At 35.0% G+C, this 108,649-nt stretch overlaps 14 protein-coding genes, 1 long non-coding RNA gene and 3 pseudogenes across 24 annotated transcripts; 10 read left to right on the top strand and 8 right to left on the bottom strand.

Moving 5' to 3' along the window:
• Nucleotides 1–8,968: 8,968 nt before the first annotated feature.
• LOC104707198 (putative high mobility group B protein 11) lies at nt 8,969–11,268 on the top strand. Its single transcript, XM_010423496.3, has 5 exons — nt 8,969–9,232; nt 9,982–10,060; nt 10,170–10,332; nt 10,422–10,469; nt 10,618–11,268. Exons 1-5 carry the CDS (start codon nt 9,066–9,068, stop codon nt 11,019–11,021), a joined length of 861 nt encoding a protein of 286 aa, XP_010421798.1. The 5' UTR covers nt 8,969–9,065; the 3' UTR covers nt 11,022–11,268.
• Nucleotides 11,269–20,153: 8,885 nt separating this feature from the next.
• LOC104707197 (arginase 2, chloroplastic/mitochondrial) lies at nt 20,154–22,388 on the top strand. Its single transcript, XM_087461688.1, has 6 exons — nt 20,154–20,679; nt 20,808–20,967; nt 21,085–21,218; nt 21,342–21,551; nt 21,640–21,750; nt 21,955–22,388. Exons 1-6 carry the CDS (start codon nt 20,521–20,523, stop codon nt 22,213–22,215), a joined length of 1,035 nt encoding a protein of 344 aa, XP_087317814.1. The 5' UTR covers nt 20,154–20,520; the 3' UTR covers nt 22,216–22,388.
• Nucleotides 22,389–26,957: 4,569 nt separating this feature from the next.
• LOC147940101 (secreted RxLR effector protein 161-like) lies at nt 26,958–27,521 on the bottom strand. Its single transcript, XM_087461149.1, has one exon. It carries the CDS (start codon nt 27,519–27,521, stop codon nt 26,958–26,960), a length of 564 nt encoding a protein of 187 aa, XP_087317275.1.
• A 3,785-nt stretch (nt 27,522–31,306) lies between these two features.
• LOC147940100 (uncharacterized) lies at nt 31,307–31,794 on the bottom strand. Its single transcript, XM_087461148.1, has 2 exons — nt 31,694–31,794; nt 31,307–31,631 (listed from the first exon to the last, which is right to left on the bottom strand). The coding sequence occupies exons 1-2, from the start codon at nt 31,792–31,794 to the stop codon at nt 31,307–31,309; spliced, it is 426 nt and encodes a 141-aa protein (XP_087317274.1).
• Nucleotides 31,795–34,180: 2,386 nt separating this feature from the next.
• LOC104707196 (MDIS1-interacting receptor like kinase 2) lies at nt 34,181–38,327 on the top strand. The gene is made up of 2 exons (XM_010423493.3): nt 34,181–37,220; nt 37,859–38,327. The coding sequence occupies exons 1-2, from the start codon at nt 34,442–34,444 to the stop codon at nt 38,146–38,148; spliced, it is 3,069 nt and encodes a 1,022-aa protein (XP_010421795.2). The 5' UTR covers nt 34,181–34,441; the 3' UTR covers nt 38,149–38,327.
• Nucleotides 38,328–40,501: 2,174 nt separating this feature from the next.
• On the top strand, nt 40,502–46,390 carry LOC104707195 (uncharacterized). The gene is made up of 3 exons (XR_015563841.1): nt 40,502–42,434; nt 42,526–42,687; nt 45,979–46,390. It is a non-coding gene; the product is annotated as an uncharacterized LOC104707195 (long non-coding RNA).
• On the top strand, nt 43,819–45,978 carry LOC109125862 (uncharacterized). Its single transcript, XM_019228482.2, has one exon. The coding sequence runs from the start codon at nt 45,243–45,245 to the stop codon at nt 45,792–45,794; it is 552 nt and encodes a 183-aa protein (XP_019084027.1). The 5' UTR covers nt 43,819–45,242; the 3' UTR covers nt 45,795–45,978.
• LOC104707194 (pumilio homolog 11-like) lies at nt 46,377–49,809 on the bottom strand. Its single transcript, XM_010423491.3, has 5 exons — nt 48,334–49,809; nt 47,688–47,850; nt 47,423–47,586; nt 46,876–47,125; nt 46,377–46,800 (listed from the first exon to the last, which is right to left on the bottom strand). Exons 1-5 carry the CDS (start codon nt 49,464–49,466, stop codon nt 46,696–46,698), a joined length of 1,815 nt encoding a protein of 604 aa, XP_010421793.2. The 5' UTR covers nt 49,467–49,809; the 3' UTR covers nt 46,377–46,695.
• Nucleotides 49,810–53,399: 3,590 nt separating this feature from the next.
• On the bottom strand, nt 53,400–54,654 carry LOC104709543 (class V chitinase pseudogene; annotated as a pseudogene).
• Nucleotides 54,655–56,849: 2,195 nt separating this feature from the next.
• Nucleotides 56,850–60,064, top strand: LOC104709542 (glutathione S-transferase T3-like). Its single transcript, XM_010426138.2, has 2 exons — nt 56,850–56,904; nt 59,346–60,064. The coding sequence occupies exons 1-2, from the start codon at nt 56,850–56,852 to the stop codon at nt 60,062–60,064; spliced, it is 774 nt and encodes a 257-aa protein (XP_010424440.2).
• Nucleotides 60,065–62,515: 2,451 nt separating this feature from the next.
• LOC104707193 (uncharacterized) lies at nt 62,516–64,541 on the top strand. The gene has a single exon (XM_010423490.3). It carries the CDS (start codon nt 62,712–62,714, stop codon nt 64,362–64,364), a length of 1,653 nt encoding a protein of 550 aa, XP_010421792.1. The 5' UTR covers nt 62,516–62,711; the 3' UTR covers nt 64,365–64,541.
• A 199-nt stretch (nt 64,542–64,740) lies between these two features.
• LOC104707192 (casein kinase 1-like protein 5) lies at nt 64,741–66,863 on the bottom strand. The gene is made up of 11 exons (XM_010423489.3): nt 66,641–66,863; nt 66,505–66,545; nt 66,345–66,414; nt 66,098–66,246; nt 65,905–66,000; nt 65,752–65,822; nt 65,607–65,668; nt 65,441–65,504; nt 65,284–65,368; nt 65,074–65,200; nt 64,741–64,984 (listed from the first exon to the last, which is right to left on the bottom strand). The coding sequence occupies exons 1-11, from the start codon at nt 66,714–66,716 to the stop codon at nt 64,890–64,892; spliced, it is 936 nt and encodes a 311-aa protein (XP_010421791.1). The 5' UTR covers nt 66,717–66,863; the 3' UTR covers nt 64,741–64,889.
• Nucleotides 66,864–67,954: 1,091 nt separating this feature from the next.
• Nucleotides 67,955–70,588, top strand: LOC104707191 (deaminated glutathione amidase, chloroplastic/cytosolic). Of its 4 annotated transcripts, none has more exons than XR_015564022.1 (10): nt 68,006–68,234; nt 68,532–68,668; nt 68,782–68,907; nt 69,013–69,071; nt 69,270–69,374; nt 69,462–69,574; nt 69,846–69,938; nt 70,034–70,136; nt 70,250–70,332; nt 70,442–70,588. XR_015564022.1 is itself a non-coding variant. In XM_010423487.3 (9 exons), the coding sequence occupies exons 1-9, from the start codon at nt 68,049–68,051 to the stop codon at nt 70,463–70,465; spliced, it is 924 nt and encodes a 307-aa protein (XP_010421789.1). In that variant the 5' UTR covers nt 67,955–68,048; the 3' UTR covers nt 70,466–70,588. The 4 variants fall into 4 exon arrangements, 1 of the variants encoding a protein (XP_010421789.1); XR_015564023.1 differs by having other exon boundaries at nt 69,826–69,938; XM_010423487.3 differs by lacking the exon at nt 69,270–69,374 and having other exon boundaries at nt 67,955–68,234.
• An 890-nt stretch (nt 70,589–71,478) lies between these two features.
• On the bottom strand, nt 71,479–73,900 carry LOC104707190 (peroxidase 37). Its single transcript, XM_010423486.3, has 4 exons — nt 73,487–73,900; nt 72,408–72,599; nt 72,130–72,298; nt 71,479–72,015 (listed from the first exon to the last, which is right to left on the bottom strand). Exons 1-4 carry the CDS (start codon nt 73,691–73,693, stop codon nt 71,546–71,548), a joined length of 1,038 nt encoding a protein of 345 aa, XP_010421788.1. The 5' UTR covers nt 73,694–73,900; the 3' UTR covers nt 71,479–71,545.
• Nucleotides 73,901–76,117: 2,217 nt separating this feature from the next.
• On the bottom strand, nt 76,118–77,587 carry LOC104707189 (peroxidase 37-like; annotated as a pseudogene). Its single transcript, XR_015563840.1, has 4 exons — nt 77,349–77,587; nt 77,038–77,229; nt 76,747–76,920; nt 76,118–76,633 (listed from the first exon to the last, which is right to left on the bottom strand). The product of XR_015563840.1 is annotated as a peroxidase 37-like (transcript).
• Nucleotides 77,588–81,610: 4,023 nt separating this feature from the next.
• LOC104707187 (uncharacterized) lies at nt 81,611–84,476 on the bottom strand. Of its 6 annotated transcripts, XM_087463356.1 has the most exons (6): nt 84,218–84,459; nt 83,607–84,110; nt 83,400–83,515; nt 82,971–83,285; nt 82,744–82,862; nt 81,611–82,413 (listed from the first exon to the last, which is right to left on the bottom strand). In XM_087463356.1, exons 4-6 carry the CDS (start codon nt 83,053–83,055, stop codon nt 81,730–81,732), a joined length of 888 nt encoding a protein of 295 aa, XP_087319482.1. In that variant the 5' UTR covers nt 83,056–83,285; nt 83,400–83,515; nt 83,607–84,110; nt 84,218–84,459; the 3' UTR covers nt 81,611–81,729. The 6 variants fall into 6 exon arrangements, with proteins under 6 accessions (XP_087319482.1, XP_010421786.2, XP_010421787.2 ...); XM_010423484.2 differs by having other exon boundaries at nt 82,744–83,285; nt 84,218–84,476; XM_010423485.2 differs by having other exon boundaries at nt 82,744–83,285; nt 83,372–83,515; nt 84,218–84,442.
• Nucleotides 84,477–92,979: 8,503 nt separating this feature from the next.
• LOC147940099 (replication protein A 70 kDa DNA-binding subunit D-like) lies at nt 92,980–101,441 on the top strand. The gene is made up of 12 exons (XM_087461147.1): nt 92,980–93,120; nt 93,211–93,475; nt 93,555–93,651; nt 93,741–93,865; nt 93,985–94,069; nt 94,163–94,295; nt 94,401–94,594; nt 94,680–94,803; nt 94,894–95,106; nt 95,196–95,353; nt 101,328–101,372; nt 101,417–101,441. The coding sequence occupies exons 1-12, from the start codon at nt 92,980–92,982 to the stop codon at nt 101,439–101,441; spliced, it is 1,605 nt and encodes a 534-aa protein (XP_087317273.1).
• A 55-nt stretch (nt 101,442–101,496) lies between these two features.
• LOC104709540 (ATP-dependent DNA helicase RRM3-like) lies at nt 101,497–106,709 on the top strand (annotated as a pseudogene).
• The last annotated feature ends 1,940 nt before the right edge of the window (nt 106,710–108,649 follow it).

Here is a 108,649-nt window from a genome sequence, read left to right as displayed (position 1 = left end):
GCTCAAGCTTAGTTCTTTCAAGTTTTTGGGTCACTAACCTATTAACTTTGAGCTTTGAGTCTATCCCCTTCAGTTCTTTTTGAAAAAAATGTCTTCAAGGATCACTAGGAAGTCTCAACAAACCGCTGCAAACTCCATGGAACGTCATGATGCTAGCCTTGAATCAAGAGGAGAAGCTGGAAGAGCCACTCGACGCCCCACTCGAGCATGCACTCGACTGAGTGGCGGTTCGAGCAGCCGGTCGAGCCAGATGCCGCATCCAAGGAGAGAGAGAGTTGAGGAAGATCCTGAGAGGACTGAAAGTGAGGAGTAAAGGGAGTCAACTCTCAATGAGTTCATGAGGAGACACAAGGCCAAAGGGAAGAGGCCAGCAGATGAGGTTGAACAAGAGGAGAGTGAGAATGAGAGTGAGGAAGAAAGTGAAAAAGAAGAGTTAGAGGATGATGGAGAAGCTGAGTCTTGTGGGTTGTCAAAGAGGCAACTTTATGATGCTTTCATGAGAATGGAGTTCTTAGGGACCAGATATCCACACAAGGAAACCATGGAGAAGCTAGCCATTGGTGAAGATGTGGAGTATCTCTTTGAGAAGAGCAACCTAACCAAGCTTATGGGGCTTTGCATGGAGGGCTACAAAGAAGAGAGTTGTGAGTTTCTAGCTACAGTCAAGCTGCACACATATGCAAGGAAGGATGCTGAGTTTGGAGCTGGTCACATCGCTTTCACAATCAAGGGGAAAAGGTATGAACTTTCAATGAAGAAGATAGCCAATGTGTTTGGTTTTGAGGTTGGGAGCAATGGGAGTTTGATGATTCCAAGAGAAGAGCTCTATGCTGTGTGGGAAACCATTGGGGACAACAAATTCTATTCATCCTCCAATTCCAAGAGTTCAAGGATAAGGAGCCCAGTCCTAAGGTACTTCCACAAAGCTCTTGCCAACACCTTCTTTGCTAGGAAGGAAACTGGGAACATTAATGAGGGGGAGCTAAAGATGATTGATTTGGCTCTCAATGGAATCATTTTTCAAGCAAGAAATGGTACCATCATTCTTGGGAGCACTGTGGAGACTGACCTAGCAATGGTGCTCATTGACCACATGATTTACTTGAGAAGTTGGGTAGGCAAGTTGGAGAACAAAGGATCAAGAGGAGCACTAACCATTGGAGGCATCATTACTCCAATCCTACAAGCTGTTAAGATTCCACTTAGAGGAGAAAGGGTTTCACCAAGATGGATTGACTCTAGCTACCTCACCTCTACTCTCATCCTAGCCAAGGAGATGCATCAAGGGAATCACATTTTCAACTTTGAACTTCCAACACTTGAGAAAAAGCAACTGATTTTGCATAACCAAGAGCTCACCACCATTCAAGAAGGAGCCAACATTGACTTTTGGCCAGCTGAGGAGCATTTGTTTGATGGGATAGTTCAACCTAGAGTTGATGAAGCTGGAGATGTGCAAATGGCTGATGGGGAGGAGCAATTTTACTTTGAGGATTATGAGCTCAACCCAAGAGATAGTAGAGGAGTGAGGGAGGCTACCAAGAGATTAACTCTTTTGCAAAAATGGAACAAATGGTATGGGAAGAGGTTTGATAAGCTGAAGAAGAAGGTGACCAACATGGCTAAGTCTATCAAGGGCTTAAAGAAGGAGATTGCTGAGTTGAAGAGTGGGAATTCTTCACCTACACCATCAAGCCCTTTGAGGAGGAGTAGCTCAACTAGAGCACTTTCTAGAGTTGCGAACCCTGTGGAACCAGCTAGGGCTTCAATGTATGAACCAAATTAGAGGAAGAGGAGCTCAAGTACCCGAGAACAACCATTTTCAAGGTACTCGACCGGGTCACTCGAGCACCCACTCGACCGAGCACCTCCAATGCACTCGGCCGAGTTCCAGCCCAGATCACCCTATGGCTTCCCACCTCCAGCTGCTTATCCAGGATATCCAGGTTACCCTCCCATCCCACCCCAGTACTTCATGGATCCAGCACTCTACCAGCAGTTCTACCAGCAGCAAGGTCAGAATTTTGACACTCATGGTCCAGCTCGACCCCCCCACTCGAGCACGTACTCGACCGAGTCCCGGTCGATTCCCATCGTCGAGCTGCCCCAATCTCCACCTCCAAGTCAACAGCAAGACCCCAACTACTCCTATGACAGCATGCAGATGGATGTGGACAACTACTTCCACAATCCCTAAGGTACCACTATCACCTTCACTTGTAGATATCATTGCATTTCATATTGTGTTTTGTGATTTGTTTTTACTCTTGAACCCTCAATCAAATTTCTTTCACACAGGGACTGTGTGATTTAAGTTTGGGGGAGGGTTTGAGATAGCATTTGATGTTGTGTTTTGTTTTCTTATTTCAAATTTTTAGCATCATCATGTTAATACTTGCATAGCATCTAAGGCATAGAAAAACCGTAAAAATTTGAAATTTTTTACAAAAATCTTTATATAAAAAAAAAAGAGTGTTCATGTAGTTTGCACTGCACATTAGGATCTTGTTTAGCATGTTTCATGTAGGATTGTATAGTATTTGCATTAGGGATCTATGATGAGTATTCCCTTGTTAACTTGTTTATTCACTAGACTAGGATCAATGCCCAAGTTAATAGTACTTTGATGCTGGTTGAGTGGTTAGAAGCATAAGATTGAACCAAGCCTTGAATTCCTACATTGCATTTGGTCTAAATTGAAGCATGTTGAGATTTGAAACCATTTCCTATTTATAAGAACCTAATATTGACCTTCAATTATCAATGTGTGCATTGCTTTAAACTCATGGATACCATATACATATTTGGATCATCTTCTTCCTTTTTACCACTCTTGTTGATCCAAGTAGCTGATTTCCTCATTAAGAATCAGTTCTCCTACCCCTAAACCAAACCTTCTTTCAAGCCATGTTTATTCTTGTGTGTGTGAGGCCTTTTTGGGATTGAGCTTGGTAGAAAGTGTTAGGTTTGAACTGACAAGAGTAAAGCCTTGTGTAGTTCTAGTTTGCATTTTTCAAACTAGATAGGACTAGGTGGTTCACTTGTTGGGTTTGGGACTTGGCTGTTATGAAAAGAAAAGAGGAAAAAGAAAAGAAAAGAGGAAAAAGAGAAAGAAAAGAGGGTAGAGTCTTTAAGAGGAGAATTTGTTTAAGTAAAAGTCTAGTGAAAGGATGGGAAGTAAAAAATGTTGAGAAGGGTTCTGATTAAAGAAAAAAAAAAGAAAGAAAAGGAAAGTCTAGCAAAATGCTTATATGTCTTAAGAATAAGAAGAAAAGAGAATCATAGCAAATAAGTAAGAATTCCCCATCCCACTAGAAAGATCAAATAAGAAACATCTCCTAAGACTTGAAAACCAAAAGAGAAAAGGGTGAAAAAGAAGAGAAGAAGTTAAAGGGTAGAACTAGGATCATTTGGGTTTAGATTGGTAGGATAAAACACTTTGGGAGCCTTTGGGTAGACAAGGTTTTATTCTTGTATGTGTCTAGGTGTTCTTACCTTTAGCATTCTTCTAAAGCTCAATCCATTTTCATGAGAGAACCTTGATTGTGATAAGCCCTACTCTAAAAAGAGACCATCATTGTCTCAAAGCCTTTATTTCCAAGCCAAATGAGTTTAAGCATTGCATAGAATTGATTCATGTTCTTGATTAATGAATGTTAAAGGAAATGGTTGATTTGAATGCATGTGGATGTCTAAGGCTCAAATCAGTAAAGGTTGTGATATGCTTGTCTAAAGTCTTTAAGTATAGCTCATTCAACTTGCATCATAGTACTAGTAACTTGGACATTGATTCTAGATAGTCTATTTGCAAGCTTTGGGAGCTGAGATCCCACTTTCAAACCTCACCTATCTTCTTTTGTCTTGATTATTTGCTTAAGGGCAAGCAAAGACTAAGTTTGGGGGTGTTGATGTTCATATATTTTACCTTGTTTTCCCTTAGTTTATTTACAACTTTTGCATCTTTTGATATCCATTTAGGCCATTATTGTGTAGCTTTAGAACTAATCATGCATTAGAGTATAGTTGCATTGCATATGCATCTTTTCATGCATAAACATGTGATTTTGGAGCTTAAGGAGCATGGAAGCAATGCTGAGGAGAAGTGAAGCAATCCTGAGGAGAAACAAGAGAATTAAGGCTGTAGAATCAAGGTCCGGAATCCAACTCGACCGCACACTCGACCACCACTCGACCGTGTGCTGAGAAGGACTCGACCGAGTGGAGAATGCACGAGAGAAACCAGCTCAACCAGCCACTCGACCGAGCACTGGTCGAGTTGACCGAGCCGTTGACTGCTTTGAATTTTTGTATTTTTAGGGCTTCCACCTCACCTCCTATATAAGGCCCTTGTACCTGCAGCCACCAAAGAGTCCAGCTTTTTAGAGAGTCTAAAACCTAGTTTTTACCTTTTTTAGATTTATTCCTTTTGCACTTTCTTTTATTTTTTAGATTTTGTACTTGTTTAAGAAAGAAAGACTAGATTCTTGTATTTTGTTTGTTTCATAACTTTCAAAATATTAAGATTTCGAGTTTTATTTCTTCATCAATATTGTAGATCTCTGTTTCATCTTTCTAATGATGCAAGTTTCAATATTTTCTGGGTTTTTGACATATTTCACCATGTGTTCTTGTGAGTAGTTTGCTTAGGACCTTGAGGATGGGTTAGGCTGGGTTGATCTTGTGGTTTATTTGATTTGGTCAAGCTTGATTGTTGTAGATCTCTTCTAGGCTAGATGTTCTTAATGCTGATCCTATATCTGAGAAGGTAGGGTTTGATTTCAAGCATCTTAGCATCACACCAATGTCTAAGAAGCATAGATAAGGCTAGATCTAGAGCTTACCATTAGGCTTGCTAAGAGATTAGAAGTTTTGTTTGGTTTGAGATGTATTGCTTAATGCCTGCTTGTGTAGATTCTTTACTTTGTGAGAACAAGTCTAGAAATGCATAGGTTTGATTGTTTCTTGCCATGAGAGTGGATTAAACATGTCTTAGAATAGTATGTCTAGAGATCAGCTCAAAGGTTGCTTGAGATTTGTTGACCAAGTTAGATAACCACAATGATTAGCTCAGCCCATGAATCCCTCCTCAAGGCCTTCTTTGTTTATTAATATCTTAGTCTAAATATCATTGCTTGCTTGTTGTTTGATTCGTTTTTGCATTGCTCTGTTTTTCTTGTGTTGCTCTGTTTTCACGTTTAGTCTAGCTCGACCCTGCCCTCGACCTACACTCGGTCGAGTGCTGCTCGAGTTCATCCCCAGAACTTGTGTTTATGATTTGTGATTGTCTTGTTTCATTCCTGTTTCATTTCCATTGCATTCACTTAGGTTTCTGTTCATTACTTGTCTTGCATTAGTTCATTAGCATAGTGTACACTATACCATAGCATACGAATTATGCGCTATCATATGTGAGGTACCTACAATAACAGTGGCCTAATATAGCGTTTGTAAAAGAGCTATGAATTACATATTATAGCGTTTCTCTCGTGCTAACAATGTACAGATTTGTTGTAGTGTGTCTATCTCTGTTCTAGTTTCATTATAGCTTTAATTTGTCTGTTGTGTTTGCATTTAGTATCTTGTTCTAGTTGTTTTTACTTTCTGCATTTCATATCTCATTATAGGATTGTTAGTGACAAACAATCTTTACAATTGGCTTGACTTAGACTCATATGCACATCTTGATTGTTCACAAACACTCAGATAGGATTGACACCTCTTATACTGCAACTGCATAAGGGGAATTGAAACACCCTGACTTCTATTCATTCCATACATCATTCATTCACCACACCACAGAAAAAGTCAGTTTCAAAACATAAGAGATTCATTAACATCCTCCAGGTTGTTTCGTTTTAAAATTATTGCTGAGGTGGTCTGTGTAACACGATCTTTGGATCAGACATGAAACTGGTACTGAGATAGATCCACTGACTTGAAATATCCATCTTTCACATATGAACAGATCTTAATGTGATTCCAATTCTCCATGGTTATGTAATAGATAACGATTCAGAACAGTTTGTTTCATACTTTGAATCCTTCTGACTTGGTCGGAATCCTCCGTAGAATACTTGTAAGTCCAAATCGCGTAGCCATGAGTTCACCTGATTTGTAAAATGAATAACTCCTTCATCCGAACTTTGTTTGGACTGATTCCACTTCAAGATATGCTCTAAATGAGGTAAGAATGTATCCCAAATAGTTGTTTGGCTGGAAGAATTGATTTTTGACTTCTTTCGTGTTGAACAAGAATCAAGGATCATCTTGGATGGTCTCATGATTATATCACAATAACATTTCACAACTCATTACAAAATATTTTACATGCAAAAAATTCATAGAAACAACATATAATTAATAACCATGTACAATTTTACTGTATGTTTTACCATTAAAATAAGCTCTTACACCCAAAATTATTTTATTGTTAAAGTATGCTCTTTATCACCACCTATAAAATGTCTTTTAAACAAATTTTATGTTGGTTTAGTTTCATTTTGACATAATTATAGTTCTTCTAATTACTAAAATTGTTTTGTAATATAATTTTTTTAACCATGAATTTTTTTACCCTAAAAATATTTTAGATGAACAACTGGTGAAAATTATCTACTCGCATACAACGATTTTATGACCAACCCAATAAAAGTTTTTTATTGAGAAATTGAAAGAAAGTTAATGTAACATAAGAAAAATAAAACTTTGAAAATTATAACAATGATGGTATATATAAGTCTTAGATAATTAAGATATACAAAATAGAAACTTTATAAACAATCCAAAACATGACATATGTCATAATCACGTTAAAGGATCGATGGCCTGTTTACGCCTAAGAAGTATCGCATTGTACCAAAACTACTTAGAACTATGACCTCGTCTCAAATATTCTTGAATCGTAAGTTCTCAACTTATTTCTACCCAAATCAAAAGTTCTCATATATTTTTCTATATACCTGGGTTTAAACGGTTTACGAACCAAATCAGATAAAAAAACTACATAAATCCGGTTTGAAACCAATTTTAAAACGGTTGATTGTTCTAACTTCCCAAATTTCAAAATTGTTTCTCAATTACTCAATCAAGTAGCTTTTGTTTCAGTACCGGAATCATTGCCATTATCCAGAAGAGAAAACTCTAGATTTTGACCAAAAACATCAACCATCGACTAATCTTCAAAACTTATAACGCTACTAACTATAGAATCACTTTTGGAACCTCCAACAGTGTCTCCATCCTCGATTAATTTAGCGGGCTTTATATACTTTGATTCCATTTTATTGCATATGATAGCTTCTATTGAAAAACATGCATGAATCAAAGACCCATAATAGATAATAAGCAAAATTATATCAGAAAGAAAAAATCAAAGATCAAAGTTTTTGATATAAACATGTAAATTTATGTAGATATAATGTTATTTTTCTAATTCGCTGTCCTATTATGTTTCAAAACTAATAATTCTTTTTACATTTTTTATTCCCTATTTATTGATTAATAATAATATACATGTTTAATGAATTTTTTGTTTTTGTTTATACGAGTCAAAATCTATTTGAGAAACCACATATAATATAATTAGCGTACAATGAAAAATATATTAGTTTTGTTAATTTTCTTTTTTCATTTAGGAAATTTCTTTTTAGATATAAACATGTAAATTTTATGTAGATTTAATGTTATTATCTTAATTAGCTGTTTTAAAAATAATAATTTTTGACACATGCCAACATCTCATCAGTATATTTGACATGTGTCATGATCTTGTTAATGACTAATTTGAAAATCCAACTTTATATAATAAGATATGATATATAGCAACGATGCAAATACACTATTATAAAAAAATGCAATTGTGTTTTTAACAATAAAAGAAAATGCCTTTTAGATATAGGACATTACAACAAAACCTCTTTGTTGGTAACATATCTAAATTTAAACCTTTTTAGGATTTTCAAAAATATCATTTATCTTATGTCACTTTTAAAAAATACTATTTTATTTTGTTTATTTTCAAAAATATCATTTTCTATATATAAAACAACTAAATTCTACGCCCTAAACTCCAAATACTAAAACCCAACCCCTCAAAATTATATCCAAAATGTAAAATAGAGAACCTAAACCTGAAAATAAAATTCTAAAAATTAATTTAACATATTATAATTGTAAAAGAGGGTAAAAATGAAAATGTTCAAAAAAAAATTGGTATTTTTGAAAAGGAGTATTCCAAAAAGGGTATTTATAACAAACTCTCTTGATTATTTTTACAATGAAAAAAGTTGAGAATTTTTCATAAATACCTTTTTTGAGATATCCCTTTTCAAAATTACCCCTTTTTTTTGAACATTTTCATTTTTATCCTCTTTTACACAATTACAATATGTTAAATTAATTCTTAGAATTTTTTTTTTGGTTTGGGTTCTCAATTTTATCTTTAGGGTATAGTTTTTAGGAGGTAGGGTTTAGTATTTAGGGTTTAGAGTTTAGAATTTAATCATTTTATATATTAAAAAGAGGTATTTTTGAAAATAGACACCATGAAAAGGTAGTTTTGAAAAGTGACATAGAAAAATTGTATTTTTGAAAATCCTCCAAAAAAGTTTGACCAAAAAGTATTTTACAATTTTAAATAATAATTGACTTATTTTAATTATAAAATAATATCAGTTACAAACATTTTTATTGCTATTGCTTTTCCACAAATCAGATACGATATAACCAAAGATTATGATGGCCAATTTATAGTATTTAAATACAAAAGCAAAAAATATTCACTTTACTTAAAAGTTTAATACTCTTAAATCTTATTCTCTTATTACATTTAAAACATTTACCAAAAACAATACAACTAATTCAATATTATGCTACAAGTTGTTAATTGAAATTAATTAAGGTGTGGACTATGTAAAAAAGGAAAGAAAAATGTAATATATTTTTATGCGGTGGAGAGAGAAAGAAAAATGTATTTTTCCTACTTTCAGATAAGAAGAATCATGCTTTAAAGTTTATTTTATCTCTAAAGGTTGAACACCTGTTTACCTCTCGACCGAAAAGAACTGATGTCGATAGGTAAATCACAAATTGAAGTGGTTCCCGCTAATGGCTTTTCTGCTTTAGAAAAAGGTGATTCCTCTCGTACATCTATGTATGAAGATCTTGTCCAAAATCCTAAACTTTTTTGGGATACGCTTCGAGATTTTCTCGAATCTTCTGGGCAACATTTTAAGTGAGTTTTATTTTTCTTATATGACTTTTTTGTTTTCATTATGCATTTTCTTGATGAAACAATTGGTTTACACATTATTATTGTGGATGTAAAAGCCTAGTCTACATTCCTTGATGAGTTTATTAGAGATTCAAGCAATTTTTTTTGCAATCCCTTGTGTGGTCGAGTTGCGAAGGCATGATCTTTCAAAAAGAATAGGAAGACCTGATTTCCTATGTTCAAGAAACGCTTGTAGAATGATGATTTTTTCTATAGGAAAATCTGGAAAGTGATAGTCCTGTCAAGATAAATTATATACGGGCTTTGGCCCAAAACTTATTTCTCAAAAAAAAAAGTCTTATTACTTTTTTTTCTTGGTCAATTACTCGTGTTGTACGAAATTTATGGTTATGAAATTTATTTGGAGAGGAATCCAAATATCATTAGGTTTGAGAATCGTTAAGGCACGAAAGTGTGTGTGGCTTATTGAATTGGATCTATTTTGTTCTTAAAGTTGTTAGTCCAAAATCATTTTTTATTTGCTTTTAACAAAATTTGAAATGCTAAACCATGAATAGGTCAAGGATATATATTTTGTTTTTTTGGGTTACCCGTTAGTGCCAAAATGTTTTAAAAGTAAAGTGTTTGGAAATGGAAATTGCTTTTATCCTCTTTTAATATGTTCATTGTTTGTGCTTCAATTAATTTATTATCTTAAATAATATTTCATTTCATGGAATATTTATGATTTTTTTTTGCCTTTTGTAAAGGATCCCTCTTATGGATGGAACCAGTCTCGATCTGCATCGGCTGTTCATCGAGGTCACATTGCGTGGTGGTCTTCAAGAGGTAACTAGTAATTCGTGGATGCCATTGAACATGAAGTTTGGAAGCTATCATTGTTTCTTGCATTAAATATATATATATATATATATAATTATATCATATTTGATTCTAGGTGATCAAGAATCGCCGATGCACAGAAGTGATTGGCTTATTCAACTTTAAGACAGTTGTAACAAATGCAGCATCTGTTTTAAGGGCTAATTATGAAAGAACGCTCCTTGAGTTTGAGCATGTGTATTTCTTCCGAGCTCCGCGTGCTACATTTAAGGGGATTGGTCTGAAAAAAATACCAATCATATATATGTTTTCTTATATCTAATTGATCTCCAAGATTAATATACACATATTCGTCCTTTTATCGCAGAGAAAGCACCGAAACGCCCTGTCCGAAGATCTACAAAGCGTGGCATGGGTAATTAAATTATTCAATGTTTTTGGATATGTTTGCATCATTGCATGTTGAATTTGTATCTATATACTTTATAGTTTAATATGTTCTTTAGGTTCTCTTACTTTATCTTATTTTGGAGTGTTGAGATTTGCGTTATGATTTCATTCAGAACCTCAAGAACTTAAACCTGGCGCTAAGGTTACTGGGATCATCGATGGGAAGTTTGAAAGCGGTTACCTGGTAACCGTGAAGAAGGGCTCAGTCGTGTTCAAAGGAGTGCTTTCCCCCATTCCTCAAGCTGCTCCTAGAACTCGAAGACGCATGAATAAGAGAGCCAAGTTACACCCCAAAGCTTCAATGAATTCTTGTGCAGCGGAAACTGTAGCTGAGACCCATGCAGCGCAAACTGTAGCTAAGACCAATGCAGAGAAAACTGTAGCTGAGACCCATTCAGCGGAATCTGTAGCTGAGACCAATGCAGAGGAAGGTGTACCAGAGATAGATGCAGCGGAAACTGTAGCTGCGGTCGATGCAGCGGAAACTGTAGCTGCGGTCGATGCAGCGGAACTGTAGCTGCGACTGATGCAGATGCAAGTGTAAATGCATCGTAGACAACTGTGGATGAGGCAAGTGAGTTGTGTTTCTCTATCGTTGTCTTATTTATTTGTTTGGAACTTTTATATTTATGTTATGAGAACTTTCGTTTAGTAATAAGTTGTAGAACTTTCCTTCAACTATTTCTGTTAGGAGAACTTTCGTTTCATAATAAGTTGTAAAACTTTCCTTCAACTATTTCTGTTATGAGAACTTTTGTTTTATTTTTTTCTGTTTTACTTTATTATTATGATTCTGCAATCTAAAATGTCAACTTTATGCTTTAAGAGGTTAGTTAGTTAGCTTGTCCGAACATTGTTGTTCCTCTATAAGTCTAGACTCTAAATTTGAACTCACCAACTAGCTTGAGACATGCTGTTTCTGAAAGTAGCATTGCATGACTGTATTGTGTATAAACAAACCCTCTTGACTCTTGTGGGTTACGTAGGCTTCTATCCATTTTTTTTGTTTTAACATTAGAAAAGGCCTTCTAATCATAACCTCTTACTTGGGTTATAGCAGTGTTAAAGGGAGAAAAGTCCTGATATCTCGGTGGACTAAGAAACATTTAAGATCACTCCTGAGTTATCAGAATATATTCATACTTTTCAAAAAATACCAAAGTCACATAAGAGTTTCCAAAGATTTTAGGCGAAAAAAAAAACTATAGAGAGATCCCAGATTTAAAAGGAAAAGAAAAAAAAATGCCAGATTTAAATGTGGGATTAGTGTAATCCTATTATATTAATTGAGAAATACAAATATAAAACTAACCTTAAAATGTATAAAAAATTACATTTAATTGTCATTTGAAAAACTTAATTAAGATTAAATAATAAATTAAATAAATATTTTTAATTAAAAAACGAAAATAGGGGAAACATCAAATAAAATAAATTGTAGAAAAATAAAAAAAAATCTGTTAGAATCAAAACTAATTTGTACTTCAAAAAAACTAACAGATAATTTTTTTTTACATGTTATTTATATTTTTTTACTTACTTCACAACTATAGCAAAGATTTCACAAATGTCTAAATTATTTTATTCATTACATGCAAATGTTTTATTGACAGGTTTTCAATAAACATTTTTAAAATTCAAAAATACAAATTTTTAATCACAAACCATTATAAATAACATAATAACAAAATAAATTATTACAAATTTTCATAAAAAAAAGTTCAGCCCGCGGTTTTTCGCGGGATAGTACCTAGTAAACAGGTAATTCATATCCACAAAAGGGTTCCTGTTTTTTTTTTTTTTTTTTTTTTTGTCGATAAAGGATTTCTGTTATGGAAAGCTTTTGTATACATGATATGTCTTTGATTCAATGTACACAAATTCTCTAATTATTTTGATTTTTTTTCCACAAACTCACAAATAAATTACAAATTCTAATTTTTGATCATATCTACAAGTAGTTAGGTATCTTTGAATATAATTATATCAACTATGTCTAATGATGATATAATCGATGATTAAAAGAAAATGCATACATTTAGGGAGATGTATTCAACTTGACATTTTAAATAATTTGTGTAAAATTTACAAATTTTATGTTATTCAATCATGGATTTTAAAAAGTCTCACGAAATTCATTGTTATTAAACTAATAATTTTAAAATCCACCTTAACATCCACTGTTATTCAAAACAGTTTGTAGATTTGAATTTTAATAATTTTCTTAGATTGTAGAGGATTTGAGAGGATTTATTTAGTTATAAATATAAAAATCTAAATTTCATGGTTTTAGATGGAACTTGAAAGAATTTTACAATAAATCATCTCAAGTTCCCTAAAATCATCAAAATCATTTAAAATCTTGTGAAAGCTAAAATCGCTTGGAATATTGTTAGATTGAATACAATCCACTTACTGTATCTTTGTGAATCAAATAATTAGGACATCTCCAATGGTAAATATGTTACCAAGTTATTTAACATTATTTTAACTACAAAAAATACAAATTCTTAAGCTAAGAATTTTGTTAAAACTTTTTAATAATATATACCTCCAATGGTAAAGTTTTAAACAAAGTTCTTATTAGCATTATTTAAAAAAAAAAAACTTGCTTTAAGTTGAGGCTTGAAGTACAAGCATAAACCATGAAGTTGGTGTTGTTGGTGCTCTTGGCTTGTTGGTGCTGAAGAAAGTTGATCTCGGCTTGTTGGTGCTGAGTACAAGCCATGACACAAAGTTGAAGGTTGAACAAAGTTAACCTCATTCAAGATCAGAAATTTAAACACATAATGAGTCATGTCTTGGCTTCATCAGAGAATCAACGCAAACTCAAAATACATAAATTGATCCCTCAGAATGTATCTGAGAGAATAGAGATGAAGGAATACTCACCTTCTTCTCAGTCGGAGATTAAATGATAATAGCTAAGCCAAGATAATATGAAACAAGTATAATGTTGCAGCTGCAGACTATCTCAGGTTTCTGCTATGATTTTGGGTTGATTTTACCTGCATAAACAGTCTTTCATCTTCCTCCAGCATCACTGTTTTCTGTAAATAGTTAAAAACAAAGGGTTAAACAAACGGTATGTTAATGTTGTATTATATATCACAACTAATGGGTGTGTCATGCAGCGGAAGAACATGATTTGAAGAGATAATATATACAACGTGTGTGTTTTTTCTTATAAAAAAAACTCACAAATTGTCATACAATGCTTATCATGATTCCATGTTATATGTTATATATAAGAAAGAGACAACGTCTTCTACGTTTTAAATTTCTTTAATCCTTAAATCGATGTTGGAGAAAATTAAATCTTCCCTCGAGTTAGAAAAAAATAGATAAAGAGAGAAAGATGATAATGTTAATAGACAGAACAGAGTACGTTGTGTTTCTAAAAATTTGACAAAATTAGGAGGGAAGCGAGATTCAAATCCGATCCCACTTAGGTATTGATTGGTTCTCCCGCTACCTCCTGCAAACGCTGCGTTTGCGGCTGGTAGCGGTTGCTAGCTATTGGTACCAATCACACTAACCGCTCCCAATCGTTCCAAATCACTTCCAATCGCTTTAAACCATTAAATTCCAAAAGCTGCTTCCCGCAAGATGTGGCGATTGCGTTTGGATTTTTTTTTTTTACTTGATACAAATTAATGTTAATGAAATATTTATTATATATATCTTTTACCTAACTATTTTATTCATTAAGGATGGGAGAAAATAAAGTACGAATACAATTGAGAATATTAAAAAATAAACAATTGGAAGAAAATAAGATTTTAATTAACAATAACCCGGAAAACTTGATTAAACTTAATGGCACATCGCATTTAAGTTCAAAACAATCTAAATAAAAATAAAACATTTCATCAGAAATTAAAGAAAATAAGAATATTTGGGGAAAATATAAAAATAAATCACGAGTGACTCTTCTCAACTCTCGTTTAATCATTACTACCGATGCAAATACTGCCCCACGGAACTTACTGAGTGTGTGAGATTTAAGAAAGAAGATCTATCATCTAAAACATATGTTTTGTCATTTATCAAATTACTTGATTAAAATTTTGGTAAAAAGCCAAATGCATAAAGTAATAAGTATTTCAATATGAAATTTATTTGTTTTTTAAATAATTATTTTAGTATTATTTTAATGAATTTTAATTATAAATCAAGTTTAATAAAAATTTTGGTATTTTAAAAAATTTATATAATTATATATTATATCTTTTATGTTTTAACCGCTATTGCATCCGCTGGTCAACCAGTCATAAACTCCCGCAAACTCACCCATTTTAAAACGCTAAACTAGTCATTCAAAACGCTTAATAACGCTTGAAACCGCAACCATCCGCTTCCGCAATCTCCCGCAACCGCAACCGCAAACGCTGCGGTTGAACCAGTCAGGCCCTTATACTTTTTGGTGGGAAATTGAGGTGAGTTAATGTAAATATGATTGTTATAAAATTGTATTCCCAATGTTTCAAAATATAATATGTTTTAACTAAAAGTACATAGATTAAAAAAATATTTACTTTTAACAATTTTAACCAATCAGAAATAATAGAATTAATCTAAAAGTTACTCGTGATTTATTTTTATATTTTTTCACGTGAAAACATTGAATTAATCTAAAAGTTACATAAAAACTTGAAAACATCATATATTATGAAACAAATGGAGTATATGTTTTCTTTTTATCAACAACATTTCATATATCCCCTATATAATAAAACGGAAGTACACAACATTGTTTTGTAGACTATATAATTTTAATAAATTGGTTACAAATAGGTTATATATTAAGTTTTATATTATTTGTATAGTCTCGATTTACACTTTCCAAAAATCTTAAAAAATATATTCTAAAGAATCATTTGATATCATCTAACTTACCATATTAATTTCTTTTATTAAATTATTCATCAAATAAAATTGTTTGTATATCTAACTTAACATATTAATTTGTTAATTATTACTTCACCTCACATTTTTATATATGAGTCTATTTTGTGAAACAAATAAATTATCATATTGTTTATTATAATTAAAAAATTAGTTTTATTTCCGGATATACCATAAGTTGAATTTTTCAAAAACAAATATAAATGATTCACTCTATAAAATATTCAAGTTTTATTAATATTTGTCTTTAAAAATAATATCTATTGAATTAAATTTTACTGAGTAACGGGTCAAAATTTAAATATTTAAATTCAATTTCATATTTTTTGTTGAATTTTATAATTTTATATAATATAATAAATTTTAAATAATTTATTTTGAAGTATTTTTAAAATATTGAAACTTGATATTAAAGTTAGAAACTATAAACACTCTAAATTGGTTTGTTATAGTAATGTCAATAATATGCCACTATAATATGAAAAAAATTCAAAAAACCAAGTATATTAAAACAAAAAAGTATAACAATATATTAAATTACTCATAATATAATAACTCGCTTTTTAAAAATCAAATTCACAAAATTATGTCTTATAATAACATTCAAGTCATGAGGTAGAATATACATTGTTGAAATAACTTCACGTACATAAGCTAATACAACATATTAAAATTTTATTTTAAAATAGAAAATATACAAAATTTTGTATACAATATAATTTAACCAGTGTTATAGCAAGAGTACTTATCTAGAATCATTAACAATATAAAACTTACAAAATAAGTATCTTTTTTAAATCTCATATTTAGCATATGATTTTATTGCATAATATTTAATCCAAAAAAACTTTTAAAAACAATCATATAAATTATATTTTATATAAAAATTATAATATATAAATAAAATAAATTTCAACTCGTGCTAGCACGGATCTTAATCTAATTAAGTAATAAGTTGGGAACCTGTTTGCCTATATATGTAGAGAAAGCTAATCGGACATAGAAATGTTTTCAAAAAATATAATTAGCTCGTGTTCGAAGTCTTTGACATGAAAAAATTTAGCTATTTCAAGTAGGCCTTATCGGTAATATATGTATGTTTAGGGGAAATTGTCTAATTGGACCTTTGTCCCACAAAAAGTTTGAAATTGAGCATTTTTGTCCATGCTTCTAGATTTAGGCTTTTTTTGACAAAAAATGACTGTTGTATACTTGGTGTAGATGCACGGGATTTTGACCTTGAAAGTCGTTCATTGTGCCGACCACTTTGGTTGGTCACTGTTTTTATTTTATGCAAATTGAAAATGTGGCTTATGGTTCAAATTTGGAATTTTTTCAAATCGGACACGTTCTAGTGAGTTGTAATTAGATGGCTGCCATGTTATGCAAAGAGCAATATGTGTGTTTGCATTGATAAGACAATAAAACAAGTGTTTACAACAACGGCAATTCTCGACAATCAATCACAAATATCAATGACAGACCCAACAAAATAAAACACACATAGCTCTACTTCATTCCCGAAACCAAAACTTTCTCTCAACCTTTTCCATTCCCAACATCAGCCAGAACTCCGATAATATCAAAAGCTTCTTGCAGATCATTTGCAGAGTTTATTTCATCGAGCAACGATATCAATTCCTTAGAGAAACCTTACCATTTCTTTCATATTCAACAACTTCTCTTTCATTTCAAACACACAGGAATTAATAAAATAATTATACCCTAAGGATTGTAACTAAGGGAACCAAAGGACCAAATGAAAGACACACGTATTAAGGAAAAAATTATACCCTAAGGATTGTGACTAGGGAGCCCAATGACCAAATGAAACACATGTATTGAGGAAAAAACTTTACCATAAGGATTGTAACTAGGGAACCCAAGGACCAAGTGAAACACACATGTATTAAGAAAGAAACTATATCCTAAGGACAATTACCAGAGTAACCCAAGAAATAAATGAAACTCACTCTAAATAGAACACTAAACCCTAGGGTTATACAACTGAAGGAATCCAAACACCAAATGAGACAATAAAGTAGACTTAAAGGACTACATGAATATGTGAGCCTAAACACAAATTACACAATCGATCGAACAAGATGTGCAGCGTATAGACGACAAAAATCTTCCAGAACAAGCAAATAAGTCAACCCCATGGTCAAGAAGCATATGAAACCATAACGTATCCCATAGGGCAGGTGAAGCAATAGTAAACGGTAATAACAAGATAAGAGATAAAGCCAAGTAAAGTTAACAAAAGCTTAAGCAGGAACAACAAATGGAACCCAATCAGAACTGAGATGGCAAAATAAATCACATATCCAATGACAACATAAGAGGGGAATCCATGGACAATAAGCATAAATTAGAGTTGGCTACTTAACAAACAGATGACAACTAGTAAGAGAGACATATCAAAATCAAAAGGGCAAATAATACGCATCTGGCTATATAGCCCACACAGAAGAGAGAGTAAATTAGAAGAATTAGAGATCTAGTTGAAGGCTTATACCTGATGACAGTGAAGTACTACGTTGGTTCTAAGATCCCTGCCAACGACACCATGAGCCAACCCTACCAGTTCGATTCTGTCATAACCATGCTCAACCACGGTCGTGACGAGCTGAAGTCATGGCGTGTCTTCGTCAAATTTGTACACCAAGAGATCCTCGTGTCTGCATCGAACGATCTACGCTCTGAAAATGGCACCGTGTTCGCTGGTTATCCTTCGTCGGATCTGAAATCGGCTATTCAGACTGAGGGTGATGCCACTCAGATGCAAGCTCGTGTTGAGTCGTTGGGACTCAGTTTGGAGTTGCGCCAACTACTGAAGTCCAACCTACCTACGCCAGAAACTGCTCGGAAATCCTTGAGTTGCAAGTGCAATTTGCTATTTGAAGACTTGGAATAGCAGATCCGATTGAAGTTCTGGTAAGATGATATTGGTAGATTCTAGAGATTGTGGACTTCATATCTACCGATTTAGACAACCAAGCAGATGAGATATATCACTGAATCAGAAAGCGGATCTGAGGATGTTACAAAGAGGTCACAAATTTATTTTCTTTTAATTTCATATAAGCATTGATGTCGAAAGGAGGAAGCAAACAGCAAAAAAAAAAACTAAAACAATTATAATTGCCCTGCAAGCTGCAATTTTTGAGGGTTAATTATGTAATTTAACAATAGAAAAAATGCTAAATCCAGAAGCATGGACAAAAGTGCTGAAACAGACAATACTCTTGTGATTAAATGCTATCTCGTAAATAACTCGTATGTTTATTCATGATTTACATATATTGGACCGTACCCATTTATCATGTACAATAAAAGTTTTACTGAGCATCCCATGCCATTTTTGGAATACGTGTTGATTGCACATTCATAAAAAAAAAATCTTCCATTTATAAGGTAGAGAACAAACCTTTTCGTTTGCCCTAGACAAGACAATAATGTCAATAAATATTGTAGATCTTTTGAAACTGGTCCTAGAGAAGCAAACTCGTTCTTTTCTACATGCTTAATAAGCGTACTTGTACATTTGAAGATCGATTTCTTCTGTTACATTGTGTTGGTGCGGGGTTTTACATCCATGTCATACCGACTTAAACCAAAGGTAAACTAAATAATTTTGAAGATCAACTAAATTGGAGAATCTCTTTTGGGCCATCTAAATAGATTTATAAGCGGAAGTCCGACGAAGTCAACCGACCAACCTCCAAAACCGCCTCTAAATCTGATTTGATCATCAAAAAAGAAAATTTAACTTATATTCGATCCGAAATTTAAGGAAAATAGACTTTTTCTATAATTTAGAGAATCCTATAATAAGGGAATTCCCACTCCATGTATAACATCCAACTAATAATAAAAAAAAAACCCTAGTTTTACATTGTTTTTGAGGAAACCTTATCTTTTTCTTCAAAAATTTTCAATTCTTCTTTAATTCCATCCTTCTAACTTGTTTAATTAAGCTTTCTTAATTAAATTTTTAACCCATATAAGAACATGAAAAAGAATATATATATATATATATATATATATATATATATATATATATATATATATATATATATATATATTATGAGTAGTTTAACCGATCAAGGTCCACAATACCAAATATGCAAAAAAATTAAAACATTTTATATCATTGTCAGAACACAACTAGCATAAGCTTGAAACACCGATAACTAGGTTAATACATCGGTTATCACCGAATTAGCCTAAAAAATCCATTTTCTTGATCAATTTATATGAGCGTCTTATCTAAAAGAAGCAAAGAGTGTTACGTTATTGTTTTTGATTTTATTTAGAGAAGTGAGTAGAAAAGTGGGCACGTATTTGTTGTTTTCACCTCTGCACAGCGACCCATTGACACGTATTACTTTCTGTCATTTTCCAAATCGATTAAACATAACTCTTCGGGACCAGCTACAATTCGACACTCGTTTATTACGTGTGTTTTTACTTTTTAGCATCGCTTATTTGGAAAATTGGTAGATTTTTTTATGGCCATTCGTTCTTATCACAAGAATCGAGTTGTTGTTGTCTCCATTTACTGGTCAGTAATTTACAAAAATGATAAATTGCAAAATTGTAACAAACTTAAATCCATCAATCACGTTGTTCGAACACCAATTTGTCCTCAACTCAAGCAAGTTCACATGCCACTAAGCTCTTCACGCAACACAACAAGACTTAAAATCCAATCACAACAAGCGCACAACTATCCGGTAACCATACCCGGCCGGTGGTCCTATATGCCAATCATTCCCCAATTCAAAACATTATTTCAGTTTTGAAAAATGCGATATATCTTCACCATCATGCAATAGATATATCTAACCAGCAAATATTTTATTATTTATAGAAAATTTTATTAAGGATAGATAAGGTTTGAACTTTGAATATCACAAATATTTTAAATAAATGTATATACATATAATTCATAAACATTTTGAACATGTGATAATAAACATGTATGTTCTCATTTTCTTTTAGTATATAAGGACATAAAATCGGAATGACTCCTCACTGGTATCGCAAAGCAATCATCACTGGTTCCCTTACTATTACGGCCACTCGACTTTACAATTTCAAATATGTGGAAGATTGGGCAGAGAGGAAACCCCTATGTCAAGAGACTCATTTCTGCGCCGTTCACGACCTTGCAGTCCTTACCTGCTTCTTTGGTCGAGACAGGGCAGAATCGTGTCATCGATGCTTCTTTAACTCTCATCCGTGAAAGAGCAAAACTCAAAGTATATAATGTTTCTTTTTTTCATTTCTGTTTTTGGATATGTCAAAGTATACACTTATGGTTATCGTTTTCGTTATTTCGTTTCTTTATGTTGTATGAAATAAATAGAGTATTGTATATATTGTGTAGGGAGAGTTAGTGCGACTCATTGGAGGAGCTAAAGCTACAACAGCTCTTCTTGGAGTACCACTTGGTCACAACTCTTCTTTCCTTGAAGGCCCAGCCTTGGCTCCTCCTCATGTAAGGGAGGCTATTTGGTGTGGTAGCACAAACTCCACCACTGAAGAAGGTAACATGATTTTCTATGTATAATTACCAACTTGTATCTTAAATGTTGCACATTCACATGTTTTGTATAGCCACATGGTATTTTTATACAGATAATTACTCAATACTCTGTTTATAGGGATGGAGCTAAAGGATCCACGGATTCTAAGTGATGTTGGGGATATTCCGGTACAAGAGATTAGAGAAATGGGTGTTGATGATGAAAGACTGATGAATGTAGTAAGCCAATCTGTGAAGCTGGTGATGGAAGAGGTAAGCTCTTTGACCATTAGATCTACTCTTATGCCATCTTGGAGAAGTTCTATAGTGTTTGAGAGCAACACATTTCTTGTTTAAGGCCAATGAAGTAACTGTGATTTTGTTAATTGTGACAAGGAACCAATGCGCCCGCTGGTCATAGGTGGAGACCATTCTATATCTTATCCTGTTGTCAGAGCCGTGTCCGAGAAGCTTGGAGGACCTGTGGACATTCTTCATCTTGATGCACATCCAGATATATATGACCGTTTCGAAGGCAATTATTACTCTCATGCATCTTCTTTTGCTCGTATCATGGAAGGTGGCTATGCCCGGAGACTTTTACAGGTTGGTGTGCAATATCTTTTTTTGTATATACGTGGGCAATCTATAAAAAAAAACATAATCCTAAGGAGAACCCAAACTGTTATTGTAGGTTGGGATCAGATCGATAAACAAGGAAGGACGAGAACAAGGCAAGCGGTTTGGAGTAGAACAGTATGAGATGCGAACCTTCTCAAAAGATCGCCAAATGTTGGAAAATCTGGTATCTACCTATCAATTTATTTCTAAGTTTAGATAAGACATAATAAAGTTGTTGTGATTGTAAATTAGAGTTCAGTTTGCTTCGGTTTTGTAATAAAGTTTGGTTCAGCTTTAATTTGAGGAATTTCGTTCGGTCTTTATACACTCCTTATAGAGTTTTTTTGTACATATTATTTAAGTCATAAATTGAATGTGGTTTATACAGAAACTAGGGGAAGGAGTGAAGGGCGTGTATATCTCGATTGATGTTGACTGTCTTGATCCGGGATTTGCACACGGAGTATCCCATTACGAACCAGGAGGCCTTTCTTTCCGAGACGTCCTTAACATTTTACACAACCTTCAGGGAGATTTGGTCGGGGCAGATGTTGTTGAGTACAACCCGCAGCGCGATACCGCAGACGACATGACGGCAATGGTAGCTGCTAAGTTTGTTAGAGAGCTAGCGGCAAAAATGTCTAAATGAATCTGAACCGTATTTTGGAGTTTTTGGTTTGTTTTATGCTTTCTGTGTTTCATCGTGTAAGCTTGTAATATGCAATAAAGTGTGGCTGGATAGGTGGAGCATCGAACCAATTAATATGAATTGGCCCTTATAGGCTGAAAGAAATATCAAATTATCAATATTGTTTAGAGAAACTATCTTTTCTTTTCTTTTTTTACAATAGATAAACTATCTTATTAAATAAAATATTTTGTAACACGTTGTAAAATTGATATTTGACATATTGCGATCTGTGTCAAAATTAGTTTAGACATATCATAACAATACAATATCTTATTTGGTATCTTATATACAGTACGTTAGTTGACAATAGCCAAAAAAAAAAAAAAAAAAAGAGTTTTGGAGATTGCTTAAGTAGTTTGTTTACGGACTAATTTAGATCTCGACATGGTTTAGGCGTACACACACGTAACACACTCATATATTTGATAGATACGACTTTATATGACAAATTGATTCAACAAGATGATTAAAATATCATTACACTACAATAATATAAAATAGAGTTACACTTTCATTGAATCTATTACAGAGAAAAAAGTGAAATAAAAATAACTACTGATATATAAATAAAAACTTTAATTATAAAATAGTTCGTTAAAAATAAACAAAAAATAGTTTATAAAGATTACACACTAATTAGGTTCATCTTGTGTTCGGGTACAACAACGATATAATTTACACAAGACGTAAACCAAAATAAGACCTACCAAACAGCAGTTTAAGAACTAGGGGTCAAGAAAATTCATCATGTTTGTTTTTAGAACACAATGAAACTTGTTCTCTCGTATCTTCTTCTTTTAAATAACCTTCTTAGGATACATTAGAGAGGTAATGTGATATATATATATATATATATATATCCTTATTTCCACAACTTGTTATATCAAGAATAACATAACCGGAAAATTCAACTTAAGTAAATAAAAAAATATCAAAAAAAAATTAACATAACAATAAAATACATAATCTACAATTCTTTTACTAATATGTGATAGGTATCGCCAATCATTTTAGGATATGTCTATATATTTTTCTCTTTTTGATAGATTATTGAGAATTTGTTAGAAATACTCTTTTGGTATATCTTTTCAAAAATACCTTTTTTAAACATTTTCATTTTTTTTTTTTTTTACACAATTACAACATGTTACTGAATCCTATTAAATATTGAGAATGCAACCAAAATGAAATTAAACTTTTTTAAGTAATCGTTGCAATTTTTTTTCCCCTAAAAGGCTTTCAATTAAGATTAGCAGAAGAAAAATTATAGGCCCAGCCTGGCCCTAAGCCCATAATTAAAATAGTCAGATCGATGGAGTGATGCATGGAATCCGTAGATTTAGTGCCTCTGAAGTCTGAACGTAGCTATTACACCATTACAAAAACAATACAATGAAAAATAAACAAAATGACCGGATCAGAAAAACTAAATAAATAATCTTGTTATCCAAATGACCATGACTAAACTTTTTAATTTCGAATCAATAATTGACCATCGTTGTCGATCCATATAAATATAATACACCAACTCTAGTCGTCAGTCACAAACTTCAAATTTTGGTTTGATAATATAGCATTCAAAGAGTTTGACTAAATCATATTTTGTCATTTTACACAAATAGAAAAGAATGGCTTTGATAAGATGTAAAATGCCATGTAATCTCTCTCTAACGCATAACACATACACCGGTTGTTTTAAAATTTAATGGAAGTAAACATATGATGAACATGTTCCAAAAGATGAGTATTTAAAATCACCATTTTAATATTCTTCTGAAATTTAAATGATTTCATAAAACAAATAGATGATGTTAATTTGTACACCTTTAAAACCAAAAAAAAAAAAAAATGGCCCATAAACTTAATATTAACTTAATGAGCTTAACTAAATGGTGGTCTCTTGCCTCTAATAATCCTCTTATTGTCTTGATATATCTTAAAACCAGATGTTCTTCAACTCTACATTCATGATTTGTGATGCATAACTGTCAATTTAAGAATAGAATTGTGTTTAATTAACTTGTATTATTATTCCTTTCGGTGACTTGCTCTTATATACACATACGAGTTTAAAAATTGTAGAAGAAAATAAATCATAAAGCTTAAAAAAAATTTGAAAATATATACAGAAATTTTATTTTCCTAAAGTAAATTTATAAATAATCTAAGTTAGAGAATATTTGTATTTACCTTCATACATTTATTTATATTTATATATTTTTAATATATAATAACAATTATTATAATAATCTAAAGCTAAATTATATCCCACTAAAACTTTTACAAAATACTCATCATTACAATATTATTGTCAAATTTCAAAAACGTTTCACAACTTATTTACAAAATATTTTACATGCAACAAATTCATCAAAGCAACATTTAATAAGTAACCACATATAATTGTACTCTATGTTTTACCATTAAAAATATGTTCTTACACCCAAAATTATTTTATTGTTAAATTATGCTCTTTATCACCACCTATAAAATGTCTTCTAAACAAATTAAACAAATTTTATGTTGATTTACTTTCATTTTGGCATAATTTTAGTTCTTATAATTTCTGAAATTGTTTTGTGACATAATTTCTTGAACCATGAAGTTTTTTTTACTCCAAAGATATATTGGATGAACAACTGGTGAAAATTATCTACTCGATTACAATGATTTTATGACTAATCCAATAAAAGTTGAGAAATTGAAAAAAAATTAATATAATATAACAAAAATAAAAATTTGAAAATTATAATCAGGATGATAGATATAAGTCTTAGATGATTCAGATATACAAAATAGAAACTTTCTATACAATCCAAAACATGACATATGTCATAATCACGTTAAGGATCAACGACTTATTTACTCTTCAGAAATATCCAATTGTACCAAAACAACTTAAAGATATGACCTCGTCTCAAATATTCTCGAATCATAAATTCTCAACTTATTTATACCCGTATCAAAAATTCTCATATATTTCTCATAGTTTAAACGGTTTTGCGAACCTAATTCGATAGAAAACCACATAAATCCGGTTTGAAACCAATTTTAAAATGGTATACCGTTCCAACTTCCCAAATGTGAAACCGCTTCTCAATTACTTGATCAAGCAACTCTTTTCAATACCAGAATCATCAACATTATTCAGAAAAAAAACTCTAAATTTTGACCAAAAACATCAACCACCGACTTATCTTCCAAACTTATAATGCTACTAACTCTAAAATCACTTTTGGAACCTCCATCAGTGTCTCCATCCTCGATTAAATTAGCGGGCTTATATACTTCAATTTTATTGCATCTGATAGCTTCCATTGAAAAACCCGCACAAATTAAAGACCCACGCAATAGATCGACAAAATTATATAAGAAAAAAAAATCAAAGATCAAAGTTTTCGATAAAAACATGTAATGTTATGTAGATATAATGTTATTTTCTTAATTACCTATCCTATTATGTTTCAAAAATAATAATTATTTTGACATAACTTATGTTATTCTTTTTAAATTTGTTATTCACTATTTATTTATTAATAAGCTAATAATATACATTCTTATTGAATAACTTTTTTTGTTTATACATGTCAAAATCTTATTGAGAAAACACATATAATATAAGTAACGTACAATGGAAAATAGATTAGTTTTGTTAATTTTCTTTTTTTTTGATATATAAATTTTTTTTAGATATAAATATGTAAATTTTATTTAGATTTGATGTTATTTTTTTAATTATCTGTTTTGAAATATAATATTTTTTGACACGTGTCAACATCTCAGTGTATTTGACACGTGTCATGATCATGTTAATAGCTAATTTGAAAACCCTATTTTATATAGTAAAAGTTTTAATATAATAAAAAAAATTAGTTCAGACTTCAATTCAAGTTTTTTTTCCAAGACTGCTAATTGGTTCTTCGTGATTTTTATTATATTCTTTTTCTTCACAAATCTTGTTGCAGTACTCAATGTCCGAAATTGGCTAACCATAGAGACATAAAATTTATTTCTTTATTTTTTTTGTACAAACAAATACATAAAACTTAATGTATTAGGTTATATAGTATAATTATACGACCAAATATGGATGACACATAGTATATTTATTTTACTATGTAGTGGTTGAGAATCTTTTGTAACAGTGAAATTTTGATATGGATGACACATAGTATATTTATCTCAGTTGTTTTTTTTTTTAATATAATAGGATTGCAATTATCTTACGTTTTCTTTTACCAAGCTTTAAAACTGTGATTTATGATCGTTAAAATTGACACGTGTCACGATCTGATGAGTTACTAACTTTGATATGTAATCGTTAAAATTGACACGTGTCACGATCTGATGAATTTTTAATTTTGATGTCTAATTGTTAAAACTAACACTTGTCACTATCCGGTGAATTAGTAACTTTGAGAACCAAAGTTTATATAATAAGATAATTAAGTAGATATATATCAATATTCGCTAGACCTTATCTCGTATATACTATACGAGATTCATACCTATCTTATTAACACTCCCTCTCAAGTGGGGGTGTGTAAAATTGACACTCCTAACTTAGACAAAAGATATTATTCAAAACTAGAACTACCTAATGCTTTGGTTAATAAATTTGCAACTTGATCAGTCATAGGAACATGCGAAGCTGCGATGAGACCATCCGTGATTGCGTCCCTAACAAAGTGACAGTCTCGTTAAATATGTTTGGTCCATTCATGAAACACTGGATTTGACAAAATATACAATGGAGATTTATTGTCACAATAGAGAGGCATATGAGAAATAGGCGGAATCCCAAGATCACCAAGCAACATAGTAATCCACTTAAGTTCCTTTATTGCCTCTGCCATTGCTCCATACTCTGCTTCTGCGGAAGACAATGAGACCGTTTTCTGTTTCATGACTTTCCATGAGATAGATGATTCTCCAAGCATGACAACATAAACGCTGAGGGACCGTCGAGTCTTCGGACAACCGGAGAGGTCAACATCACAATACGTTGTAACTGTAGGATGTACATTCGCTTTAAGAACAGTACCTTGACCTAGACTTCCTTTGAGATAACGAATCACGCAAATTGCCGCCATCCAATGAGCTTGTCTTGGGTTATGCATAACCTGAGATAAAATGTGAATGGGATAACAAAGCATCGGTTGTGTAATGCGTAGATATACTAACCGACCAACCATACATCTATACATTGCAGGATCATCACATGGTGGTCTATTATTACCATGTAACATGCGATTATGTTCCATTGTCAAGGATATTGTATGACCCTCAAGCAGTCCTACTACAGCTATAATATCAAGAGTATATTTTTTTTGGGAAAGAAAAAACCCATATGGTCTTCTAGCCACCTCAATTCCAAGAAAATATTTAAGTGAACCCAAATTCTTCATACCAAAACATTTGCTCAAGTAATCTTTTGTGACACCCCGGTTTCAGAGACTTGCGGAGAGGTTTAAAAGAATTGATTTGGCCACCTATGTCACTAAAGTGCACTTATCTTTTTGGTCAAGGATCCTGAGAGAACTCCACAGTTAAGTGTAATTATGTTGGAGTAGTCTCAGGATGTGTGACCTTCCGGGAAGTGACTGTCGGAACTGTGCGAGTGAAGACAAAACACATGGAAAGATCATGTGGTGATTTGTAGGGACGGTAACAAGACTTTAAAACCTCCTGGACGTAGCAAACCGGCCGTCAGATATGGATGGGCCCAGGGTCTAGTGAGAGGACGTGAGGCCCATTAAGGAAAGTGGGCCTATGGACAATAATTGGACATGGGGCCCACTAAGAGTTGGCGGTCGGGACGTTACAAGTGGTATCAGAGCCGACCCCAGACGAGTGTGGAGTCGGGCACCGTTAGGGGGTTACGGTCTTGGTGCGCAACGAGAATGTTGCGATCTGTTAGTGGGGGTGAATTGTGACACCCTGGTTTCAGAGACTTGCGGAGAGGTTTATAAGAATTGATTTGGCCACCTATGTCACCAAAGTGCACTTATCTTTTCAGTCAAGGGTCTTGAGAGAACTCCACAGTTAAGCGTGATTATGCTTGAGTAGTCTCAGGATGGGTGACCTTCCGGGAAGTTACTGTCGGAACTGTGCGAGTGAAGACAAAACACATGGAAAGATCATGTGGTGATTTGTAGGGACGGTAAAAAGACTTTAAAACCTCCCGGACGTAGCAAACCGGTCGTCAGATATGGATGGGCCCACGGGCCTGTACCCCAACGACCCGTCAGCATTATATTTTAGCTTGTAAATCCATTTGCTGCCATGAGTTCTCTTTCCTGCTGGCAGTGTTTCTAAACTCCCATTTTCATTGTCTTCCAAGGCTTTTATCTCTTTAGCCATTGCTTCTATCCATCTAGCATCTTTAACCACATCATTGTAATAAACTAGCACAATTCCGGCACTAACAAGTGCTAAGAAGATCTGATGTTGTTCGGAGAATCTATGATCAGATATTTAATCACATAGAGGATATGGAGTATTACCTTGGATCGACGAGGAAGCTGTTTGTTCAGGCTAAAGCACGTGAGATGGCTGTTTATCAGGGAGACATCGAGTATTGTATGTTTCATAGCCATGAAGTTTAACAAAAGGAATTTTTTTCCTACAACCTATCCCAAGCTGTTCTTCAGCTTCAGCCTCAGTCTCATGAAGAAAAGTCTTATCTCCTACTGTATTCTCTAAAAGAAGAACTGTTTTTGATTCCTCATCTCCTTGGTTTTTTTATTCTACTACAGACTTTGGAGCTGCTCCAAGGTCAACCTTCTTTGTTTTGACACTAACCGGTGTTGACAAAGTCATTGGTTCAGTGACTAATACCGAATCATCCTCGTCACACTATTGTGGTGCATCGTCATCCCAAAAAACATTCACGACCTGCAGTGGGATTGAACTGTCCATGACTTGAAGAAGACTGAATCCTTTCATAAGGAAACTTGTCTTTATAAAACCCTCCAACCTTTTTTTTCCAAAGGGATATCCCACAAACACACACTTTTTGCTTGGTGGTCCAAACTTATCTCTAACTCTAGCTACTTTGTGGGCATAACACAAGCAGCCGATGACCTTAAGGTTGCCATATGACGGTGTAGCTCCAAACAAACTTTCATATGGTGACTTGCCATTTAGTACCATAGATGGAGTCTGGTTTATGACGTGAGTGGCTGCTAAAACACACTCTCCCCAAAATTTAATAGGCAAGTGAGCTTGGAACATGAATGAACGTGCAACATTTAGAATGTGTCGATGCTTCCGCTCGACACGACCATTTTGTTGTAAAGTTGCTACACATGATTTTTGATGAAGAATAACTTGTTCGACAAAGAAATTTGACAAGCACATAAATTATGTTCCATTGTCACTCTGCACTATCTAAACTTGTTTTCTAAACTGTCTTTCACTCATGTTGCAAAAACTGCAATACTCTCTTAACCTCACTCTTCTCAAAAAAAAGATACGTCCAAACTGCTCGAGAATAATCATCTACTATTGTTAGAAAATAGTTTGCTCCACTGGAGGAAGGCACTCGATATGGCCCCCATACATCGACGTGAATAAGTGAAAAATATTCTGAAGCTTTATTAAAACTATCAAAGAATACAGCTCGAGTCTATTTTGACTTGAAACAAATCTCACATTCACTCAGCTGCTAAGAACTATTATCAACACCAACACCAAAAACCAAAAAAGCTTGAAGATATGGGTGTCCTAGCCATCGATGCCACAAATTCTTGTCTTCAGAGACTTGAACCTTGTGTACTCTTACAGCCGTTACGTCCCGATAAACATAAACACCATCACGTTCTTCACCTGCGCCAATCAGCGTTCTCGTAAACGGATCCTGCAAAACACACAATGTATCAGTGAAGAAGGCAAAACAACTAGTTTGCTTCAAAAGTTTGTTGACTGACAACAATGTACAATTTAAATTTGGGACTAGAAGAACGTTTTCAAGTGAAATCTTCTTTAACAATGACAACACACCATACTGACTAGAAAACACTTGACTACCATCAGCAAAATTAATGGGACATGAGACCATATTTCTGAAACTGTGGAGAAGATTTGCATCGCCCGTCATATGGTGCGATGCTCTAGTATCAAGTATAACATCACATGTTTGTTCCTTACAACTTAAACACTTGAGAATTGATGAGCTTTTGTGTTGTTCCAGCATTCGCTGCAAAAACTCCAGCTGGTCATTTATAAAACTCAGAAGCGGTGAAGTCGCTGGGACATTGACTTGAGCAGCATTAGAGTGGAACTGTGGAGTTCCTCTTCCTCTGCCCCTAGACGAGCCTCGTCCGCCTCCTCTTCCTCTTCCTGCTTGAGAGGTGTCTTGATATTTCTCGGACCACCACTCCGGAAATCCAAATATTTGCCAGCACTCTGTTTTTCAGGTCCCCGTCGTCCACATTGTGAACACGTCGCCACAAGCTCATGAGTCCTTGATGAAGTGTCCAGTGGTGCGGGCAATGCAGCATGCTGAGGTTGATTGTTCCATAAATCCACATCTTGACGAGACCATCACGCTCTTTCCAAGCGATGTCATCTGGATTCACAGGAAGAGAAGTGCCATCGAGATGGCCAGACACGCCAAAGCTGAAACAGTGTGTTTCAAAAAGTTCACGCCAAGCATCGTAATTGATTTTCGTCATGTCGAGGGTTAGCGGAATATAGGATTTGATATGAGTGACGCCAAAAGCCTTGTGAGGAGCGTTGAGGTGGGGTTGCAGTTGGTGAGCCATGGAGTGGCGAGAAGAAGACGAGAGATGAGGAGAAGGTAAGAGAGAGAGAAGAGAAAAGGAAAAAGAAACAGAGGAAAAACAGAGGATGAAGACGAGAGATGAGTGCGGCGTGTGTTTTTTTTTTTTTAGGTCAGAAAAATAGGCTCTGATACCATGTAACTTGGTAAACCCCTGATCGTGTTTTCATTACATTAATCACAATATATACAAGTGTATATGGGTGATGCCCAAGTAATATCTATACGTACAGGGAAAGGGAATATTACATAATCCCTTGTCTATCACTCTGATGGTGTAGCAAAACCCACTGCCTCAAGTTTGTGCTCGTTCTTCAAAGAATACAACCTTTGTTCTTCACGAACAATTTTTTGATACACTTCATTCACATCTGGTAGAGGATTAGTGTCGATAATGGTTGTACTAATATGTCCAAAACGGGACTCATCTAAGTCCATCAAAAATTGGTACACTTGTTCTTCTTCTCTTTCCTTCACATACGGCGTTGTTCCCCCACACGAACAATGATGAATTGGTTTGTAGTTTTTGAGTTCTTCCCACTTGGAAGAAAGCTTTCTATAATAATCCAAAACAGAGAGACTTTCTTGCCTACACGGGACAAGTTGTGTCTTTAATTGATTTACACACGGACATAGTTTCCAACCGCAAACCTCTTCTTTAGATCAACCCACAACTTGTATGCTTCAAGGGTAAACGTCACTGTAGAACGGATCTTTGGTGAGATCGAAAACCGAATCCATCCTACTATCATGAAGTTCACTATTCTCCATTAATTGTAGTCTTCAGATGTGATGGGTGGAGTAGGTAAGCTGTCGTTAATAAAACACGTCTTACGCTTTGCTCGTAGGGCGTTTTCCAGCTCGGTTGCCCAGTCTGAATAGTTCTCTCTGTTCTATTGTACCTCTGAGATCACTAATCCGGGATTATCAGAGGGATTGAAGATAGTAGGGCGAACTCACCGTTATTTCCTTGGTGGCTTAGTTGCAACTGTAACTTGTTTGTCTGAGTTTTTGTCAAATGCAGTCATCTACTAGGTTTTTTTTTTTTTTTTTTTTTGAGAAACTCAACTCTGATATTATGTCAACTTAAGAATAGAATTGTGTTTAATTGACTTGTATTATTCCTATGGGTAACTTGCCCTTATACACATAAGTAGATATACATCAATATTCCCTAGACCTTATCTCGTATATACGACTACTCCTCTCCTCTAGCTAAATTGCTCATGACACTTTTTTGGGATCCTTTCTATATAAGTATTTGATATAATATTTTAAAACTATTTATTTGTTTCAAACACATACTATACATACAAAAGCAGAAAATTCAAATGGATCATTATCTTCGACACACAAAAAACCAAAACCTACATGCAACTACCATTTATCCTTCAACATTTTTCAAAAATCTTACATTTGCAAAATATAAAACGGGAGATACTTTATAATAAAAAAAAAAGGTCCAAAACTGTTTTGTTAAATGCATATAAGAATTAAAAAGGAAAAAAAAAAATCAGCTGAAAAATGAATGTGTGACTGTAGAGAAAATCTACTGGGAAGAGTTGATGTTATTCATTCTTAGATTTGTCTATAGCAGTTTAAAAGAGTAACGGATGATATTGAAGCATTTATTGTCTACGTGAACTAACTTCTATAGAGTAGTGGACCAAGTCTTCAATGTGACTTGGACTAATTTAGCTGAATCTTGGATTTGTGATATACCGTATCTTCTTCTTATATATATATATATCCACTTGCTTGACTAGCTTTATGATATATTATTTACAGCTAGCTTTCTTGAACTTGTTTAAACCCCCAATTTCTTGAGTCATATTGCCCATCTTACATATATATATATAAGATTTATTTATGTTCGTCCTCACAGATCTGGACGAATTTTAATGTTTAGAACCAGCGATAGCCTCCCGAACATATTTTCGATTATCACAACTATATTTATTTTTAATATATAGTTTGGCAATGGAGATGAGAAGAGTGTTTGGTGAGAAAACGAGAGATGGATTTGATCAGAAACCCTAACAGTAGGGGCATCTAAAACAGGAATAGGCAAGAAGAGTAGAGAGACTCTAACGATCGTGTAGCACAGCTACAATTCTGGTAAAATGATTCTGGTAAAAAAACTAAAAATAGCTTTTAAAGCCTTTTCTATATTACAAAAATTGATTACTTTTTTGATCATTATCATGATGCATTTACAAATTGATCGTCGAGATGATTTTACTTTACGGTTTAAACAATGTTGAAGTGATTGATCTCGGCCTATGCCGTAGATAAAACCACGTAAATCTTAATTAGCTAGAATCATGCAAAGTCGTCTATACGTTACTCAATCAATAAGTCTAAAGTCTCCTATTATTTTTTTGTCCAGTTTCTAATTTTCTCTGAAGAAAATATTTCTAGTTTTGTCTGACTTCTTTATGTGCCTAAAAGGACTTGGTTTCACACATTATTTTCCGCAAAATAATTATTAGTGAAAGAGACCCCAAGATGTAATAACGAATGCTATGTTTAGTTTACTAACTATTTAAAATACCTGACCTATGAAAACAATATATTAACAAGTTCGACACAAACATTTTAAATAAATTGAGAACATTCAATAAAATAAGAAAGATCCATTAGATATCATTAGTTGGGGGAGACCAGTTAGTTTTGTGCAAGACTTTCAAAAGTCAACCAGTTTTGTCGTAGATCTCTTCACCATAATTTAAAATTTTATATTGTTTTCAAAAATTTCCTTTTAACAAAAATAAAACAATTTTTCTGAATATATAGTGGTTAAATATTTAGAGGCATCCATGTTTTATACACTTCAACAATATAAGGTTCCGATTCATATACAAGGTGTTAAATTGATAAAGATAAACTGATAAAGTTTAGTTCTTTAAACAAGACTAGTTGAAGGAAAATATAATTAAAATTATCATTCAAATAAACATTGCGGCTAATCTTTATATTTTATTTTTAATGGATAAATCCATCAACCATGTTAGTATGTCACGATCTTCCATTTTAGTGTTTAATTAAATACAACATTCAAAGAATTTGACTAACTAATATATTAATCTTTTTACATAAATAGAAAAACAAATTAGCTTAGAATTACATATAGGTCAGTGATATGTTTTTATATTAATGTGAATGGTGAAAATGATAAATTTCGAGATTTGACAAAGTAAACGGCCAATAATTAAAGAGAGAATTCAATATATTGACTTCTTTGTCCTCTATTAACAAGTGACAACCCATCGGTCAATTATCACGGACTAGTCAATGAAATCAGAATTCCCAATTTTATAAAGGACCTAAGATAACATAATGTCCAAGTTGTATGAATGAACACAAACCCAGAACCAAAAAAAAAAAAAACACTTACCAATGCTTCGTGGTTGTGATCTTCAACTTCTTTTGATCATATCCATAGTTTTGAGCTCTTCTCTTTTAGCTTCCGCGACCGTTGAAGAAGCAAATGCTCTTCTGAAATGGAAGTCAACTTTCACAAACCAGACAAGTACTTCAAAGCTATCTTCTTGGGTCAATCCAAACACAAGCAGTTTTTGCACCAGTTGGTATGGTGTTGCCTGCGTACGCGGTAGCATCGTGCGGTTGAATCTTACAAATACCGATATCGAAGGTACTTTCGAAGATTTTCCTTTTTCGTCTCTCCCCAACCTCACTTATGTTGATCTCAGTATGAACCGTTTCTCCGGGACCATCTCTCCTCTATGGGGAAAGTTCTCTAAACTCGTCTACTTCGATTTGTCGATTAACCAGTTAGTTGGCGAAATCCCACCTGAGCTTGGTGATTTGAGTAATCTTGATACTCTTCATCTTGTTGAGAACAAGTTAAATGGTTCCATTCCTTCTGAAATCGGTCGGTTAACTAAGGTTACAGAGATTGCCTTGTACGATAATCTTTTAACCGGACCCATACCTTCTTCTTTTGGAAACCTTACCAAACTAGTTAACCTCTACCTCTTTATTAATACTCTTACTGATTCAATTCCTCCAGAAATAGGTTTTCTACCCAACCTTAAAGAGCTATGTCTAGATAGAAACAACCTAACCGGTAAAATCCCTTCCACTTTTGGTAACTTGAAGAATGTAACCCTTCTCAACATGTTTGAAAATAAGCTCTCTGGTGAAATCCCTCCTGAGATTGGTAATATGACCGCTTTAGATACCCTTAGCCTCCACACAAATAAGCTTACAGGATCTATTCCTTCTACCTTGGGAAATCTCAAAAACCTAGCCATTCTTCATCTTTACCTCAACAAGCTTACTGGTTCGATTCCGCCGGAACTAGGCAACATGGAAAAGATGATTGATTTGGAGATAAGTGAGAACCAACTCACTGGTCCTGTTCCTGATACATTTGGAAAGTTAACCGTTTTGGAATGGTTATTCCTCCGTGATAACCAGCTCTCTGGTCCGATCCCCCCGGGAATTGCTAACTCTTCAGAGCTCACCGTCTTGCAACTCGACACCAACAACTTCACCGGTTTCTTGCCTGATACCATCTGTAGAAGTGGCAAGCTTGAGAATCTCACGCTAGATGATAACCACTTCGAAGGTCCTGTTCCTAAAAGCTTGAGAGATTGCAAGAGCTTGATCAGAGTGAGATTCAAAGGAAACAGCTTCTCCGGAGATCTATCTGAGTCTTTCGGAGTTTACCCGACTCTCAACTTCATTGATCTCAGCAACAACAAGTTTCATGGGAAACTTTCACCCAAGTGGGAACAAAGTCAGAAGCTGGTTGCATTCATCCTCTCCAACAACAGCATTACTGGAGCCATCCCACCTGAGATTTGGAACATGACACAGCTAAGTCAGCTCGACCTATCTTACAACCGCATCACCGGCCAGCTCCCAGAATTAATCAGCAAAATCAACCGTATATCAAAACTCCAACTAAACGGGAATCAGCTATCAGGAAAAATCCCTTCAGGAATGAGACTCTTATCCAATCTTGAGTATCTTGATCTATCCTCAAACAGATTCGGGTTCGAAATCCCCGCAACGCTCAACTCCTTGCCAAGACTATATTACTTGAACCTGAGCAGAAACGACTTGGATCAAACCATCCCGGAAGGTCTAACAAAGCTCTCTCAGTTACAAACTCTTGACCTCAGCTACAATCAGCTCGACGGAGAGATCTCATCACAATTCAGCTCCTTGCAAAACCTCGAAAGACTCGACCTCTCACACAACAATCTCTCAGGTGAAATCCCACCAAGTCTCAAAGATATGGTAGCACTAACACACATCGATGTATCAAACAACAACCTCTCAGGTCCAATTCCAAACAACGCAGCCTTTCGAAACGCAACTCCAAACGCATTAGAAGGTAACAGAGACTTATGTGGTGATAACAAAGCCTTGAAGCCATGTTCATCAACCACAGAGAAGAAGAAATCAAACAAAGATCGAAACCTAATCATCTACATACTAGTTCCGATCATCGGAGCAATCATCATCCTCTCCGTCTGCGCCGGAGTCTTCATCTGTTTCCGTATACGAAACAAACAAATCGAAGAACACACAGATTCAGAATCAGGAGGCGAAACACTATCAATCTTCAGCTTCGACGGCAAAGTCAGATACCAAGAGATCATCAAAGCAACAGGAGAGTTCGATCCAAAACACCTAATCGGAACCGGAGGACACGGCAAAGTCTACAAAGCGAAGCTACCAAACGCAATCATGGCGGTGAAGAAGCTAAACGAAGAAACAGACTCATCGATCTCAAATCCATCGGTAAAACAAGAGTTCCTAAACGAAATCAGAGCACTAACCGAGATCCGTCACCGGAACGTCGTGAAACTCTTCGGATTCTGCTCGCACCGCCGCAACACGTTCCTGGTTTACGAGTACATGGAGAGAGGGAGCTTGAAGAAGGTTTTGGGGAGCGATGACGAGGCGAAGAAGCTAGATTGGGGGAAGAGGATCAACGTTGTGAAAGGTGTGGCTCATGCGTTGTCGTATATGCATCATGATCGCTCTCCGACGATTGTTCACCGTGATATTACCAGTGGGAACATACTTCTCGGTGAGAATTACGAAGCGAAGATCTCTGATTTTGGTACGGCGAAGCTTCTTAAACCGGATTCTTCGAATTGGTCCGCCGTTGCTGGTACCTACGGCTACGTTGCTCCAGGTACATTTTTTGACCCGTTAATTAAATTGGATCTGGATTTTACCTGGGTAGGTTCGGGTCGGGTCGAAATCACCCGTTAGATTATTAGAGTGGACATTTTTGGTTTATTTGGTTTAAAGTTTAAACCATATAGAAATTTAAAAACCAAAATTATTTGTTTCGGTTCAAGAAAATTATGCTTATAGGTTGAATTTGGTTTAGGTGTAACCAAGAACAAAAGCAAAAAAATTGCAAATTAAGTAAACAGTTAGAAACTTAGAATTTGTTCTATTATGAGTTTATAACCAAATAAAAACGAAGATTTTGTAATTTGGTTTGTTTAGGGTTTATCCGTTTATGAAATTTCTAGAGGTGAAATTTTTGTTTTAGTTTTGATTTGGTTCAGCTTTTAAATATATGAACATTTTACAAAAACAAAAAGAACACATTAGTTAGATATATAACATTAGACCATCAAAATTTTGCAACGTAAATCATTTATAAATTTTGTTATGAAATAAAATAAATTTACTTTGGTTTATTTTTCTCAAATACTAACTGATTTGGTTTGATTTGAGTCTATGCTCAAAAATCCTGTTTTGGATTTAGCATATACAAATTGATAGTATCTAATATGTTTGTGAAATTGGATGCGACAGAACTAGCATACGCAATGAAAGTGACTGAGAAATGCGATGTATATAGCTTTGGGGTGCTCACACTAGAAGTGATCAAAGGAGAGCATCCGGGAGATCTAGTTTCAACTTTGTCATCTTCCCCTCCGGACACGACTCTATCATTGAAACAAATTTCCGACCACCGGCTACAAGATCCGACAGCAGAGATCAAAGACGAGATCCTAGAGATTTTGAAAGTTGCACTTTTGTGCTTACAGTCTGATCCACATTCTCGTCCAACAATGCTCTCTATCTCCACTGCTTTTTCTTAGAACTTGTCCCTTCTCTGACTTCTTTTACCAAACATATAGTTTATATAATACGTAATACGTTATTAGTCTGTGTTTCCGTGATTATGTGTAAATATATCTTGTTTGTGGAATGTTAGTTTTTATGTGATTACTTCTCTCTTTTGGTAGAGATGAATTATTATAATAGTCTGATTAGTATATTTTTTTTATTTTTCTCACTCATACAAAACAAAGAGGATGTCCTTATTCTTTGTTAGTTTGTTTGTATTTGAATTTGATAATTTAAGGGTGGGTATTTTAACCATAGCGAATCAACTTAACCATGATTCATGCACAAACCATTCGGTTAAGTTTTTTTTATTTAAACAGTTTGGTTTCGTCTGATATGGTTTAAGATAAGACCAAACCCAATAATCAAATCTGCTAGTTTCACTATTGAATTTAGTATTCCATTAACCCTAAACATACTCATAACTTTTCTAATCATCAAAAGCACAAGAGGGTTGACGATTCACTTATGTTTTCTTTATATTTAGCTTATGTTTTGCACAAACATAAGCTTATGTTTTGCTTATTTTTCTTTTATTGTTTACTCAATTTTTTATAAAAATTATCGTTAAATACTCTATCACATATTTTACAACCGTAAAACCATCTTAAGACTAGATGTGGCTAATCAAATGCATATATATAGTCTTTTTAGGAAAAATATTGATCCTAGTGGCATGCTAAAGGTGGATCTGGGTAGAGGTAAAAAATTTTTAGAGAATATATCCACCCTTTGTCGCAAAGTGTACTATACGTAAATTTCGCTTTATATTAATGAATCTTATAATTGGACTTGTTTCTATCCATAAACATCATATTATAACATCAAATATTATATTTTATCTTAATTATTTAACAAAAGAAAAAATTTGTTCACATATATACTTTTTTCTAATTTAAAATATGTATAGTGTACAATCTTTCTATATAGTGTTCTTTTATTTTGATTCTCCTAAATCTACAAACTCATAAGATTACTCTAACTTTTAAATATGTGTATTTATCCAAAATATAATTTAAAAAAATAATTAAAATTCTACAATCTACCACTACTATTATAATTGTTTTTATTACAAATAGCTTTCTCAAATTTCTTATTAGCATTTTTCACTATTTTGTTTTATGGTGTGTGTGATGTTCATAATAAATTTTCTTTAATCTGTTTTATTTCAAGTAACCTTATACATTTCTCTTAAATATATATATATATATATATATATTATTTTAATTTTTGAGCACTTGATTACTATTTTCTCCTTTTTTGGATATACATTTGCTTAACAAATTTCATCATTTTTCAATTTTGAGAACGATAAATAACATAGATCACTCAAAATATTATAATTATTTCTAAATAGTAATATGCACCAAATCATTATGGTTTTACTCGGTAACATGAATTTATAATTTAACACTAACAAACATAGTCTCAAGTTTTAAATACATATATATATATGATTAATTATATTATACTAATAATATACACCGACTTAATCGATAACATGAATTTATAATTTAACACAAAAAATCGAAAAACTTCTTGATTTTAAAAACATTTAAATTTTTGTGTTTGAACTCTTATTTTCTTTATCCTAATAATTGTAGCTTTTGAAAGTAATTGTTGTTCCACTAAATATTTGATAACTTTGTTTTTCCCCTATTTCTAGTCTTTTACAAATATTTACACAATTATTATGTTGTGATAGAAATATCTAATTTTATATTTATGTAATCTCTATTCATATTTTACTTTGATATTTTTTTGTTGTATTTTTTTTTCATTTCATTTTTGGTTTATATTTAAGTTTAAATTATTGTAAATTATCGTTTTTAATAATAATAAAAATATAAAAATGAGTAAATTAATTGATGTATTAACTTTAAATCTTATATTCCTTTAATGATGTGGATTAATTTGTTAAAATTGAAAATAAGAAGTGATGAGGTAGATGAAGGAGAAAAGAGAAAAACCAACTTTCTATATACAGATAGATTAAAAAAAAAAAAACTCATCATTTTCTTCTCTTTTTCGTTTGTAAAGAAAAGAATTAGAAATAATTTCACCACTGAAAATTATTTTAAAACTCAAATGTTAAAAAAACAAAAAACTCAGAAACTAAAAACCAAAATCTATAATCTAAAAATCATTTTAAAACCAACAATCATAAAAAATGAACACCGGCCGCAATCATCACCTAAAAATAAAAATAACATGGGGATTATAGGAAAAAAAAAGAAATTGAATGCTATAAACCATGTGTGGCTGTACCGACTAGGCTACTTCATACGTTATTGACAACAAGGAACCTCGTTCTTAAAACGTTTTGTATGAATGAATAGTAAGGCATGATTAGGTGAAATATTGATAAAGTCTTTTTAGGTGTTCTCTCTCCTAGGGCGATAAGGTAACTGCTTTTTCTTTCCATCTCCGTTGTCTCTCTAGACGGCGGAACCCGATTCCGGTTCTTTTTCCAGGCTCTCCCCTTCTCATGGAAATACAAAATCCTCAAAAAAAAATTCCCCAGCAGATCATCGCTAGCCACTCTTTCAAAAAACAAATTGAAGGGTGAGTCTTCATCGCCTGGATCTGCGTCTACAGATTTGGGAAGGTCGAGTCCACCGCGTTCCCCGTTAGCTAGTGCCTCAGATGAATCGCCGCCTTCAACGTCAGCCACTACACAAGTATCTGGTGAAGCCGAGGCTTCAAATCTTTTGGATCTGCCTCCTCAACCTGCAGTCGCGAGTGCTGTCGTCACACCACCCCTGACGCTTATGACCTCCCTAATGACTGATGGTAAGCTACAACCTGTTGTACCTGCTATCAATGCCGCTGCTACGGTTCCACCCCTAATCGAACCAGAATTATCTTCAAACCCGCTAGGTGCTGCGACTGCTGAGAAATCAGCGAACCAAGGAAAAGAGAATACAAAGAAAGATCCCGACTGGCTAAAGCTTTTTAAGGGCTCCTCCAGACCATTGTCAAAGAAAGGAAAAGCATTCACTCTACCATCGAGTGAGGAATGTGTCGAGATCCCCGACACGGTTATTGAGAAGCATAAAAAATCGTGGGAATCGTTTATCATCGGGCAATTCTATGCGGACCCTCCATCACAAGGCACAATTCACTCAATTGTGAATGGAATTTGGAGCCGCCATTTCCGCAATATCTCAGTATAAAAAATGGATGGGAATGCTTTCCTGTTTAGGATTCCTAACGTTCTTACTATAAACAGAGTGATAAATCAAAGACTATGGAATTTTGAAGGGCAAACCATGTTTGTAGCTAAGTGGGAACCGGGGGTTGTTCCTGTAAAACCCGAGCTCTCATCAGTTCCTATCTGGTTGGAGCTTAGAGATGAACCGAGAGGTGATCCAAAATTGCTGCATCCGGACCCAGTTAAGAAGACAAATCTGGAGGTTGCAAAGGTTTTCACAATTATCGACCTAAGGAAGCCACTCCCAGAGGCTGTCAACGTCAAATTCCAATGTGGGGAGATCCGTCGAGTCAGAGTTTCCAGTCCATGGATGCCACCCATCTGTTCACACTGTAAAGAGATGGGTCACACCATAAAGAAATGCACCAAAGTCTCTCTTTTTTGTTCAGGCTGCGACTCCTCCTCCCATTCCACCCAAAACTGTCCCAGGATAAGTAAAAAGAAAAAACAGCCTCAATATAGACTAAAACCAGCGTTTCAAAGTCAACCTTCAGTAGTGATCCCCACAGGTTCACAACTGGCTCCAGCTCAAGCTCTTGGTAAAGTGACTCAGGTGAAGAGCTCTGGTATGTTATCAGTCCCAGCATCGAATCTTTTGGTGGGAGAATCGAGTGGTACAAAAGGTAATGATGTCTTCTCAGGGGTCTCAGCAGCGGAACCAGACTCCTCAGATGCCTATTCTAGTGACTATGTCTCTAGCGATGGTGGAGGATATGTGGACGAGGACTACGGGTTCACGGCAGTGGTGTCTAAAAAACATCGCAGACGTGAGCGAGGCACGGGCCTCAAAATCAACTCAGATTTATGTGTATAGAAACTTTTTGTCGGAATGTCCGAGGCTTTAATAAGCTTTCTCACCGGACCGGTTTTAAAAAATGGCTTCGAAGAAATAAGTCCCTTTTTGGTAGCCTGCTAGAAACTCGTGTACAGCGGTCTAAGAGAGATAAGTTTGTCAGTGACATTATGCCTGGCTGGTTTTGTGATGATAATTATGCGTTTTCTGACCTTGGCAAGATCTGGATTCTCTGGCACCCGTCTGTCAAGGTATCCATTATTTCCAAGTTCTTACAAATGGTTACATGTGAAGTAAAGCTTCCTTCTCTTGATCATCCCTTTGTGGCTTCTTTTGTCTAAGCATCCAACGAACCTTTTGTGAGAAATTCCCTCTGGGAGGAGATCAAAGATTTAGCTCAGAGTCCTGCTGTTATGCGCAAGCCTTGGCTAGTCATGGGAGACTTCAACCAAATTCTTCACCCATTTGAACATTCGGCTTCCGATGGTTTTACTGTTGACAGAGGTATGTCAGACTTCAGAAACTGTCTCTTAAATGCAAATTTATCGGATCTTACCTATAGAGGATGTACTTTTACATGGTGGAATAAGAGAAAATCTGATCCTATTGCTAAGAAACTGGATAGAATCCTGGTGAATGACGAGTGGAGGGGTCACTAACCCCAGTCATTTGGGTGTTTTGGAGAACCCGATTTCTCTGATCATGCATGTGGCTCAGTGTGCTTGTCTCTCAACTCAACTAAGCAGAAAAGACCTTTCAAACTCTACAGCTTCCTGCTAGCGAATCTGGACTTCATTGCCATGGTGTGCAATTTCTGGTTCACCTTTAATGTCATTGGCTCAGATATGTTCAGAGTCTCTAAAAAGCTAAAGTATCTCAAGAAGATGATCCGTGACTTCAGTAGGACCAACTATTCAGACCTTGAAAAGAGAGTACAAGAAGCTCACGTCAAGCTTTTAGCTGCCCAGCAGATCATGTTAGCTACTCCTTCCTCTGTAAATGCGCAGTTGAAGGAAGAGGCTCAAAGACTTTGGTTAATCCTCTCGAAAGGAGAGGAGAGTTTCTTCCGGCAAAGATCTCATATTACTTGGCTGCAAGATGGGGACTGCAACTCAAGATATTTCCACCAAATGGCAAACCAAAGGAAGGCTATTAATCAAATTCATTTCCTAGAAGATGAAAATGGAGTCTGAGTCGAGTCCCCACAGGGCATTCAAGATCTTTGCATTTCATACTTCTTTGACCTTCTGGGAAAGGATGTCTCCCCTCCTTTGTTCATCCAAGAGGACATCACCTCCCTACTTGACTTCACCTGCTCTGATTCCCAATGTCAACTCCTAATAGCTCCTTTCACTACCGAAGAGATCAAAGATGCTTTTTGTTCTCTCCCGAGCAACAAATCTTGTGGCCCTGACGGATATCTGATTGAATCCTACGTAAGTTGTTGGCGTATTGTTGGTGGGGAGGTCACCGCAGCTATTAAGGAATTTTTCTCTTCCGGAAACTCCTTAAACAATGGAATGCCACTACTCTCGTCCTCATCCCAAAGATCTGTAATGCCTCAAAGCCTGCCGAGTTTAGACCTATCTCTTGCCTGAATACTCTTTATAAGGTCATCTCGAAACTTCTCTCTAATAGACTGAAATCTCTACTTCCAGAAGTGATCTCACCATCGTAGTCAACATTCATCCCAGGGGTCTCCTCTCTGAATATGTTTTGCTGGCCACAGAGACTGTACACGGTTACAATAGGAAAAATATTGATCCTAGTGGCATGCTAAAGGTGGATCTCCGTAAAGCTTTTGACTCCCTCAGATGGGACTTCATCATCTCATCCCTTCGAGGTCTTAACGTCCCAGAGTTATTTATCTCTTGGATTACAGAGTGCATCACCACCCCCACATTCTCAGTGTCTGTGAATGGGGCCGCTGGAGGTTTTTTCAAAAGTCAGAGGGGATTAAGGCAAGGAGACCCCCTATCCCCCTACCTTTTTGTGCTTGCGATGGAGGTCTTCTCAAAGCTACTGCTTTCAAGGTTCAACTCGGGTTACATATTTTATCATCCTAAAATATCAGGTCTGAATATCACTCACTTGATGTTTGCGGATGATGTCATGATATTTTTTGATGGGGGAAATTCTTCGCTCCATGGAATAACAGAGACACTGGAGGATTTTTTGGGTTGGTCGGGTCTTACCATGAACCGTGACAAGATAGAGCTATTTCTAGCTGGGGTGAATGATACGGAATCTCTAGCCATTGCAAACTATGGTTTCCCGAGAGCAAGCCTCCCAATTAGATACTTGGGGCTTCCTCTAATGTGCAGAAAGTTAAAAACATCAGAATATGCCCCGCTTCTTGAGAAAATCAGGGGACGTTTCTTGAGCTGGGCTGTAAAGTCTCTCTCTTTTGCTGGCAGATTGCAGTTGATTGCATCAGTGATCTCTGGAACAGTAGTGTTCTGGATCTCCACTTTTAAGCTACCAAAAAGCTGTGTACGGGGGCATCGAAAACCATCATAAAGCAAAAGGGGCATGGTCCAAGGTTTGCCTTCCAAAAGAAGAGGGAGGACTGGGTCTCAGACGTTTTTCTGAATGGAACACTACTCTCAGCCTAAAATTCATCTGGTTGTTATTCTCTAATAGTGGTTCATTATGGGTGGCTTGGCATAAGCATCACCATCTACAACACTCCAGCTTTTGGCTCTTGCGGGAAAATACTAACGATTCTTGGAATTGGAGGAGTTTATTAAGGTTGAGGCCACTTGCTGAGAGGTTCCTCCGGTGCACTGTGGGAAATGGAACCGAAGCAAGCTTCTGGGGGGATCCCTGGACTCCGTTTGGTCCCCTTATCAAGTTTCTGGGAAGTGATGGCCCTAGGTCTCTAAGGATCCCGATTTCAGCCTCTGTGGCTGATGCCACGCTTGGGGCAGTTTGGAAGCTTCCTTCACCAAGATCAAATGAAGCTCTCCAGCTGCAAATGTACCTTACAACAGTGACACTTCCTCTAATTGCAGAAGCTGAAGATTCTTACGACTGGGTTGTAGAAAACACGACTTGTAATGGCTTTTCCTCATCGATCACTTGGCACTCGATCAGACAAAGAGAAGAATCCAAGAGTTGGGCAAACTCGATCTGGTTTAAGGGCTCTAACCCGAAAAATGCTTTTTTCTATGTGGGTTTGCCATCTCGACAGGCTCCCCACGAGATCAAGGTTAGTTTCATGGGGAATGCAGGTTTCTCCTCTATGTGTTATATGCTCCAGAGAAGTTGAAACACAGTACCACTTATTTTTATCATGTCCATTTAGTCGAGCTATATGGGACAGGGTGTTTGTGAGGCTCAAGCTCCCCCCTCGCCTGTTTCAAACCTGGGATGATCTTATTCTCTGGATGTCAACCCCAAATAGAACTTCGCTACCAATTCTGAGGAAGCTTGTGGCACAGGCAACGGTTTATGCGATCTGGAAACAGAGGAACAATATGCTCCACAATTCTCAGGTGATATCCTCGCATGAAATTTTCAAGCAGGATGAACGAGAGATTATCAACTCCATCACTGCCCGAAAGCAGAGAAAAAAGTTCAGAACCCTCATGTCCCTTTGGATTATGTAAAAGGCTTTTGTCTTCTTCTTCTACGTCCGTCAGTTGTCATTCCTTTGCTTTCTTGTTTTTTCTCTTTTTTGCTAAGGAACCAAATCGTTCGATAACTAATTTGTAATCCGATTCATTTTCATTTAATATGATATTTACTGCTCTAGCAAAAAAAAAGAATGAATAGTTGTGTTTTAAATTGAAGGTCAAAAGATAAAGCCCACTGAACAGCCCAGTCTACAGTCGTGGGAATCAGCACGCAGACCTCACGTGCTTGCCTAAGGTAGAACAATGTTGTTGCTCTGTTTCATAGCATTGTTTTGACATAAAAGGAAACGCAGGGAGACAAGATTCAGAGTGCCAGACGGGTATAGTAAGGAGAGAAGAGGTGTTGTTATTTGATGAACAAGTTTTGGATCGTAGTGGCTTCTTATTTTGTTGATATAACGACAGAGAACTTAATTTAGTGATTTTTTTGGGTATATCATAAATTCATAACCATATGAATTAGGCCATAAAGATTCATGCTTTAGTGCTCTAAACCTCACATAAACTGAAATGTATTTTTAATCCGAAATGCTAATTATGTTAAAGAAGAAAACATATTGAAAGTAAAATCAGATTTGATTTTTAACTCAGAAGACCAACAAGTTATACCAGTAAAGAACTTAAGAACATATCATTCGACTGGTCACAGTTTCAACTTTCAAGACTACTACAAAAACAAACAACATCAAGAAATTAAAAACACCAAACAAAAGCCAGAGACAACAAAAGGAGCTCTTCGTCTTGTAAGGTTCAAAGATAGAGACTACAAAAGAGCTCTTCTTTTAGTGAAGATGAAAAAGTCAAGTCAAATCCTACTTTGAACAAAACAACAACAACAACAACTGGTTTCTTGTGTGAGGGGTTACATCTAAAGTCACTTCTTCCAGAGGTTCTTGGAGAATATCCTCTTGCAATATGGACTCATCTTAAGGTTTTCACATCTTCGTAACTTCTCCACCAAGCTCGCTCGAACAAAGCCCTGTTCAACCAAATCAGTTCCGTTACTAAATGTGTTCGAGTCTGATATCAGGTATGATCACAAGGGTTAACTGACCTTGCTTTTGAATAGAGCTGCCTGGATAACGTAATTAGCATAAGGGTCTTGTACAAGATGGGCGAAGTTTGGAACAGAGACGAGTTCATGCACGATCTGAGATCTGCTATCTGGATAATACCTGAGGCATTTCTCCACCACATGGCTACCAAACTTCTGTGTAGCTAATCTCACGTAATTCCCCCTCAACTCGAACATTACATTCACTCCTCCAACGTTCTTCTCTATTATGTATTGCACCACATAGTTCCTGCCATCAAATTTCACACACAATATTAAAGCTCCAAAGTTGAAGATTTGAGCATCATTCAGTATAATAATGCAAGTTCTAGCTAGCAATATGTAGCCCATTTCCGTTTAAGTATTTTAATAACAATTTATGTAACGTAAGATATATATCTATAATACTCAAGTTTATTGAACACTACTAACAATCAAGGCCTATCATTTGTTCTTTAGACGAACCTGTAGTTAACCATAATATGATAACAGTATGGAATTCTTCTAGCAGAACTACATGTACTGATTCATATATAAGTATTGTTACCCGTAAGGGTCTTGAGCAAGGCGAAGAGCGTTTCTGGATATTTCACCAACGAGCTTCTCATGTTGCTCCCCAACCGAGTATGAAATGCAGCGTTGAAGCACACAGCATCCATGGCGATGAGTCGCAATCTCTGTGCAGAACTTGGTAGCAGCCTCTAAAATGAACTGCACAAGAGAATATATTATTATCACTTACATATCGCCAAGACATATATAAGAACATTTCCAACAACATAAGCTCATTAAAGAAGAGTTTATGTCCAAACCTTTTTATCATTAGGCTCAAGGAACCTCAGGCAACTTAATATCACATGGTTTCCATTTATTTCTCTAACCAGAGAGAGAAATCCCGGTTTAAGAGCTGACTTAAGCATACTGATTTGCTCCTTTGTACTCACCGTCTCAATCAGCTTCTGCACCACCCGTGTCCTGCCCCATTTTGAAAACATCAAATAAAAAAAACCTTCATCCATCTTTAATCACAATATAGCAAAACCAGAGATTTCCAAAAACTTGATCCATCAAGTCAAGTCAAAGGTTTAACCACATGAAGTTGAAATGTTCTTTTCAAAGGTCTAAGTTTTGTCTAAATGAGTCAAAACAACTCACCTTTATTCTCTATCAACGCAGCTGACAAATTTCTCAAAGATCTTATTTTTTCTTTCTTTCCTAAAATAGCTTAGTTTTCTTCTTTCTCGAACAAAGAAAGATCTCATCCATACTCCCATAAATATGCAACAAAACTTCATCTCTCTCCTTACTTGTGTTTTTGAGAAAAAAAGAAGCTAAACGTCTAGTTCTTACTTTTCAGGTCCTTATAAAAAACAATATTGTGAAACATTAAATGCACAATGCTATGATATTCCAAAGTGTTCTACTCAACAGTTAAAAGGATAAGGAAGCTTAATTTACCCATAATTGTTGATGGAGATCTTGACAAGAAGTCCAGGTTTTGAAGTCAACCTAATGAGGATTTGAGTTCTTTGTTCTTCATCACAGACTTGAAGAAGCTTCTGAACGAAATAATTACCAAACTGATCCATCCCAAGCTCAGTGACATGATTAATCACTTCCTCGAATATAATCATTACATCAAGAAATCTTCTTTCTTCGATTAGCTTCTGTAAGAATCGACAACCCAATTGATCCTTTGCCATTAAGTACACAGAGCCGTAGATATCAACCATGGAAGCAAGGGTTAGTGGCAGATCCAGTAATTCTTCCTCGAAAGACGTGTTGTTCTTCATACCTTCAAGCTCCCTAGAGCCTCCCATGGCTGAAAATGGTGGAACAGTCCTGTTTCCACTGCACATCAATGGGTCCAACACATCGTTTTCTTGAAAAGCTAGTCGAGACTTTTGTGGAATCAGAGAAACGTCTCGTCGGATTTGTTGATTGAAATGCTCAAACATGTAGTCTCTGTTACGAAGAGACATGTCGTTCTCTGTAAACCCTCTCGGATGGTTAAAGCTAGGGTTAGGGTTATGAGCTTCTTGTAAACCAAGCAATCTGAGTTTGTGATCATCATCAACACCAACATAACGACGACTCATAGAAGATTCGCCATGAAAGCTCTGCACAAAACCTCCACGACGAGCTCTCATCAGATCTTGGTCCAGCCTGTGTAAATCACCATAACCACGCATAGAAGAAGCTTCACCATGATGAAAGCTCTGTACTAAATCCTCAGGACCCAGGTCAAGCTTAGAACACCCATGGAAGCTGCTTCTCGAACCGTGAAAACCGGATTGGTTCAACACCGGAGTTAAAAAACTGCTCCTTTCATCGGAGATACTAAGCTTACCGAGGGTTTGACACAAACCCAGATCAGTATCCGCCGCCATTGAAGCCATAGTGTTCAGGTTTAGAAAAGGATTTGTGATCGGAGAAGGAGCTGTACGGTCGCCGGAAAAGTGAAACCCATTGGAAACAGAAGACGGTAGAGGAAACCCACCAAAACCCAGATCAGAATACGAACCTCGCTGTCTCAAATCACTAGGAAAAAACCCAAAATCCATGAACTTGTTCTTCGTCTCTTCAAACATGAAAAAAAGAAAAAGTTGAAACCTTTATGATTTCTGAGAAAAAGGAAGAACAGAGCAGAAGGGACAAAACGAAAAAGTAACAAGAGAGAGAGAGAGAAGAAGGAGAAGGAGAAGAAGAAGAAAGTGAGTTTTGGGGTTTTACAGGAAAAATTTCTCGGAGATTTTGGGAATTTGGGGATTGTTATAGAGAAAGAGGTCAGGTCAGGTGCAGGGAATGGGGAGAGGGAAGCGTGGCTCTCTTTGTACGTACAGAGACAGACTCTATTTGTCGTCTAATGACTACAGACTACAGAGACGGCTGCTTCCTCCTATTGTACCACTGTTCCTTACCTCCTGCATAAACAAGAAAATACAAAAAAGTTGATGAGAGAGACAAAGACGAAATTTATTATTTTCAAAAATTTATTCCTATTTTCGTATAAGTTTGTTTCTTCTTTTTATTTTTTTTCCTGGTCTGAATCTAGTACCTTTTTTTACAATTTTGCCTCTGGAGTAATGAACAAATGGCACTAGATTCTAACTCTTAGCGAGTGTATTGAAACAATGATTTTGGAGGATTTGATGGGATTTAGAAAATTTGGAATTTTGATAGATTTTAGGGAGTTGATATGATTTATGGTAAAATTCTTTCAAATTCCACCTAAAACCATGAGATTTGTATTTCTGTATTTTTAACTAAACAAATCCTCCAAAATCCTCCAAAATCCCTAAAACTTATTAAAATCCAAATCCACAAACTGTTTTGAATAACAGTGGATTTCGAAGTAGATTTTTAAATCATCAGTTGAATAACAGTGGATTTCATCAGACTTTTTAAAATCCATGATTGAATAGTATAGGATTTGTAACTTTTATACAAATCACTTAAAATGTCAAGTTGAATACACACCCTTATATGATTTTTGGTGTCATTTTATTCGACTCAAAGTTGAGAGATATACTCTATTTTGCAAATTAATTTACTATATATATGAACTATTTATAAATATTTGTTATCATTTGAGGGGATAATTTTCAGATTACAAATTTAACAACAACATGAATAAGTCGTGTCAAAGGTAATCCAAAAAATTAAAATTTATAAAACTAAGGTTATTGGATCAGTATTTATAACTAAAAGATTTCAAGTTTGAGTGAGACAAGTGTTCTCGCCAAATGCCAATCAAGAAACCGTACCATACATAAGTTTAGTAAATTCAAAACTCTTAGGTTAGAACAAGTACATTATATAGTATAAGGCAAAGCCTAAACCTAAACCAAATAGGTTATGGCCAATGAGCCTTACACATGGCTAATGGGTCTTACACAATAGGATAAGTAATGGGCCGGTCATGGAAGTCCATTCCAAGTGTTTTACAACACTCCCCCTTGGACATAACCGTGTCGATGCTAAGGGATCAGTACAATACGCTTGGGGGTGCTGCCTCATTAAAACCTTACAAGGAAAACCCAGTGGGACAAAACCATGGTGAAGGAAAAAGAGTACAGCACGCATTGCTCCCTCTGTTCTAAGCATCACTAAAAGTCCTTAAGCCTCCGCATTCCAATCTGAAGCGTGAGCTTCTTGAATGTTGATGCCGGTAAATATTTGGTGAAGAGATCGGCTGAGTTGTCGCAAGACTGAACTTGTACCACTTGAACTTCTCCGGCCTTCTGTAATTCGTGTGTGAAGAAGAACTTGGGTAATATATGCTTCGTCCGATCTCCCTTAATGTAGCCTCCTTAAGCTGTGCGATGCAAGCCGTATTGTCTTCATAAATCACGGTTGGTTCCTTATCATCGACCATACCGCAGTCCGTCCTAATATGTTGAATCATCGACCTCAACCGTACGCACTCTCGACTAGCTTCATGCATTGCTAAAATCTCTGAATGGTTAGATGATGTGGCCGCAATAGTCTGCTTCATAGAACGCCAAGAAATTGTTGTACCACCGTGCGTAAATACATATCCAGTTTAAGACCTAGCATTATGTGGATCGGACAGATAACCTGCATCAGCAAAACCAACTAAACCTTCTTTGTTATGGTTAGTATAAAATAAACCCAAATCTGTCGTCCCTTGTAGGTAACGTAAAACATGTTTGATACCGTTCCAGTGCCTTTGGGTCGGACAAGAACTAAATCTTGCTAGGAGGTTCACGGCAATACATATGTCCGGTCTAGTGTGGCTAGCCAAGAACATTAACGCTCCTATAGCACTGAGGTATGGCACTTCCGGACCGAGAATCTCTTCATCGTCCTTCTTTGGACCGAATGGATCTTTATCCAAATCAAGGCTCCTTACAACCATTGGGCTAGTCAATGGGTATGCTTGGTCCATATTAAACCTCTTGAGTACCTTTTCAGTATATGCCATTTGATGCACAAGGATTCCACTATCTATGTACTCAAGCTGCAATCCCAAACAAAATTTTGTCTTGCCTAGGTTTTTCATCTCAAATTCTTTCTTTAAAAATTCGACTGTTTGGGCGATTTTCCCAGAGGCTCCTAAGATATTTAAATCATCCACATATACTGCTATTATCACATACCCTTTGTTTGCAAACTTCTTTATAAATATACATGGACTGATGGGATTATTCTTATAGCCCTCTTTGGCTAGGTACTCACTTAATCTATTGTACCACATACGCCCACTTTGTTTCAGTCTATAAAGGGATATGTTTAGCCTTATGCAGTTTTGTTCTCGAGAACCGCTCTTATCCTTGAGCTCAATACCCTCTGGTAATCTCATATATATCTCATTATCCAGTGGACAATATAAATATGCGGTCACTACATCTATTAGCCGCAAATCAAGTTTTTCTCTTATAGCCAGACTTAGCAAATATCTAAAAGTTGTTGCATCCATCACAGGGGAGTATGTCTCCTCATAATCTATTCCTGGTCTTTGAGAGAATCCTTGTGCTACAAGCCGTGCCTTATATCTCATGATTTCATTATTCTCATTTCTCTTCCTTACAAAGACCCACTTATGTCCAACTGGCTTTATATCGAATGATGTCCTTAAGATCGGACCAAACACATTCCTCTTCTTTAAAGAGTTTAACTCCACGTCAATGGCTTCTTTCCATTTTAACCAATCTTTACTTTGAGTGCACTCTAATATAGACGTGGGTTCATGATCCTCATTTATCTCAAGTGTTATCTTATACGCAAATACTTCATCAATGTCGACATCTTTACGGTTCCATTTTATTCCAGACATGATATAATTGATTGAGATCTCATTATTATCAATACCTTCAGGTCCTTGAGGTTCAGCGTCCCAAACCTCATTCGGTACCTTAGGATTTGCGGCGGCCATGTCTATAATTTCCTTAACCTCGGTTTGATTTGCACCTTTCTTAGATTTCCGAAGGTTCTTATCTTTGGAACCTAATGGTCTACCACGTTTCAAACGGGCCTTAGACTCTGTAGCAACTTGATTATTGTGTTCCTTCTAAACATCAATACGTACTGGTGCATTACAAGCTGGTATGTACGAATTTGTTACTCTCTTTGTGTCTGCAAAGGAATCTGGCAATTGATTAGCTAGCTTTGCAAATGTATAATTTTCTGGACCTCTGCATCACAGGCTAGAGTCCGAGGATCTTGTCAATTTAAGGATATCTGATTCCATGATATTTCCTTAACCAGCTTGTTATTCTCTCCACCCAACATAGGAAATTCGGATTCAACAAAGTGATAATCCGCGTATCTGGCCTTAAATAGATCACCCGTAGTTGGCTCAAGATACTTAATAATGGTGGGAGAATCATATCCAACATATATTCCCATCCTCTTTTGAGGTCCCATCTTAGTTCTCTGTGGTGGAGCAATCAGTACATAAACGGCACACCCGAATGTTTTGAGATGGGATATGTCTGGCTCATGACCCGTTAATAGTTGGGATGGTGAATATTTATGTTCACTAGATGGCCTAATGCGTATCAGTTCTGCTGCATGTAATACTGCATGTCCCCAAGCAAACAGAACTCGTCTTGGATATTTATGTTTCGGTGAGTGCGATGCTGTAAATTTCCAAAATCCAGATATTATAAGAGAATTGATAATGTTGTTTATGCAAATGACGTGAACTATATGTAAAAAGTACAAAAGACGAACCTGCACGAGATAGATAAGAATCATCGTCAGCTGCAACGTTCCAAGCGAAATAACCAAGCAGACCGTTTTTCTTAGTGTATCTCACTTTCGTCACGACGCTCTCAATATCGTCGTACATAATCAAAGTCGTTCCATCAAAACAGTAATCTCCGACCACTGGTCATGAGCCGGTTCTGCTTTGTGATACTTCATGAAATTAATTATCTGATCATAGTTGATCGAACCGTGAGCTGACACCGCTACTCCGGTGGTGGGCGCCGCAACATCAGCACCGTGATCCTTGTCGTTTGAGAGAGTCCAGGCCTGTCCGAAGTATGGAAATCCAAAGACTGCTTTCTTCTCCCGAAGTCCAGCCTTAATCCACTGTTTCAAACCGGAGTCGCCGCATGGACCTTTCAACAAAATTTTATTCAAGTTAAACAAAAAGAAATACTCATATTTGGATCAATGCTACGAACCGAAAAAATCATAGTTATGTATAAACTTGACATACCTTCTGGCTTTGAAGGATTATACAGACCGGCGGGTGCACCAATGCTAGTGGACGAACCGTAAAAATTAAAGGCAATAATATTAACCCAATCCAAATTTTCTTTAATCAATTGAACCGGGTAGCGAGCCTCCACGTGAACCGGGTACGAACCCGACGTGTAAACTGGGCAGTAGTAAACTGCAGCTGTCAACAGCAAAGTCGGGTCTCCCGTGTGTCTGCTCTCGTCCTCAACCGCTAATCGCCATTCTTCAAGTAGTGTCCCGAAGTTGATCATCTCCTGATAATTGCTTGGGTACTCCCAAGCTAAATCTAGGCCGTTGAACCCGTACGATCGAGCGATCCTGATAGAAGAATCAATGAACGATTTCCGAGAATGGTGGTTACGTACCATGAACAAAAACGCGAGTTTGTCCGCGTCTTTCCCGCCGATCGACAAGAGGGTCTGCACGTCACGGTTTTTCTTCTGGACATCTTCAGTGAAGTTTGAGAACTCTTGTTCGTGACTTTCGGGGACAACGACTTTGTGGGTGTTGCGGTCGAGGACCGAGGTCGGCGAAGGCGCAAAAAAAGTGAGTGAAGAGACTTGACTCAATATCCGTGGGTGGGGATTGTCGGTGTGGGGTTTTATCATCACCGTGATACCAGTAGGAAGCTTTTACGAAGGATGAGGATTCCGGAGCCTGAGATTGAGAATCAGCCATTTTGTGGAGACTCTTTCTACTAGAATGTTTTATATATGTTTCTTTGTTTGTTGTGAGCTTGTGTAGTGATGATACAAACTATAATGGTGCTTCCTTTGTTTTTATATAGAGATTTTGGGAAGAGATATTTATACATATTTAAAGAAAATACAAAGTCAACTAATTTTGTTTTCCTTAGTTTATTGATTAGTCGACTTTAATTGATTTCTAAAGAAAAGTCTTTGTTAAATATTGTAACTTGTACATGTACATACCATTAACTAAAAAACTACATAATGAAAAAAATTATAAAAACTAAAAAAGAGTCTTTGTTGAGTCATTCATATCATATTTGTATATATATTATCAAATGCTTTTAATTCAAAACATTGGCAAAAAAAACATATTTAAAGTATACTAAGATTTTTTTAGAAAACGAAGCTGAGATTGCATCACAAAATTAACAACTGCAAATAACATATGAAATTTTAGAAAAATATGTAACTTAGATTAATGAATAGATATTCATTGTGGGGTTTAAACATTTCATCATTTAAGCATTCTTGACTTAGTCGGAAATTCTATTATGGCAGATGATGCATTTGGACAACCTCATTGTAGCGACATAGCACTAAAATTGTTCATAAAACTTTGTATTTTCGCATCTAATGTAGGATATTGATATATTTAAATGGTCTCTATAATTAGGTAAATGATCGACATTGACGTTGGAAATTTTAAAATTATGAATATGGAATGAACTCTTTTAAAGATATAAGATCAGAATATTGTCGACAATATTATTGCGAGACTAGACAATATATGTTATATATATTAGTAAAATAAGTATGAAATTTATATAGATTTATCTTTTAATCTTCAAATTATATTCATATTCAATGATTCTTATTGATAAAAATTTGAAGTAAAATCTCACGTAAAATCGCAAATAGATATAACAAAGAAATATTATCTTTAAATATATATATATATATATATGTTCTATATCACTGAGTAAAGTAAGTTTAGCATTTATATAAATTTATACTAAAAATTGAAATGCTTACATTTGAGCTCAACAATTTTTATTGATAAAAAATCTTTTAAATTAAAATTCCGCGGGTGCGTGAGTACAAATTCTAGTATGTATATATGTGTGTGTGGAAAAACTTTGTAATCTTAGATTAGATCAATACTTGGTTAATTAGTATGAATGACGATATCCTAAGTGTTGAACACTTTGGTTCCTTCAATTAATGTGTGATGCATAATAGAATTTGCTAGATCATTAGTCAATAAATGTCCCGTTACTTGAGTAACTTAGTTAAAACTCCTCTATAACATATACTATACATCAAGAGCCTTCTATGCACAACACTGATCTTTTTATTATGTTTAGATTCTTTGACGAGCAGAGTTCTAAAGAGCATTTACAACGGAGAAGTCTTCACTGCTTCTCAAAAGAAAAAAAATATAATATTTTATTGCATAACTAATAGGAAGCGGATATGTGGAGAATCAAAATGAGAAATGTTTCTTCTCTGACGACTTTGAGAACGATTTTCTTTCCTTCTCTGTCCCTTTTATATTATTTTATTAATTTTTAATAAAAAAAATTTGGGAGAGCAACAGAGTGAGTAAGGCTGTTGAACATGGTCTAAGTGTTTTGATAATTTAGTAAATCTATTCCTAAAACACCACATTATTGATATAAGTAAATTTTTAAATGTATTCCTAAAACACCACATCCCCAAAAGGCTCCACATACAATTTTTAAATTTATTTAAACAAATTATATTAAAAAAGTAAATATAAGTGTGAAAAAGGACAATCATTCATGTTCACTTTTTCTCTCTCTCTAAAAAGGTTTTTTTAGATCTCAAATTTTTTTTCTTTTTTGGTTCACATCTTCATAATTTGTCTGTATTACAAACCACATCAGGAGTGAGGTAAGCTGTCTTCTCTGTCATTGGAGTGGTGTATTTCTTCCGGCAAGCGTGCGGCTGTGGTCTTTTCCCGGTGGATGAAAGGTTTTAGTTTTGGTTCCTCCTGATTTGAAGATGCCACTACAGATGCAAAGAAGTCTTTCACGACTCAACCGCATGGTTGGAGGCTGCGGCAGCGGTGGAAGATACTTGCGGATATGTGGGTTTTTCGGTGAGTGTTTTGGTGGTTAATTGTAGATCCTCTTATGGTTCTTAGATGGCTTACAAGGACTCTGGCTTCTAAGAGGTTTGTTGAGCTTTTTCCTCTCTCTAGTCATCGTGTTTTGCTTCAACTGGACCAGATCTGAAGATTTTCTTACCTCGGGAAGGCTTTCCGGTTTAAGGATTCAGAGAGTAAATGATTGGATCTGAGTATGTTGCTTTGCTAGCAAGAAGATTCAACATTCATTGTGTGGCAAAGTGTCAGAGAATTCACCCATTTTGTTTTGCAACACGATCCAAATACTTCGGTAAAGAACCCATCCAACGACATAGTCGTAAAGTTGTTGGCCTTGTATTCATCGTTACCGGTAGATCTGATTCTCTGCCTCCGCTTAACCGCTCGACTTCAACTTTGCTCTCTGTTTCCGGTTGCCGGAAGTTTGTCTTTTTTTTAACTGATGTCGTACTATGTATTTTTCTTCTATAAGAAATTTAGTTGGGACATTTTTCCAGTATCCCATTTAAACATCACATCGATTATCAATTCCGTAAATCCCCATTTTAAGTTACATATTTAACAATGAAAACATTTCTAAACTGAGGTCTTAATTGACAAGAAATAAAATTTTAAAAATATCATTTAGAAAATTCAAGAGAAAGGAAATTAGGTTATCTCCAACGCATGGTTCTAAGGGAGGCTTTAGTGGAGAAAAAAAAAATAAATCAGATTAAACAAAAAAATGCAAGAAAGCCTCTTATATTGCATACTCGTTTATGTGCTAAGAGCCGGTACGTGTCAAGTGCTCGTTGGCCGAACAAGAAAATAGAAGAAGGAAAAAAAATTGGTTCGACAGACAAATTTTCTTTCTTTCTTTCTTTCTTTCTTTCTCTCTCTCTCTCTCTCTCTCTCTCTCTCTCTCTCGGGGTCTCTCTCGCAGTTTCTCTCTCGATCGAATTCCAGTATTGATAAAAGGAAGGAGAAGGATATGTTTACGCTTTGGAGTCAGAGGCGATTGGGTCGGAGGAGATCCAAATCGGAGGAGATCTGAATCGGAGGAGATTTAATCTGGGGAGGCGAATCAGAGAAAATTGAATCGACTCCGAGATATTTGAGTTTGGAGTCGATTCATTCGGATGAGATTGAAGCAATTGGAATCTGAATGTAAGTTTCTCCGTTTAGTAGGATGAATTCGCGATAAGTTAGGAGGGATTAGGGTTGTTTGGATTTTGTTCGTAAATTTTGGTTTAGGGTTGGTTGTTCGAAATTTTAGGGTTCTTGCTTGTTCATGCCTAGAGTTCAAAATCGGATAGAAGTAGTGTTTAGGGTTCTTGCTATATGATTGAGAAACTGATCTTGCGGCATTTTGATATATATGATTGCTGATTTGTGTTGTTTTAATCAGAGGATCAACTCGTTTTTTATCAGTAGTGACATTTTGATTGATTTGTAATTGTATATATGTATTAGTTGGTCCAACATCAGTATCCGACAGATGAGAAGCCTTGAAGCTATGCCTTGTATGTTTGTTCAGATTCAGACCTTGAAGCCATTGGGGTTGGAAAGCTGATCTATTGGTAGAGAAAGATATGTTTCTCTTACTCTGATACTTCACATGTTTTATTTTTCTTATGGTTCCGACATTGTTCCATCTGTTTTGACATGTCACTTTCTTGTAGGTGCGTGTTGGCTTTGTAAGATACATAACCCAAGGAGCCAAGTGAAGTGGACAAAGCCAAGTGAGGCGCTTGCTGAGCCAAATTCATAACACAAGGTAAGATTTTTCACTTTGTTTTGTACCTGTTTTTATTTGTTTTTATTTTGTTTTTGTTTTAGTTCCGTTTATGTCTGCATATGATCTTAATGTTAGATTTGTTTTAGTATTCATATGATCTTTTCTCTTTTTTTTTTCTTGGTGTTATTCATTTATGTGGTGTTAGTGTAGGTAAGTGTCGAGTCAGTCATGATGAATGCTTGTTGTTTGTTGGTTGTGATAAATACCATTAGTACTTGATTAGGGTCTAGGGAAGTCGACATCAGACTTATTGTGTGATGGTTTAGTGTTTGTTGGTTGTTGTTAAGTGATAAATGTGTGGTTGTTGTGGAACTTAAATTTGAAAACTTAAAGCCACTAGTTTAAAAAGTAAACTACTCACAAATATTATTAATAAAACGCTAAAACACAGAACACAAACACATAACACAAAACCTTCTTTCGTTGATAGTAAAACACAAGACACAAAACATTAACACCAATCATAAAACACAAAACCTTAACCCTTCCTTCTCCTTCTAACACACACACAAAGCAGCAGCTATAGATTCAGAGGACTCCAGTTTGAATCCATATCGTTTCTCTCCTGGCTTCTTCGATCTCCTCCAAAGTCAACATGATACCCGCACAAGCATTGACTCTCCTAATGAGAATCAATGTTCTAACGTCCCACCTGCAGCTGCATCACCTGTTGGTAACCGCCGAGCAAAGCATGCTTGGTTACCAGCAGATGATGTGATGCTTGTCAGAGTTTGGCTAAACACGAGTAAGGACCCGAGTACATCAAACGAGCAGAGACGTAGAGCCTTTTGGGGAAGGATTGCGGATTATGTATCTAAATGTCCGAATGCTGTTGGTCGACCAAAGAGAGAGTCAAGTCATTGTAAGCAGCGGTGGGGTAAGATCAATGACACTGTGTGCAAGTTCGTTGGCTGCTATGAAACTGCGATAAGGGAGAAATCTAGTGGGCATAATGAAGATGACGTTATGAAGCTAGCACACCAGATTTTCTTCAATGATCAGAACGTCAAATTTGCCTTGGAGCATGCATGGCGAGAGCTTAGATATGATCAGAAGTGGTGTGCTTCCACATCTTCTAAAGGGAATGGAGTCAAAAGGACACGAGTGTGTGAGGATGGTTCTGCACATCCTTCAACCTCCGAAGCTCCCATTGATGTTGAGGATGAACCTATGCATCGTCCTACTAGTGTTAAGGCTGCGAAAGTGTTGAGAGGAAAGGCTAAGAAGAACATCAACACTAAAGTGGATGTAGAGGGAGATGCTAAAGCTTTGTTGGAGTTTCAGATGCAAGAGGTTGGGAGGATGTATGAGATGAAGCAAAAGGACTTTGCTTTGAAAAGAGATGGAGTTCACTATGAAAGAAAAACTTTGCTTTGAAAAGAGATGGAGTTCACTATGAAAGAAAAGCATAGCAAGCATGTGATGCTTGAAAATCTAATTGCAAACAAAGATTCACTTACTGAATCGGAAAAAGCTTTGAAGGACAAACTAATTGATGAAATGTTGTCATGAGTTTGAATCGTTTTAGATGTTGTCTTATGTACTAGGTATCATGTACTTGGTCATTGTAATCGTGAAGTCTTGTATTCGGTTTTAGTTTATTCCTTATTTGATTTAACTAATGTACTCGGTTTTAGTTTGTTCCTTATTTGGTTTAACTAATGTACTCGGTTTTAGTTTGTTTCCAAATATAATCGACTTCAATTAATTGTTTGGTGTTGACATGTTCCTTATTAATTGTACTTGTGTTTTTTGGTTTCTTGAATTAATTGTTTGGTGTTGTGTATACGGTTTCAGGATAAAGGACAAGGATGGTGACTGTTGATCTTGACCACACAAGAGGTTGACGTGAGCTTCACCCCACACAAGAGTATCCCGTTAGCTTCACCCACCACACAAGTGTCTCTCGTGAGCTAAACCACACCACAAGCGTCTCCCGTGATCAAACAGCTCTATAGTACAGCACAAGATGTCAAACTTTAATTGTAATATAGTACCAATTGTTTGTTTTTTTTTGACATACACCACAAGTTTGTACAAGTCCAGTTTTTTATCTCACCAAACCACAAATTTCTTATGCAAAACACACCACAAAATACAACAATACAAGTCTATAAAACGAAGAGGTGGATTTATCAAACACTCACCAATTCACAAAAAAATCATACACTCTCTATCTTATCAAACACTCTCTATCTTTTCCAACACTCTCTATCTTTTCCTTCACATTTCTCCTAAAATGGCATCTCCTTCACACAATAATTTTGATGACACCATTGATGAATGCTTAAATCAAGTTTGTGACCAAATTTCCAATCAAGTTTGGCAATCTCTTCTCACTTCACCTGTTCAACATCAACAACCACCCAAACCAAAGAAGAAGCGAACTTACATTGAAAGAAATCGTGAAGTCGGCCATTCTCACTTGTGGAACGATTATTTCAGTGAAGATGCAACATACCCTCCTACAATGTTCTAACGCTGATTTAGAATGAACAAGCCCTTATTCATGGCATATGGTTCGGCAGCTGATGCGGTTGACGAATACCTCCGACTTGTTGAAACCACAACGTTCTCATGCTTGGATCATTTTGTTGATACCATCATAAATTGTTTTGGAGATGAGTACTTACGAAGACCGACACCAGAAGATCTTCAACGTCTACTCGATATTGGAGAGTTCCGCAGATTTTCGGGGATGATAGGAAGCATCGATTGTATGCAATGGGAGTGGAAGAATTGTCCAACCGCATGGAAAAGTCAATATACACGTGGTTCTGGCAAGCCGACAATCGTTTTAGAGGCTGTAGCATTACAAGATCTCTGGATCTGGCATGCTTTTTTTGGACCTCCAGGTACATTAAACGATATAAATATTCTTGATCGTTCTCCTGTTTTTGATGATATTTTAAACGGTCGAGCTCCGAAAGTTAAATACAGTGTCAACGGACACCAGTACAAGTTGGCATACTATCTCACAGATGGTATTTATCCAAAATGGTCTACTTTTATCAAATCTATTCCACTACCGCAAACTCCAAAATACTCTTTCTTTGCTACACATCAAGAAGCTGCACGTAAAGATGTCGAGCGTGCTTTTGGAGTTTTGCAGGCTCGATTTGCCATACTCAAAAATCCGGCTCTTTTTTGGGATAAGAATAAAATTGAAAATATAATGATAGTGTGTATCATACTGCACAATATGGTCGTAGAAAACGAACGAGATGGATACACTCTGTTTGATCCATCTGAATTCACACACATGGAGTCCAACCAAACTTCAGAAGTGGACTTCACTGTACCAACAACCAAGCCTTCATGTGTCTCCATTATGATGAAAATTCGTTTGTATGTTCGTGATCGAGATAAACATAAACAGTTACAAGATGATTTGGTTGAGAATATTTGGACAAAATTTGGAGAATACCATTAAGCATTTCCTCTTTTTATGAATTTTACTTTTTTTTATTATGTTTTAATGTTTCCTATGTTTGAAATTTTATGAAATGGAATAATTTTATAAACATATATCTCAAATGCAATAATTTCATATTCTAATTTAAATTTTTGTATTTAAAAAAAAATTAAGAAACTCAAAATAAGAACCCACCATTGAAAAATAAACTTTTAATTAACAATCACAAAATTTCTTAATCTACTCAAATTACAAAATATATTAATAAATAATTTTAAGAGACCCTAAAATATATCCTCATTGGAGTTGCCCTTATACATTTTTCTTCATAAAAAAATCTTTAGTAATTTGGATTCTCTTTTATAACACACGTAGGTAAAATGTTCGAATCAAAAACTAGCTCCAACGTCTCAGTCCATTTTACTTTACTTCCAACTCAAAATTTTAAAATTTTCATTTCTAAAATTAAAAATAAAAATAAAAAATAAAAAGAAGACTAAAAAGTTCGGCAGAGAGTCCATTTCTTTTCATTACTCCTAAAAAAAAAAAAAGCTTAAAAATCGATTTGGAATCAGATCTTGCTCTCCTCTTGTGGATCTTGTGAAATCCATGAAGGAATCAGATCTAACCACCGAACCAATCGCTCAGAATCTAATTAAGCTAATCAGCAACGTTTGTTTCTCAGTCTTCGTCTTCACAGTTCTCATTTTCACAGTAATCGCCGTCACTTACCAACCACCAGATCCATGGCTCGAATCCGCTCCAGCCCTCACCAAACTCCTCACTCAAACCGAGAACGCTACTTTCAAAATCGACGGCTCCATACTCAAAACCGGTGAAGACATCGCTTCGTCTCCGGTCTCAGCTCCGGCGAACTCTACGCAGGTAACGGAGGCGACGATTGAGAAATCCGAGGAGAAGATTGGGAACATGACGGTGATGAAGAGCTCTACGGATTGTGATGATGATTTGAAGATTGTGAACTGTTCTGATCCTAGGGTTTTGGTCGCTGTTGAGAGGTTTAATCTGAAAGTTTTCAAATCGATTGTGTTCTTAGATTACGAAACTCCGGTTAACGGATCGAAACCGGACGAATGCGATGTTTCTTGGAGGTTTAGGAATAAGAAAGAGAAGTCTTGGAGGAGATATAGAGATTTCAGGAGGTTTAAGTTTGGATTTGGTGAGAATTGTACTTATAAAGTGTTTCACACTAGTGGTTGGCACTCTGGTGTTAATGCTCGTAGGCCTAGGGTTAGACCGAGCTCGGCTCGAGGAGCTAGAGGTGGCGATCCCGAGATTAATGATACGATCGCTACTCTTGGCTCTCAGAGTAATTTCAGGAGAGGCAAGTATTTGTATTACTCGCGGGGTGGCGATTATTGCAAAGGGATGAATCAGTATATGTGGAGTTTCTTGTGTGGGTTAGGGGAAGCTATGTACTTGAACAGGACGTTTGTGATGGATTTGAGTTTGTGTTTGTCTGCGAGTTATAGCTCTAAAGGGAAGGATGAGGAAGGGAAAGATTTTAGGTATTACTTTGATTTCGAGCATCTTAAGGAGACGGCATCTATTGTTGAAGAAGGTGAGTTTTTAAGAGATTGGAAGAAATGGAATCGGTCTCATAAGCGTAAAGTTCCTGTTAGGAAGGTTAAGACGCATAGAGTGTCGCCTTTGCAGCTTAGTAAAGATAAGAGCACGATTATTTGGAGGCAGTTTGATTCTCCTGAACCTGAAAACTATTGGTATAGAGTGTGTGAAGGGCAAGCGTCCAAGTATGTGGAGAGGCCGTGGCACGCACTGTGGAAATCCAAGAGGTTGATGAACATTGTCTCTGAGATCAGTGGGAAAATGGACTGGGACTTTGATGCAGTTCATGTGGTTAGAGGGGAGAAAGCGCAGAACAAGAAGCTGTGGCCACATTTGGATGCAGATACATGGCCTGATGCAATTTTAAACAAACTTAAAGGAATAGTTCAGGTGTGGAGGAATTTGTACATCGCCACCAATGAACCGTTCTACAACTACTTTGACAAGTTGAGGTCTCAGTACAAGGTTCACTTGCTTGATGACTATAGCTACTTGTGGGGAAACAAGAGTGAGTGGTACAATGAGACAAGTCTCTTGAACAATGGGAAACCGGTAGAGTTTGATGGGTACATGAGAGTAGCTGTTGATACAGAGGTGTTCTATAGAGGGAAGACACGTGTTGAGACGTTCTATAACCTTACCACGAATTGCAAAGATGGGATCAATACATGCTAAATTGATCCAGCCAGGTTGTTGTTATTATGTCTCTTTTATTACTTACCCAGCCATTTCATTTTTATATTTGTTGTTTTTTTTTGTATCCAATTCAATTCAGTTTGTGTTGTTACCATTACTGGTGGGAAGAGTGTACGTAACGTTCACATTTTGTTATACAATTCCTTTATTCTGTAAGAGGACAGCACCACTTACCGGTTCGTGCTATTTTGGTACAGTTTCTTAAACCGCAATACTGTTCTTGATGCTAAACTACAATTCTACAATGTTAGCCTGATTCTTAGCCAACTAAATGGGATATAGCTTATATGGGATCTAACAGTTGATGATTTAGCTTTTAAATAGCTCACTTGTATCGATCAAAAGAATCCACATATGTTTTTAGCAGCTTCTGCAAGCAATGGAAATATTTATTGTAATCTCAAATATTCATTATTCCACCATTACTGACGAAAGTAACATCACACAATCTTGCATTGTTCAACTATGTTATGTTATCATGAACGAGATCAAAAATTTTAAGTATCAAGAGTGTACATGGGCATGAAGTGGAGGGTTTCCGCATTGTGATTGCTGATACTTTAATACCATCCAGTCGAACACAAAATCAAACTGAAAACCTGAGATAAACAAATACTCGCTTGGTGTCAACAGAAGCTTAATTAATAGCCTTAAGATGAAGAAGTAGAGAGTGTTAAATGAATATGACCTTCACGAGTAAAAAGGTTGCGGAATAGTCTCTTCAAATATGCATAGTCTGGCTTATCTTCGAACCTAAGCGCACGACAGTAATGGAAGTAGGACGCAAACTCTGTTGGATGACCTCTGCATAACGTCTGAAAATCACATAGGAAGAACTTACTTAAGTACATTGACATAAAAGTTACTAAAAAAGTGCATCAAATAAGAAAAAACTTACTTCGATGGAGGTTGAAACTTTCTTCTCCTTAATCTTGTCGTAGTTTTGTTTCTTGTTTGCAGCTTTCAGTCCTTGCCATGGGAGACTACAGGAAATTAAAATAGGATAAGAGATGGTTTGGGTGACAAGAAGCAGGATATAAAGTAAGGTTACTCACCTTCCGTTGAGGAAGTACATGAGGATATAACCAAGTGATTCTATATCATCCCTCCGGCTTTGCTCTACCAAGTGTAGAATGTTACAGATGAACAGAAAGATTGAAATAAGAAAAAGTAGTCCGCGAAAGAAAGAGAATAAGATTTGCGATTAGCGATGGAGTATACCGATCCCTAGGTGAGTGTTCAAGCTGGCAAAAGCTGGAGTCCCAATTAGACTTTTATTCTCCCTAAACAATTTACACACGTAAAATGCTTAAAAATGATAAACCAATTTGCTGAAAAATGCTGAATCTGTGACAAACCTTGTTACCTGTATGGGACATGTCGGTAGCTTGAACTATCTCTATATTTCTTAGCCAAGCCAAAGTCTATGATGTAGAACTAGAGAAACAGAACCAAAATTGTGAGATCCCAAAGTCTATACAAACGTTTAAGAGTTTAAGAGTGTATGAAGAAAGATGACCTGATCTGCCAGCCTTCCCAAACCCATAAGAAAATTATCCGGCTTTATATCACGATGAATATACGACTTAGAATGGATGAACTCAAGCCGATTAATCTGACCAAAAGGGTGGTATATAAACAAGTTGGTTAGATATCACAAACACCATTAACAACTAGTGACAATAATGCATAAAATCCAAAAGCATTATTACCATTTGATCAGCTAACATGAGAACTGTCTTCAAAGTAAATTTCCTGTTGCAATAACTAAACAAATCTTCAAGGCTTCCACCAAGCAAATCCATCACTAAGACATTGTGATCCGCGTCGACGCCACACCATTTCATGTTTGGAATCCCAGCTGCATTAATAAAAACACACACACAAAAAAAAATATATAGAATGAACAACCGCGCACGAACAAGTACATACATAACGGATGAGAAACAATTTTCATACTTCCACCCTGAAGAAGTTGATAGATCCTTGACTCAGATAACAATTGTGGATGCATAGTCTTGATACTTTCCTACACAAGACACAATAATATAATAAAAATTTAAAATCAGCCCTTTTGATTTGATTCAGTACAACTTCAACAAAAGTTTAGAACACTCACAAACTTAACAGCAACATCTTCATTAGTCTGAACATCAGTTCCTGCAAAAATTTGACATAGACACATGTATAGTTATATCAAAAAGTGACATAATCAAGCAAATATTTTGGTAATATTATAGAGAGAACGAACGAACCTAGGTAAATCTCTCCGAATGAGCCACTCCCAATTTTTTGACCAAGCCGGAACTTACTCCCAATACGAAGTTCCATCGTCAACTCAAAACAACAATTGGAAAAAACCTAACTTGTGTTCTACTCTCTGTCGAGCCAATTCTCCACGCGTAGGAAACGAAGAGCTGCGCGTGTGTGATCGCTTAAGCAGTTAGGCCGGCTGTGGTCTTTTTTCATTTCCTTTTTATTCATCTCTATTCTCTCCTATAATTTTTATAGGTTAACTAACTATTTTCATTCGAATTGGACATAATTTTTTGTTTCTTGGTTTTTTTCAGTTGGGCCTTATAAATTTAGAGAAATCACTCAAGTTTCCAAATTCATGTATCGTAGTACTGTAGTACAGTAACTTTTGTATAACTTTTTTTCTGTAACTATAAAGTACAGTAAAACCTCTATAAATTAATACTTTATAAATTTATAATTACTATAAATTAATAAATTTTGCTGGTCCCAAGTCGGGCCAGTGTAAAAATTAACAATATTCGATAAGATAATAAGATAATAATTTTTTTGAAATCTCAATGTAAAATATGGTCCCAATAATATCATAAATTAATAATCATGTAAATTTTTATATATATATATATATACTGATAAAATAGTGTATGTTTCTCCTAAAACTCATTTCTATAGAACATTTGTAATGTTGTATTTTCAAACTATAATGATATCTCTAAAATATTTTATAACATGTCATACAAATAATTAAATTTTAAAGTTTTAATTTTTAGATATGCATCATTTACAATTTGATAATTAGACAGATTATTAAAATATGAGAATTAATATTATTATTATCATAAATTTGAATTTATGTATTTCATGTGTATAAGTCAATTTGTTTATAGTATTTGTAATTTATTGTCAATAATGCTTTATAAATATTACAAGTTCAATTCCTAAACCATAAAATTTATAACATCCGAAAGTTTAATCTTATTTTGCTATAATTGTTCCAATTCATAATTTAAAAAAAAAATAAACAATTAAAAATATATCTATAAATTAATATCACTATAAATTAATAAAATGTCTTGGTCCCAACATTATTAATTTATAAAGGTTCTACTGCATATTTATTCGGTCTAGTTCCGAATTGATTTGCTATTCATAAGGTAAGTGACTGGTGACTGGTCACTGGTGTCTCCTCCACTCAAATCCAGTAATCCACAACATGATCCGGTAGATCGCTCAATACCAGTGTGGTGTAGTAAGTTAGGCTTTTCTACCGCATCACGCCAATCATTAAAAGCAAATAAAAAAAACTTTAAAGTAACCTAAAATAAAATAGCAATTTTTTTTTTCACTTGATTAAAGTAAAAAAAGTATTAACAAAGACCTGACGGTAGCCTCGTCACTACGTTGCGGATGAACGTTTACTTTGTTTCTCTCGGCTTCACGAAACCACCTTCTCTATTTACACGCGTCACTCTCTCTGCCCAAACTCCTCTTGCCATGGCCACAGTAAACAAAACAGTTCGTGTCGCAGCTGCTCAGATGACATCAGTGAATGATCTCATGGCCAATTTCGCCACTTGCTCTCGACTCGTTCAAGTAAAATCCTCCCCAATCTCTATATTTCGTTTCCGATTCAGTAAAAGTTTAAGACTTTGCGATTGTGGATTTTGCTTTCATTGCTTTGCTTCGAAATTGTGGATTTTGAAGTTTAAGAATAAAAAAGTTGAAAACTTTATGAGGATTTTAGAAGTGATTGAGATTTGAAAGTTTCAATTTTTATCCAAAATTTTACTACTTTTGTAAAGTCTTCTTAATCTTTGAGATTACTACTTTCGGAATTTTACTACTTTGTCAAGTCTTTTTAATCTTTGAGTATGTGTAACTGTACAAAAGGAGGCAGCAATGGCCGGTGCGAAGCTGATTTGCTTCCCTGAGAACTTCTCCTTTGTGGGAGATAAGCAAGGGGAGAGTGTGAAAATCGCTGAACCATTAGATGGGCCAGTGATGCAACGGTATTGCTCTCTAGCCAGGTAAAAAGATGTTTTTCTTTGAGTTGATTCGCTTTAGGTACTACATTGAGTTGTCTCCTCTCTGCATTGCTTAGAATAATTAAGGTCTTGTCGAACATGTTCTGTGTTTGCAGGGATTCAAAGATATGGTTGTCTCTTGGAGGCTTTCAAGAGAGATTTGATGATACCCATTTGTGTAATACGCATGTTGTGATCGATGATGCTGGAATGATCCGAGACACTTATCAGAAAATGCATTTGTAAACTCTATTTGACTCTCCTTTTGTCACAGGTTTTAGTTTTAGAGTTTCTTAAGATCCTGTATTTGGTTAGAATCACTAAGTGACACCTTCTTTTTTATGAAGGTTTGATGTTGATGTTCCTGGTGGAAGCTCGTACAAGGAAAGCAGCTTTACGGTTCCAGGTAAACTTTGTTAAGTATAGTCTTCTTCACTAGAATGGTCTTACCTAATCTAATCCTGATATAATGTCTGAACAATCCAACATACAATGTATCTTAGGTCCATTCCAAAAACATATGTTATGCATATTGCTTTTGGTATTAAGAAAGAAAGTAAATAGTTGTTTGTGGAGTGATTAACTGTTCAAAATCCGAATATAGAACACATGAAGTGGTATCATAACCTGATAATCATTGCAAAACCACCAAGATCCATGATCAATAACACTTTGTCCCTCACATCACTATGCTGACAATCTCTAACAGGTTCCTATTCTTGTACAACCTTTTTCGTCACACTTAGAAAACCAGGAACTGATGTATTTCATAATTTTTGATCCTTTGTTTTGTCAGCGACGAAGATTGTGTCCGTAGACAGCCCTATTGGGCGCTTAGGCCTTACTGTATGCTATGATTTGAGGTTTCCTAAGATTTATCAGCAACTGAGATTCGATCACAAAACTCAGGTAAAATCCCAATGTAATTCAATAAATATGAATCTGTGCTAATTTTTTTCGAAAAAATCTTCTTGGCATTGTTTGGAAAACTCAGTCAAAGAAAGTAATGGTAGAATCACACAAGCTAAAATCATGTTTCACTTGAAATATGTATGTTCCAAAATTCTGAGGAGAAAAGAAACAATTTGATAAAACTGAGTTCCTACAGAAAAAGTCCACAGACTTTTGAGTACGTACTGTCTGTCTTAATGCTTGTCCAGTGAACATAAAAACCATGCAGGTTGTACTAGTACCGTCAGCTTTCACCAAGGTCACTGGGGAGGCACACTGGGAGATTCTTCTTCGAGCCCGAGCAATTGAAACGCAATGTTATGTATGTGATTGTACACATCTCTCCCTCTTTTACCTTCTCATTGCATGTGAGATTTACAGTCTCTGTTCAATTACCGTTGCTTGGTTAATCTGAAGGTCATAGCTGCTGCTCAAGCTGGAAAGCATAATGAGAAAAGAGAAAGTTATGGAGATACACTGATCATTGATCCGTGGGGAACTGTAATTGGAAGATTACCTGGTGAGAGTCACGGAATGATTGAAGGCATCATATATATCAATATAGATGTACGAGACAAAAGTCTCTTCTGATCAAAACTAAATGAGTAAATGATGAATTTGTTTCTGTTGCAGATCGTGTTTCGACTGGCATTGTCGTGGCAGATATTGATTTTGCACTTATTGACTCGGTGAGAGAAAATATGCCTATTGATAAGGTAATATAATACAGACTTGACATATTCTGAATGGTACAGAACTTGTGTTTCTGTGAACCAAGCGGTTAAACTAAAGAAGCCTTATATTTCCATCTTCTTTGTTTTGCAGCAACGGGTCTCAATAGATCTCTGATGAACCCATTGGTGTTGTGAAATTTGGAGACGTGATTTTCTTGGGTAAATTGTAAATGAATTAATGTGAAACAAAATAATAAAAGTCTCATGAATAAGCTAAGCTAAGATTGATTTTTTTTTTTTTTTTTTTTTTTTTTTTGTTTGTGTTCAAAGTAAGCTAAGAAAAATAAGAACACAATATTTCAATAGATAAATGAACCTTGTCCTCACACATCACGGTTAAGTCGTAAGATGTTTTCACCCATCACGGTTGTATCTGAACCCACACGTTTTATCTAAGGAGACATGAAAGCAGGATATATATGAGTATCTTCCGGAAGTTGTAGGCGGTAATTGACTTGTCTGACATGTACGTCTATTTGAAAATGAAAAGGACCATAGAACTTGTGAGACCCGTAACATGTACTTTTGAGATGTTTGGCGGAGCATGTAATATTTGCCGATATAGGTACAAGTGTAGAAACACCGATGGCCTTATTTGAACTTCACATTCTCCGTTTGACATCGGCTTATTGTTTCATCTGATTATTATTACCTAGGTGAGGTGATCATTTAACTCAAAGATACTTAGTTGCTTGTTGATCCTATTTAGTAGACAGAGTATCAGTGATGGGTCATCCCAAAAGGGTTTCGAATGGCGTTGTTCCTTGGTCGTGGTATTTTACACAAATTCAACTCAAGGGAGAAGGCCACTTTATTGCTTTTAACAATGGTGGACAAAACAACAGAAGTATTGTCATTCCATACGACGGTCACTACCTTAGTTTGAACATAACTAGAGTTGTGCCAGGACAGTTTCCAAAACTCCCTTAAAAACAAGCTAATCAAGATCTAATCCTAACCACTAACACTGGAGCATGTAATGCCATGAATTTGAACCAACAAATCCATACAGATATCGGCCACGGCCACCATCAATTGTAATTTAATGTTTCTACCATACGTAACCTTAAAAAGGCTTTAATGGTTATATGTAGATTATGAATAACTAGCGTGAGAGAAACAAGGAAGTAAGGAAAAAAAGATAACATCTTGATAACATTGATAAGTTATTTATTATTAGAAGAAAGTCACTTCCTCACATTGAGCTGACAAAATCATCAGCATCAACCACATCCATGATTTTGGGTTTCGAATTCACCACTCTACAGTTCAATCTTATTTCTCCTTGCTTCCCTGTTAATGGTGAAAGGTTTCCCATCCTTATCATTGCCTTCACAAACGCATCGAAAAATTTCCCTTGACCATCAGCGTATGCTCGGACTAACGGGATAGTGTCTTTAGCATCAGGGCTTGAGAATAACTCTTGGTCGCTCTGGATAAGACCTTTGTTCTCTTTGAGATTCACGTAGTATTTGTTGTCAAACAGTGTTGGCGTACGTAAGTCAAAATCTACCAAGACACTTTGGTTTCCATTACGTGGACATTGTTTTCTAAGCGTGCTGAGGTAAGATTTATCGAGAGTTGGGTCGGGTAAACCGGTGTTACTGAAGTTGTAAAGCCGATCCATTATGAACTGACATTGGTTTTTGCCAAAGGTATGAGCACCTAAACAAGTAAAAATATCAAAAGGTTAAATAAACTAAACATATAGTCATACAGAGTACGCTATTAGTGATTACAACTATAGATGAAAACGTTTTAATTCCATTGATAACGTACCGGAAAGAGCAACTAGATCGGAAGGAAGCTCGAGTCCTACTTTTTTGAAGCTATCCTTCAGTTGTTTAAGGGTAAAGAATGGAGCTGGAAGATTATCATTAGCAAGATCCATAAAACCTCTTAAGCCGTCTCTTCTTCCACCTGGAACCATCCATGAAGGTCCTCCCGCCTATTGTATTTTCATTATATTGTATTTAGTCCAAATATTTTATCTTGCTTAATTTTTTTCTTAAAATGATCTAGATACAATTTGCATAGGCATAGCAAAAGATACATACCAAAACAACAGATTCTTGAGCCGCGATGGTGAGCAAATCAGCACATGAAACGGTTCTTGGACATGCTTTCTCCACGGCAGCCTTCATTTTATCGATCACATCGAAACCCCGGGCTGATTTAGCGTTCCCAAAGGCGTCCTTCTCCGTCCTAAACGATGTTGTGTTGTCTAACAATATCGACGCATCACATCCCTTTTTTAAAAAACAAAATATATATTTTCACATTTAGTCAAACTACATTGTTAAATCACAATATCTTATTTAGCAAAAAATATCTTATTTACAGTACAAGCAAGTTATACTTTTTCATACATATTTTTACCCTGAACTATAATCATTCTACCGCAAGTAAATAGTAAATCTAACATCACACAACACTATACTACTCACTACACTAGCATAAACTTATTCACGTGAATCCAAAGAGAACATTAATATGTGCCACATAATGCGCCAAGAGGCCCAAGGCATTAATTAATTGGCCATGAAATCTACCTAATCTACTAAAAATCCATTATTGTAGAAATATACCGATCGAGTTATACATGAGTGCACCAAATTATTTATCTCATCATCTTTGATGACATAATCTGAAACTTGAGATAAGAAAGCACTGCAATCTACGTAGAGTTGTACTAATAATATAGTATTAATATTACAGATGAGAAGTGATCATATCCATTTAAAAATATTGAACTGAAACTACTTAAAAAATATAATCAAACTTTCAAAAATAGAATTTAATTATTTTCTTTTTGTACATATAAATAACGTTCTTTTGCCATTTTTTATCTTTAATCAACCCCGGTTTTTACTATTGGTTTTATGGCATAAAAGAAAGCCAAAATTTCAGCACTAAAAGAGAGTATTTTAGTAAATTTACAGTTTGAGTATATATTGGAAAAGAAAAAACCGTGAAACGAATATTTTGAGTTGAACAAGAAACTGAAATGTTTATCACATTTTCATATCCTGGTTTCAATTAAGTTTATACTATCAGTAAAGCAAACCCACTCTTTAGGATAAACTATGAAAGCATATAACGTGAAATATATTAAGTCTACTGGTATATATCTTACATTAACAAAGCAGTCGTGGAAATGAAGACGAAGGATGCTTGCAGCGATACGAGGGTCTGATCTCAGAGCATCGCGAATGGTTTTGGTCGCAATGTCAAACACTTGTGGACATGTTTTATCGTAAAAGGTAGGGCTTAGTTGAGCATGAGACAATGATACTTGAAGAAGAAGAAGAACAAATCCCAATTTTATCAAAGAGGAACTCATTTTCTTTGCACTCTTAGATAATTTTGCTGTTGTAGTTTTAATTTGAGTGGATGTAGGTTTTGTCTAAACGATTTCTTATATAGGGAAAATGTTCTAGCTTGGCGGCTTTTACTTTTTTGACATATTTTTTTTATTCAAGTGGTGGATACGTTCATATAGTCGAATACATATAGAAGAGTATACTTTGAATACAACAATACCATATTTGTGTTTTGTTGAATTATTCTGTACAAAGTGGTTTAAAGCATTTTTTTTCTTTCGGCAAATAGGTTTTAAAGTCTTAAGAAACTATAATTATCACGTGTCTCTAAAACCGAATCTTATTTTTTCCACACTTCAAAAACATTTTAGTTTACTTTTTCCATTATAATATGGTTATGTGTTTTATCTTGGAGTTAGACGACGATGTGATCAACCCATTCACGTAAGATTGTATACATGTTTGTATTCACATAAAGTTGATAAACATATTGTACGTTAATATATATATATATATATTTTCCTTCTTTTTTTTGGCTTCGTTGATTGTAGAAAGGAAAAGAGTGAATACGTAGATAAAAGTAGTTTCTTAAGTATTAAAGAGTAACCATGTGTTTAAAAGTGAAAACACACATAAAACGAAGCGATGGGCATGTCTTTACCTAAGTTGGCATATCCAAATCATGAATATTATATTGGTTTTGTTAGTCAAGAATATAAAGATGAATGTGTCTAACACATACCAATACAAGAAACCATGTGCTAGCGTTTTCTTTTTCCTCATTTTTTTAATTTGGTTTTTTGCAATTTTCACACAAAGTTATCTATATTAATTATTAAAAGACGACCGAAGTTGAGGACCTAGTGGCCAGTCCTTCATGTGACATTAAAAGTCCTAACTTCGAAGGAGAGAGAGCCAAAGGAGTAGTTGAGAGACTCACCAAACTAAGATAATGAAATGAAAAAAAGTTGCATGGTTTGATGAAACCAAACCGGGTGCTAGTCAAACTAAAGAGGCTGCTATATATAATTCGTCAAACACTCAAAACCAAAGAGACTCCAATAATATATGTGATTTAGTACGTAGTAGTTGTAGTTACATCCTACATACATTAGCTTAATTGAAGTTATTGAAAGAATCCCTTTATAAAATATATAAACTACTTTAAAAAAACTTTCATACAAAAACACTTTTATGTCGTTACGAAGAAAAGGATAAACAAGATTTTTTTTTGTGTGGTAAAAATCACTTTATGTTGTTAATAGAGTTTTTGTTTAAACCGGTGAGTAGTAGGCCAAATATGAGAGTCTAAAATTTGGTTCGCTTCGGTATGAATATCTGAAATTTGAATTGTAAGATCCGAGAAAGTTTTGGGGTCCAACGGGTCAGCTCTGATTGGTTATTTTGTAACCAAAAATAACCAAACTACACGATTTAACAAAAAATCAAAAAATACCCGTAGATAACTATATAAATATGGTCAAAACCACTTGAATCCGAACAGAACCGAGAACCACTGATGGATTCGAAAGCATTACAAAACCGGTTCGGAGGATATCATACTGGTTAAGAGTTCTAAACCGTAAATACAATTGATCCGGTTGATCCGGTTATTTCTTGTTGTTTCATGTTTCAGTTAATAACGAGAGGGCTCGGTCTTCCTTGTGTTAAGGAGCCAACTCTCGCATTTACCCATTTCCAGAATTGTAGGAGTTGAGGCTCCATCACTTTGTTTCCACTTTGTTTTTGTTCGTCTATTTAAGATAAATGAAAAGCCAAAAAGAGGCAATCTTAATTGCCCAAACAAAGTGTTGTTGTTACATGTTCTTTCTCTAAAACCTATCAACCACGGGTAATGTTTTATATTTGTTTCGTTTTTTTTTGTGTGTATCATTTAGTTCTCGGGTTTTACCTGAACTGAACCAAAAACCGTGTGTTTATATGTAAGACCCAAAACCAAACCAAATTTAGAATTTGGTTCGGTTATTCGCTTTCTGTTAATTATGTCCTTGGCTATTTTAGACTAATACTCGAAGCTCAAAGAAATGTAGATTTTCTTGCCACTAAAAACATGTAAGCCTATATGGGGATTTATCTTCTTCATCTCTTACCCAAGAATATCGAGTTAGCGTTAGAGTTTCATTGCTCCACGACATCTACTCTACTGATCATCAATTTCTCGGTTTTACGCGGTGCACATGTGTAGAGTTTGTGCCGGACAGTTCCCAAACCTTTCTACAAAAAATGCTAATAAAGACCTAATCCCAATCACTAACTATGTACCTATCGGCCACCGTCACTATTATCGACATATATGACCATCAGTTGTAAGTTATTATTCTTCTATACGTAAAAATAGTTATAACCATTGATCGTCATATGACTCATATATCTTACATATAGTTAAAGTGAAAGAAACAAAAAGTATAGAAAAATATAACATCTTGATAACATTGATAATTTATTAATAATTGGAAAAAAGTCATTTCCTCACATTGAGCTTGCAAAGTCAATAGCATCTACCACATCCATGATTTTCGATTTCGAGTTAACCACTCTACAATTCAGTCTAATTTCTCCTTGTTTCCTGGTTAAAGGTGAAAGATTTCCCATCCTTATCATTGCCTCCGCGAACGCATCTAAAAACTTCCCCTGACCATCAGCGTATGCCCGGACTAAGGGGATGGTGTCTGAAGCATCAGGGCTTGAGACTAACTCTTGGTCGCTTTGAATGAGACCTTTGTTTTCTCTAAGATTCACATAGTATTTGTTGTCAAAGAGTGTTGGCGTACGTAAATCAAAATCTACCAAGACACTCTGGTTTCCATTACGTGGACATTGTTTTCTAAGCGTGCTGAGGTAAGATTTATCAAGGGTTGGATCAGGTAAACCGGATTCACCAAAGTTGTAAAGCCGGTCCATTATGAACTGACATTGGTTTTTGCCAAAGGTGTGAGCACATAAACACAAAAAATATCAAAAGAATAAATAAACTAAGAAAATTAATAGTCATACAGATTTATTACTGATTACAACTATAGATGAAAACGTTTTAATTCCATTGATAACGTACCGGAAAGAGCAACGAGATCAGAAGGTCGGTCAAGTCCGACTTTTTTGAAGCTATCCTTAAGTTCTTTTAGGGTACAGAATGGAGCTGGAAGGTTATCGTTAGCAAGATCCATAAACCTCCTTAAACTGTCTCTTCTTCCATTTGGAACCGTCCATGAATTGAAGGACCTCCCGCCTATATATGGAAAAAACAATTATATTTGGTCTTATAAAATTTCTTCTCCTTAAAAATCAACAACATGCATACCAAAAGATGTGTATTTGGTTAGTATGTATTGTTAAAACTGCATACCAAAACAACAGATTTTTGTGCCGCGATGGTGAGCAAATCAGCACATGAAACTGTTTTAGGACATGCTTTCTCCACAGCAGCCTTCATTTGGTCGATCACATCAAAACCCCGAGCAGAATTTGCGTTCCCAAACGCATCTTTCTCCGTCCTAAACGATGTTGTGTTGTCTAACAATATCGATGCATCACATCCCTTTATAAAAACAACATATTTTTGGTCAAGTATCACATTCATAAACTATTAGAGAACCAAAAGACATACTTAATATATATATATATATATATATACACATGCATCTAGTGATATCATACATTGACAAAGCAGTCGTGGAAATGAAGACGAAGGATGCTTGCAGCGATGCGAGGGTCTGATCTCAGAGCATTGACAATGGTCTTGGTCGCAATATCAAAGACTTGTGGGCATGTTTTATCGTAAAAGGAAGGGCTTAGTTGAGCATGAGACAATGATACCTGAAGAAGAAGAAAAACAAATCCCAATTTTATTAAAGAGGAATGCATTTTCGTTGCACTCTTTGAGAATGATTTGGTGATGGTTTGATTTGAGTGAATGTAGGTTTTGTCTTAACGATTCTTTATGTAGGCAAAATGTTCTAGCTTGGCGGCTTTTACTTTAGTGGATTATATGATATTTTTATATTCAAGTAGTGTATACGTGCATAGTCTATTACTGCATTACATATGGAAGACTAAACTTTGAGTAAGACATTGTGTTTTGTTGAATTATTATTGTGTATTGTGTTCTCTTTTGGCAAGTAGGTATTAAAGTCTAAGAAAACTTATAATTATCACGTATTTGAGTATCCTATAAACTTTTGGTTTTCACTTTCACACTTTAGTTACATGCAAACTTTTTTTTTTCTTTCGGCAAATAGGTAGTCTAAGAAAAATTTAATTATCACGTGCTTCTAATACATAATTTTATGTTTTTCACATTCATACTTAATTATATATATATATATATATATTTGTTAATTAACATTTGAACATACTTTTTGTTTTGTTTTTCTTTTATTTTAAATGAAATTATATTAATATTTATTTGGCCAACCAAAGACCATGGGCAGTATACTCCCAAATAAATTAATCAGATAATTATTATTAATCTAATCATAGCAACCCATTAAGTACTTATCAAAAATTATCCTTCCACTAGAATAACCTTCGTAGATTTCTCAATCATTAAAATATTTTTTTTTAACTGTTGTTTATTAATTTGCAAATTTAAATAAATTTAAAATGAGAAATAAGTTATATTAATTACTAATATTACATTTAAAAGGAAAACAAACATGTTCAGAGGACGAGATCGTTGTAATCGTCATGGATTGAGCGAGCCGTGCATGGATTGCGACGGACCAAGATCTCTTCACTGTTTCGTCGAGAGAGAGGAAAGAGAGAGATTGGAGAAAGAAAAAAATGAGAGAAAAAAAAAACTGTGATATATTTTAACAAAATCCAATTAGAAATTGACACTTACCAACTGTGCCTTCCAATACTCCGTATAGCAACGATTCCTGCTTTTTGTGGGCCATTTCTTTAATTTTTCTTCTTTTTTGGGCTTAGAAATGGTCTGAGTAACCCAAAAAATCTCCACTGCCCATGCTCTTAACGGACTGGACTTTGGAAAAATTACAAAAAAGCAAATCAGCGATTAACTCATTTACGGAAGAAAAAGATCGGACCCTGCTGATAGACCAATGGCCCACAGCCCCACACCTAGGCTAGGCTGGACAGAAGCTCGAACAGTAATACCAGTGGTTGCAATACTTTTTTTTTACATTTATTAAAAATCTTACATTCTCTTTTTGTAACATAGTTATTATACCAATGTTTATCTATTACATGAAGTTGATACACTAGTTGTAGTTATTTATTTATTTATTATTATTATCATAAATTGATTCATTTTAACATTTTTTGTTAAAAAGAAAAGTGAATACACATAGAAATCATATATATTAAAATATTACTATATATGATTTAATGATTTTTTAATTCACTATAAGTAATATTTTCAAATTTCTATACTAAAATTAAATACATTAATTTTTTAACCATTTATATTTCACAGTATGTTGTTTTCTTTTCTCCACTGAAACTTGAATCATTGGTGTTTTTAATGTAAAAGATATTTATTAATTAAAAACTGATGTAATTTTCAGTTATGTTTATAAACATTAAACATCATCTAAAATGAAAGAAAGAACTGTAATAAAAAGTAATCATGTGGGATCGTCAAAAAAAAAAAAAAGTAATCATGTGCTTAAAAGCGAAAAAACACATAGAACAAAGCGCACATATCTTTAATCAAGTTAGATAACCCAAATCGTAAAACGCGTCGAGCATCTACCGCTACAATAAGAATGAGTGTAAAAAATAGATTATCAATCGATTTGATAATAATGCAAGGACCACAGAGCGCTACATAAAAACCATGTGCCTAGCATTGCGTTGTTTCCTCATTTCTAAAATATTTTTGCACTTTTTTACAAAGTGATCATTTACTTTAATTAATAGGACTACTGAAGTTGACGACCTAGTAAGTCCTTCGGATGACAACAAAAGTCCAGATTCAGACTCCGATTACAGAATTCAAATGAGTGGTTGAGACCCACCACCACCACCACCAGAGTTCTTTACTTTGTCAAATTAAAGAGGCTGCTGTAGTTCGTCAAACCCAAAGAGGCTGCTTACTGCTGTTAGTAGTTACCACAAATCATTTTTTTTTAAAATTATAAATTTGTTCGATTTGTATACTTTCTTGTTTGAGTTTGGTATACAAATTTTAAGTTTGCTTAGATTGTAGCTGTATGAATTAATAGTATGTGCTAAAGTACATTTTTAAATTCTTTTTTTCTGTTTTTGTAGTTGTATTAGTTGAGTAGATGATTGTTTTTCTTTTTTTCTGTATTAGTTGTATTAGTTGAGTAAATTTTTTTTAGCCCTTATTTTTGTTGGTTGTTCAGTTTGGTTATTATTTGTGGTTCATTACTTGACGAAAAAAAAAGGAAAACACTATCTCCCGATTCACCAACTCGAACCCTTTCAATTCTCTTCTTCTTCCTCTGAGATCAAATTCTCCTTATGTTTTTGTATTATAAACACTACAAAAAACCAGAATGGTACTCTCGACCTTATTATTTGTTGATGAATCCGAAGATTAGCACCACTTCGAAGTTCAATTTGCTTTTTCATTATTCGAGAATAGGTAGTTATTTATTACAAATTGGTAACCTCAATTTGATTCCAGCAAACTTGGCGTTTATATTTACAATTTAAATATTCAATTTCAAATCATTTCTAATTCAATCTACATGTTTTCCAAAACAATAACTCTGTGGTTTTTGTATTAATATATGAATTTATATAAACTCTTACTACTATGAATTAATTTTAACTTAAAAAGAAAAGATGTAAAATAACAGGATTATTCGAATTTCACTTTGTTGATGCTTTGCAGATGTCATTTGTCGAAGGAAGACTTAAATGAAATTGATATCTTGAGCAAGCCAAACAATAGGCAATTATTTTCAACTGGACCTGAAATGAAAATCAATGTTCTTCAACAAGGAAACCCTTAGACTAAGAAAACTAAAACGCTCTATGACACATCTCTCTAACGTGGAAGCTTGCCTCACGAACTTCAGCGACACATGTGCAGTTCCGTCTGAATCATTCGCCGGAAAAAGAGAGACAAAGATGGAATGTTATGATAAACATATGAAGAACTTAATGATTTTCAAATTAGAACCTGAATCTCCTCTGAGGATACAAGATTCAGTTCTTTTTTGCTTGAATCTTCTCCATGATACCATATAATCAGATTTTTTTTTTTTTTTTTTTTTTTTTTTTTTTTTTTTTTTTATGAATATCAGATCTTCTTGCACATTTTTGAACTTCCAAGTCTTAATTGATTTTCTAGATCTTGAGATTTCTTCCGACTAGAAGTTGAAGTCGAAGCTGGATACTCCTCCGACAAAGCACAACCCTTAAAGAGACTTTATTTTCTTCGAAATCGAGCGTCATAAGAAATTTTACCTTAACCGGAATAAACCGGTTCCAAAAGCTAGATTAATCACCTAGAAACAGGATGGTGAAACCTAGACGAAATCCAATCTTAACGTCTCTGAAGAGGCCAACTCATACCGGAATCAAAGCTGGACATAGCATCATCAAGGGGGCCAACGCATGTCGGAATCAAAGCCGGTCATGAAATCGTCGAGGTGGCCAACATGTGCCGGAATCAAAGTCGTACATCACCGTTAAAGGAAGCGGCCGATGGCGGAACCAAAACCCGACCCTAACAACCACAAAAGAAGCTGGTGTTGGACGGATTGAAGCTGGTTTAACCCACCGAATTGCCTTGCCAGAGCAAACCAGATGGCGAAATAAAACGTCGATATAAGACCATCTTCATTGGTACTTTGTTATTTTTAGACTCTTAAATTTTTCTAACTATAAATTTTGTACTTTTTTAAAATAAGAACCTTTGTAAAGTTAATTAAAATTATCTGCCTCCAATGGTGGAGTTCTTATTGATCAATGCAAAATCATTTTTTTTTTTTTTTTTTTTTGAATTTAATATTAAATTATATTCAAAAGAAAAATAAACGGTTTACAAAAAAATTTTGTGGAAACACTTTAAAAATAGTTGAAAACTTTAAAAATTCATTTAGTAGAATCTTGCTGCAAACCAAATTTGGATGAGTTTGTCTTGGCGGCCTGGTAGGGTGCTAAGTCTGTTTCGAACATTCTTGTCTATAAGCTTGATCAAGTGCTCTGGTGTTAGTGAGCTTTCTCCATGTCGTCGTCCGTTTCTTTCTCTCCAGAGCGAGTGAATGGCTGCTTGGAAAGCATAACCGAGTATGAACTTTTGTGATTTGTCCAAAGCGTTGCCAGTAAGTAGAGTGATGACCTCCCTCCAATGGCTTGTGTAATTATCAGCAAGTAGCTTTTGTATTAAACCTTCCCACACCAGCTTTGAGTATGAACATTGGAAAAAAAGGTGCTCTGTTGTCTCTTGCAGATGATTGCAGAGGATACAGCTTGCGATTGCCTGAGGATTCCATTGCTGCAGTTTGTCACCTGTTGCGACTCTGTTTTTGACTACCAGCCAGAGAAGGAAGGCGTACTTTGGAGTAGCATGTGTGAACCAGATTGCTTTGTAGTCAGGCAGTTGCGGGTGTGTTGCGTGTATGTGGAACCAAGTGTCTTTGGTGGAGAAACTTTTGCGGTAGCAATCGTTTTTCCCTTTCCATAGTGGTATGTCATACACATCGTCAGAGCGACTGAGTTGCTGCTTCTGTATTGCCTCCTCTATTGCAACGAACAAAGGGAAACGGTGTCTACGTCTCCGCTGCATATTCATAACATCCGCCATAGTACTTAGTTTTGTAACACCAAGGTCTATAAAACCCCGATCACCAAGTGTATCATGTAAAAAACCTAGTGGACTCTAGTTATCGAACCAGAATGACGTTGATGTACCATTATGCACTTCCATCTTTAAGAACTGCTTTGCTAGGGTCCTATATTTCAGTAGTTTTCGCCATATCCAAGAACCAGTGGTTGTATTATCCTTGACAGCCCAGAAAGAACCCGTTCGAATGAGGGACCTTTTCACCCAATCAACCCAGAGAGAATTTCTAGCAGAACTGATTCGCCAAATTAGTTTGAGCATACTAACCTTATTTGCTTCCTCGAGTGACCGTAGCCCCAAGCCTCCCTCACTCTTTGGTAAGCAGACCTCTGACCAGGCAACTTTAGCTTTCTTTGTGTTCAAAGAGGGTCCAGACCACAAGAAAGCTGAACATAATCGATCAATCTCCTTGATACAAGCTTTAGGGAGTCTAAAAGCTGATATCCAGAAATTTGTCAAACTAAAAAGCACAGAACTAATTAACTGTAATCGACCTGCAAAGGAAAGCATTCTAGCTGTCCAGGAGGCTATTCGCATGCGAATCTTTTCAATGAGAGGGAGATAGTCTCCTGAGGTCATCCTTCGTGGCAGAAGTGGCAAACCCAAATATCGAACTGGTAAAGAACCAGAAGCAAACGGGAATTCATGGAGAATCTCATCTTTGAGGAGTGGAGGGACACCAGCAGTGTATATAGTGGACTTCTCAATACTAATATGCAGACCCGAATGTGTTGCAAAATCATTTCTTCCTTGCCTCCTTTTCAATCCAAGAGTCAGGGTATGTTTCTCCTGAGAAAATCACATCAACACTAGCCAAAAAGAATAAACCTTTTTTAGTTGTCAAAGTAAAAAAAAAAAAAAGGATACGAAAACAACTACGGCCAAATGACTATACCCTGCAAATGAAGTATTAAGGAATATACCCTGCAAATGAAAACAACTACGGCCACATGAGGTATTAAGGACTACGGCCAAATGAAGTATAAAACTTCTGGAGCCACATAATAAGGACTCCCAACTACATCAGTGAATGTTTCTCCTGTAACCACAACGAAGAATCATTGATCCACCTCACTCTGCACAATGTATATGAAACCTATTACAAGTAGCATTGGGGATATTAACTATACCTGGTTTAAAGAAAACAGAGAGACCAAAATCAATAGACTTGAGAGCAGCTTCTTCGTCTCAACTTACAAACAAGAAAAATTCTCATGTTTAAGATCACTGTGCATCACACCAAGAGAATGACAAGCTTCTATAAAACCAACAACGATCCTAGCAAGCTCAGCAGCTTTTCTCTCTGTATAGTAACCTATCTGTATAATCCTATCAAATAACTCTCCACCTGCACAAATCTCCATCACAACATGAACAGCTACTGCATCCTCATACGCACCAACGATCTGAATTACGTTTTGGATGACTAGACAGATGATGCATTATCTAAATCTCTCTTCTCACATCTTCAACATCCTCAGGCGTCGTTAGTTCCCTCTTGGCTATCGTTTTGCAAGCGAGCTCTTTACCTGTCTACTTATCCATGCATAGAAACGTTGTTCCAAATTTTCCTTGTCCTATGTAATAACCTTCCCCACCTAGTAGCTTCTCCAATGAGAGAGCAAGCTCCATGGCTGCAACAAGAAACATCATCAAATTATTTATTCCAAACTTACAAATAAATGGAAATATGCAGCACAATCACTATGATAGGTTCTAACGAAACCACAATCTCAGAGACCTATCCCTTCCACCACGCTTGTTCTGTAGTCCAAGAAAACAAATGGTGTTATAAATCAAACCTCAAACGATGGGGCTTATGAAATAAAACACCATCAACAGCAAGCTCTCGCTCAGAAACACCAACAAAGTATAAAGCTTGATTTAAGAATTAAAAAAAAAAATTGATGGAGAGAAACTTGAAAATTATTCTGGATTTGGTTCACCGAAAAGAATCGATGGAGCTGAACTGGAGAGATTCGTGATAAAGAGAAAGAAGCAAACGACATTTTACCTTCTTTTTTTTTTCATTAGGTTCACCCAACCATTAATGAACACGTCACGGCCTCTTAGAGGTACTTAAACCTCCTGAATAAGAAGGAACTTTTATTCTTTTCACTATTTTTGATTTAATTTTAATCACATATAAAATAAGAACCTAAGTTTCTTCCTCTGAAAATTTTGAGAGAGAAACTTTTTGATTTGGATGACTTATATTAAAATACAGTATATATAAATATTCCTCAAGATTTTTTAAAAATCAATTCTCTCAGTTGATAATGTATTTGTGGATTGTTTGACAGATAAGGGGATCAAATTTTATTAGTGACATTTATTTTTAATTTTTAAATCGAAACAATGTTGTTTTGTACAAAGTAACAAAGAATCTTAACATAAATTAAGCTCTGTTAATTAATCTCCTTAGTCAACGTCACTTATTTGGTAAAATCGACAAAAATCAACAATTTTAATGGACAACCAACAAAAATTAACGACTAATAAAACAAAAATAAATAATATTTCACAAAATATGTTTACTTAAGCCAAAATCAATATAATTTGTTTGGTAGAAAAATGGAATGGAAAATTTGGTAAAAAAAATGGTGACTCTTCAGGAGTATTGTCTCCAAGTTCACAATTTTCCATCTATTAATTTTGAAAAGAGGGTCGATTTAATTTGCTTTTTCTAACAATTTTCCAATGTTAAAAGTGTAACATAAAGTTTCGATTATGTACTTGGTATGTCTCTCTTTTGCGCCCAAAGCACGACCTTAGTCTTCCCACGTTGGGTTAAATCAATACAATAAAATTTGTACGATTTTTTTAGAACATAATACCTCCGATTTTTAATTGAAGCATATAATAACACATCAGTTAAAGTGTTTGCCAATCAAACTATAACAATTAGGTAAGCACAATATTAGTCAACTAGGTTTCTCGACGAAATAACAAAACGATCTTCCATGATTTGCCACTTTCTTCTTCTCACTTCGCTGTCTTCGTAGCAAACTGATGTCTATCTGTTCTTATTCATTAAACTTCAATCTTCCTCTGATTTATTTTTAATTTTTAAATCGAAACAATGTTGTTTTGTACAAAGTAACAAAGAATCTTAACATAAATTAAGCTCTGTTAATTAGTCTCCTTAGTCAACGTCACTTATTTGGTAAAATCGACAAAAATCAACAATTTTAATGGACAACCAACAAAAATTAACGACTAATAAAGCAAAAATAAATAATATTTCACAAAATATGTTTACTTAAGCCAAAAGTCAATAAAATTTGTTTGGTAGAAAAATGGAATGGAAAATTTGGTAAAAAAATGGTAAAGAAATATCTCGAGTAAATGCCTCAGAAGTTCGCAATTGTCGAAATTCAATTGCCAAAAATCACAGACTTATTCAAAGAGAAGAGATGGAGCTTACGTTGTCAAAAATCACATACTCTTCAGGAGTATTGTCTCCAAGTTCACAATTTTCCATCTATTAATTTTGAAAAGAGGGCGATTTAATTTGCTTTTTCTAACAATTTTCCAATGTTAAAAGTGTAACATAAAGTTTCGATTATGTATTTGGTATATCTCTCTTTTCCGCCCAAAGCACGACCTTAATCTTCCTACGTTGGGTTAAATCAATACAATAAAACTTGTACGTTTTTTTAGAACATGATACCTCCGATTTTTAATTGAAGCATATAATAACATATCAGTTAAAATGTTTGCCAATCAAACTATAACAATTAGGTAAGCACAATATTAGTCAACAAGGTTTCTCGACAAAATAACAAAACGATCTTCCATGATTTGCCACTTTCTTCTTCTCACTTTGCTATCTTCGTAGCAAACTGATGTCTATCTGTTCTTATTCATATCTCAGAAGTCGGTGACTCCCCAGGATTCTAATCTTAACAGGAAATTCCCCAGGATTCCAATCTTAACAGGAAATCCTCTAGGTTTGCTTTATCTCTTAAATTAAAACCAGAGGTATATTAACCCTGTAACACTCGCGAACCGGATTTCCGATTCGAGCATCGATCGACACCAAGGAAAGGTATCGATGCACGTAGTTGGTTCACATGCGGATTATTTTGGTTTTCTCTGGTTTGACACGATTTACGGAAAGAAACCTAGGGCTTGTGTATAAAAGGGAGAACTAGACACCTAGAAGTTTTGGTTAGCCATTTTTGTCCTAGAGAGAACAAAGAAAGAGAATCCCTTGAGAGATTTTTCTGTGAGAAAAGGAGAAGGTTTATGTGCTTCTTTGGTGTGTTCTGAGCGTTGGAAGGGAGATCTGAACGTGGAGTGACGTTTGGAGGTTTCCAGAAGCCTTAGATCTTGGTGTTCTTTATTCTTTTCATTCAAAATTAAGGTGAGTGCGGGACCATGGTTTATCTAAGCGATTAGATGTGTATATGTGTATTTTTGGGTGATTGATTGCTTTTGTGCTTGTTTGTGCTTGGATCTCGTGGTGGTTGTGGCCAGTTGAGGTCGGATTTGGCATCACGGACAATGTGGCATCAGTTGGAGCCAAGAGAAGTATGACACCCCAGTTTCAGGGATATGCAGAGAGGTTCAAGAGAATTAATTTGGCTAACTATGTCACCAAAGTTTACTTATCTTTCCGGTCAAGGGTCCTGAGAGAACTGCATAGTTAAGTGTGCTTATGCTGGAGTAGTCTCAGGATGGGTGAGCTTCCGAGAAGTGATTGTCGGAACTGTGCGAGTGGATGTTGCGATCTGTTAGTGGGGGTGAATTGTGACACCCCGGTTTCAGGGACATGCGGAGTGGTTTAAGAGATTTGATTTGGCCACCTATGTCATCAAGGTGCACTTATCTTTTCAGGGATATGCAAGGTGTCACAATACCACTTGTAACACCCCGACCACCAACTCTCAATGGGGCCCATAGCCAATCCTAGTCCATGTGCCCACCTTCCTTAATGGGCCTCAAGTCCTCTCACTAGGCTGGTGAGCCCATCCATATCCGGCGGCCGGTTTGCTACGTTCGGGAGGCTTTAAGAACTTGTATCGTCCCTACAAATCATCCTGAGACTACTCCAGCTCAAGCACACTTAACTCTGGATTTCTCTCAGGTCCCTTGACCGAAAAGATAAGTGCACTTTGGTGACATAGGTAGCCAAATCAATTATTTTAAACCTCTCCGCAAACCGGGGTGTCACACAACCGATGGAAGGGCCGGACACTCATCGCAGAGTTTGGCTTTTTAGTTCTGATGGTTGTTAAGTAATTTGTTTTGGAGTTGTAAACGATTGTTGCATTTGATGATTTAATAAGATGATTAGTTTTTATTGAATGTTGATGTGTAATGGGTTAAATGATAATGTGGTTCTGAAAGTGGAAAGTTTTATGAATAATTATAACTTGTCTATTATTGTAAGAGCATGTGTAAACATCCGGGTGGTTGGAATTTTCTAGAGATGGCTTGAAGAGTGGTCATGGTGGTGGTGATATTCCGGTGAGTGAATATGGTGGTTGGTAGGACATTGCAATGTTGTACGCTAACCATAGGAGGTAGTTTCGGTCTAGAGATACTTATAGACGTTACGTCTTGTTTGCTCATGAGGAATTGATTAGTTCTCCTGGGGAGATGAGTAGCTCTTCGGAGGAGACGATTAGTTCTCTTGAGGAGATGATTATTTCTCCTGAGGGGATGATTAGTTCCCTGATGCACTGCGGGCTTGAGGGGTTGTGACCTTGAAAGCGGCAGAGAAGATGATTAGTTCTCCTAGGGGATGATTAGTTTCTCGGTGGGGATTAGTAGTTCCCCTGGTACCGAAATCTTGAGGGTAACGATCCGAGAGTGAGACGGTATGGCTTGAGGACGATGATTTGAGACTATAGACGGTGCAGTTTGAAGGTTGCGACATGAGAATGGTTGAGTGATGGAGAAAAGAATGTATAGGACGTGGATATGAACATAGTGATTGGATGTAGACCTCATAGGTCGAGAATTATCTTGGGTTTTGGGTTGTGCTGACTAGTGGGGTCAAGATTAGGTGGACCGTTGGGTCATGTTGTGGTGTGAACCGTTGTGATGGTGGAAACGTTTTGTAGTTGGATTGCGGTGTTGTCAGATTCAAGGACAAATATTTTGTTAGAGAGAGAGAATTGTAATACCCGCGAACCGGATTTTGGTTTGAGCATCGATCGAGGCCAAGGAAGGGCATCAATCGATGTACAAAATTGGTTCATGTGCAGGTTATTTCTATTTTCTCTAGTTTGGCATTGTTTAAGGAGAGAACCCTAGGGCACACATATAAAAGGGAGATCTCGACGCTTAGAGGTTTTGGTTAGCCATTTCGTCCTAGAGAGAAGAGAAAAAGAGAATCCCTTGAGAGATCATTCTGTAAGCGAATGAGAAGGTTTTTGTACTTGTTTTGGTGTATTTTGAGCGTTGGAAGGGAGATTTGATCTTGGAGTGATGTTTGGAGGTTTCTAGAAGGCTTGGATCTTGGTGCTCTTCGTCTTTTTCTTTCTAAATCAAGGTGAGTGCGATACCATGGCTTATCTAAGCGATTAGATGTGTGCTATGTGTGTTTTTGGGTGATTGAATGCTTGTGTGCTTGTTTGTGCTTGGTTATCGTGGTGGTTGTGGCCTATTGAGATTGGATTTGGCATCAAGGGCGATGTGGCGTCGGTTGGAGCTAAGAGAAGTCGAGAGAGATCGTGTTCGGCGATGAATCATGCGATTACATTGATCGATGCAAGGAGTGCATCGGTCGATGCAGTTAGGGATTTTGAGGAGACGCGAGGATGCGTTGATCGATTCAAGGAATGCGTCGGTCGACGCAAAGGCGATGCATCGATTGATCGATGCAAGGGGTGCGTCGGTCTACGCAAGGTCGATCGTGACGACGAGGAGTGTCGTTTGACACATGTGTTCAGATTTGTCTAGATTGTTTGCTTTTTTGTATTGTTTGTGTTTGTCTTTTCAGTTGTGTGTATAGCCCAGTAGATGGGAGGATCGCCTCACTAAGTATTTATGATATACTTACTCATCTCAATTGTTGTTTGTGGTGCAAGTATGTGACGTGGAATTTATCAGGAGGAGGATGATCTAGGGTCTCGGTTATAAGTTTTTGGTCTTTATTATGCTATTAATGTTGGAATCTTGTAAAAAATTATGTTAGGTTGTTAAATAGAATGATTAGGAATGATTTCATATTGATGTTATATTGAAGATAGTTATGTGCTATGTTTTCTGTTGTGCAGGTTATTGGATGTTGATTATTATTTGGTATTATGGCTTGGTTAGTGATGTTTATGTGTTGGTTTAATTAGGTATTATGGGATGATTAATTAATGTATTATTTTAAAAAAATAACGGGTCGAGTGGTTTCAAACCAACCTCCAGAACTCTCTAGTTCCTTTTTTTTGAATGGTCGGGTTATGTTTGAGTTTTCTAATCTTATTGAACTAGAACAATTACCCAGGTAAAATGCGACATAAGATTAAAAACCAAGCGTCAATAGCTCAACTGGTAAAGACTCTCTGACAAAGTCTAGAGGTCGCCGGTTTGAGGGACGACGCTTGGGAAGGAATCATATAAAATGTTCTGGTCCCTGGCTTGAGGGGATGTACAGGCCTAAGCTCGGAACCTCTTAGTAATTCAAAATAAAAAAAATAAGATTGTTGTTTTTTAAAACGGTGTAGTCATTTTTAGTTAAGAAACGCTGATGTGAACATCTAATAAACACTAACTTCTATAAGCTATGCAGCTAAGGTTTGCAATTTTTTTTTTGTTTGAGAAAGCATCGAAATATTAGAAACTGCTACTAATAAAAATTTTAAATCCCATGGCCCAATAGAAGAACAAATTGCAACACAACCAAAAAAAAGTACCAAAAAGATCCATGGCTTTTATTTTGGCACTCCTTTTTTTGGTAAGATTTGTTTTGGCATTTCTTATGGTACTACTTCGTGACATTTCATATTTTAGAAGTTTTTAGTTGCATGCGGAAGTGGCAGCTACCACCTCCAAACAAACTAAAATATAATATGGAGAGAAGGATCCAACATTTGTTGCATGGGTTGGACTCTTAGAAACCATATGGTGCGGTCAAATAGTATGGAGCTAAGGCTTTTCCAAAGCTAAGATCTATATTGGATGCATATACATTGACAACCTAAGTTCAAAGAGGCATGTTTGAATGTGATTCAAGATGTTTGGTTCAAGCCGTTGCTTCTCCTAAGCATGACCAAGACTTCAAAGCTTTATACAGGATATCTTGTGGAGAAGCAGACAATATTTTAAACCAACAATTTTATCCCAAGGTCGTCAAGCTAGCTAAGTCCACAGATAAGTTTTAGAAAGGCAAATCTCATCCTGGTTTATCATGTTGTACTGAATAATTGAATGAAATTGGATGGCTTCAGTTATTGAGCTTGATTGGCAAAAATCTTGTACTTGGTAGTGTGGATATAAACACGGGAATCCACCTAATAATTTAATCAACATAAACAAAGGTTCAAAGCTTTGATAGTCGGTGAGCAATGATAGAGATGGAAGATGGAGGCTTTGTTGAATGAATCCAAAATCAACAAACGAATTAAACAACCTGAATCCACAAGTTGTTTAGCCCGCAAATCACTCAAGAGAAGTGAATCCGCACTTGACTTGTAATGAAAAACACAAAGACAATTCTTTGTAAAACAAACTTAACATTTATTGAAATAATTTCTAAAATGATGGGTGAGTTACAATAAAAGACTAAAGAAAACAAATCACAAACAATAAAGAAATAGAGCCGTTGGAGGTTTGATGAGAAAATCAGCCAAATTAGAAAAGTTGTGATGCTTGAGTCGTGACCACTTGGGATGGAAGTGATGTGATTTTGGGATGTCCAAGTTCATTGTATGAGGCTTAGGAGAGTGATCAATCTGAAGAGAATATGACGGTTGAGCATTAAAGGTACTCGGTTCCCAAAATAGCAAGTGTGATATGCTTTGAGCTACTTCTTGTGCTACTCATTGAATCACTTCTTTCTTTACTCGTGGGTCTTGATAAATATCTCCAAAATATGCATGTTGTTAATGAGTGTCAAATCCTATACCTTCCAAATACTTGGTTAGCTCCATGGTTTGATTTCCTCTGTGTTTCTCCGTATCGATCATACCGTTTCTTGTACTAGTTTGTGTGCTACTTCTTGTGTCAGTTAGCTCCAAATCAATATTGGTATTGATTCTTACATCACAGTGATATATAATGAATAAGTTCGAGTTATAATAAAAAAATCGCATTGATATACATTGTCATCCAATTTATATATAATTAAAATAATTTTTAATGTTTCTTTCAAACAGTTATTTATCTAAGTATCTTTCTGAAAATATTTGTACAAATATGTCTCGAATCACAAAGCTCCTTGAAAAAACTGTACGCAACCGTCTCAGCTCAATCTTGAGATTACACGATCACCGCTACGATGAAGGCCTGCAACTCTGGTTCTCCACAAGAGCTTACGCTCGACCCTCCACTTCCACTTAAGTTCAGACCAATAGTATAATGTTTCCATCTTGTTCAGTTTTTCTTTTTAAACGCTGAAGCATTTATTGTACAAACGATTTTTGGTTGAATACAATTTTACATTCATTCAAAAAAAAAATAGTTGGAGTCCAAAAAGAGAAGTCTAAAAAGATTTTTGTGAATTTTAATGATTGAGTCTTACATTTATGAACTTTCGTTGAAAAAATATAAAATTAATTTTTTGAGATTTTTTTTTGTTTTCATTTGAGAAAGATTCTTGATAGCACATGTTTAACCTAATTTTCTTAAAAAGAATGTGATAATCAAATAAATTTTCTGGGCGGTTCTCAGTTAATCAAGTTAATTCGATTATGTAGCCCAATTATTAAACTTCCATGCAAAAGATAAAATAATTTTTTTTATAATTAAAAGAGGAGTACGTTTTTATAAATGTCTGAAATCCTCATTGTATTTACAGCAGTTGCCACTGAATACATATATAAGGAAAATGAATCGATTAATTGAACAGGGTAAATGTGTTAGAAATTATTAAAAAAAAAAATCCACCCAAACAGCTAGGATCCGCGTGTTTTAAAAAAAAACCCGGTTTCCATTTTCCTATGGGCCAAATTAATACATATCGGCCATATTATCAATACCAAGAGGTTTTAAAAATTGTTCATAAGCCCAATATTTTCAGCCTTCGACAAACACAATTAAGAATATTCCTTGGTATTTTTTTTGGTAACTATTCAAACAATATCTTCTCAATCAATCCCGCCCTCAAATCTGTCTACATAATCTTGACAATCAATCAACATTGAAAGCAAATTCTGTCAGATACATAATATAATCCTAATCATAACCAAAAATCTCGCAATCATGAACGCCTCTTTGTTACAAATCCTATACGATACCCTAGGATACTCGACCACTATAAATAATCCAACATCAAACACATTCATAACTCATCAAGCAAAAAGCATTTCTCAAGCAAAATTCAACAAGCAACAAACAATGGTTGCAGCTTACGCTTACCTTCGAGATGTTAAGCCTTACAAGACTTCTTGGAAGGTCCAAGTCAGGGTCCTTCATTCATGGAAGACCTACTCAACAAGGTTTGGTGAAACTTTTGATATGGTGCTCTCAGATGTCCAAGTAAGTTTAAATACTGGTGTCTCCCATCATTCACTGTAATTTTATGTTTTATAATGCAACTACAATGTACCTTATAACATCTTTTACCAGTGGACGAAGATTCACGCTTCTGTCAAGAAAGATTTGATCAGTCGTTTTGAAAACAAGGTCGTGACCGGGCAATGGAGAACTGTCGAGAACTTTGGTTTGAGTATCGCCACTGGTCAATTCAAGCCTACTGCCCATCGTTACAAGATGTCTTTCATCACTCAAACCATTGTCAGTAGGATGGACTCTGTGTCTGATGATCCGTATTTAACTCTTTCCCCATTTGTTTCTGTCATGTCCGGCAACCTGAATGAAAACCATCTGATTGGTGAGTTATTTTAATTTTACCATATCGAATGTTTAAAGAAAACTAAAATATTTGCTAATTCAATGACATCATTCATCAGATACTGTTGGTCAAATTGTGAATGTTGGAGAGATGGAAACCATCAATGTCAACAACAGACCCACTAAGAAGATCAATTTTGAGCTTCGGGATGAGAGGTAGCATTTTATTCTAAATACTTTATATGTGAAAACATATGTCATCCGAACATTCATAACATTGTTTAATTGTGCGTTGCTTTTATTAGTGATGATAGACTACCATGCACTTTGTGGGGTACATTCGCTGAGCAAGTGCATAGTGCTTGCGAACCTGATGCTCAAGCACGTGTTATTTGTCTGGTGAGATTTGTGAAAATCAAGACTTACAATGGTAAGTTTTAATCATTTAACCTTATCCTAGAGTAGTAATTTTTTGCTTAAAAAACCTCAATGTTGTAAGTTTTAACCAGTCAGGATTTAAAAAATCTTCAATGTTGTTTACTCTTATAGAGAAGAGGAGTATCTCCAATGCTTTCAACGCATCTGTGGTGGTAATTATTCCCGACTATGCTGACATCCTAGAGTGGCAGAATAAGTAAGTTTAACTACATATATTCAAGACCCGGTTATGCTTAGTGTATATTGGATTTTATCAGCCCTACTTAACATATATGTATATATATGTAAGGTTGCCAAATGATGGGCTTGCTATTACCTTAATTGAGAGGAGACCAAGGAATAATTTGCAGTTAGCAAGTGTAGGCGAGTTCTACCAGAACTTCCCAAGGAGGAACATACAAGCTATCTTGGATATGATTGAGGTAATTAATTTCATTGTATCAGTGTTAAAAATCATAAAATTATCAGGATGTTCTTTTCAAATTATACCAGTGTTTTTTCTAATCCGAATATATACACATGTGTAGGAAGGAAAGGTCAAATTGATATGTACTATTTATGCCATAGATTGTGATTGGGCTTGGTACTATATCTCGTGCAAAAGGTGTAACAAGAAGGTTACACCTATCAACGCAATCACCAATGGTTCTGTCTCAACGGCAAAGAAACCCCAGTTCTGGTGTGATGGGTGTCGAGGACATGTTACTAATGTTTTTGCAAGGTATACACATACAAATATTTCAACAATTTAGTGCCAATTATAGGTGTATAATCTCCATATTCATCTTTGAACGTTATGGTGGTAGGTACAAACTACATGTCAACGTTATGGATAATTCTGGTGAGTTGAAGTTGATGCTCTTATATAGCATGGCCACAGAGATTGTAGGCTGTTTAGCAAACTCACACATTGATGGGCCATTTTATGAGGTATTTCATATGATTATCCTATAGAAATGACTTAATAAACGAGTTTTACAAAGTTAACTATCTAAAATTCCTGCTGTTTAATAATTATAGATGGAAGATCCTGACAACTTGCCAGATGATATCAATAATTTGGTCGGAAAAACATTCCAGTTTCTTGTGAGTGTTGAAAGTGAAAACCTGTGGAATGAGTTGGATATCTACAAGGTTTCAAGGGTGCTGGTTAATGATGGTGTACCGGATGATGATCTTAATGATGATTCAAACGGTGGGGATAATCCTCCGGATGATAGCACCGGATATCAGGTTTCATTTTACAACTCGATGAAATTAACAAAACGTTTATAGCATTCAAATGTTAATACTTATATTTTTATAATATTTATTTGTTCTAGGCTAGCTTGTGCTTGACCAGCAGTCAGGAAGTCTCTGACTTCACGACTCCATCGTCAAAGCGTTCAAGTCCTGATAAAGACTCCCCTAATGATAGTTCCTCTACTACAAAGAAGCTGTGTCTGGACAACATCAAGGTAGTCCAGATTAAGCAGGAGAAGCTGACGAAGGCAGAGATGGTGAATGAGGCAAAGAAGAAGAAGCCGTGAGCAATGGGAGATTTGAAGACTGCTTCGTTGAAGAAAAAAGAATAAGGGTTGAGTTTTTTTTATATGGTAAGGATTTAAAAGTTGTGTGCAAGTTTTTTAAGTTTCCAGTTTCGAAGAATTGATCCAGTGTGATGAATCTGGTCAGAATAATTTGTTTTTATTTTCCCAATAATAATAAAAGGATGAATTCCTTATTTTCGTCCTTTACAATTGCTGAACAACTTTAAGAACTCAAAATTCTAATTATATATATATATATTGAATATTTGAAAATACACAAAAAGCTGAAGATCAAATAGTAAAAAGTAGATTTGTTGATAATCAAAACAAGTAAACCAATTGCAACCATCTTGGTAACTTAAAAAGTTTATAGCTATCAATTTGTCAATCAAAACCAGTTTAAACCAAATTTGAAAATAGATATAAAATTAAAATTCAAATATTTTATATATATTTATAAAATACAAGAGGCAGTCGTTATTTATTTATGTCTATGACTTTGAGAAATTATTCTCTCAACGTATATATAAATAGATAGCCAGTGTTAAGTTTTGAGAGAAAACTATAAGCCCCAGGGAAAGCGTAAAGTTTCCAATATCAAAAGTTTCAGAAAAAAACTAACCATGTCTCATCGGTCCTTTTTCGAAGATATTACTTTAGATTCATCAAGGAAGACAAAGTGGACTATTTTTGTCAAAATTCTGAGTATTTGGAAAGCAAAAGAGAATTTTGTTGAAATGATTCTCGCAGATGAGAAGGTATGCTATCTTTTGTTTTGTTTTTTAGTTTTCGTGATCTTCTATATACCTTATCTCACAGTTTATGTAATTACATTGGTTTAGAAATTGTTTTAAGTTCCTTTTTATTTTTATTTTATCGCAGGGATCTAGAATTGATGCTTCAATACCTCCGATCAAGTATAAAGAGAAATTTAAGAGATACCTCAAAGAAGGTAAATGGTACCTTTTGGACTTCTTCAAGGTTGTTGTGACTCCAAAGTCGAATCCATACTCAGTTCACCCCTTTCATCTCATTTTTATTCCTAAAACAACAATGAATCCCATTGGTCCAAAATCGACGAGTCAGTTCTTTGAGTTTACTTCAGCAACACAAATTGCGAATGCAACAGAAGCTGATAAGAAAGGGGTTTGGTATGTTTCCGATTATCAGGTTTAATCCCTTTTATATATTTACTGAATATTGAAAAGTTTTATTCATGTTTTTATGTAGATGCATGTGGAGTTCTCATGAGTGTAACTCCGATTGCAAAGATACATTATATGGACAAGAATAGTGGATGTGAATCTGAAGCAAATATGGTCATTTTCAAACTAAAAGATACCATGTAAGTTACTAAACCTTTTAAAGATCCTTCTATGTTTTGTATAATCCGTAATATCCTAACCAGACAAAGTATATATTTGTTCTTAAAACTCTGTTAGTGGGAGGATTATCAAATGTGTTGCAATAGGAAAAACGTGTGATGACTTTGTTAAGAATTGGTCTAGAAGGGTATCTGATATCAATCATGTTAATGGGTCAATCCTTTGCGTTCTACGTTTCTGGAGATACACTTCATTCCAAGGTGAGTATAACTTTTATGTATCTTACCAAAATAAAAGTGTATGTTACTTATAGATTTGTCAAAGTATTTACTATTAATCATTTCTAAATTATTTCAGTTGTAGCTCAAATTTGCTTAATGTCTGATTCTGCCTCTTCAAGATGCTTCTTTGATAAAGAATTCCCAGAAATCTACAGGAAAAATTACAGGTTTGATTGTGTAGTTATTTAATCATCATATATCGACAACATATAAATTTGGACTGCTAACCATCTTTTTTTTTCATATGACAGTGGACTTGAACTGTCAGAAGAAGATGAAGTTTTTATGGAGGTTGTTGAGCAAAACTTTTAAATTAACGAAAAATCCCTTTTAGAATCTATATTTATATAAATTTATTAACGTTTGAAATATTTTTTTTTCTGAAAATTCTTAAAATTGTTATTGTTTTTTGTTTTATTTAAAACCATAAGTAAAATTTGAAATTTTAAATTAGCATATTTTCCATTTGTTTGATAAATTTCAACTATTATAATGGAAATTTAATAGTTAGTCCTTTAAATTAGGAGTATGTTTACATACCTTTTTTATGTTGGCGAAGATTACGGTCAGAATCCATGTAGAATTTATAGTACCTGCACCCAAGGAGGACCGAAATTGTTATCTCACACATATAAATGTAAAGTCAACTTAAAATCTAAAAGATTTCCCACATTTAAACATTAGCAAAATTACCGGATAAAATACTGGTACCACAACCTTACAAAAACCCCACTACAAAGAACCTTTCCTATAACGTTTGGTATCTCTATTGTGCACAGCTCATATTAACCCAAGACCAACAAAAGCAACTATAACTCAACAAACTTTGTCTCTTGAAAGTGCTATTTAACAAGGTATGTCTTTGTACTTAATTACAGTTCCTATGTTTATTTATTAGATATATAGTTAAAATTTTGAAGTCTGCATTTATACTCATAGAAACTGTTCCTACCAAAAAAACTACAAGGAAGATTCTTGAGCGAAAGCTAAAGAAATGCTCACGTAAGATTTTACAAGATATTACAAACATACCAGATAGTAGGAGAAGACAGAAGCCACACCTTCGAGCGACAATTCATTCTGCATTAATAGACACAAATTTAACAGTTTTAGCTTATTAATTTAGAAAGAATATTTAACTGAATAATAAAATAGCACATTCAAAATTAATCTTTGAATAAAGGAAAAAAAGACATCGGTTCCTAATCTGGAAGTCTGTTCTCATCAAAATGATGATGCTTCGTCTACAGGAGGTATCGTTGAAATTTTTTTTTATTTTTTTAATGACAATTATCCTTTTTTTTGGGTAAAATCAATTACAATTATATTACAGGAGATGACCACTCAGATAATGAACAACACTTTGATGTGAGTAGTCAAGAAGAGAATGATTCAGATCATTCATAAACTGATAGTGATCATTCTATTGGCACAAGGAATAGGATTAATGTTCAGAAGATTTGTGGTACATATAATAGGCGTCATAAAGGTTTTAAAGTTCGATCTCCCGAAATGAGTAGAATCACCGAATTAAATGCAAGGGGTCAATGTTCAAGACCAAAAGTTACCAAAGGTGAGTCATTTACACAAATCGAATGTTTATAATTTCCTGAAGCAGTCTTCTAATAGATGTATCTTCTTAATGGAAATACAGTGTCAGATGAAAAGTATGTAGACCATGGTGACCCAACATTCAAGTGTTCTTACTGTGGTGCAATGATGTGGTATGATGAGCGAATAAACAAATGCAGAAGGTCAAGAAAGCGGAAATTTTCATTATGTTGCTTACAAGGAACCGTTAAACTACCACTTCTGAAAGAAGCACCTGAACTTATTAGGGAATTGCTTAGTAAGGATGATGCGCTTAGCAGGCATTTTCGTGAGAATATCAGGGCTTATAATATGCTATTTACATTTACTTCTCTTGGTGGTCAAGTAGATCGTTCAGTTGAAAAGGGTAAAGGTCCTAAGCAATTTCAATTACATAGCCAGAATTTTCACAAAATTGGTAGTTTGAAACCCGAAGATGGTGACTATGCTAAATTTTCCCAGCTCTATATCGTTGACACAGATAATGAGATTGAAAACAGATCATCTGTAATGAGGTATTGTTCTTATTGTTAATAAATATACTCTCTAACGAATTTTCTTATTCTACATGATCAACCTTGATTTAAACTGTCTATTTTATTTATTGTACTAATTGTGTGTTACTTTATTATTATGCACAGCAAGGGAGAGCAGTCCGGAATTCTGAAAGGTAGACAGAGTATACGAAAAGAACTAATTGCAAAACTTATTCGTCTGTTGGATGAAGTTAATCCATATGTTGAGTCATTTAGGCAAGCTAAAGATAAGTTTGTTGCTGATGAGAATGCGAAGTTTCACATGCGGATTGTAAGTGATCGTGTAGGTAAAGATGGAAGAACCTATTCTATGCCAACATCATCAGAAGTAGCTGCATTGATCCCAGGTGATTTTCACCCTGAGATGCCCGGACGTGATATTATTGTACGAGAAAAAAGCTCTGGCAGATTACAAAGAATAAGTGAAGTTCATGTTGCTTACTTGGCACTACAGTATCCTCTTATTTTTCCATATGGTGAAGATGGTTTCAGAGTTGGAATTGAGAAGTGTTTAAACGGTAATCAGAAAGATGAAGAAAAAAAGTTTATTTCAATGCGGCAGTGGTTTGCTTTCAGAATCCAAGAAAGAGAAAACGAGGCTCAGACTCTACTTCGGTCTAAGCGCCTTTTCCAACAATTTTTGGTTGATGCATACACGACTTTAGAATCAAACAGGTTGTCGTATATCAAATATAATCAGTCTACTATCCGTTGTGATAACTATGCATCAATTCAAGCTGCAGTAGAGGCCGGAACAAATAGCATGGAAGAGCAAGGAAAGGAAGTTCGAATACCAGCCTCTTTCACTGGTGGACCTTGGTATATGTTGCATAGTTATTATGATGCAATGGCTACATGTAAACGGTACGACTTTCCTGACTTATTCATTACATTTACATGTAACCCTAAGTGGCCAGAAGTAACAAGGTATTTGAAAAAGCGGAAGCTTAATTCTGATGATAGACCAGACATTATGTGTCATATCTTCAAAATTAAACTTGATTCTTTGATGAAAGATTTAACGGAAGACTATCTCCTAGGGAAGACTATAGCTGGTAAGAATTTTAATTGACAGTTTATTCACCGCAATCTTTCACATACATGTTCTAATTCATGATTTTTTTAATAAAATGCAGCTATGTACACGGTTGAATTCCAGAAGCGGGGACTTCCTCATGCTCATATTTTGTTATTCATGGATCCTAGCTGTAAATTGCCAACAGCTGATGACATTACCAAAATAATCTCAGTTGAGATACCAGATAAGGATGAAGATCCTGAACTATACAGCGTTGTTAAGGATTGTATGATTCATGGACCTTGTGGTGTGGCTAATATAAATTCTCCGTGTATGGTGGATGGAAAGTGTTCTAAGTTTTACCCAAAAGAGAATGTTGAAGAAACTTCAGTTTGTAAAGACGGATATCCAATCTATAGAAGGCGAGCATCTTCTAATTTTGTAGAGAAAGGTCCACTGAAGTGTGATAACAGATATGTTGTTCCTTACAATCGTATCCTATCATTGCGATATCGTGCTCACATCAATGTTGAGTGGTGCAACCAATCCGGTTCAATAAAGTACTTATTTAAGTATATTAACAAAGGGCAAGATCGTGTTGCAGTTGTTCTAGAACCCAAAAAGAAAACTACGGATACGAATGAGACTGAAGCTGGGAGTAACAATGTTACAGATGGTGAGAAAATAAAAAAAGATGAAATAAAGGAATACTTTGATTGCAGGTTCGAATCACAGACTGCTAATTGCCTTTCTTTTGTATTTGTTTTCTTTACTAATTTTTTTTTTCTTTTTTTTTATAGATATGTTTCAGCTTCTGAAGCAGCGTGGAGGCTTTTCAAGTTTCCAATACAGTATAGAAGTATATCAGTCATGAAACTTCCATTTCATCCACCAGGGAAGCAACCAGTTTTTTATAAAGAGAAAAAGAAGATCAAAGATGTACTTGACAGAAGAGCTAATGTCGATTCTATGTTCATGGCCTACCTAAATCTGAATAAGGTTAATGCATTTGCTAGAACGCTTACTTATGCAGAAATTCCTAAATACTTTACTTGGGATGGTAAAAATAAACAATGGAAGGTAAGGCAGAGGGGATTTGCTATTGGAAGGATCAATTATGTTCCACATAGAATGGAAGCGGAATATTATATGAGAATCCTTCTTGGAATCGTTAGAGGTCCCAAAACTGATGAAGATATCAGGACATACAGAGGTGTTGTGTATGATACATACAAAAAAGCATGTTGGGCTCGAGGTATTTTAGAAGAAGACAAAGCTTATATCGATAGTATTATTGAAGCAAGCTTCTGGTTTTTTGGAGACCAACTTCGGAATCTTTTTGCTATGATGCTTCTAGATTGTTGTTTATCAAGGCCACTACATGTGTGGGAAGAAACATGGCATGTTTTATTAGAAGACATTGAAGCTAAGAAAAGAGAAAAATACAATAATCCTGGTTTCTAATTATTTGTATTGTATTTTTGTTTGATAATCTCATCCGTATGTACGGTTTGCGAAAACTAAGAAACTAATTATATTTCCATATATTTTTGATATTGCAGATTTAAATTTAACAGATGAGGAGAAGAAGAATTATACGCTTCAAGAAATTGAAGAGATATTGTTATGCAATGGTGGAACTCTGAAAGAAATTGAAGAAATGCCAAAGCCAAACAGCATAGGTTTAGATCATTCCAACCGTTATATAACAGAGGAGAAGAACTACAATCGTGATGAATTGAAAGAAAAACATGATGAATGGATAGAGTTGATGACGTCTGAGCAAAGGGAAATATATGATGAGATAATGGTAGCTATTTTAAATGACTGTGGAGGAGTCTTTTTTGTTTACGGTTTTGGTGGAACAGGAAAGACTTTTATGTGGAAAACTCTTTCTGCAGCTGTTAGATACAGGGGATTGATAGCTATAAATGTTGCCTAAGTGGTATAGATTCTTTGCTGTTAGAGGGTGGAAGGACTGCACACTCAAGGTTTTGTATCCCTATAAATCCTGATGATTTTACAACCTGTAATATCAATCCTACTTCAGATTTGGCTAAGATGTTGAAAGAAGCGTCTCTCATCATATGGGACGAAGCACTAATGATGAGCAGATATTGTTTTGAGAATCTGGATAGAAGTTTATCAGATATAATGAGAAATGCAGACAACAAGCTGTTTGGTGGAAATGTAGTTGTATTTGGAGGCGACTTCAGACATGTATTACCTGTAATAAATGGTGTTGGTAGGGCTCAGATTGTTCTAGCTTCATTGAACTCTTTGTATCTATGGTAACATTGTAAGGTTCTGTCTTTGACGAAGAATATGCGGCTTATGTCAAAGAATATGACAGAGATTGAAGCAAGGAATATAAAGGAGTTTTCTGATTGGATTCTAGCTGTTGGAGATGGGAAAATTCCCGAAACAAACGATGGGGAAGCTCTTATTGATATTCCAGAAGAATTGCTAATAATAGATGTAGTTGATTCTATTGATTCTATAAGTAGGGCCATATATGGTGATTTGGAAAAGTTGCATACAAAAACAGATCCGAAGTTTTTCCAAACAAGAGCTATTTTATGTCCAACAAATAGTGATGTTAACACCATCAATGAAAGACTGCTTGAGAAGCTCCAAGGTTAGTATCTACTTTTAAATCAGCTGGATTTTTAGTTTTTCCGATCTTAGTTAAATACAATAATAACGTGATCATATATCTATACAGGTGAAGAAATGGTGTACTTAATTGCTGATAGTATTGATCCTCAGGACAGCGGATCAATAAACAACCCTGTTTTCAGTTCTGACTTCTTAAATAGTATAAAGCTCTCAGGGCTGCCAAATCACAGTCTTCGTCTTAAGATTGGTGATCCTGTAATATTACTGAGAAATATAGATCCTAAAGGTGGTTTATGCAACGGTAAACGATTGCAGATTATTCAGATGGGAATTAATGTCCTAGAAGCTTGCGTTATTACCGGTGAAAGAGTTGGAGAGAAAATGTTAATTCCAAAGGATTTAATTAAACTGACTGATACTAAACTGCCTTTCCGGATGAGAAGAAGACAATTTCCATTGTCTGTAGCTTTTGCGATGACTATAAACAAGAGTCAAGGACAATCACTCGAAGAAGTTGGTCTTTTTCTACCTCGACCAGTGTTTTCTCATGGCCAATTATATGTGGCCCTTTCTAGGGTCACATCGAAAAATAGTTTGAAAGTGCTTATCTTAGATAAAGATGGAGGGACAACAAAGCAAACGATGAATGTTGTGTTCAAGGAAATTTTTCAAAATCTATGGAAGTAAGGTCTGGTTTGGTGTTTGTTGTTTTAAATTTTGAAATTGAAAGTGTGAATTTTGTTTTTCCAGTCTTCTATTAGTTAAACATTTTGGGGATGTTTGGTTTGTTTCGTATTTGAAGAAATTTACTTAATATACTTAATATTTCGTATTATACTGTTATCTGAAATAAGCATAGACCAACTAAAACAAAACAATGGTGTTTTAATTTTTTTAGGGGTGATAAAATCTTTTGTTTTGGTTATTTGTTTTCACATGACCATTCATTCATAGACTAATTTAACAAACAATGCCAAAAACAGAGAGGAATGTAACTAACCGAGTAAGACGTCATCACTGTTTCCTTTTATTTGTCTGTAATTGTTGATGTTATAACTCCAGCTTTATGCAGAATCGTTGTATACATGGAAAGAACATATATTATTGTATTAGGAAGTTTAAAGAATATTGTAATTTGGATAAACAAAATCAAACTCGAACTTATCTTGCTTTGGTGTTGAATCATTATACTTTACCAACTTCAGGAAATACCTCTAAGAGATAAATTGGTTAAGATCTGAATTCATCTTATAACAAAAAATTTCAAAACACAGACCCTAAAAATCGAATTTAAGGTCAGATTGTAATAGAGTGAATTGAATATATCGATATAACCCTCTGGACGAAAATTTAGATTGTAAATTCGAACTTAGTTACACTTACAAATTGAACAATAGTTGAAAGGGAAAGAGATACAATTCCGATTATATGTTTGGAAGTATCAAATAATCCAATTATTGAGAAGACCGAATACAAAGAGTTTTTAATCAAGAACTTACCAAGCAACAAGATCGGAGATTGAAATCAACCATCTCGGATTGAATTCGAGTAAGTAGATCAATAAGCAATCGAATATAGAGATCTAGAAGGTGAGAATTTGTTGTACAATCATGATCTGAGATTTTGGGTTCCGTTCTTCGATAAAAGAAAAAAAAAATGTTTGTTCCTTTTTAAATAAAAATAAAAGAAGAAGGTAAAAAAAACAAAACAGATAGTCCGTAAAGAAAACTCAACAAAACTCGAGTGTCTTTTTTTTTTTTAAGCTTGGTCTTTTCCTTTCTTTTGTTTTCGTTCACATGTCTATATTATTATTACTTATGAATTGTCCTAAATAATTGAATATTTAGGACATGATTATCATATGTCTACACAAAGTACCATTACAATATTAGTAATGTGAATCTACTGATTGTTACAATATCCCAAAATATACTTCCAAACTAAATACACAAACAAAACTTCATACTATATATTAATTACAATTTTTAAACACTACACATTTTAATGTATAAAAAAAAAATTTAAAAATAATAATCCTATTTAGCTAAAAGATTTAAATTATATTAACAATATAATACACTTTTAAGTTATACTCATATTATAACTATTTTTAATTTGATGTTTGAAATAGTTACTAATTAATTGCAAACTAATCTACCTTATGACTAATAAACATAAAAAATTATAACTTACAAATTATAAAACATTTGACCCGCGGTATACCGCGGGTTCGAACATAGTAATATACAATATAAGACCTAAAATATGTACAATTGTCAGCCAAAAAAAAAGACCTAAAGTACAATTATGTAACTCTTGGTCAAGTTTCCTAGTATAAAATAGTAAAATTTAAGACCAAAATCCCCAAAAGTGAAAAATACAATTTGGGTTTTTTCTCTCTCTCTCGAAAACCTAATTAAGGTCGCTTTGTGCTTTTCTCCTTAATCATCATTCTCCATGGGCAAGTCTAGCACGAAATCTGCCACCAAAGTAATTAATTTGTAACGATAAGAGTTTGTCCTTTTTGTTCTTCTTCTTACGATCAGTCTTGATAGCTCTGGTTTATTCACAAAGCTACTGGGAATTTGTTTTGCTTTTTCATGTTTTTAGGGTTGAAGCTGATCCTGCTTTGGTTAAGGCCATGAAGCCGTTTAACAAAGGTAAGAAAATCAGGTTTCTTTTTGTGTTGCTCTCTCCTTATTTACTTGTGCTGCTTTGGCTGAGGGAATAAGTTATTTTATTGTATTAAACCCACTTACATATATAATATGTGTTCTTGGGTATATCAGTATATGTAGTTATATGGAAAAAATTATATGCCTAGGGACCAAGAAATTATGTGGACGGGGCCGTAATCATGTCTGGCTACTCCCTCTGAAGTACAGTATATTATTGATTTGTGAATCTTGATTTTTAGTTTTTTTTCTTTCGCTTGTGTTCTTTTAGGTAAGAGAGAGAAAGAAGATGATTTGGAAATCAAAGTAATTAAACTGAAGAAGCAAAAAAAAGAATCTGAGAACAAGGTCCGATTCTAAATAAAGAATACTATTGTTCTTGAGAGAGTATTGATTAAATTTAGGCGTCTTTCGTAGTGTTATTAATCAGTTTTCAGTTATTTTTACTTAGTCTTTTGCTTTATATTTATTTTGTATCTATATATATATATATATAATATCAAATGGTTCTCTCATTACTTGTTTATAAAAATGTAAACCTTCTACGACAGATCAAGGAAGCTCCGCTTACTAGCAAGGATGCAAGCAGTTCAGATTCAACAGATAAAGATTCTGAAGAAGTGGCTGCTAGTAGTGGCAATACAGATGCATCCACTCCTTCACAAAGCAGGTGAACTGATTTTTCGATGTTTGCGAGATTTGTTACGTAAAAATGTTCTTGTGCTGATAATGGTCTCTCTCGGACGTATCACCACTGACATTTGTGGTGTGGCAGTGTTCAAACGATTTACGTTGAAGGATTCGGCTCTTCGCTTCCGGAGGATGATATCAAGACTGCATTAAGTAAACATTTCAGTGACTGTGGAGAGATCACAAGAGTTTTTGTTCCAACAAGCATTGTAACCGGTGCTGTCAAAGGGTTTTGTTACTTCCTCCTCAAGTTTATGACAACTTATAAATTAAAACCTTTTGACTATATATATAAGCTATGTTGTATTTTTTCTTTTTGACAGATTTGCTTACATTGATCTAAAAGAAGACGCAAAAAAGGCGTTGGAACTTAATGGTAGTATTATGTTGGGAAAGGAACTTGTAGTTAAGACGGCTCTACTGATGAGAGATTCCTCCCCTGGCTATTCTGGTAGTGATCGAGGTCTTGGCGATCGTTTTAGCGGACGTTTTGGCAGGCTTGGCGGACTTTACGTAGGCGGCCGATTTCGCGGTGGCCGTTGTGGAGGTCTTCGCCGGTGTAGCACCTGTTGAGTATTTGGAGATCGAGGAAAATAAACTTAGTTTAAATAGCCATGAATGGCAAAGTCAGATTGAGTTTTCATATAATAACCATTAGAACCGTATGACAGATTCGATTTCTCTTACAAACACGTTTTCTGTTGCGTTTTCACATAACAAGTATTTTATTATTACTTTTGACATTTTCGATTTGTCAAAATGCTTAGCGAAAAACGTTTTTCTGTTTCCAATGCTCCGAGGTTTTGTTTTCATAAAACAAATTTGAACAGTTTTCATTCCATTATTTTGATATATCCATTTCTCTTATAATTTTTTAATCTACACATGAGAATCAATGGGAATGACAAAAACTATTCAATAAAGCACGGGCCACAAAATATATATGCCTTATATGATAAAACGGAAGTAGACAACTTTTTTGTATATTATATAATTTTTATAAATTGGTTACAAAATATGTTATAAATTAAATATAGGTTGGTTACAAAAAAAGCTTATAGATTAAATTGGTCAATCTTTGGACTAAATGAATACTGTAAAGAATATCCCAAATAATCCTCTTAAAACGAATATTCCAATGATTTATACAATTTCCAAAATAAAATTTTTAATATTCTATGTATTGTTACAAAATAATTTTTTTTACTATTAGGCATAAAAAGAATAAAATCTTGGCAATTTATCACATTTAATCGTGATTTCCAAGATCTTATTGTGCAGTTGAAAATAAAATCTTACCTAAGCACGGGTCATATTAAAAAACTTTAACCAAACATGTTCAAAAATTAAAATAAAAACAAACAACAAACATAACAATTTCTCATACATAAGATTACAAAATTAACAATATCAAACTTACAAAATAGATGTTTTTTTCAAGCCATCATATTTAGCATTTGATTTAATTGCATAATGTTTTATTCAAAAAAAAACTTTTAAAAACAATCATATAAATTATATTTTATTCTAAAATTATAATATAAATAAAAGAAATTTCAACCCGTGCTCTTAATTTATGCATGTGTCTTAATCTAGTATATATATATATTACCATGAATAATGCAATTTCGTTTTTTTAGTGATTCTTCATACAAATTTCCAATGTCGTAGGATCAAGCGATAATCAAGTTTCGATTATGTAACTTAACTAGATTTTCACCTGCGGTACACCGCGAAACAATTTTTTCTTGAACGAAAACTTTTAAATTTTAAATTATAATTGTTTGTTGATTTTGTTTAGTGTTTGAAATTAGATTGTTAATTTTAGGATTTAATCTGTGATTTACATAAGCGTAATTTAATTAAACTTTTTAATATTCTAATATTGATGGAGTTTTTTTTTTAATATATTGATGGTGTTAATAAAATAATAATAAGATAAACACAAAATTAATAATATTTTAATTTATATATATATCAACCTAAATCTGTCCTGCTATATAACTCATGATACTCAAAACAAAAATTATTTAAAACAATTTTTTGACAGAAGTATTTAATTTAGTATTTACTTAAATTACTTTAGTAACCCACAAGATAATTTTTTACTTTTACATGTTACATTTTTATTTATTCTTAAAGTTAAATAATTCAATTTATTGTATTTTTAAAGATTAAATCCATAAGTTGATATATAAGTAATTTCTAACCTATTATTTTCATATTTTGCAAATGATTTTTAAACGCCAAAATAAATTTTAATTAGCAAATAAAGAGCATCATTGTAATGAAGAAGTCATTTTTCTGGTTTGTTTAAGTAATACGATGAGTTAGTAAAAAATAGAAAACGAAGAGTTATTAGTTTTGGTAAAGTAGAAAACGTGTAACCCCTTTTTGGACCTCAACAAAGACACTTCAGTGAATCCGACAAAGCTCCGACGAAGCCCCGGCAAGTTTAGGTTTTTACTCCTAGCAACCCCTTTTCCGACACGTCTAATGCCGCCTGGATGGCT

Source organism: Camelina sativa, chromosome 8 (assembly GCF_030686135.1).
Source record: "Camelina sativa cultivar CO46 ecotype springtype chromosome 8, ASM3068613v1".
Classification (NCBI taxonomy): Eukaryota; Viridiplantae; Streptophyta; class Magnoliopsida; order Brassicales; family Brassicaceae; genus Camelina; species Camelina sativa.
Note: the sequence above shows the minus strand (reverse complement) of the source record. Positions and strands in the feature narration are given on the sequence as shown.

What these genes read in the sequence shown, in the direction of transcription:
- LOC104707198 (XM_010423496.3), top strand. Translation starts at nt 9,066, where the DNA reads ATGTCGATAGGTAAATCACAAATTGAAGTGGTTCCCGCTAATGGCTTT. An exon ending in TCTTCTGGGCAACATTTTAA is followed by an intron (nt 9,233 to 9,981) that starts GTGAGTTTTATT and finishes CCTTTTGTAAAG; the next exon opens with GATCCCTCTTATGGATGGAA. An exon ending in TGCTACATTTAAGGGGATTG is followed by an intron (nt 10,333 to 10,421) that starts GTCTGAAAAAAA and finishes CTTTTATCGCAG; the next exon opens with AGAAAGCACCGAAACGCCCT.
- LOC104707197 (XM_087461688.1), top strand. Translation starts at nt 20,521, where the DNA reads ATGTGGAAGATTGGGCAGAGAGGAAACCCCTATGTCAAGAGACTCATT. An exon ending in AAACTCCACCACTGAAGAAG is followed by an intron (nt 20,968 to 21,084) that starts GTAACATGATTT and finishes CTCTGTTTATAG; the next exon opens with GGATGGAGCTAAAGGATCCA. An exon ending in ATGCCCGGAGACTTTTACAG is followed by an intron (nt 21,552 to 21,639) that starts GTTGGTGTGCAA and finishes CTGTTATTGTAG; the next exon opens with GTTGGGATCAGATCGATAAA.
- LOC147940101 (XM_087461149.1), bottom strand. Translation starts at nt 27,521, where the DNA reads ATGGAACATAATCGCATGTTACATGGTAATAATAGACCACCATGTGAT.
- LOC147940100 (XM_087461148.1), bottom strand. Translation starts at nt 31,794, where the DNA reads ATGATAGTAGGATGGATTCGGTTTTCGATCTCACCAAAGATCCGTTCT. An exon ending in TGGGTTGATCTAAAGAAGAG is followed by an intron (nt 31,632 to 31,693) that starts GTTTGCGGTTGG and finishes TGTCCCGTGTAG; the next exon opens with GCAAGAAAGTCTCTCTGTTT.
- LOC104707196 (XM_010423493.3), top strand. Translation starts at nt 34,442, where the DNA reads ATGCTTCGTGGTTGTGATCTTCAACTTCTTTTGATCATATCCATAGTT. An exon ending in CTACGGCTACGTTGCTCCAG is followed by an intron (nt 37,221 to 37,858) that starts GTACATTTTTTG and finishes TGGATGCGACAG; the next exon opens with AACTAGCATACGCAATGAAA.
- LOC109125862 (XM_019228482.2), top strand. Translation starts at nt 45,243, where the DNA reads ATGGCTTTTCCTCATCGATCACTTGGCACTCGATCAGACAAAGAGAAG.
- LOC104707194 (XM_010423491.3), bottom strand. Translation starts at nt 49,466, where the DNA reads ATGTTTGAAGAGACGAAGAACAAGTTCATGGATTTTGGGTTTTTTCCT. An exon ending in CTTGCTCAAGACCCTTACGG is followed by an intron (nt 47,126 to 47,422) that starts GTAACAATACTT and finishes ATTTGATGGCAG; the next exon opens with GAACTATGTGGTGCAATACA. An exon ending in CAGCTCTATTCAAAAGCAAG is followed by an intron (nt 46,801 to 46,875) that starts GTCAGTTAACCC and finishes TTGGTTGAACAG; the next exon opens with GGCTTTGTTCGAGCGAGCTT.
- LOC104709542 (XM_010426138.2), top strand. Translation starts at nt 56,850, where the DNA reads ATGGTTGGAGGCTGCGGCAGCGGTGGAAGATACTTGCGGATATGTGGG. An exon ending in GCGGATATGTGGGTTTTTCG is followed by an intron (nt 56,905 to 59,345) that starts GTGAGTGTTTTG and finishes TCCCACCTGCAG; the next exon opens with CTGCATCACCTGTTGGTAAC.
- LOC104707193 (XM_010423490.3), top strand. Translation starts at nt 62,712, where the DNA reads ATGAAGGAATCAGATCTAACCACCGAACCAATCGCTCAGAATCTAATT.
- LOC104707192 (XM_010423489.3), bottom strand. Translation starts at nt 66,716, where the DNA reads ATGGAACTTCGTATTGGGAGTAAGTTCCGGCTTGGTCAAAAAATTGGG. An exon ending in AAGATGTTGCTGTTAAGTTT is followed by an intron (nt 66,415 to 66,504) that starts GTGAGTGTTCTA and finishes TGTCTTGTGTAG; the next exon opens with GAAAGTATCAAGACTATGCA. An exon ending in TCAACTTCTTCAGGGTGGAA is followed by an intron (nt 66,247 to 66,344) that starts GTATGAAAATTG and finishes TTATTAATGCAG; the next exon opens with CTGGGATTCCAAACATGAAA.
- LOC104707191 (XM_010423487.3), top strand. Translation starts at nt 68,049, where the DNA reads ATGAACGTTTACTTTGTTTCTCTCGGCTTCACGAAACCACCTTCTCTA. An exon ending in GATTCGATCACAAAACTCAG is followed by an intron (nt 69,575 to 69,845) that starts GTAAAATCCCAA and finishes AAAACCATGCAG; the next exon opens with GTTGTACTAGTACCGTCAGC. An exon ending in AAAATATGCCTATTGATAAG is followed by an intron (nt 70,333 to 70,441) that starts GTAATATAATAC and finishes TTTGTTTTGCAG; the next exon opens with CAACGGGTCTCAATAGATCT.
- LOC104707190 (XM_010423486.3), bottom strand. Translation starts at nt 73,693, where the DNA reads ATGAGTTCCTCTTTGATAAAATTGGGATTTGTTCTTCTTCTTCTTCAA. An exon ending in TCCACGACTGCTTTGTTAAT is followed by an intron (nt 72,600 to 73,486) that starts GTAAGATATATA and finishes TTTTTAAAAAAG; the next exon opens with GGATGTGATGCGTCGATATT. An exon ending in CTCAAGAATCTGTTGTTTTG is followed by an intron (nt 72,299 to 72,407) that starts GTATGTATCTTT and finishes AAAATACAATAG; the next exon opens with GCGGGAGGACCTTCATGGAT.
- LOC104707187 (XM_010423484.2), bottom strand. Translation starts at nt 83,055, where the DNA reads ATGACCTCAGGAGACTATCTCCCTCTCATTGAAAAGATTCGCATGCGA. An exon ending in CACTCGAGGAAGCAAATAAG is followed by an intron (nt 82,414 to 82,743) that starts GTTAGTATGCTC and finishes ATGAATATGCAG; the next exon opens with CGGAGACGTAGACACCGTTT.
- LOC147940099 (XM_087461147.1), top strand. Translation starts at nt 92,980, where the DNA reads ATGGTTGCAGCTTACGCTTACCTTCGAGATGTTAAGCCTTACAAGACT. An exon ending in TTTGAGCTTCGGGATGAGAG is followed by an intron (nt 93,652 to 93,740) that starts GTAGCATTTTAT and finishes TGCTTTTATTAG; the next exon opens with TGATGATAGACTACCATGCA. An exon ending in ATCCTAGAGTGGCAGAATAA is followed by an intron (nt 94,070 to 94,162) that starts GTAAGTTTAACT and finishes TATATATGTAAG; the next exon opens with GTTGCCAAATGATGGGCTTG.